The 128,274-nt window shown below is 39.5% G+C and overlaps 10 protein-coding genes across 16 annotated transcripts; 4 read left to right on the plus strand and 6 right to left on the minus strand.

The window, feature by feature from the left end:
* Window positions 1-5,309: 5,309 nt before the first annotated feature.
* nudt14 (nudix (nucleoside diphosphate linked moiety X)-type motif 14) lies at window positions 5,310-22,321 on the minus strand. The gene is made up of 5 exons (XM_026341927.1): window positions 22,172-22,321; window positions 13,288-13,331; window positions 10,073-10,137; window positions 9,119-9,413; window positions 5,310-8,017 (listed from the first exon to the last, which is right to left on the minus strand). Exons 1-5 carry the CDS (start codon window positions 22,250-22,252, stop codon window positions 7,768-7,770), a joined length of 735 nt encoding a protein of 244 aa, XP_026197712.1. The 5' UTR covers window positions 22,253-22,321; the 3' UTR covers window positions 5,310-7,767.
* A 9,487-nt stretch (window positions 22,322-31,808) lies between these two features.
* On the minus strand, window positions 31,809-43,633 carry knl1 (kinetochore scaffold 1). Of its 2 annotated transcripts, none has more exons than XM_026341957.1 (30): window positions 43,490-43,633; window positions 42,835-42,869; window positions 42,641-42,677; window positions 42,452-42,511; window positions 42,189-42,271; window positions 42,057-42,112; window positions 41,922-41,940; window positions 41,769-41,812; window positions 41,634-41,686; window positions 40,764-41,532; window positions 40,397-40,449; window positions 39,915-40,236; window positions 39,378-39,433; window positions 36,753-39,014; window positions 36,182-36,308; window positions 36,001-36,059; window positions 35,821-35,919; window positions 35,615-35,730; window positions 35,243-35,333; window positions 35,028-35,144; window positions 34,856-34,943; window positions 34,659-34,721; window positions 34,521-34,560; window positions 34,323-34,427; window positions 34,023-34,123; window positions 33,414-33,479; window positions 33,146-33,255; window positions 32,839-32,960; window positions 32,556-32,681; window positions 31,809-32,447 (listed from the first exon to the last, which is right to left on the minus strand). In XM_026341957.1, the coding sequence occupies exons 2-30, from the start codon at window positions 42,861-42,863 to the stop codon at window positions 32,351-32,353; spliced, it is 5,370 nt and encodes a 1,789-aa protein (XP_026197742.1). In that variant the 5' UTR covers window positions 42,864-42,869; window positions 43,490-43,633; the 3' UTR covers window positions 31,809-32,350. The 2 variants fall into 2 exon arrangements, with proteins under 2 accessions (XP_026197742.1, XP_026197741.1); XM_026341956.1 differs by having other exon boundaries at window positions 41,922-41,943.
* Window positions 43,634-43,714: 81 nt separating this feature from the next.
* knstrn (kinetochore localized astrin (SPAG5) binding protein) lies at window positions 43,715-46,481 on the plus strand. 2 transcript variants are annotated; one of them, XM_026341918.1, is made up of 9 exons: window positions 43,715-43,950; window positions 44,328-44,377; window positions 44,472-44,607; window positions 44,890-44,919; window positions 45,002-45,101; window positions 45,270-45,384; window positions 45,480-45,541; window positions 45,849-45,923; window positions 46,031-46,481. In XM_026341918.1, exons 2-9 carry the CDS (start codon window positions 44,356-44,358, stop codon window positions 46,157-46,159), a joined length of 669 nt encoding a protein of 222 aa, XP_026197703.1. In that variant the 5' UTR covers window positions 43,715-43,950; window positions 44,328-44,355; the 3' UTR covers window positions 46,160-46,481. The 2 variants fall into 2 exon arrangements, with proteins under 2 accessions (XP_026197703.1, XP_026197704.1); XM_026341919.1 differs by lacking the exon at window positions 44,328-44,377 and having other exon boundaries at window positions 43,716-43,950.
* Window positions 46,482-46,587: 106 nt separating this feature from the next.
* LOC113149690 (adhesion G-protein coupled receptor G5-like) lies at window positions 46,588-55,543 on the minus strand. The gene is made up of 18 exons (XM_026341916.1): window positions 55,469-55,543; window positions 55,274-55,374; window positions 54,948-55,085; window positions 53,939-53,983; window positions 53,711-53,842; window positions 53,492-53,524; window positions 53,132-53,212; window positions 52,770-52,923; window positions 52,082-52,244; window positions 51,596-51,730; window positions 51,381-51,491; window positions 51,222-51,258; window positions 50,385-50,485; window positions 50,052-50,173; window positions 48,246-48,514; window positions 48,036-48,129; window positions 47,651-47,934; window positions 46,588-46,835 (listed from the first exon to the last, which is right to left on the minus strand). The coding sequence occupies exons 2-18, from the start codon at window positions 55,335-55,337 to the stop codon at window positions 46,678-46,680; spliced, it is 2,121 nt and encodes a 706-aa protein (XP_026197701.1). The 5' UTR covers window positions 55,338-55,374; window positions 55,469-55,543; the 3' UTR covers window positions 46,588-46,677.
* Window positions 55,544-57,899: 2,356 nt separating this feature from the next.
* On the plus strand, window positions 57,900-60,819 carry mtif3 (mitochondrial translational initiation factor 3). 2 transcript variants are annotated; one of them, XM_026341901.1, is made up of 4 exons: window positions 57,900-57,974; window positions 58,696-59,158; window positions 59,463-59,614; window positions 60,560-60,819. In XM_026341901.1, the coding sequence occupies exons 2-4, from the start codon at window positions 58,702-58,704 to the stop codon at window positions 60,776-60,778; spliced, it is 828 nt and encodes a 275-aa protein (XP_026197686.1). In that variant the 5' UTR covers window positions 57,900-57,974; window positions 58,696-58,701; the 3' UTR covers window positions 60,779-60,819. The 2 variants fall into 2 exon arrangements, with proteins under 2 accessions (XP_026197686.1, XP_026197687.1); XM_026341902.1 differs by having other exon boundaries at window positions 57,911-57,974; window positions 58,700-59,158.
* Window positions 60,820-61,194: 375 nt separating this feature from the next.
* Window positions 61,195-70,979, minus strand: heca (hdc homolog, cell cycle regulator). Its single transcript, XM_026341900.1, has 5 exons — window positions 69,855-70,979; window positions 66,318-67,365; window positions 64,808-64,974; window positions 62,496-62,650; window positions 61,195-61,713 (listed from the first exon to the last, which is right to left on the minus strand). Exons 1-5 carry the CDS (start codon window positions 69,991-69,993, stop codon window positions 61,549-61,551), a joined length of 1,674 nt encoding a protein of 557 aa, XP_026197685.1. The 5' UTR covers window positions 69,994-70,979; the 3' UTR covers window positions 61,195-61,548.
* A 910-nt stretch (window positions 70,980-71,889) lies between these two features.
* abracl (ABRA C-terminal like) lies at window positions 71,890-75,722 on the minus strand. The gene is made up of 3 exons (XM_026342017.1): window positions 75,615-75,722; window positions 74,552-74,617; window positions 71,890-74,103 (listed from the first exon to the last, which is right to left on the minus strand). Exons 2-3 carry the CDS (start codon window positions 74,610-74,612, stop codon window positions 73,919-73,921), a joined length of 246 nt encoding a protein of 81 aa, XP_026197802.1. The 5' UTR covers window positions 74,613-74,617; window positions 75,615-75,722; the 3' UTR covers window positions 71,890-73,918.
* A 2,604-nt stretch (window positions 75,723-78,326) lies between these two features.
* On the plus strand, window positions 78,327-95,243 carry reps1 (RALBP1 associated Eps domain containing 1). 3 transcript variants are annotated; one of them, XM_026341412.1, is made up of 19 exons: window positions 78,327-79,103; window positions 80,750-80,873; window positions 83,162-83,382; window positions 84,659-84,821; window positions 85,057-85,187; window positions 85,893-86,055; window positions 86,189-86,252; window positions 87,137-87,291; window positions 87,810-87,931; window positions 88,349-88,429; window positions 89,384-89,471; window positions 89,958-90,059; window positions 90,313-90,373; window positions 91,044-91,248; window positions 91,355-91,549; window positions 91,825-91,914; window positions 92,099-92,253; window positions 92,358-92,463; window positions 92,541-95,243. In XM_026341412.1, exons 1-19 carry the CDS (start codon window positions 78,951-78,953, stop codon window positions 92,607-92,609), a joined length of 2,448 nt encoding a protein of 815 aa, XP_026197197.1. In that variant the 5' UTR covers window positions 78,327-78,950; the 3' UTR covers window positions 92,610-95,243. The 3 variants fall into 3 exon arrangements, with proteins under 3 accessions (XP_026197197.1, XP_026197198.1, XP_026197199.1); XM_026341413.1 differs by lacking the exon at window positions 88,349-88,429; XM_026341414.1 differs by lacking the exons at window positions 78,327-79,103; window positions 80,750-80,873 and adding an exon at window positions 82,919-83,015.
* A 296-nt stretch (window positions 95,244-95,539) lies between these two features.
* On the minus strand, window positions 95,540-102,060 carry clu (clusterin). 2 transcript variants are annotated; one of them, XM_026342208.2, is made up of 10 exons: window positions 101,926-102,060; window positions 98,677-98,835; window positions 98,419-98,567; window positions 98,148-98,318; window positions 97,836-98,006; window positions 97,493-97,703; window positions 97,127-97,267; window positions 96,722-96,948; window positions 96,407-96,579; window positions 95,540-96,114 (listed from the first exon to the last, which is right to left on the minus strand). In XM_026342208.2, the coding sequence occupies exons 2-10, from the start codon at window positions 98,789-98,791 to the stop codon at window positions 96,102-96,104; spliced, it is 1,371 nt and encodes a 456-aa protein (XP_026197993.1). In that variant the 5' UTR covers window positions 98,792-98,835; window positions 101,926-102,060; the 3' UTR covers window positions 95,540-96,101. The 2 variants fall into 2 exon arrangements, with proteins under 2 accessions (XP_026197993.1, XP_026197994.1); XM_026342209.2 differs by lacking the exon at window positions 101,926-102,060 and adding an exon at window positions 99,145-100,228.
* A 6,591-nt stretch (window positions 102,061-108,651) lies between these two features.
* On the plus strand, window positions 108,652-120,387 carry scara3 (scavenger receptor class A, member 3). Its single transcript, XM_026342124.2, has 12 exons — window positions 108,652-108,997; window positions 113,482-113,517; window positions 114,433-114,477; window positions 114,903-115,022; window positions 116,730-116,810; window positions 116,919-117,037; window positions 117,168-117,412; window positions 117,514-117,733; window positions 117,883-117,971; window positions 118,140-118,332; window positions 118,531-118,708; window positions 118,787-120,387. The coding sequence occupies exons 1-12, from the start codon at window positions 108,991-108,993 to the stop codon at window positions 119,236-119,238; spliced, it is 1,785 nt and encodes a 594-aa protein (XP_026197909.1). The 5' UTR covers window positions 108,652-108,990; the 3' UTR covers window positions 119,239-120,387.
* Window positions 120,388-128,274: the final 7,887 nt, after the last annotated feature.

Consider the following 128,274-nt stretch of genomic DNA (forward strand, 5'->3'; position numbering starts at 1 on the left):
TCAGTTTGAACCAGTCCGTCCTCTGCTCTTTCTCAAAGCACAGTGCCATGTTAATCCATGTTATGACCTCACTCCTCAAGAGCTGAGGGCAGAAGAGCAGCACATCTTGTAGTAATTTCAAGTGTTTGTTTGGTGAAAAAGAAGTTAAATAAAGAAGAAATGATGGATGTTGAGAATGAATTAGATTTGGTGAAGATCTGCAATGTAATGATAATTCTACCATTTGTTTTCACTTATTAAACTCTTTTCATCTCTTCATCTCCTGGATGATAAGGCCTATTGACCGTTATCATCACATGACTTATTTTCTGGTGTGTGTATCGACAACTTTGAACTGTAATTTGAGTTCAGCACTAATTAGCGTGCTAAAATGCTAAACGAAGCTGGTTAATACACTGTATTATACCAGCTGAACACCACATTGAGCCTCACATGGTTGTTTAAAATGACATATTTCTTCTAGAACTATTTAAACTAAACATTCAAAGAAGAGAGCATCACTCCCTCAACTGTTCACACATATGTCACAGTTCAAGAAGATTAATAGGCTGACAGAAGTTAAAAAACACACTCCTTCCTTTCATGTGTATCAACCATAAGGTCTCATTTGCATACATATGGAGAGTGTATCCAGTGTGTACTGGAATCATACTGGTATTGTCCACCTTGGCGTACTGGTGGAGCTTGTCTTTCCTTCAAATGGCAGGTTTTAGCTCCCACCTGTGAATAGCCTGCATTCACAAAGGAGGGGTGGTAATCCATCTGCTGTGGTAACACACACACACACACACACACACACACACACCCAGATGGTCTCTGGAGAACAGAGACATCCCATGTGTCCAGTTACAACATGAAAGTAACAGGGAGGCAATCTAAGTACCCATCCACCCTTCCAAAGATGGATGGGTGGAGGTGAGGGCAGGGTACATTTACAGAATTATTCATACACATAATTTCTGCATGAACAAACTTGATTAGGGATAAAAAGTTGTAGCACAGTGCTCCCCGTGCCACCGCCTGCACCTTTAAGGTACATTTTCCATCCCTATGGTGAACGTTTCTGATTAAGATGTGTTTTAAATAGAGGGTTTACATTCTTTAGAAAGGTAACAACATGCACAGCCTTGTCTCTGCTGTAATGTGAAGGCAATGCAAAACTTCCCTTAGTGTTGTTTTTGGCTTAAGACCCAAAATCAAATCATCTGTATCCTTCTACATTTGAGTTTGTTAATGAATGTTTGGCTAAAACCTGATAGTTAAATAAATGTTAATTCACGATAACAATCAGCCAATTAAGCTTTCAGTCTCGTTATCGAGGTCATATTCTGTATAAGATACCAAGAAGAAACCTGTAAAGTTTCTTATATAACATTCACACAGTGTCCTTCTGTAGAAAAGTGCTGTTATTAAAGTGAGAGCGAGTGAAAGCGTGACCTGTTGCCACTTTGTTCCCAAGCAACACGCTTTTAAGAATTGCAGTGAAATAAAGAAGGTGTTAAAAGTGAAAGTGGTATTGAAAGTTTCACAGCTGGTGGACACAAAACATCCCACATTAGATTAGACATTCAACTCTTCAGCAACTGGTTAATGAGCAAATTACGCATTAAGTGTGACTGGTAAGTCGCTCAGTGAGTAGAGACTGACGCCATTTTGTCTTTTTCTTCCAGAGAATCTACAGCGCAGCAAAGAAAAGGTTCTTCCTGTTCCCAACACACACTTCTCCTCATTCACCTTAGATAAAATCCCCTCCACAGTACAACAGCTTTTATTTAGCCTCTGACTAAATGTGAGAACCCCGCTGTTTCTGGGAATCCTATCAAGATGCCCATCAAGATCAAGGTTTTCAGAATCTACATTTGTCTTGGATTATCTCCACGGATGGATTCTTTGCGTCGTCCAGTTTCCTGATCCACATCTAGTTCAGTCTTATCAGGATGTTTGTTCAAGAGAGATTATGTGCAGTAAATCAACAGGCTGTGTAAAGGCTGCTGACAGATTTAAGTTAGCAGCAGGGAAATGCAGTGGATTTCAAGTTAAGCACTGAAGACGCACTGATCTTTTTTCCTATGGAACCCAATTCAATACTTCATGCAACTTTGAGTAACACATTACTTTCTATGTGCTTCTATTTAGCACTCATACAGTTGTCCATATGTTAGTCCATCTGTCTCCTTCTTGTGAATAACATATTTCAGGGATGCCTTGAAGGAAAATTTCTCACAATTGGCACAAATGTCCACTTAAGAATGACTCGGAATTGTGGATCGACCATGCACCTGAACAGCGAGGTGGTAGTTAAGGGTACAGAGAGACGTCACAGACATACTGAAAAACATTTTCATAAAAAAAAGTTGGTGAGCAAATAAAAGACAATAAAAATTACATTTTGGGCATCAAACCCCTTTTATTTCAATTTAATACAGTTTAATCCAACACAGTTAGTGCACATGCATGATATATTTAAATATATACTGTATGTTTGTACCAAGTGTCATGTTTTAAAAGTTAAATACTTCAACATTTAGGTAATAAATTAAGAAAATTTAAACAGTACTGAAAACACTGCTCACAATGAGTATACACCATAAATAAAGCATAAAATACATAAAACTGCAATGTTTTTCTTTTTTTCAGAAAAATATTTTTAAAAAGACAAATTCAGCATAAGACACCAAAAAGAAAAAAAAAAACATTACTATTGGACAAATTTATCTCTTTACTATGAGAAAAATTAGAATGTCTCTGATTTAAAGGCATTACATGTAGAATTTTCACTAAATATTACAAACATAAAATAGAGAAACACGTGTGCTACAACTTTTATTCTCTGTCAGTTGCTTCTGAAACTTTAGCAACTAGTCTGCAAATATGGGACGTCATCCAAATCAAAAGTCACACCTGTGGTCCGAGTTATAATTTAACAGTAATACACCTTCTTAAATTAGAAAATAATACACATAGTACCTTTAAAAATGACATTTTCTGATAAACTGAAGCTCAGCTTGTGATGAAAATCCATTAAGAAATGGTCAGTGCACAAAAACTAACAAAAGAAAACAAAAATCACAGTTGAAGAAGCAACTACAGCATAGTCATGGGGGTACAGCTATAAAAAATCTGGTGAATTAAGTTTTCTGAGAGTTGACGCTTCGGACTTATGGCTGAGAATTTGATATGCGCTTTCAGAAGCAAGGAAACAGACACAAAACATTTTCATTGTGTGCCTGAGTGATGGAGGTAGAAATGTCCAATCCTGGGCTAATGGTTATCCAGCATAGGCAGGAATGAATTATACAACCATTAACGTACTGTTAATATTAGCGTATATTATTGTATATTTAACAGAAGTAGCATATGGCTTAGCAGCGGCACAGTCTGCAACCTGACTTTAAATGGTCAAATACAGATATGAGAGTAGTATTGTTCTTATTTAGCTATTGGGCAGAAAGTGAATTTGCCAAAATGTCAAACTTTTCATTTAAGTTCTCCAAAAACTGTTTTTAAATAGCTTCCTCTGGACTAAATGCAAATTTTGGCTTAAGTTAAGTTTTTAACTAACTAAAATTATTTAAAAAACACAGCCACTCACATTTAAATTGTTTATAAAAATAAAAAATGCTAAGGTAAAAATAGGTTTGATAATGTAGATCAACTTGTGAATACGTTGAAAAAGAAAGGCTGAGCATAAAGGATGTAAATTTCCGTCACATCAACAACGGCCTATATAAAGAACCTTGCTGAACGAGCTGGTCCTGAAGTGCAGTGACGCTCGATGTGCTTCCGAATTCTCTGCAAAAGTCGCTCAGACACTTTTGGACTCTCCTAGCAGCTGCTATTTACCTTTGTTTTCTTAGATAATAGTTGGAGGGTAGGTCTTAAGAAATATGCACCGTGTTGGCTCGTTGGCTGATACCACTCACATTGATGAGCTTTTATAAAAGACAGTCAGCCTCGTGCTTTTGCAATAGGAATAATGTGAGCCAGAAGTAAATCTCAATGTCAGTTCGCCACATTTGACAAATATAAAGTTACCAACTGGCTTTAAAATGGCTTTTGTTTGACATTTGGGCATGGGCAACATATTTCAACATAAATATGTGTCATCTTAATTATTTTTAACGCAGGATTCTTTGAATACCAGACAAGAACAAGACAATGGAAACGTGAGCACCATTGAAAATCTTTCAGTGAGGTTCTCCAATACTGTACTCTCTCAATTTATAATTAACAAAAGAGTAAAGACAAGATTGTCAAATGGAAAAGGGTTGAAAGAGGAGGAAAGGGAACGAGGTCTCTGAGCTGATGATCATAGGTATAGAAACATTTCAATACATTATACTGGAAAGGCTGATTATCAGGATTTAAGGTGTGGCTAAAAATACTGTTCAAAAACTGTCATGATTTTCTAAAAGTGCTTTCCACATTAAGTGTCCTGATATTTTGAGTCAAAAGATGCATATGAGAGATCAGAACGTCAGCTTTAATTCCCTGGTATAAACATCTGGATATGTGAAATGACATTTGATTAAGCAAAGTTAAGGGAACATGAGACTGACATTTGCATTTGTTGGTACCTAGGTGTGTCCTGGAAGATTGGGTTTTAAAGAAGAATTAGTAGTTAAAAAAGCAGAGCGCTGCTGCTAAATGTTCAAATCAATCAGATGCACTGTTCAAAGAATGAGCAGAGCTAATACAACAATATAGAGGGTCTTGAAAAAGAAAGAAACCCCTGGTGCGCTGAGCGACATGTCCAGAACAGGTCGAAGGAGGAAAACAAAAGTTGAGGACAGAAGCAAAAACCCCAAAAGAGCAGCCAACAACCTCCACAGAGCAGGGGTGAAGGTTTAACAATCCACCATTTGTTGTTTAATATTTTCATAAAGGTAAAAACCAGGAAATAAAAGCTGAAATTCTGAATTGTTTCATCTCATGTTGATCTTTTAATCTTAAACCCAAATGTCGTCAGTGTATAGTAAACATAAATTAATTCGCCTTGTTGTTCCAATAGATTTGGAGGCGACATCTGAAACTACAATTAAATCTGGTGTTGAACATACAACGTCAACAGATTGTGGCACCTTTAATCCAGAGAAAATGTAATTAGCAAATGAAAATGTAAAGATATTAAAATAAAATATAATTCAAGCTGTTCCAGCAACCTATACAATCCTATATCAAGGATCTGTGATGGAAAGACATAAAATAAGCTGCATGTAGGGGGAGATCATATGGCTTTAGTGTTATATGCATATATCGATTGGGTGGAAATTACTTTTAAAATATTTTACTCGCTTCGTAAAAACAAGTATATTTAGTTTGGTTTATTTAAATGACTGATTCAGTTCTGTACAGGTCAGAAGCTCCAGTGACAACAGGTAACTAAGGTGAGATGAAAGAACATACATACACCCAACAAACCAATGAAAAACTAACAAGAACACAAGACAAGTGTTGACATTTGATTGTCAGCTGTTCCTCGGGCTCAAAAAGTAAAAAAGTACAAAATAAATAATAAAATAATTTCTTAATTTTCACCCCAGAGAAGGTCAAGAAGAAAATTATGGGGACTGGAATTTGTTGTAGTGTAATACAACATATTTATGTGTTATTACACAAATATTATTAATTCACAGCATTTTTTAAAGCGAAGTTCACTAAACCACCGAGTTCTTCAGGCAACATACAGTTTTCAAACGTCCAAACTCTGCTGGTGCACCACCGACTCTCACTGTGTACTACTGCGTTATCTAAAGTGTAGTTCTATTGAACTGTAGTAATGAGCATATAATGAGCAGTGGTTTAAGAGAGCAGTCATTTTTTAAAAATAGCAGGCTTTGTTTTTAGTACTTGCATATTGTTAAGGTGTGGGGAGATTCTCTCTTTACACATATTAAACAACAAATGAAGTACCAGCCCTTTTAGAATGAATCAAAGTACTAATATGTATGGTGGCAAGTCTTTAAGCTGTAAGTGATTTTGAAATATGATCATAATAATAATAATAATAATAATATGCTGGTCATCATCAGATTCAGAGATCCACGCTGAGGTTTGACTATTTGGACCTGAGACTTCGGCTGCTCTTGAGATTCACTTTGTGATTTATGTGGGTTTATGCGTTAATGGCCGTCTAAGGTTTACTACACGGGATTATGATTAAAGGCAATCTGCTTGATGGTTGAACTCCTGCTTAACCTGTATTTAAATGTGCTGTACATGCTGAGCACAACATGGACGTTGTAATTGATTGTAATGGTAAATAATTACCATCTTTACCTATATGAAAAAAATATGCAACAGAAGGTAAACATTTAATAATCTAAATCTCTCCATGTCAAAGGGATTTCAGGTCATTCGACATGTTAAAGCCCGACTTTCTGGTGACAGCTGTTTATATCTCACTAACTAAGAGTGAAGATGCCTGTGAAGTGGATTCGAATGTGTTACGTTTCTATTTCTATTTCTAAAACGCTTCACATCAGGTTTGTGCTTACAAATACACACTGAAAGCAGAAGTGGTAGCAGGTGGTGCAGAGGTAAAATACTGTATGTCAACTGGTTTAACTTTATGAAGAATTTTGAACAGAGTGACACTGAGTGATTGATTAGCCCGGCGGGTACTGTGATAAGTATTGCTTAAAGGCTGTGGATGAGAGAAATTAATTGAGGCATGCCTGAACAAGTGGTGGTTAAAACACACCCGACACCTCTGACATTACAAGGCCCCACCATTGACTAGCATAGTTTTTGCATTACTGGATCACGGCTTAAAGGTGTACTCCACTGATTTTTACCATTATCCATGTTTTTAGTGGATGGAGTCATGACGAAATGTGCAAAAAGTCAATGCTTTAGATGCAATATACCTCTTGTTAGACCGGCTGGAGCAGTATGTGAATATTAGCATGCTAAAATGTTAGCAACATACAGTGGTTAGGGTTAGGGTAACCCTAACTCTAACCCCCTAACCCTAACCCTATACCAGAGGCACATGGATGATTAACATCACAGCTTAATGCTTAGTTCACATGATACAGGATGATTAGTGAAGAGGAGGAAGCATTCACAAGGTTGCATGATACAGTATAACACCATGTCCTTGTATTAAGTTTGGGTTTAATTCCACTAAATTATGTTTGGCTGGTGTGAGGCATCTATATTAGTTTGGTTTTCAGGCACTTTGTTTCATGATGTGCCTGGTCAAACATATCTGATCTTTCAGAAAAAGGGAGGAACTTTCCTCAGCTGCAATTCTTATTCAGATGTTGATGTGAACAATATTTCTAAGTTGGAACTAATAATGATAAATCTGACTTGACATTAATGCATCATAAAAGAGGCTTTATCATCCAAGCACATGTTGAAGGGAAAATTTGAGGTTCACAATAAAAATCAGTGGAGCATTCCTTTAATCAAGGGCAGGCAAATGAAGTCAGTGATATGCAGCTTTTTATAACTGATGGCACAGTATATGAAATGATTAGCATACTAAAAAAAAGACAGGAGAAAAAGTGCCAGTGACAAGGAGCTATGGCAAATTAGTTTTCAGGAAAAAATATTAAGACTACATAAAAGTTGATTAACAGGACAAAACTTAAAGATACGGTACCTGTTGGCAACAAGACAAGGGCCCACCCTTCATCGTGTACCAATAAGGAAAAGGCAATATAGGATGAAAAGTCATAAGGGGAAAAGTGGATGTGCTGGGTCAGTGTTTGATTGAATTTGGAATAAACTGTAGAAAGAGTGGTTGATTAATATTAGTTACACATTAGTGGAGATCTTGTACTTGGGAGACATGTTATTGTGGAACCAGATGAAGCTAAAAATGACACCCATGGTTTTAGGTATACGCTCGTCGTAGGCAAACGTCATGGCCTCGTGCAGCGGGACTTTGACCACCTCGATAAGCTCTCCCTCTCGTGGCTCACCTCCACCTGTGCTGACACAGTTGTCGTCGGACACCTCAGCGTAAAACATGGTCTGCTTGGCACCAGTTACACCTACGCCTGACCTGATGTAATAAACAGAGAAGGAACAAAAAGGTTTCCAATATTAATATATAACATTTTTTTATAGGATATTTCACTGTCAAAACCAATACTTAAATGTCACTGGTGACTAGTAGAGGTGTGTTTGTGGTTTCTGCAAACTAAAACTGTTTAGTCAGTGATAAAAATTCTTAGGTTTACAAGATAATCATGCAAACAGTGAGATTTATTCATCTATTCTGTTGCCAAAAGATAAAAAGCTTCTTGAGTACAGCTGCCAGACATCATATTATTCTGTCACCATAAATCTGTCTTTGCCCTAAAAATACAGCTGTATCAAAATGTGAATATCTTACTTTGAACTTTAATATGCAACTAACACTAACTGTGGTATTTTTGTAGAATTTCTTTAGCATTAGATCAAACTGTTTCCCTGCTGCAGTGGTTTGTGACCTTCGGTTGTCAGAGCCGCCCCATCCAAGTGCGCTTCTGTCAAAAGTACCCTCATACTGTACGTGTCATGAGGGTTAAGACGATACCCATCTCACAAATGGAAGCAGCCCACACATAACAGTGGCAGTAGACGACACCAACACAGTGGAGGAGGCGTGCAAGTCGAATCAAAAGCACGGTAATGAGAGCCGTCAGTCATAGCTGTCCAGGTGCTGCTGTCTGATGTGGGACTCGTGGTCTCTGGACACTTTCAACTGCTCTGTCTCACTGTAGCTTGTTAATAATATTCTGACAGAGATGGATGGCTTGCCTGATTCTTTTTTTATAGCTCTTTGACATAACCTTCGCACTTTTGCTTTATTAGTTTGGGATTTTCTCCAAAAAACTGACAGCCACTGACTTTAGGGCATAATTTTCGAATGTTTATATAGTTTCCATTTTAACATTTCCCGTGTTTGATTTGAGTATATTCTTCCCTCTGTTTAGATTATGTGTAATTTTAGACAAGCTATACATCACTTAATTTATCTTTTCAGTATTACAAACTCCGGGCTAGTTGAGAACTAGAATGTAAAGTTATTATTAAGGGACATAAAATCCAATGACTATGACTGAAGCAGATAAACAGAACACAATAAAAAAACATTTTTACTCCCTGTAAATCAACTCACCTGTAAGAAGTAATCCTCTTCAGTTTAGAAGCAGGTACATCATAGCCACACTCCTCCAGGACCTCCTGCCGAGCGATCTCCTCCAGGGACAGGTCGGGTTTGTCCACCAGCCCAGCACAGAGCTCGTAGGTGACTCCCGCTGAAGCTGGAGGCCACGGAGAAGAGCTCTCCCCCTCTGAAGCCGACTGGCCCTCTTGAGACTCGGGAGCCGGGGTTTCAGATGCACCCTCTTCAGTTTTCTCAGCAGCCTGAGGCGGCTGCTTCTTCATCCTTTCCCACTCACACATGTATACAGCTGGTTTTGGAAGAGAAAAAGTAAGAAACTATTTTCAGTACTAGAACTTTAGTTTTATCCATTTGCCAAACTGTTTGAGAATCTGAATAATAATGTCTTTTTTTCTTTAAAAAAAATTCTGTAACCCTTGAACTGCTAATCTCCACATACCTTTGCTAAGAATGAGGAATAATAAAGAAATAACTTTCAAACAATCCCTCTATTGATCAGCTTTAATTGTTATCTATGTACATAGCATGTTGACATATCAATTGGTGAACTGACAGAATTCACCACAATATTGATAACATACTCTTCGTTTAGTGAGCAGAAATGTTCACGTCATTCTGGGCTGTACAGTTTTTTTTTTCTTTCAAACAGCAGTGAGGCAGGAGGAAGAAAATATATATCAATGCCCAGACTTCCTTGAATTTAGCACACTGTGGTGTGGAACAGTCCCTGGTGACTTCTAACAAAGGAGGTTAGGCTGCTTTTTAACCAGGCCTCTTATGGTCTATTTATGAGTCTGCATTGTTACTGAGATCCAGTTGAATAAACGGGGATTGTAATGTACTGCTTTTTTAGTGAAAGTGCCCACAGGAGACGATAATCTAGATCTAGGCTGGCGACAAGAAGAACATGAACATGAATTAGCCGTGCGACTGGTGTGCTGCTCTTACCTGGACGGAACTGCTTGACAAGGACAAAACAGTGTGAGGTGGTGTTGAAGATCAGCACTGACACACTGAGGAAGAGGGAAAAAGTCAATGTTAGATTACTTTTTTAAAAACCTGTACCTGCCTAGATGATATACAACTGTTGGCAGTCTCCTCCAGCATATTTAAGTATTTAGTTTCAAGAAAGCAGCAATTCATGGCTGAATGAGCTTTTGCATTCCTTATAACAGAATCCATAATTATCAGAAGGAAGGGAGTGAGAGCTGGAGGTCTGAATTAAAAGATGTGTCAGTCACAATTGACATCATACTGATTTGAAAACAATTGGGCCTTAAAATGCGACTTAGCATGGCTGTTTATGCCAACCGCACAGTATGAGCAAGGGTCTGTTTTCATAGTTTAATTTACTGTATTTTATTTGGTCCCTGGATTAAGACTTCAGGACGACTGCACCTCCACAACATGGTCTGCTGTGTGCCATGGCCATCATGACAAAACCCTGGTCTAAATAAAATCTTAAGCACGTGTGACTTCAACAAGCAGGATGTGGAGATAAAAATAGGATCATCAGTGGCTTCTCCACTTGCACAGAGTGAACTGTATACACACAGGTGGTCTGCTGCTATGTGTGTGAGTGTGCATGTGAGTGGGGTTTGTGTTGGGAAAGCGGATGTGTCTGAGGCTGCAGGATGCCCTGCCCTGTCTCTCCTATGGTGAGAGCGAACCAGGAGATTGCTATTACAACTTGCTGCCAGCTATAGCTTCTTGGCTGGTACTAATTTAATATCCATTTACAATCCAGTCACAGTATGTAAGAGTGTTAGCTGACCTGGTTTAGCACTCCAAAATGATTTAATGTCATTGTTTGGTTCTTCTCAAATAAGTAAAGCCTGTTTAACAACTGCTTTGAATTATTCATTCAATGCTTGCCGTTTAACTTTCACTAAATGTATTTAAACTTCTTAAAACATAATAGATTTTGAATTGATAAAGTTTATGACTTTTTCTATGAGGCCATTTACAATACGGGTAAACACATTTAATGTGTCATACGATGTTAAAGTTTATATGAAGTACACAGAGGTATTTGGGGCCCCATATCTAGGGTCATGCAGCTAAAAAAAAGAACTAAATCAAACCAAATCGACCTAATATATATCAGATCCCTTCTCTATTGTGTTCTGCCAGTATAATGTCTAATACACGACTCATAAAATCAAGTGGGTATTAAGTGTTTCCCCTGTTGACCTGCAGTGCAGCTGTATAATGACTTCACATTAACCAGGAAGCATCATTTGGAGGGTCAGAATTAACAGGGAGAATGATTAAAGCAAGCAAAACAGGTTTCAGTGTCAACATTGGCACCTTCTGCTGTTTTAAGACTGGCCTGAAAGTTTGTGAACCTACATTTTAAGGTATCATTTAAGTAATGATGAGCACCAATGATGGATTTCACAGCCAACGGGTGCTACAGAATGAGCTGATATTAAGTATGGATGAGATAATGTTCTAGATTTAGACCAAAATGCTGGACCCAGAGGCCTGAGGGATGAAACCTGTCCCCTGAGGCAGCGTTGTTCCACATCATTACTGCTGTTCTACAGCTTCCTGCTAATTCTAATGGTTAAACCAAGAAACAAGCTTAACACATGCTCAGAACTTTTCATGCACTGTTAGACTTTCTCTGGCTGGTCAACAGGAAAACGCAGCTCCCTTGGTAAAGTACAATGTCATTCGTCTTCGATACTTCACACAGAAACGTGCTTCCACTAAATGTGATGCATTTGTGTACAGTTCTTGCCATAATTTCACTCTGGTTTTCATGACGAGTTATATGCGTTTTCCTTCTGTCATCTTTGAGACTTCCCAATTTTAGCAGGAACATGAAATTTTAATTACAAACCCCACTTTCTCTAAAATGCAATAAAAACTCAAATCTGTGATTAGTCATTTTGCTTGAAACCTTGTGTATCAGTGTTTTAACTGAGCAAGTTGATTATATTTTTTGAATATACGCAAATGTAGTGCTTGATGCAACATACAAACAAAAGTTGCAGATTAATACTAAAAAATGTACATAAGAAGATATAAGAAAAACATGTGGGATGATCTAAAATTAGCAAGTTAGCTGGTAACGTGAGGGTATGATGATTGGTATAAAAGGAGAATCCCCCTGAAGGATCAGTCCTTCGAAGCAATGACAGGTTGTGTCTCACCACTTTGTACCAAACGTCATGAGAGAATTGTTCAAGTTTAAAGAAAATCTATTCGCAGAGAGTGAAAATAACAGAATAAAAAAAAACAGCATATAAAAATGACTTCTGCTGCCTCTAAAGAAAAATGTATAAACAAGCGCCACAATGCAAGCGGCCCATAAGGACAAAGGTGTTAACATAACAAAACAACAGGAGTTTGTTGAACTCGTCTACATGTGTTTTTGTAGTTTTCAGAGGAGGTTTACCTCTATGTTCCTCTGAGTGTCATAAAGGCTCTGCAGGAACATGGGGTGCACAGTCAACTGAGAGTCATCCCATTCTTGCATAAACAAGAGTTTGCTACCAAATGCTAAAGTTACAGAAATTAGGGGCCCAAATAGATCCTGCTGAGAAGAAAATGTTCTGCACACTTAAACAAAAATGCAAAACAATCCTGGTTCCATTCGATACACGTTAAAAAGGAAACAACACTTTGACAGAATTTCCACCTGGAGAAGAGCTGGAAGTTCCCTTGGGCTATAATTCTTGTTCTCTATGGGTTTGAGGTTTACTGCTTTTGTCTCGATGGTACTATTTTTCACTGGGACCTCTGTTTAGGGTCAAGAGTACAGGAAAAGGGGCTTAAATGACCTGAGACTTACCTTGGGGTACTATGGTAAAGAATGTAAGGGATGTGACACAAATGTGTGATATATCTCTTACAGTGCCCCCTGTGAAGGACTGACCTTTATAGCCAACGGGAACAACCAGTACCCAAAAACACAAGGTCTGTCTGAGTTGACCATCCGCTTCTAAGTATAAGAATACCAAGAAAGGACCACTGATCTGCTGCATGTATACATTACAATAACCAGGTGAATACTATGCAGTGTAAACACATTCCCCAATTAGCCACATAACCTTTCTCTGTGTAAGCAGGTAATTTAAGTGCATGTAAACACACTGGGGGCTTCTAACCCATTCACACATCTTTCATCCAAGAGTACTGATAAAATGTGTTACCTGTCATGAGTTCGCATGAAGTCCCAGGATTTCTTTGTGCCATTCTGTGGAAAAAAACAAACAAAAACAAATAAATAAACACAGTAAAAATAATTTCAACCCTTACAATCCACTCAGACATTAGTCAGGTGGAATAAGATGCATTCAATGTACCATGACATCACACTCCCTTTGTTGTAGTTGACTCACATGGCAGGATGTCAACTCATCTCATATTTATTTAATATGATTACTGTAGAGGCACCAGCTGCCCCACTTCTGATGCTTGCTTGGACAAGTAACACCACAAAGCACACCCATCAAAACCATCTGCGGATGCAAAGCAAAAGAAAAGCACTGTACGACATTCTGCAGCTTTATCGGTCTGTTTTCTTTCAAAGATACAAGAATAAGGAATATTATCATGATTGCATAAATAATACTTATAGTCAAACTGCAAAATATACAGCAACCTGTGTGGTTTAACCATGTGAGATACACAGGTGATATCACCGTGGTTAATGCCGTAACCTGACAACTTAGAGATGAGGGCAAATACCAAAAAGAGAATAACTTAATATAAATAAATAGATAAAATAAGATCTGATGCGAGTAGAACAAGAAAGATCACCAGAAATGACTCTTGGCATCACTCTGCAGAAAGCATAAGGAGAATATGGCAAACACCCTGTCTGGTTTGTTTTAAGGTTATTTTTATTCATTCAAGATGGGGCGGGAAAATGTATTTGCACAGGAAGGAGACAAACTGTGAACTCACTATTTCACTTTAATTTTTGTGTGAAGTGAACAAACATTGTGAGGACAGTGGGGAAAATATGTTAATTGCAAATTCTAGTATGATAGATTTTGGTAATGGGCATCACAAAAACACTGGAGACTGAAGCAGGTATCGTAGTGTAGTTGCATCGCAAAGTGCATGATAGGAGATGGGGGCACCATCCTGAAGGGTATAGGATCGGTTTATCTGCTATGGTGGTCACAGGGCCTTGTTTTCATGTTCATCATGTCCAGTCTGGTCTGCGATCAGTGCGGATGACTCGTCTCAGCACCTTTTCTCAGCACTTCTCTGCTGCTCCACATCTCACCGCTTCACCTCCTCAGCTCCTGGAGGACTTCAGGTTTTCTTCCTTAGATAAGAGCTAGTAGCTAACAGCAGGCTAGCTGCTGCCATATACAAACAATGCTGTACAAAGATCCCAGTAAGTTTAGTTTTGCCCATTTCCTCAGAAAAGCTCACAACATGAGACGAAGACGACAAAAACTCCACAGAACTAAACAAAGACAACATACAAAGAGAGGAGCTGCCACCCAACAGGCGCCGCTCTAACTGTGTGCGTCATATCTCAGAGGAGAAGAATATATCTGGTGGAGAAATAGTATTATTTAGTCCAGTTTGAGTAAACATCTGCCAAAAATTGTAAGGCAGGAATCAATCAGCTTAGGATTTAGTTTAAGATGAAGTTGAAGTTTACAAACTAGAAAAAAAAAAAAACTGACTTCAGTATAATCCTTGTAATCTATCTTTGTGTATCCAATATATTGTAATTTGATTTGTATTATTTACCTTTCACATCAAATCCGCAAAGATGTGTGGCTCAAGCCGAGCAGTATATTTCTCTCTACTTTGCACGCTGTATAAACATGGTAAACTTGGCCTATATTTTCCACGCCTGAGGAAATGTGGCCTTGATTCAAATTTAGGCTACACCTCCTCTCCACCCACAGGCGCTTTCAGGCGCAGGGATGACAGCTTTACTAGAACAGCCCTATTTCGGCTACAATAGACGTGCGTTCTTGTGTGCGAGCGTGCTGCTGAAGTCTCAGCACCGCCCAAGAAATGGGAGGAGGTGAAATGGCATGCTAATTGCACTGATAGAATCAAGCATAATAAAGCTACTGTTGTAGCAACAAGATTTGTGTTAGGATGTGCTGCGGTGCCAAAGATGTACTTAGAGCTGCGATAGCCAATGTTTATATTTCTCTCCAAAGGGAATAAACTCGACATGCCATTTTAATTTCAATCCACCAGTTGTGCAACAGTTAACTACAACTGCTGCCTATTACAAATTTCCCAAATAAATCATGATGGCAGTCTATACACCAAACAGCCACAACACTGTAACCACTGACAGGTGAAGGGAACACTGAGCTTTTTGTTTCTGCTTCTCGACAGAAACTCAAGTGTGACTTTTATTTGAAGTGGGAAAGACTTAGCTTTATGTTCACGTCTTCTACATTTCACAACAGACCTAAACCAGCTTATTCTTACAGAAGGCTAACCTGTCCTGCCCCAAAAATGACCATTAATCGATGTATAATTCATAGAAATTCAATCGAATAAGAATATCTAAGAAAAACACGCCAACTGTGCACCACTGCAATCTCAAGGTACCAACAAAGGCTCATCTCTCTCTATTAAAATGACTTCAAATTCCCATTTTCTGCATAGTTTCTGTACATTTAAGATGGGATATCATAGTATTATTAAAACTAAACATGAGAGAAAGACCCAGCTAATGTTAACTCCTGAAAACCATGTCAATAAACAGTGAAATGATATTTCATGACCTCCACTGACCACGACCACAGTGAAGCCAAGTTAGCATAGAGCTGTTCACGCACCATTAACCATCATGTTGTGAAATGCGAGCATGAAGCCAAAGTGTGTGTAGGTTTAGTTATGGTATTACTATGATATCATTTCTATTTACTGTAAAAGCTATTAAGCTTGGTATGTGCAGCACCTGTGCTGCAAAACATGTTTGCCATCATATTGAAAATGAACATTTACTTCATATGGTTTGATTTCGTTTTTCGTTCCATTTCATTGTACATTTGCTGAGGTCACCTAGAGCTCTGTCACCATTTCTTCACGCTATTAAATAAGACATTTAATTTACTAATAAACAAACAATTACAATTGAAAAAGAATTGTTAGTTGTGGTCCTAAATTGTGTGTATGAAATATAGAACATTTCCTTTCCAATGAACGTAATAGAATTTAGTTTCACTCAATTCATTTATACATTGAACTAAAACTGAAACGATTAGGTGACTGACAGAAACTCAATATGCAATTTAAGTTATATTGAAAAACAATACATCACTTTTTCTAGTAAAAATGCCACTCGTGTCAGCTTCAGCTTCCCGAATGTGAAGAACTGCAGCAGATTATGGACTGTTCAAATGAAGCAACCTGAAAACACCGACTTGAGTTGAGAAAAATTATAGAGGGTATTTTTTCATATCAAGAGATACATGAATTAATGAGTTCTGTGAAAAAATGAATTTAAGAAGTCAGATTTAGTTTAAGTATATATAACATCTGTACACCAATCAATGACCTGACCTTTACTGAAGCTTAGACGTCAACAAATCCCCTCTGTGGAGTCATATTATTGAAAATGTGGACGCTCTACTGGTGTAATTACTGTTGTGTCAACAAAGTGTGCAAATGTCATTAATACCATCATTCAAGCCACTGCCGCTCCCTTCTCAGTTTTCGTCCATGAAGTCAAAATGAGAGCGAAGGCGTGTGTGTAATAAATCACCTGTCGTGACTGAGGCTGGGATGCACTTCTGCAGGTTTATTACTGCATGAAGAATATCTGTTGAATAATGTATGAGACAGCATTTCCACTGTCAATGAACCTTTTTACAGGTGAATGAGAATATAGATACTGTGACTTGGATCCTTTCTGACTAAATTCCTGATGCTGTTGGTAAAAACTCTTCCTGTCAGACTAACACACAGCTGGGTGGATTTTCCCACAATGCATTTCCTTTAAAAAATCATTATGATTGTGACTGCCACCACAGTACAGCAGTACAATAGGACATTTGGGGAATATAAGGCTGTATATAGTAAAAAAGTGGTCAAATCATGTCTTGAATGTGCAATTTTAGCTAAATGAATAGTTGTCTTGTCTGCTATTACTGCTTTAAATGTGATATGCAATGAATTTCCAGCATGTGTACTACAAAACATGGTGGAAGTGACATTAAACATCTTGGCGCTAATTCCTGTGATGCCGGCAGCAGTGTAAAATGAAGCAGCTTTAGGCTGACGGGTTTTAATTCAGCGTGAGTACACCTGTCAGCTCAACACCAATATGGTAGGATCTCTAATTAAAAAGGACTAACACCAGCTCATTGGTCTAGGCGTATGATTCTAGCTTTGGTTGCCAGAGTTCCCCAGCTCAAACTGTGGATCAGTTGGTTGTTGCTGCCACGTGTTGAAGAGTCCCTGGGCAAGACACAGCCCCCCGAACCCTTAGTTCTATTGTTAATGATGGTCTAGTTTGTTGCAAACCTTAAACCTGCAAACCATAAACTGATTATATCTATTAACAGAAACATAATCAACAACTATTTTGAACATGACTTACAAGTAATAATGCCAAACATATTCTAGCTGCAGTTTAAAAACGCGTGACATCTTACAGCCCAATACAAGAAGCTATTTGAATACATCACCATATCAAAATATCACAATTCATTTGGCAGTGATTCATGTTTAAAACAGCAGCCGCCAAATACTGTATGAGGTAGAACTACTCAGCATGAATGTGTCACCACACATACATTTCCTCTCTAGTATCCTGTCACCACTCACAGATGGTGGGGTTCCCCTCATTACTCAGGCCACTTGCTGAGAGAGTGTGTGTGTGGGGGGGGGCACAGCTTGAATAGCCCCAGGGAGACGGAGAATCATGGCTGACATGGATTACGACAGAGAGATTAGCCCATGTGGGGGGGTAGCAAGAGAGAGAAAGATGGAGTGAGAGGAAGGGAAACAGGAACAGGCTACACAGGACCTTGAAATTAATGTGGTCCCTCTGGCTTTGGGCATCAGAAACGACAGGCTCCTGTATGAATGGCTATTGTAGGGAGGGATGCATGGTCTTCATCTTTTAGGTGCTTAAAGTCTAATAACCATCACTCACAGGCCTCCTGTGCTGAAAATACTACAAAGCTGGCAGCTGCAGCAGGAAGAAAGGAATCAACCAACGTCCTCAAACACAATAGCACTCTTAGAATCTCAACATGTGTCCTCCTGTTATTTTTAATTGACTTACCTTCAGTCTCCTCACCGGCTTCAACAAAAGCAGCATGAGTGTCATACATGTAATACAGCCAGAGAACTGATGAACTAATGATCAACAGAGCTTACAAATGACAAAAAACACTGTTGGCTGCAGAAAACGATCTAACTGTAACTACAGCATCTGCAGCATTAAAATAAATTGGTAAGTAAAGCTGAACAAAACAGGAAAATGGAGTAATATATAAAATATGTTGATTGCAATTTAGTATCAGATCTTTTTAAAGTCCTTTGTTTTGCTGTATTATTCACTACACGTTCTATAAACAAAGGAAGACGTGTGCATTTTTAACCACACTGCCTTCCACAGACAGCTATAAGCTAATGTTAATTATAAATGAGCCCGAACACAAGTTGGCTCGACGGATGTAGAGAAATGACCTGCATGTGTCTAGAAACATCAGCTGACAGCACAGGTTAAACCTAGAAGCACAGAAGCCTTTATACGTAGTTGACATTAGCATTAAAAGCTAACGTTGCCCCCAGGAAACCGATCTATACTGCTTTGATCCTGCAGTCTGGCTGAAATGTACTACAAACGTATCGCTGTATATTCCCAGCAGCATTTGTGACAAATTTTCAAGTGTCACTCTTTATGATGAATGATAAACTGATTTAAATCAAACATGAAATGATCACTTTGATGTGCAATTGCATCACCTGTGCTCCACTGCTTACTGCATAAGAATAAAATTAAGAAAACTACTAAACTAAATGCTTCTGGACTGTTTTTGTAACACAGATGAGCTACACCCTGTTGAGTCCCACAAGACCAATGGGTCAGTTCCACTCTGGGTGAAAAAAAATATATAAAAATTATATTTCTGCAGCCTTTTCAAGCTATTTTGAAGAGCGAGTGGTTTTCAGCACTTACTGTGACGTCACACTCAATTGTAAAATCAAACATGCAAGAATAATAATCCCGCTCCTATCCTGTCGACATTCACATTGCAGTCTGGTAACGGACAAGCAACCAAAACCTATTTAAAATGAATTGAAAAAGGGACATGATGCTAGCTCTTTAATCATACATCATACATCAAAGACATCCTAATCCTAATAAATAACTGTTCATGTGAGAAAATGTCTTTTAAGGATTATAAAGGAGCTCATTCATCAGAGGAGTAAAGGGCTGTAAAATAAATAATCCTAGATGAATAATTCAAATCATTATAATGAATAATTAGAAGGTAAATATCACAAATTAGGTAGGATGTGATTCAATGTAAGCACAAGGCAACAGAGATAAGAGGGGTTTCCCAGAGTCAACGAGGGACAATCACCTGCGCGGTAGACTGAAGAGAGGGAGAGCACACAAAAGCACCAATAAACAGTAATGATGAAGAGAGCCTCTTACACATGATTATCAGCTTTTAGAGAGTGTTCCTGTGAGTGAGGAGATTTCAGGGAGTGACCAGTGGCTGCAGATGTACTGCTGAACATAAAAGGTTTGGAGGAGAGATGCTCCCTCAGTGCGACTGAAAAGCCTTTGTGGGGAGCCCCTGCACAGGGTCCTCTCGAGCTGCAGAGGAGAAATGACGAGGATGAAAGGGAGGACAGGGCAGTGAGGGAGTCCACCATCATCTCTTTTGTTGTCCATCTGCTGTCTTGGTCGTTCCGCTATTCTCCTGACAAGCTTAACACCCACCAAGCCACTCTGCAGTCACAGGTGTGAACCCCAAAATGGGGAAAAGTACTCACTGAGGTGCCCCCAACATGAGAGACGTGGTGCTTCAGTTTTCAGGCAACAAATCATACACTATCAGAGCAACTTAAAACCCATTTGTTTTTAAACAAAGGCCTTTGTCAGTGTGTGCTAATGACATGACCCAGACTCGATTAGTAAATAAGGGTTAAGCATCTTCTTCTTATCCTCTACAATGTAAATAATAAGGATTCCTGCACATCTTCATAACCCAGAGAACAGGGAAACTGCTAATATTTTGAAACCTAAAAATAAATTCATCCTGGACTGCAGCCTATGTTTGGGTAAAGAAGCATTTCTCACTTTGTTGGAGACCATCAGGACATGCTGCTGTCACACATTGCTTTCTTTTCCAGGGAGAACTTAATAAAACAATATTAGCTTTAGGGTGATGATGCTTTAGGGTTTTAATTTCACACCTTTCCACTTTCAACATGCAGCTAACAACAATTAGTATTCAGTGCAAATCTGAAGAAACTAATATTACATTTGACAGCTTTTAAACTCCAGAGATAAAATAAGATTGTGGCTACAGAAATCCACAATGAGCATGAATAAGTGGATGGATGGATGATGCTGGTCTATCTGCACCCACAAGCCCTCAACAAAACACTCTCTATATGCGACAGGAGGTAAGAATAGAGGACTGCTGAATCTATACAAGCAGTATGCAAGGATTTATACTTGGAGACAATATAAATTTACCAATGGATCTGTATATAGAAAATAAAACAAACCAACATGCATACAAGTTTGTGCATTATCTTTTATCTTACAAAGAGATACCACCCAGTCTCTGTTTAGGCATTAGAGAGGGGTCGTGTGTGGTCACATGACTTTCTAGTTTGCAGTGTTTCCAGTTTAGTGACTTTTATTGTCTCAAAACAGACCGAGTTTGGCAGCATAAGTTAATTTCAGCGTTTGCAATCACTACATCCATGATATGTTGTATTATATCAGATCATTGATATTTCCTTGATAACCAAGCAAGTAAACATATTATGTGAGACTGCTGTGGCACTGGGCTGCAAATATAACTTTTATAATCCATTTATCCTTTTTTCAAGTGTTTTGCCCATGACACTAAACTGTACCTCACAAAACCTCACAGAGCCAAATGTGGCATCTCTTCTTGTCTTGCTTTGTTTGATCAAATGCTCATAAATATGTGGTTTACAACAATACATGATAAATCTTTCAAAATTAACATCCACCGACTAAATTCTAAGGCTCCATTAAGACAAACATGTCCATTGCTACAATTACACATCATCTTTTACCATATTATGTGAAAATATACACACACACTTTGACATTTTAATCAGTAGAATAGTGAGAAAAGACCAAACACAGGTGACAGGGACAAAATAATGATAATAAAATGCTGCCTGATATTATGGAGCAGGTTTGATAATACAAACAAAGTTGTTGTGAGCTGTATGCATATTCCCCCTCAGGGTTATAGTAACACTCAGGACCTGTACTTTTATTACAGTAAAGACATTTGCCACAGTTTTAACTTCTGAATATCCAGGTGACTTTACCAGGCTCTACAATCTTACCCTTACTGTATAGCATAAAAGGACAATTAAACCCAGCTGCAGACACTACAACGAACCAAACTACATTCACAAACAGGTCAATTTAACAGATGACATTAAGTCTCTCTCACTTGATGTGCTATTCAGCCCTAAAACATGATCCCTTGTCATGCATCGCTGCTAATCCATCTACACCTCCTCCTACACTAATGTAAAGCATGCGCTAATGGTAACGTGATGCTCAACAACAAGTAACCTCTGTAGCCAGCTACCGTTAGCATGCTAGCTCCTAGCTGCCTCTTAGCTCTCTTAGGTTAACCTCACACACAGTGGCAACTATTATACTCCAGCATGTAAAAACAGAGTGACTACATTGGCTTAACTGGTGTGATTTAAGTGATACGATTTGTTGCTGCAAACGTCTGTGTTTAAGGTCAGCTAATTAGCTTTCATGTTATGCTAGCCTGCTAGCTGCAAAATGAATGGGGGGGTTGGGCTAGCTTACAGCCTCCAGCAAGAAAGAAATCACCTCACCTGGTTATAGTGCACCCTGAACGGTTTCAGATAGTCTGAGTCTGTGCACGGAACGACTTCAATGTTATTAATCTCCTCCATAGTTTAGACTTGAAGCTGGATTGTTGTCTCGCCGATGGTTGTCTGTCACCGCACACTGACAGTGAAGGAATGTCTACGGAAGCCGGGACAGGACATGAACCCGACCTGCGAGCACGGGGTGAGGGTTGAAATAACCAAATTAGAGGCAGAAAAATAGAAGAAATACATCTATTAAAACTGATAGTGATATAAATAGAAAAAGAAAGGATAAGGTGGCCTTTAATAAGAGGATTTACATGCCTCCTATTACACTTTAGGCTATATTTAATACTTTTGCAATGTGTAAATTATGGGTTTCTGGGATGCTGATCTTAAGTATTGATAACTGGTTAATCCATAATAATACATCATCATTTATTAGTTGATTCTATTTTTATAAGAATGTTTTTAACAGCTCAATGGGAGGCTCCAGTCACAGGTCAAATAAAGGTGATGTAATTGTTACTAATTGGCACAGAGGAGGAGGTCATCATTCATCACTCACATCCATTTTGTTTGCTATTATTCAGGGTTAGGGCTGATCAAACAAGACTACTTCATAAAACAATCTCATCTCTCAGCACTTAAACATACAACACAAAATAAAATGAACTTTTATTAGAGTTATGTGAGAGAAGCCTGACACCGCCACTCACTATCATACTGTACATTACATATAAGAAGAAGAGTTATGCTGTGTCCGGTCTTCATGCTAAGCTAAGTAGCTCCTGACTGTGGCTTCAACAAGCTTATTTGCCAAAATGTCAAACCATGGACGGACTATAGGAAAATGAGACCCTGGGCACAAACAGGGGGATGTCATTGATGCTGTTGTTTTTTGTCTTTTGTTTCTGGGATATCTGGGGGATTTATTTTTAACGCTGTGACTTTCACATAAGAAATAGGAACAGTCACTTTGAACATAGGATGTGGGCCTGCTGGTAGGTTCAGTAATCCATCCATGTGTCAAACTACTGCTTTAGTAAATCAGTCACAATAAGTTGGGCGTTGTCCTGTAGCCTACTGTGTTAAATAAAAAAAATAATCATTGTTCGGCTCAGCCAGTGTTTTGAATTTGGGCCTCAGGGGCAGGTCTTCAGATCACAGATTGTGCAGCTTCATATTAGCTTGAAAGTTGAAGAGAAGTCCAGCATCCTCACCGTGCTGAGTAATGAACCCGAGATGGGTGTGGGAGCTCTTTCTCACCAAGCCAGCCTTGAAGGGCGAGGCACCATGATGTCACCCTCTCACATCCATAACAGCCTTATAATGGAAAACAATCTGAGCTCCAATCTCAATGGAGCTGACTTCCTCCAACAAATGAGCCCCAGTCCACCGCCCACTACACAAGGACAGGACGTAACACTTCTGCAAGCTGATTTACATCTAAATAAATACAGGCCTAGACAAAACAATGTGCGGACCCCGAAGAGGAACCGGCGTCTCTCCTTTGGGCATGTTCAATTTATATCGCTCCATCCGGCCAAGCTGCAGGGCACGATAAGACGGGAGGGACTGCTGAGTCGAAGTATTGTACAGGAGTCACCCTGCTCTGGTTTGATAGAACAGTGTTTCACTTGAAAAGCTTTAGGGGCGAACTGTGATTAAGTCACTGCTTTGCTTTAACTGTCCGTTTGTTTGTTTGCACGAGACCACTGATCTGTGCTCATTCAAGATTCTGACCTTTTGCAGCTTCTATGTGACAACTCCAAACTTCTTCTCCATCACCCTGACAAAACAAAACCTCTGTAAACATCTGCTGAAACCATCACACGACCATTTGCTGTAAATGATCTATCTCAGTAGGATGTCTTCATCAATCAATCAATCACTCATCAATCAGCCTAGAAATCAATTAAAAAAACAAACATAACTTGAAACAGTCAGGATTAAAACATTATTCACATGTTAGAACAAAGAAAGAATCTCTGCCATTCATACTAAAACTAAATGTACACACACAAAAGAAAGAAGTGATTTTTTTGGGGATACTTCCTTGTAGAAAGTGGACGAACGAGAAATACTGGGAAGAAGGGAAGGTGAAAGGCAGTGTTACAAACATCCTACTGAACGTTAGATGTTCCTGGTAATAAAGACAACAGGTGTCTGCATTGACACCTTCACGTGACACGTGACTCTTTTTACTAATGTAAAATAAACTAATTCAACGGCGTTGAATATGTTGTAGACGTACTGATACATTCATGTTCAAGGAGCGGACAATTAATGGGAGAGGAATCTTTAATTTTAACAACTCAGAGATACGACTCAAACAGCTGGAACATTAACAGTAACCTACACATTTAACATCCCATCAGGTGTTGTGTAACATCGTAACGTATGAAGTCAGCCTCTGTACAGGTGTTACCACATTTCGGTGCACGTGGAAATCCATCTGAACTTTTCTCAGCGGGACAATGTCACCAACAGAAATGTTCAACTGTATTTTATCTATGTCCTGATCTTTACGTGCACTGGATCCTTTCCAGGGCCTCGTTTGAACATTGCCCTCACAAGGCCTCCTCAAATGTCTTATCAGCTCCTCAGACAGGTCCTGGGGCACCCGTAACGTGTTAATCCCGTCCTTCCACGAACATGCGCATGCAGGGTTCTTGCAGTCACGACCAATTACTGCGTGCAGGTGGCTGACACAGACCAGACAACCTTCGGGCTCAGCTCAACGCCCAAACTGGAGTCTCCTGAAAACCTCCTCTTACTGTCTTTCTAAAATCCAGTTAAATATTTTTTATTTTTTTATAACATTGATCACAAATCCTGCCTTTAGAGCAGATCAGCAGAGAATCTGCTTAATACTTTGATTAATGTTAATAAGAAGCTGTTTGATTAAGTTCGCCCACCTAGCGTTTTGATTATATTAATAAATTAAAAAACAATGACATTTACTCCTAAATGATGAAATTTGACTCACAACACAAACCACAGTAGGCCAAAAAAAATACTAGCTGTCATGGAAACATTGGATTAACTTTCATTTTAAAAGCAAAAACTCTCCAGTGTCTATCCATAGCACATCTTATCAGTCAGGGTCAAGCAGGGATTTGGGCCACAGCCTTGGGGAATGCACTTAGCCAAGGTGACTGCTTCACCTCTGTTAGCACGTTCAGGGTGTGGATCAAAGATGGCCGGGACTCTCCATCCACCCGTCTGGACGTTCAGCCGCCACTCGTCTTGCTTAGGAGACGATCCTAAATCCTCCCATGCAAGCTCGGTTCTCAAAATAGCGTGACGTGTCAAAAGGGCACTCGATAACTCAGCACAGAAATCTGTACGTGTTTGACTGAGGAGTGTGAAGAGTTGATGGAGGATCCGTGGTGACGACAGTAAGACATGACAGGAGCGTCACAGTCACTGTCAACATCCACATAACCTCACCATGCATGAGGTGTTCAGATTGTAAAACATCTGAATAAATAAAAGTAACTGAGACCTGAATTCATCACCCTCAGATTTAGGGAGCTAATTAGCTGCTTCCAGCTGTTTTTGGTTCATATGCAATAGAAGAAAATTGTGTTCACCAACGTTGCTACAGCTAAAAATGGCTGCTCATGAGTACCTCTCACCCAGGTAGGACCTTAAATAAGTGAACCCAGTCACTCTGAGGTCCTGTTTCATGTGGAGAAAGCCCCTCCTCACCTCTCAAGGCCATTGTGATGGAAAACCTTCTCTGTCAGGCCCGTATACTTGTTGCCTGCGTGGCCCAGGATGTGTTTCCCCAAACGAGAGCAGAACTCCTGTTTTATCATCATTATTCTACCAGAGAACGGGCACCTCACCCACAATGCTCTCGCTGGGGCTCCTGGTACTTGTTTTGTCTTCCATGGATACAAATAGACCTGAAATGACATTTGGCCAGAGAATCGTTGGACTTAACTCTGGAGGGTTTAAAATATTAAAAACACAGCATTTGTTTCATAACCTCACCTTCATTTATTCATGTTCATTTATTCCTTGTGGTCTAAATGTGTTTTTTCATCTTTATTTATTCATCTTCCTTTAATTATTGTTATTATAACAAATACACCAACATGGACTCCACCCAGCCAGGAGACAGTGAGTTTGTCCTTCTCCTGTCTGGGAACAAGACTCACACATGCAGACTGAAACACAGCTTATTCCCCAGGGCCGTGGCTTCCATTACTCCCCCACCCCCACCCGTGTCCCCGCACCATCACACACACACACACACACACACTGCTGTTAATGCATCCCTCACATGCAAATATAATATGAGTCACTTTGCACCTCCATCATCTTTATTAGCATATTATTGTACATATCCAAAGACAAATGTTACATCCTCAGCTGCATCATTTGCTCAGACCACCTACATCCTGTGTAGCATGTACAGATGTAGCATGTCTTCATGCTACATCTACCTCTATGCTATTTTGCACTATTCAACCTCATATACAGTCATGTTTACATTTTACGTGCATTCATTAAATATGTTTTCATGCTTAATGATTATGACATCTTATGAATGTTGCATGTTTCTTTATTCCAGATTATGCAGTGATCTTATCATTGTTAATACTAATACAGTGACTGACTAGTTTACCAGCAACCAACCACCAAATAAACAATAATACTGTTGGTAACTGCTGTGACAATAAGTTCACTGTGTTTCTGCTTTCGCCAAGTGGCCACAAAAGCCTGTTGTGTTTTAAAGCCTGTTTTCACCAGATGTTTTTGGATGCAGAGGGACATTGTCGCGCCGCAGAACAGCCGAGACAGCGAGGGAACGTTTAATTAAGACTTCTGTTGGATTTCCTTACTAATGAGATGTAACATGTCCCCACAAAGGTTTAAAGAAACCTGTGGCCTGGACGGTTTCTGCCGCTGCTGGGATCACGGAGGCTTGATGCTATGGGACAGCTGCTGTGGCTCATGTGGCCCCCTGCTGAGCAGGAGCCTATTTTAACAAGTCAGACCTATTGTCTTCTCCTAAGAGTGACCGGAGAATGTGGCAGCTCCTTGGGTCACATATAGTTTTTACTTGTGTGTGTGTGTTGGTGATTGCAGGACACACACACAAGGACACAACTGTGTTCCTGTCATTTGCATCACAATGGGAGCACATGGCATTGGAGCTAATTACCTGCCTGGAAGGACCTATTAAGACGTCCTCCAATGTCCCCTAACAACTCAACCACGGCTCTGAAGATAGGATTGCAGGACGGCGGCTGTGAGTGGGAAGCGAAGACAGACTAATGGACGCTAGTGACATCTGAAGTCAACTGCATGGAGACACGACTGCCTACGTCTCTGTTCAAGTTTATTTAGGGGTCATCGCAGACAGTCTCCACACACGTCTCCAATATAAAATACGAAGACCTTGTTTTACACACATTTTGATGAACAACAAAATAGCTTATATTGTTTAATGACTAGATGAATGAATAAAATCAACTGTGCCATGTGTTCTCTGAAGGTTTTTCATGGGTTTCACTTCTTTAAAAGTGTATTTCTGTCATGGACTCTCACAATAACTGGTACAGAATAATAGAAAAGAGGACGAAACCAAGAACAGTGAAAACAAATGCTTACAGATACGTTCAGACAGAAAACTGAAAGGAGAACAGGTGAGCAGCTCAGTGTGAGGCACTGAATGGATCTGTATCAAGCATAGACTGGGGGGGGGGGCCCAAAGCCAGGGGCCCTCAAACCTCAGCCTCTTCATGAAGTGATGGAAGAAAAAACACCAATGAAACAAAGAGGTGAACTATAACCAAAAACAAACACCAAGCGACCACGAATGACGTGGCAGCTTCCCCTTGTCCTCACTTTGTGTCTCTTCAGTTGAGATCTAGGGGGCGCTATATATGAGGGAGTGGGGGGGCTTCTTCCTGCTGTTTGTATTGTGGGGGTTCAGGTGACTGGGTAGATGTGAAAACAAGGGCGGGACAGGTGGAAGTTGGAGTCAGGTGATGGAGACAGGTGGAGAATGGAGAGTGTTCATGTCGATGTGTGAACAGCAGGTGAAAATGATTGGTGTGTTTTTTAAAACTACATTTAACTAGTTTTACGTACAGTAGACCATCATACACACACTTCCTGTTTCAATGGATAAACTAGAGTGAGCCTGATAAGATAATACTTGCTACGAAATATCTTATGTTTTTGACACTGGGCTGTAAATCTGTGATATTTTAGCCAGCTGATCCGTATCTGATTGATACTGCTGATACAAGTCATTCATCTTCTAATAACCAACTGTAGAAACGTAGTAAGATCACACTTATGGTGACTAGATGTCATTTTTGTTCTATTCACAAAACACTAATGATGTAATGATAATGATAAGATACAACTAGAAAATGTTCCTTATAATAAGTTGACAGGGGCGTGACATCGTATCAACGTTTCATTTACCTACTGCTGTTCATTTCTGCACAAAGTCTATGAAGCAGCTTGTTGGAGGGTTTGGTTACATCTTTACTGGGTGTTTTCTTTGTGGCATATTTACTGTTAAAGCTGTGGCTGACTTCAGTCAACAGCCGTCCTCCACAGAGCATTTCCTCAACTCCTCCATCTCTATTGTAGCACAGTACTGTAACATATTCTTCAGACTATACGTCTTAGTAGTGGTATTATGTGTTGCCAAAGTACAGTGATCCATTGTGTATTGGCCTTGGTACAAGTCCTCCCTCTGGACCTGCTGTAAAGTCCAGGACTTTATCTAAACTGTGCTGCCTTTCTCTTTTTCTGTCTGTATGAGAGAAGCTGTCACAGCTGGACGTCAGTCACATAATTACGATGAAGTCATCATGGTCACCAAGGTCAAGTGAAGGACGACGGAGGAGAGCGGAGGCTGCAGTAAAGGTCGTTGGTTTACTGACCTTACGACCTTCTTTAGGTTACAAATTGGACTTAAATTAAACCCTGCTGATTAACTTAAAAAAAAAAAAAACACTGAAAAACACTAAGGAACAGTAAGTTCATGGCCAAACTCTTTTTTATTTATATGTAAACATAAAGTACATTAACATTTAGTTAGTGTGGTACAAAGCAAACAAATATCCAAGCCAAGGAGGGGAACTATATATTAAAGTGCTCTAGGAAGAGCTGTTTAAGTTTCATTGGGTATAAGTGCAGATAAAGGTTCTGAAGAGTTCTGTTTTCAGAAGGTTTGAAGTTGAGATTGAGGCAGCAGAGCGTGCAGAGGTGGGCAGGTTGTTCCACCATCGTGAGGTGATGGGACCACAAGACGTTGTTCGCTTGCAGAGCACAGTGAGCGAGAGGAATTGTAGACGAGGATGAGGGAGTTCAGGTAGGCCGGTGCTGTTGAGTTGACCACTTTGTGGGTAACGGTCAGGGCTTTGAACATGATGCAGCGGCTGCAGGAAGTTAGTGCAGAGATCTGAAGAGTGGTGTAACGCGTCCTTTTTGATTGATCACAAATGACACGTGCTGCTGCGTTTTGGATCATCTGGAGGAGTTGGATGGTGCAGCTGGTGTAACCAGGTCAGTAAGACAACAGTAGTTAAACTGAGATACGACCAGAACCTGAACAATCAGTTGTGTTGTATAGTCTAACAGGTAGGCTCTGATCTTTCTGATGTTCTGATCTTTCTGAAGTGTTAAAGCCATTAGAAATAGGAAACAGTTCTTCCTACAAGAATAAAATATAGTGCTATTTCCCTTTTTGTACCAGGACAAATTGACCCTAATTCACTTTTCCATTTCCCACACCAGTTGTGTTGATGGCAGTGGGGGACACTGATGAGGTTACTAAGGTGAAATACTGCTTCTGGCTCTGGGGATAAACAGATCTGAACGAGGTTGCTTGAGGGCAAATGTTCCACTTTACAGAATTAGGCCTGTGGAGCAGCGACAATCTGTTGCCACCTAATACACATTAGAAAGGAAAACGGTTTGTTTGCACCTGTATCCATATGACATTTACATTTATAGCCACAAAGCTAAATCTAACATTAACCTAACCATTGGAGCAGATCCATCCTGTTTCTAGTCGTACTTGTCACTATTGGACTGTGTACATTTATGTTCCTCCTGATTGCAGTCGTCAACTCTACCATTGGGATTCAATATTAAACTTAAAATGTATGAGATGAAAAGGTACCACAAACCAACATAAGTATCCAAGTAAATGTACTGCTGAATGATTTCAGAGTGGTCTAGTCAGAGCCCAGTAGAAATGTGCAATGACCTCAAGAGACATGTTCACACCAGACGTCCTAAGAATATATTTGAGCTGGAGCAGTTTTATGAGGAGGAATGGTCCAAAGTTCCTCCTGGACGTTGTGCAGCTCCATGCTACAGCTACAGGAAGAGTTTGCTTGATGAATGGATTAAACTGTCTTTAAAAAGGACAAAGTCAAACAACAACTTTCTACCAGGAAGGAAAGTTACAGAAAATCCCTTTGACTTTATTAAACTGGAGTAAAAACCCAACATCCATCTGTACTAGTGTTTAAATAAGGAAAAATCCCTCAAAGGCTTGATTGAAATGAAATTGAGTTGACCCCTGCCCCCCGAGGTTGAGGTCAAGGGACCTGAAGGCTGCTTCAGTCAAACTTAACCTCCGCCTGGACACCCTGTGTTCCTGGGGGAGGGAACGAGTAACCTCGTCTCCCCGATGGCTCACTGGAGGATGACGGCTTGGAAAGTCGTGACCTTTGACATCGGGGCTTCAGGAGTGGACAGTCTTTGCCTCCCTCCCTCTCGGAGGCTGTGTGACCTTGAAATGAAACGACCTCTGACATTTGAACCCCGTGGACACTGTCCATGTCAGTCATGTCTCGCTGTTGCAAATAGGAACCAAAAATCACAGAAATGTTCACACGGTTCATGTTTCTGCAGCTAAACACAAACAAGTTTGTCTTGATTTAACAAAACGAGCACAAAGTCGGCGGAGATGAGACTTTTTTCTTTTCTTCTAATGAAACATGATCAGTGTTTGAAGGTTTAAAGCCACTGAACACAGAGCGAGAGAATTTGTTTTCAGAAAAACAAGTCGATTCCTTAAATCTCTTTAAGGAAAGTGTTCTCTATTAAAGGCAAACGAGTAATAAACAGTACTTTACACAGAATAAATAAATATTTTTCTCTCAGGATGGGCAGGATTATGTTTTACAGGCTCACAGTGCCCCCTATAGTCTGACCACAGTACAGCAGGAAGAGTAACTGATACTGAACATGTAGTTGGAGGTTTAATCTACAAGTAATGCTTCAAATCCAAATTAGACACAGAGCTTCCTTTTATAAAGAATACACTTACTGATAAGTGCAATATATACACACCATAAAGCTATAATGTGGTCACCCAGCACATGGATATTTGAAATATGAAAATATTTAGTGGTAGAAGTCATATGAACCTTAAAACAGACAGTGACTGTGTTTTCGAAACACTAACACCACCTCTGTATTTACATTTCGGGCTGTTGTGCTATAATTAAAGAAGTCAATAAACAAACTGGAAACAGGGTGAATAAGAAAAAGTGTAAGAGGTGTTCATCATTAAAGTAAATGCAGGGCATGTGAAACAAAACCAGCTGAGAAAGAGTCGATCTCAAATCAAAATACACGTGCATTTATTTTACACTTCCTGCTCTCTATAGAAAAGGTACAAAGCATTTCTTCAAATGTTCAAAGACAAGAAAGAAAACGGATTAACAGTGACAATGTAATGATTATGGTAATGTTGGTATTAACAAGTTACAATGAAGCTACAATAATGCAAAATATATACAAATATATACAAGTTCTGTTCAAAGCATGTCTCAATCACAGGGCTCAGAGAAGGTTCTCGTTCTCAGTACATGTTCACCACCTGGAGGCAACTCTGGAAACTTCAAACACATTACTGCACAATCTGCTCCACAGACGACAACTGAATTCCTCCTTACAAATCAAAATATATGTAAAGGCAAATATTTTATCAGAACCCGTCACAAATCAACCTCCACAGCCGTGTGAAGAGAACACGCCTCATAAAACAGATTGAAAATGGGAAGAGATGCTAATTCTAAAAGAGGGAAACATGAATGACAGTGATGGGAGCAGATGCATTTAGACGACACAAAATGATAAACCAGCAAAGAACTAGAATCTGATCCTGGACGTATTCCTGGTTTAACGAAGAAGATTCTCATGAATCTTTTTCACAACCTTGGTTAAGAGCTTCCTGCCTGGACTGAATGATGCCACAATCTCTTCAATCTGCTGGATCCTGTAAATATAAATTTTAAGACATAAAAATTGTATGAAAACTTGTTAATATATTTGAAGATATTCTTTAAATAAAATGTTACTTAATTTGTATTTAGATTATACTTACGTTGTATTTCCAATCTTGTTTTTAAAGCTGTGCAGTTGAAGGACGTAGAGTTCATTGATCAAACTGACAGAGAGGACCACCTCAAACTTAGCAAATTTCTTGAGGCTGCTGAAGACGATATGCACCCTGGAGGAAGACAGGATATTATGCAATGTAGCTTTACCTTAAGTTTTAGTCAAGTTTCAATTTAAGACAGCAGCTGTTTAAGTTAGCATCCACAGGTAATAGAGTCAAAACACAACGTGAGCAGGTCAAGGGATCTTTTAGGAAGAAGGATTCTTACTGAGTGTCCACACTGCTGATGTCCAGGATATCGAGCCTCAGGCTTCCCCACATTTTCAGCAGGCGCAGCTCTTCCCCCAACAAACGACAACGACTCACCACGAGGCCAACATCGTGGAGCAGCTGCAAACAACAGGTGAAAGAAAAGCTCATTGGAATAGATCAGTGTAATTTAACCATGTAAACTGCCCTGCACAGTGTCTGTTAAATGTCTAGTAAATTGAGAGGAAGGTGCCAAAGTTGACTATAAATAAAAATATCAACAGAACCTGAGGCTGGATCTTATTTGCATCTCCATTTGTACCAACCTTTGGAACATGTCTACTTGTTGGATACTTCTTCACCCAGGCAGATTCTTCCTCAATATACTGAGAAAGTAGTTTGTGAACAAACCGTGCATTGTACCCAGCCGTCTCATCTAATTGGGAAACAAAATGTAAATTTTTCATAGATAACCAGTAACCTGGTAGGTGACAGGTGAGTGGATGAGAAACAATCAGATCTGAATCATTGGTAACACAATATTAACATTAACAAAAATTATGAATCATGACATTCTAGTTTTTTTTTTCTCACCATTAAGTGAAAACTTGAAGGTGATGTCTGATATTTTCTTCTCAGGCCCATTATCAGCATTCTTTCCTTTAAAAACAAGAAGAAAAAAAATATATACAAATTTCTGTAAAATTATAATTCAGATAAGACTTGGGTAAAATTTTCATCTTACAGAAAGCAACAAGCTCTTATGTTTTTTTATGCATGTTTATTCTTTCTGTATATACAAATGGACAAACGTCTAAACCGCTATAGAGGAGGTCATGTTGACGTCATGGATTTTTGATGTTGTCACCCAGCAAAATGTTCAGCAATTTAGGGATTATTTACTTTTAAACTCAAGCGAAGGGTATGCACTCAACCAAAAATACAGATCTGTTTATCATTTGTCCAAATGCTATTTGACATTTAATTCCTACTGTTGGGTCACTTTAGTTTGATTTCTTTACTTCCTTTTTCCCCTCCACATCAAATTTGCAATAAACAGAGAGTGTACCTCAGAAGATGGCGTCCCCCACTGTCTAGCATGACTTCCCATTCTTAAAGCATGTCTACAGTTTAACAGTTTGCTTGTTTATTACTAGACTACTACTGTACACACTACTGTCTCTAATATGAAACAGATCTTACCACTGGATTTTTCATACACCACCTTCACATTCATGGTGTCATAAAGAAATGTGTAGACCATGCGGTTGTCAGCCTTCTTTCCTAACTTCCATTCATTCACCCTGAGAAAAGAAATGCACAAAAACACTTATAAAGAAGTTATACAAAGAGTAATACACTAACAGAAATGAGAAAAGTCATATCAACAGTAGAAAGAAAGAAAAGAGATTGGACTTGAGTGAATGTACCTTACAAAAAGCAGCTTGTCACAAACAAGTTCATACAGATGTGATTTATAATGTGAAAACCATTTAAACCTACGTGTGCAGCACAGTGATGTGGTTCTCAAGGTTCCTCGTCTCAGTTTTCAGTCTGCTGAGATGATGTGAACTCTGCTTCTTCTGAATCTCCAGTTCAGAAACTTGTCTGTAGCAGGAAGAGATGAATAGGAAACAGTTTATATTCCTGTCGAACCTTCTAGGAATAGAGATATATACAGCAATAAAATTCTGAAGCCACCTTTCATTATGAGCCAGAGCTTCAGTGACTTTCTTCAATTCTGTTAAAAAAACACAGATAAATGAAAAACCCTCAATGACTAATTCAATTCAATGACACAAAACAAAATTAAAACGATCAACCACAATGACAAGTTACCTTCCTGACGTGATTTCAGACTTGGTTTGCCATCTAAGCCGTTTTCTTCAACTGAAGCAAGCTCTAGAAAAAAAAAAAAAAAAAGTTGAAGCCACACATGTTGTATTGTAGTGAATTAGGTCCATTTATACAAGCGGCACAGTTACGAGGCATCATTAATCTCACAACCATGATTTATTCTCTAAGCGTAGACATACCTGTTTCTAATTCATGAATACAGTCATCCAGACTTTTTATCATCTCATCGGCTTTCTCAATCGTTTCTTTCAAAGCCTGTTGATCCCTCTGGAAATGTGAAAAAGTTTCAATTACCATGTTTAAAAATAAACCGAATGTCGTAATTCTGTATTTCTGTGTCGAGACTCTCACCAAATTAGCCTGCACAAGATTTGAGTACAAGACCTCCTTCATTTCATGTGAATCAGTTTTACTCGTCTTTCTGAAGAAGTTATTTCTCTCTTTTAGTTTTGCCCCGAAGGATTTGAGCTGAAGTTCAAACAAATAGTGAGAGTATTTTACACACAGCTGATGGACAAATAGTACAACAACAGCAGTTTTAAATAAGCTGAACTGTCCAGTATTACCTCTTTCTCTGAGAGATTTCTCATCTCTTCCCACAAAGGTCTGTTAACAAACTTCAGAGGTTTCTCTAGGTCCCGCATTCGCACTTTTAACCTGCAGACAAAACAAGACTTCAGTTGGAATATGCAACTTTACATTTTTATTATAGTTTATTCATACACCATGTTTTATTCTGTAATATCTAATTTTACAAATCTGCAGATAAAGAATTCCCAGAAACAGAGATTTTTTAAGGTTTTAAGGGCATTGAGACATTTTTCAGACAAATGTAGGTTTAGATTTATTTAAAAATGTTATTAAAACTTACTGTACTGTACTTTTAGTTTAATAAGACAAAACAAATAAAACATTTATACAATCTGACCCACACATACCCCTCCACCTTCTCTGTGAGGTTCAGGACATCTGTCTCATACACCATCTGTTTAGGACGGTTTATATGCCTGTCTTTCAATAAATCCATCGGTGTGCGATCTGTGTCTGATGAAAGCTGGAGATAAAATGAATACATACATAAATTAATTACTACATAGTGACTTTTTTAATTAAAAAAATGTAAAATTAATATAAATATACTTACTCTGCCAGGAAGGACACTTTGCCGTGGGTTATGGATGACAAAGTCTATGTTGAAGAGTTTAAAGAACTCTGACACAGTCACAGTGCCATCATCAAATTTCTATAATAAAAAACATCAGTGGTAGTTAAATTAATTGTAGGATTAATTAAATTTTGTTTAAAACAAACGCCAGCAATATACCTTCTGTACATCACTGGCATACTCTTCAAGCTGGGACTCAAACATGCTATGTTTAAAAGCTGGAAGAAAGGAAAAAAATACAATTCATCATGAAAAACACAAATATCACTGGTACTTTTGTCAAAGGAAGAATAAAGCCAGCATATACACACCTACAGTGTGTCCAACCATAATGACTTACTTGATTCAAATGTAGCTTCACATCTGCTGGCTGTGTGAGTGCTGTTTGAGAAATCGGTGGTCTGTGTTGTCATCGTTGGTGCTGTGGTAACGTTACCATCACACTCCAAACCATGAGACAGGAATTCCTGGCAAAAAACCAAACCAACCAAAAAACAATAATGTTTTAAAATGTACACAAAAGAAACTGTACTGTAGTACAGTGGCAAGCTTTCAGTACAACAGGGTTTCTGCAGGTCAATTTTGGGACTTTAGGACTTAGAGCACTTTTGAGAGAATTTCAATCAAGTCAACCTAACCCTAACCTAAACATGATCAGTCATTTTTAAGAGCTGTCAAAATCATATTTAACAATTTTTAAGGCCTAAAATTCAGATTTTTTGTTGGGATATGCAGAAACCCTGAAAAAACATCAGTGCAGATGTTTGTTTCTTAGTAGTTAAATAAATAAATATGGTAAATGTGTGGTTGTAAAACTATCATCCATCTCCTCTGCCTCTATTTGAGAATGTACAATACTCTAATTTGTCACTTGGAAAAGTATAAAGTGTGGAGTGAAGGAGTTTGAATACCATTTCACGGTGTATCGCATCAGCGGTGTCAGTGGTCATCTCCGTGGATGTTTTCACTCTCTTTTCATCCTCTGTATTAATCTCATCTTGTCCCAAAGGTCTCTTTTGTCCCTGCACACCACTAATAAAGTCTTCTTCAAATAAATATTCATCTAAAGGTTCATCTGTGTCAAACTCTTGGGAACAGCTCAGTTTATCACAACTTTTCTGGGGACTCCTGGTGTCCAGTGTTTCTGACACATCTTCACAGCTGCCCAGCTCTTCATCATAAATATCACTGACATCATTGTCAAAACTGCTCAGTTGACTTGTGACGTTGACAGTAATTGTCTTTGTATGTTCTCTCATAGAATTCATCTTCTTTGGACCGTCGGGTTTGCTTCTTTGGGGAAGCTTTGGTTTGAATCCTCCTACTGAGAGTCTTGACATGAGTTGTTTAGTCTTCAGGTTAAAAGGAGTAGCAGTAATTGAGGCTCGTTCTTCTTCTTCTTTAAGACAGTGAGCTTGTGTTCCATCTTCAGCATTTAACAAACCTATTTCAAGCCCAGGTTCTCCTACAGGCAAACATCTGGTTTTGTCTGTTTGGTTTTTGTCCAAGTCATAATTCAACTGAGGCAATGGTACTGTGTGGCTGCTCATAACAACATCTTCAGGAGATGTATTTATCATGTGGCTCAAACGTCTTATTTTTGACTGGAGATTGGCCAAACTCTTTCGTCTTGACTTCTGTGAACATAACGTATCAGTATCCCTCTCAATAGCACTGGGTGAGCTTGATGTCGCCTGTGAAACAGGACTAATTTCATTTGATATTTGGGTTTCTTTCCTGGTTTCTGTTTTATTTGCATCCAAAGAATCTGGATGGTGTAGGATTTCAAAACCATCAGATGATACTGGTCCTTCACTGCTCGGTTGAAAAGGTGCCTCAGTTTTCTTCAAATAATTAGATTCAGGGTACAAGTCTTGTTTTGAAGTAACACGCTGAGAGAGGTCATCTGTGCATGTTTGTGCCAAAATGCTGCTTCTTTTAACTTCAGTTAAATCGATGCCAACATTGTCCTCTATGCAGTCTGTCTTGGCTCCATTTTCTGGTTTCTCCATAGTACCTGTGGCTTCACTTTCAGTATTCACACAATAGTCCAGGTAGCCATTTGTGTCAAGACTTTCTTGTGGGGATGGTGCAGCAGGAGCCACTGCTTTGGTGATGACAGGATTAACCAACAGGCCACTTGTCCTAGGCAGGACGTTATTAAAGCCTGGATCCAAACTGTAAGCTGAAGAAAAGGCGTTTTTATGTAGACCACCCTTAGTTTTCTTCACAGTTAAAGGTAAATCCATGTTGCTGTGGGTTGATATAATGTCTGAACCTTGGTGTGGATGAACTGAATCCAATCCTGAATTGCTTGAAATATTAACAGTGTGACTTTGTGTCACATCCATCGCTGAATCCGTTGAAGTGAAAGTGATTGTTTTCTCTCTACTAGAAGGTATCAAGTCAGCATTTTGGCACAACTGTGGTTCAAAAGCAGCAGCAATACTAACAGTCTGACTTTGTGTTATATCCATAGCTGCATCACTTGCAGTGAACCTCACTGTTTTCTCTCCACTGGTAGATAGAGAGTCTCCATTTTGGTGTGACCCCAGTTTGAGATTAGTAGCAATGTTTACAGTATGGCTTCTTGTCACATCCATACAGGCATCATTTGCACTGAACCTCAATGTTTTTTCCCCACTAGTATGCAATAATTTGGCATTTTGGCATGACTGTGGTTCAAAAGCAGCAGCAATACTAACAGTGTGACTTTGTGTCACATCCATAGCTGCATCGCTTGCAGTGAATCTCACCGTTTTCTCTCCACAAGTGGGTAGAAAGTCTGAATTTTGTTGTGACGTCAGTTCTAGATTAGCTGCAATGTTTACAGTATGACTTCTTGTCACATCCATACAGGCCTCATTTGCAGCAAATCTCATTGTTTTGTCTCCATTGATTGGTAATAAGTCCAGATTATGGCAGAGCTTGGGTTCAAAAGCAGTGGCAATGTTGACAGTGTGACTTTGTGTCACATCCATAGCTGCATCATCAGAAGCAAATCTCACAGTTTTTTCTTCACAAGTAGGTATAAAGTCCAAATTATGACAAGACTGAGGTTCAAAAGTAGTGGCAATATTGACAGTGTGACTCTGTGTGACATCCATAGCTGCATCGTTTGCAGTGAACCGCACTGTTTTCTCTCCACAGTTGTCGTCTGTATCAAACTTGACCTGAGAAAGACAGTCAAAATAAAATTTGTGTTATCATTTCATTGTTGTAAAATTTTAAAACATCCATGTTGAACTTAAGACATTGAAAAACATCTTTTGGGGTATATTAACATTTTACAAAAAACAATCATGGCCACTGAGAAAGTCCATCTTTGCGGAAAATAGTAATTTGAATTCCGGGCCTGACTGTTGTCCAACTTGATATGACATTATAAATTAGATCTGCAAATGCATTATCATTAATACAAGTGAATATTTTTGATATTTTTAGGAGGTTTGCTACTGAACTATTTTCTAAAAAAATTAATAAAAAGATGTAGTAAATATTTGTAGAAATTGCAGCAAACCAATAGTTTTGCTCACCTGATGTCTTTGCAGCTTGTCTGTCTTTAAAGATGTCTTCAATGTGGTTTCCATACCTAATGTGATGATATGGAATTAAATAAAAAGCAAATTAGCAAAATCAATAACACCCATTTAAACAAACAAATTAACTGAAGGGTTAATTGCTAAAAAGAGTGAACACCTTTGTTCAACACTGGTTTAGTTATTTTTAAAGAGTTTGTTGCTTCCAACTGCAAAAATGTTCAGATTCAAAGCTTTTATTCATCGTACAGACAGTAAACTTAATCTGTAACTGTATTTTCCTCATTTATTCCTGACATTCTACACAGAAATGATTATTCTATCAAATGTATTTGATGTATGTATCTTACACTAATGAACTGTTTTGTATTCTACACATTAGTATCAAATACAGTCCATATAAATAACGTAACCATTGTGTTTAAAAGGTGTTCTCATTTTCATCACTGCCTCTTCCTGATTAGTCTCACTGTGTATTTTTTGTTCTTCAGTTCATTTGAGTGATATAACCTTGAGGGTTTGTGCTTTATATACCTTCATAGCTGGATAAAGTTTTTCTGTTCTTCTGTCCTGAAGTCATCTGTGCTCTCCTCACAATTTCGCAGTCTTGCGCAGATAATGCTTTAGCAGAGGGTGTCACTCTGGTGATTGCAGGATTAGCGCTGAGACCACTTGATTTAGACTGACTTGCAAGGAATTGCTTAAATCCCAGATCCAAACCATCTGCTGCTATTTGCTGAGGCGCTAATAGACCACTGGCAATATTAGCAGTATGACTTTGAGTCATGTCCATAAAGTCGTCATCTGCAGCAAACACCGTTTTCTCTCGGCATTGGTCAATTTCTTCAAAATTGATCTAAGGAAGACAACATTTTGTTACCATATACTCTCAAGAAAGTCATATACTTAAACGTTTTCCAAGACACATTGTACATACAGTCAGTAATTTGACTTAATGTTGGTACAGCGGTAAGTGCAGCGTTAAGCACCTTACTAACAGTAAAGTAAAATCTCACCTTGTGATTTTGATGAGAAGCATGTAGAAAGTGATTCCTCAAGGATGCCGTATCTAAATTTAGAAATGTAAAGGCAGCATGGTTAGACTCACAACAATTAGTCAAGTGACATTGTTAATCTATTTTAAATGCAATAATTGGTCAGAAAATATGCCAAAATTCTGCTTGTTACAGCATCTCAAAACTGAATATTGGTCATGTTGTTCTTCCCAGATGGACAAATTCACCAACAGAATAGTACTTCTCATCACAGACCATCATTTATAACCAGATGTGTAAAATCTATGGAAAGCTGTTTAAAACCACATCATAATTTTAAAATAACACAAACACTGTTCAATTACTTACTAGTTATCAACTTTCATACCTTTAGGGTCAGGTGAGCTAAGCACACTACTGCTCTGCTGCTGTTTGGACGTCATCTCTGATGTCTGTGACACTCTTTTGTCAGACTGGGAGTACATTTCTTGTGATGGAAAAAGACACCGAAAAAAGTCATCATCATCTGATCCCTGAATACGGCCCGTTTGTGCTTCAGTAATATCCATGCTCATATTATCTTCTGGGCAGAGCGCACGTCCATAAGACGATTCACCAATCTTTCTGGATGTACGTGACTTGTCCAAAGCAAATGAAGCAGAAGTTGGAATCTGATTTTCTTTGTCCACATCATTCATTTCCGTTTTATTCTGGGCCAGGGAGCAGTTTTTCACCTCAGAGGATGTTCCAACGGGTGATATTTTGGTGATCACAGGATTAACTAGGGGGCCGCCTGATTTAGAGAGACTTGCAAGGAAATTTTCAAATTCTGGATCCAAACAAGCCAATGATGAGGACCGATTTTTCTTCTCCACACTTAAATCAATGTTTCTGCCACTGGGTAATGATTCAGATCCACTCGTTATTCTAACAGTATGACCTAGGGTCATATCCATAGATTTGTTTTCTGCAGTAGACGTCGTTGTTCTCTCCCCACTATTGGGTAGAACACCGTACTCTTGGAGGTGAATATCTGCAGGAAATTCAGCATCATTGGCAATGTTTATAGTGTGACTGTGGGTCATGTCCATGAATGCGTCATCTGTAGAAAACATCATTGTTTTCTCCCCAAAGTCTTGCCCAATACCCAAGTTGACCTGGTAATAGAAAATAACTTGTTCAGAAAGTATATATTTATACCAAATCTCCACCACATTTTTTATGAATTCTTTATGTATAAAAGTAGGTATAAGCTCACCCTGTCCCTTTGATGTGAAGCATGTAGAGGAGCTTTCAGAAGGGTTTCCATTCCTAAATCCAGAGATCTTCATTTAGTAGGCGTAATCTTGCAATGTCAGAATTAATGCAAACATTAAACATTTTTTATTCATACCCATTATCTGTTGGATCCCATCTTCAGCAGCAGCTACATGAACCCTTATGGAAAAAAAAAAAAAACATTGATGCTGTTAAGATGAAGAAATCTTTACTGCAAATTTAAAATTATCACCTGAAATACAGCTGAATTGGTATCAAGACATTGTACCTATTTTTTGTGGTTTCTGCTGCTGTGAAACAACACAAAACAAATGTTACAAAGCAGCTTAAAATATAAAACAATATTTGGATAAAACATTGTGTGCATATTATATATGTATATATATATATATATATTACATACTTGCTGTTAGTAACTCTTGCAAAGGGCTTCGTCCAGGAGATGCTTTTTTTACATCACTATAAAGATAAAGTAGCGGCTTAAAACACTATGTCCTTGTGCATAAGGAAACCTGACATTTTTCAAGTGACTTACTTTGAAAAGAGGAGAACATCATTGGCAGGGGCAAAACTGACTCGTCTTGAACCCCTCTTTTCCACTGGCTTGACACATTCCACCTAAGCCAAGAAAAATAAAGAAATTGTAAACAATTTTACCTTAAGCAAAGTTATCGCTATTCTACCTTAACAAATTTTCTTTAAAAGATTATGTTTTAAGTATCACTTAAACTATGAACAAAATGCCCACTATTTCACATATAGCCAATGGTCACCTGAAAATAACAAGCAAAGCTTTACCGTGTATTCCTGTTGGTCTGGATCAGGGAATTTAGCGGATTTCCGTGGTACTTTTAAAATCTGAAATTTTTAAATTGCAGCAAGTGTGACTAAAACAATTAATTTTGCTTTGAAGAAAAACTTTTATATAAGTTTTTTAGTCCATAAAATAAACACCATTTAAAATATTAATTTACACATGGAACTGACCGAGGAAATCCGTCGTTTGGAGAATCCACTGCTTTCTCTGCAATACAAAACAATATTTAGTTGTGGTGTATGCACAAGTTTAGAGTAGGTGTTTATTATTACTGGCATATGTAACTAAAACTGTTCTAAAGCATCAGTGCTTTGTGTCTGCAGTTCATCCAGTTTTTTCTCTAAATAACATAATTTTCACTCACTCGTTCTTTGCAGATTCCAGGGGCTCCATCTTTAACTGTCAAAAAAAATAGCTGTATTACAGTAAATGACAACGTTTGCATGATTTTAGTTGATACAGTGTCTTCAGTAGGACACACTATTGTGCAATTGTTTCAGGCACTTCAGATTTTAATCCTGTATGTATAAAATAAGGCGACATAAATACTAATCATGACATTATGTCTGAAAGCATAGCACGGTGGTGTAACGTCATGTACTGTATAAAACTGCAATAACAGCCAATTAATGCAACTGGATAAACAGAAGGCCCACATGTTATGACTGTTATAACTACTAACTTTAACATCAACATAACTGTGGTATACATAAACTAATTCAAGCTGCAAAGACAATAGCGTTAGCTGGAATTATTGAGTGACTAACATGTTAACGTGTTAGCTGGGTGTGGATTTCCACTTGTCAACATACTATTCGCGTTACACCACAAAACAGCTTTTGAACAAAATCTTTAACAAGTTCCCAGTTCTCTATGTTTTTATAGAGAGTAAATTATTATTGACTTCGCTATAGAAAACGAATTATTTAGCTAATGCTAACGTTTGTGTTAGCTTGCCACCAGTCAAAAATCCGCACAAGATATACAGCTGAATACAAAAAGTACATGACAGCACATACCTTGTAGTTGTTATGAAGGAATTCCTCTAGATTCAAAAAGACCAGAGTTGTGTTTTAACTTAACTTGAAATAGTTTTCATGTCGCTTATTCTCAGTAGCTGGGTCTTTAAGCGAAGCCGCGAAGTGCAGCTAACGTCAACAAGCCTCGATGCTAACGTCTTTAGTTTTGAATTTAGCCGCCTCCACGCATGCGCAATGCCGTCCATCTCTTGTGCCTTGTGTCTTGTGATTCCTCTGCTAATTTTAGTTATTAAAATAAATTAAATATTGCTCATACTGATATATATATAACGCTGAAGTAGAATTAAGTAATAAAAGCAGAGCCTTTGGCAAAGATAAATAGCAATTACAAATTTCGCGAATACAGGAAATAACGTAAATAAACCGGAACTGACAACAGAAGGCGGGACGTTTTTGAAAAAGTCAGTTGACAAATCTTATGTTTTAACGCTAACAAAAAGGTATGTATTATTGTTATATTACTGAAGACTATTTCACATATTATATGTTTCAGTCATGTTCAAGGTTTAACGTACACCTAAACCATAACGAATCCAACCAGACATTTGTTTTACCTTCTTGAACTGAATGCGTCTGAGAACACCGCACCAACCAAACTCCATTCACAATTTGTATGTTTTTGTGATCCGCGTAATAGCAAATATTTAAGGCTTAACAGCTAGTGACTTGGCTTTGAATCTTTAGATTACATGTAAGCACAAACTGTTTTATAAGAGCTGATGTAGTTAAATGTTTAGTCATCTGTTGGTTCACGTCTAGCATAGACAAAACTATAACATTTAGCTAGTTAACTAATCTGATTATTTTTCCATAAAAGTGTCATTGTATTCATTGAAGATAGAGCAATGTCTTCAAAAATCCCAAGAGGTGAGCAGACATAGTTTGTTTTATGCTATTTATTTGGTACTTTGTTGTTAATTGAATGAATGTGTATTTTATTTTCTTTCTTTACCTATTTAAGGTGTGCACGTACCTGCAGAAATGAAGAAAATGGCTCATAAACCTGAATCCAAAGACACAGCAACTGCGTCTGCAACAGCAAATACTGCCACAAAATCAGATGGTATTCTTAAAGCTCAAAAAGAAAACATTCAAAGGTAAGGAAAAAGAACCCATTGTGACTTTCAAGAGAAATATAAAAATGTATAGTTTTACATTAAACAACATATAGGACATTACTGTTTTCACAGTTCAGTTCATAGGCCACAAAAACATGAACGTTAAACAGTTCTCTCCTTCCATTATATCTCTAAAATATCTCCAGTCTCTCATATATTCTTTAGTGTAAACCATCAAAAACTTACACCTGATACCTGCTGTGCTTTGGTTGTTTGCTTCAAATCTATTGAATAATTCTTTTTCCTGCTTTTGTCTTTCAGAAAAAATGTTGCGCCTAAAGTTCACAAGGGGTAAGTCAGACAGTATATTACATATTTTGAACATGGAATAGGATTTATTTATCCTTTTTCTCACAAGTTTATGTTTGCATAGCATCTCGACCAGGTATGGGCAACAGGCAGAACTCAAGGAGCAAAATCAACATTTGATGGCCACCAACGAGGAGCTGCAAAAAAATCTCACAGACTCACAGGTACAGAAAGTATTTCTTAGTTATATTAAGTAGGGCTGTGACATAACTATGCACAGTTGTTTTTGAATAAATTGCTTAGGGTTCTGGTAGAATCACACAGACACATCAGCTAGAACTATACATCATTCATTTTCAGCTTATGCTTTGGGAATATGCATTTCTTTGCAGCAAAGAGTAGCTGAGTTGGAGCTGCAGCTCAGTGACCTTGAAAAAGAGAATGCAGAGGTGCAGAAAAACCTGAGGGACTGTCATGTTCTCCTTGTCACTGCAGAAATAGACCCAGGTGAATACACATCCTAAATTTCAAAATGCATTTTTGTCAGCCTTGTTTCAGCTGTTGCTTGTTAGAAATTAATGTAAGATTTTATTGATTATTAGTTTTAGGAGAAAGGGTTGGAGAAGCTGCACAACAGAATGAAGATCAAAGAAAAGAAGCTATGGTAAATATATTTTATTTTAGTTTACACGCTTGATATTATGTACTATATATTTACAATCAAGTTTTATTTGTTAAATCCTCAATCAAATTTCAAGTCAAAGCACATTGGAATCAAACTAACAACAATCTACTAACTAAAAATATAAGTGAAATGAGAAACACGCACTGTTTAATTTATTTTGTACCTCACAAACCCCACAATCCTAAAGAATAAATAAATTACTTTAGTAAAATTTTTAAAAATACAGTATATCTGAATTCTACACACACAGAATTTTGGATATTATAGACCATTTTCTCTGTTTCAGACCGTTTCCTCAGACCTGCTGAATGAATTAATCACGTTTAGCAATACTGCATCACAGCAACGTGTTCGGCTGGAGGTGAGTCACTGTTGTTGAAATGTTTGCATTTACTAATGTAAATGTGCTGCAGCAAGTTTTATAAATAACAGTAGTATTTACTGGTATGTCCTCTAATGTGCTTACAGGAAATCCAAGCAACAATGACAGACCTCAGTCAAGCACGGGAACGTATGATGCAAGAGCGGGAAAGCTTTTCTGTGGAAGCTGCTGAATTGGAAAAAGCTCTCAGGGAAGCAGAATCTCTCCTACTGTAAATGTGTTTAAAAACCAAATTGTGTACATTGATGCAAAATGTGTGTTGTGTTAGACGTCAGTAAAATAATAACGTGGAATAAAGGCTTCTTATTTCCTTACGTTTCTTTACTTAAAACATTTTTCTACACATAGGAAGTTTGTATTAGTTAAACATGAAATACATTTTTAGGGAAGTTAATTTAATTTAGAATTACCTGTGTCTTGTTTGAGAACTTGTAACAGTTTATTGAGAACTGCAGATGAAGAATATTATATTTAAAATATAGGTTTTTGTATAAAAGTATCTAAATGTTGTATGTATTACATGTTTTGCAGTTTTACCACTGACAGCTGCCCTTTGAACTGCTTCTTGCTGTAAAAAATATTTTAAAACAAGTTATTATCCTAAATAAACAATGTATTATAAAGCAATTAGGAAAAATCAGGAAAGGTGCCTGTTATTGCAGCACTATACAATAATGTTATCAACACAGTGAATTCTTTGTACTTGCTTGCAGTCTTAACTTCAAAGAACCATTTATGTTTTCTTTTCATAGGTTACGTAGGGGTTCGTCAACATGTCTAGAGTGGTTTGATAAGTGCTGGTGCTGCTGGTGCTGTTTCTGTTACCACTTGTGTCAGCGTTTGTTGGTGCCGTGTGTCTGGTGTTGTAGTAGTAGATGAACAGAAAGAAACCTGCCAAGGACAGAGACATGGTGACTGATGAATAGATTCAGGCTTTGCAGTTTATGCCTACTTCACACTCACTGCTCATAAATAGGTTTATATTTTGAGACCCTTTCATCATTTGCTTTCATTTGAATATGCTGCTCAGTTTGCCTTTCATATTTCAAAGCAGGTAATGGGTGAATCAGCAAGTTAGTCATTGCAAAAAAATTACTCCGTATTTCAACCAGCTACAGTGATAATAGCTAGGAAAACTCAATTTGAGCAAATATTGGTACAAATCATTGGTTAATCCATGCATTTTACATGCTTATTCTGCAGGGAAGTACTGTAAAGCTTAATTCAAGGCCACATCTTCTATTCCAGTTTTCTATCATGCTTTGTTCAGTATGATTAAGAAAGGGCTATTTCAGTGTTCTCTATATTGTATTAAAGAGCTCTTTTTAAAGGGGGCACTGCACCTAAATCACAAAAACATCCATTTAAAGAGGAAAATATTTTTGCAAATTAGTAGTAGTAGTTTTTTTAAAAAACAAAACTCCCTCCACTTGTATTCCCTTGTGCACTGTTGTGCTATAGATTTGGTGATGAGTAGATAGCGTACTATGACTTTGTTTAAGCTTTTACATTCAGCTGAACACAGCTGCTTGCTGTAAAGAGCTGCCGATCCAGCTCATAATTCACTATTACACAAACAGTTTCACATTATAGTTTTTAAAATTCCTTCTTATATGAGTGGTGAGTAGAAATAGTGTTAAATTATATAAATTGTAATGAAACAGTACATGGAATGATTATTATTCAGAAATGTTAAGGTTGATCACCTTGAAAAGAATTGAGGACTGTGAAAATGTAGTAGGCTGGGATCTGGAGGACCCCATAGGCAAAGAAGGCAAAGCCCCACGTGACACCCAGCATGCAGCACAGTCCCAGGATGGTGACAATACTTCTGCTTTTTCTGTTAACTTGTACAGTGCCACCTTTGTTTCTTTTGATACAAATGAGCCAGGACACTATGATGATGAAGGTAGTGAAGGTAAAGAGGAAGACCAACGCGTAGTAGCCTATGTTGACAATGTAGTGGACGTTAACGTCTGTTATCCAGCACCTTGGAATAGAAGAATATATCAGTAACGGAAATCTAACACAGCTCTCTGGTATGATTCTGTATATCATCCACAGAAAATTCTAAATAGTTTTCCAACTCACATGGCCATATTGTTTGAAGCTTTATCAGTGGATATAACTTGTTCACCATATTTTCCTATAATCAACAGGACAATCCCAACTATGCTAGGTATAACTGGAAATGGAAAAAAGTAAATGAACAATTATCAATAAACCATTTCACTGCAAACATCACGTTCGTTATCAGAATAAACAGCAAGGAGAAAGGTTTCACAGTGTTTTTAGACTCACTCCAGGTGCTGATGGAGAGTTTGAGTATGTAACGATGGATTACGATCTTGCCACCCGTGTACAGTTGAAGGCAAAGGTGGAAGGCGTGCGCAGCAAACCATGTGAAAGTGGCCAACATGAAGTAGTGCATTAAAGCCCCCATAATCTTACAAGCCAGAGGGTTCTTCACACTTGCCACAAAGTTGTTGATCAGGAAAGTGAAGTTGAGCAGGAACATGGCCAACACAAGGTGGATCAGGATCGTTGTGGTTACACTGGCCTTGGACTTCCTGTGTGGAGAGATATCCAGAGAAGCTATTACAATTTATTTTGTGTGCTCACAACATTTTCATTTCTAGTAGAGAAACATCTTTTCACATCTAGCATCTAATGTTACAACCTCATCAAATGTTCAAGATTATCACATAACTCTCTCAATACACGCATTCATGTAAAGATGTCATAAGATTGTACAGGTGTACCTAATAAAATGGCCAGTGGGTGAATATTTAATGCATAGGAATGTATTTGCATATTTAGCCTTTAAACAGTGTTTGTTTGCAGAAGTAAGCTCAGTGGGGATATTAACCGCTGACCATACAAGGTACACAAAGTCACATATTCAACGTTAAATTTGCATGAGGCTTTTCCACAGTCCTCCAACAGAGAAGCTACTATTCAACAAACTAACACAGTGTTCTGACTTATTTACATGAACCCCCACCACATTAACCAGTGTAGAACAACGCAGGAATTAATCCAATATGTTTACTGTATGGTGTTACACAGCGTTTAATGGTGATAACTGTGAGTCTGTTTTTTCCAGTTGCCTTAATCTGTCTATATTTGCTCACTCTGGCTTTATGAAATATGACATGTGCAAGCTTTCCCTCTCATTCTGTCTGGTACAGGAATGATCGCAGTACTGTATGTACTGTATGACAACGTCATAAGAAAATATAGTAGGCAAATCATCATGAGCCCACATTTCTCTCCATGACCTCAGTACTCTTCCTGATAATTTGGGTATTTTAACAATGTAGAGAAAGAGAGATTTACATTCTGCACTTAGACCTTACACTTATACATTCATGTAAAAGGTCTTACATAATTAGGAGAAGAACACAACAAATCCCACTCAAGCAACACTAGGTGACAGTGGAGATAAAAAACTCCTTTTAACTGAAGAAACCTCCGGCTGAACCAGGCCCAGGGTGGTCGGCCATCTGCCTCAACCGGCTGGGGTGAGTGAAAAAAGTGGAGAGAGAAAAGAATAGCAGGCAATAAGAAGCAACAGAGAAAACACTGGGCAGGATGGTAGAGACATTTACTGCACACAGGAAACATAATCTTAGAGGCCGGGGAAGGTACAGGGAGAAGAAAAAGACAACTACAAAGGACAGAAGACATAAAGTTAATGCAAAGTGGCATAAACAGTAAGAGAGGAGCTCAGTGTATCAGCAGAGGTCCAACCAGCAGACTAATCTAAAGCAGCAGAACTAAGAGATGGTTCAGAGTCACCTGATCCATCTCTAACTATAAGCTTTATTAAAAAGGAAAGTTGTAAGTCTAGTCTTAAATGTAAAGAGGGTGTCTGCCTTGATAGGCATTATACCTTCATTAAAATGTACATTTTCTGACTTTAACTTAGAAAAAAACCTACACAACATGGTCAAAAGAAAAAATCAAGTACTAGAAACATCAATTCTAAGCACTTTGTAACATACTGTATGTTTTAAAAAGTGCTGTATAAATAAATGTATTATTATTCATTCTGATCAGTTTCTGTGTTTTCTTCGTCATGTGTGGTATAACATGATAAATTACCTCATAAGGAAGTGCATGAAGAGGACTATGCTGAGGAAGAGCATGGATAAGCCGCAGCCAACTTGGGTGATGATAGTGAGATTGTTCAGGTCAGTACTAGAGATGGTTGTATTTGGTGGAGCCTGCACAGAGACAAACAAAAACACTGTGAGCACACAGTCGGAAAGCATAAAACATTAACAATGAGGCAGCTACAGAGTGCAAACTGGTAAGACAGGCATACAGAAGGAATTTAAAACAGTTCTACCACTTGGTTTATAGAGGAAATTACTATACTACTTATTACAAATAAATTAGAACATTAATAATTAATATTAAGTAGGTGAAACTCACCATTAAGATAGCAAAAAATGTCAAATGTGAACATTGGCATGTAATGATGCTCCCACTTGTGTTTGTCTCACATCCATCACTAGTCCAATTTGGTTGGCTACCTGTGAGACAAAAACAGCATGTAAACAACTCAGAGCTGAAACTGGAGGGCTGATAGACGCACTTGTGCACGGCTGGCCAACACTAAGATGTGGAATAAATGCTATTTATGTTATTTATTTTTATATTTCATGTCATTAACTTTGTGTTTCCTCCTCTCTGTCTCTGTCTACCTCTCTCTGTACTTTTCTACTAGTCCAGTTATTGGTCCTACCGACTGCCCAATGTTCTTGCTGCTTATTGTTGTTTTTTGTTGCCTGCTGTTCTTGTCTCTGTCCTCTTTCCACCCACCCCAACCGATCGAGGCAGATAGCCGCCCACCGTGAGCCTGGTTCAGCTGGAGGTTTCTTTCTCTAAAGGGAGTTTTTCCCTCTTAAACTTCACACTGTAAAGTGCCTTGAGATGATTTAGGTTGTGATTTGAATGGAATTGAAAACAGAGAGGCAGATGGAGAGAACATTTCTTCCTTTTATCCTCCTCTCCACCAGCCACATCAGAGCTTGAGTGTTCTGCTTGATACTTGGAGCCAATGGGAATGGCCTCTGTGGCTGCTATGCCTCTGCTGTCCCTAGACAGGGTGTAACACTTATGCAGAGCACATGACTACATTCTGCAATGCAACACAGTGCACTATATTCTACAAGGATTATTTACTGAAAATAAATTACCACTTTAATTGCAAACAAATATGTAATAGAAAGGTCAAGGGGAAATGCAAATTAAAAATTGGGAAAATACCTTCACCATTCCACGAGTGACAGGATGGAATTCCATCCTGTGGACAAAATGACAGAAAAGCACTAAAAACATGGTGTTGAATGGTAAACAACCACACAAAAACATGCAAAAACAAATAATCCTGGAACTGATCGTGCACTTTTTGTTTTTAAAACTCACATATTTCATGTTCCGAAAAGTGATGCTTATTGGGTCACTGAGATTGGTGATGCTGGCTCCCATTTCAACAGCTAAAACCTCATTACCTAAAATAGTGCTGTTCAAAGTATCCTGAAAAAGTGGAAGAACTAGAAAGTTTAAAACACGAACCATGATCACACTTTAATAATAATTTAGAGTGTTAGAGCGTTATTTAGTGTGAAGGTTTTTCTTACCCCAGTCATATTATTGAATCGCATGAGAGCTGCAAATGGATTTGTAACGTTTAAATTGACAGCTTTATTAAAAGCTTCTTTAGACACAGAAACAGATCTTGAGAACGTGTCCAGATTTCCTTGACTGCTTATAATCTGCAGGAAAGACAACAGCACATACAGTTTATCACTGGAGTATTGTGTCAACATGCAAGGAAAGTTTGAAAATCAGCTGTAAAGTTTTCCTGTTTTCTTTAAACCCACACCCATCCATTACATATTTGTCCCTGAGTTATCAGCTGACTCCCTAAAGCCATGAAAACTAGTTTTGCACCACATATATTCCACTCAGTTTTAAAGGAATATTCAGAAAAAACATCCTCCTTAATCAAGCAAAAGACTTACTTTCACAATTATCAGGAATGTACTTTGACCCACAATAACCTAAACATTAAACATTACTGTCTTTTTGCTGAAAATATAACAAATAAAGTCAAATGCACCCACATTTATGCTGCCTTGTGGAGACCCATAAGCAAGGGAGATCTCCTCTATGTTCACAGGGTCTTTTTGCACCACTAAGACACCTGTGATTCCTTCTCCTACATTCAATGTAGCTGAAGACCCACTCATGGTTGAGGCAATATTCGCCATGCTGCTCATTATTTTACTGTTGACAGATAAAAGACATATAGTTATATAAATATCAGCACAGTATAAACGTCTGTAGTCAACAATTTTGAAATAAATACATTTTCATCTGCTTTTATCTCTGTATGAAGGGAGTGTTTAACTGATACTCATATTTGCAATAATGCAAATAGGAGTATGTCCCATTGTAAAACAATAAGGAAAAAGTGAAAAGGGTTTTGCAGGTGTAGTTGTGCCAGGGTTTTTCTGCAACACAGCAAAGCAACATAAAGTTGTTCTTTAACTGCTAATGAAACTCCTCTTCCTATTATTTCTTCTTAGCAACAGTAAAATGTTTGTGTCAGCAGTAACTTACGTACGTGGAAATGTCCGTAATGAGTGCATGTAGATTTTTTAACTTTCAACAGAGCCAGGCTTCCGGTTTCTACATGCTTAACTAAGCTGCTCTAAAAATATTAGTTTCTTCCTAACTCTCAGCAAGCAATAACCACAGCATTTTCCCCAAATAAATATTGATTTAAGTAATTTGTCCAGTATTTCTTACACCGCACTAGCTGCGCTGACTTTTCCTCCAGTAGTGACCACAGTTTCATTCAGCTTAATTGTCGTCTGAGGAGTTTTCACTGGATTATCACAGCTGATACAGTTTTTGGTTTGGTTTATTAAGTTGATGATGTACTTGTTGGTTATATTTGCACCTGTAAGAAAGGAACATGTGATTTAATCTCAACATTTAAAACTGTATAAATAAAGAATTCGTATGGTCATCGATATCTTTTGGTATCTTATGTTATCTATTAAAAATCTGCCTTTATGAGTTAAATACAATATGTACAGTAAAATGTTCATTATAGTTCATTCCTTCATTACTATTAGCAAAAAGAAACTTATCTAAAGGGGACTCACCTGTTTGGTTGCAGTAGGTTTCATCATAACTGGCACTTTTACATACTGTCCCTGTATACAAGCATGTATAATAGCATGAACCTATTAACAGAAACAGTTTCAGGATTAAAAATCTGTGTGCAGTAATAGAAGCCGAGAGAGACTTAGCAGGATGAAACCGCTTTATGAGCCCACTACTTCATACAGTTTTAAAATAATTGATGATTATTTGTCTTTTAACATCCCTCATTAGAGTTTATTAAATTAATGAACTAGTGAAACATAGTATGACTATTATCTTAATAACTTCAAAAGACTTCTATTCTAAGTTTAAAGTTCTAGTTTTATATTCTCACCACACACTAAAGGATACAAGCTTACCTGAGTAATTGAAGTTAGAGTAATAATCTAGATCTGGATTAAAAAAAAAAAAAGATATTGAAAACATAATTCTTTACATTTGTATAATTTAATCACAGTTCTTTACAGCTTGCCCAGTCACCCTCCTGCCTCCTGAATCATTCTGCTGCCAGCCTATGAGTAGAATTCAATGCTCACAAATAATAGAATAATAATATACTGTATATAATGAAGTATCACCTTTGTAGTCAGGTATTGTCCTGCATTTTGTCCCATTTACGACACACATACTAGCGTTCCGATTAATTATATATTTTGAGATGTACAAGTTATTTTTTTCATCCAGTTGAGGCCACGGATAATTCGAGCTATCTGTTGATTTAAAACAGAGACACAGTTACATTTTTTATTTTGAAAGGTTTAAAAAAATCTGTGAGTTTTTCAGTGTAACAATTAGACCGTACTCACCGTTTACAGTTGAATTTCTCTGCACAAATACTGTGCAGAAATTGTCTGTAGGGAAGTAAAGACAGCAGGGGTCAGTTTTACAAAGACCTTTTACACAGATGTTGAATCAGTCTAAATGTTGCTCTTAGCTTTGTCTAATGCAAATATTAAGACATTCAAGTATAATAAATTCTTTTAAGACATTTGTTTTGCGTTGCAGCAAACAGGCCTGAGCAGTTTAAGGCATTTTTTTTTATTACTACATTGACACATACAGGACAAAATACACATTAATCACTTTTTAAAGTCAGGCTCATTGGGAGTTGGAGCCTGTCTCAGTATGTAGAGAGACAGGTAAAGTAAAATGTACCAGTCTACTGCAGGGCTAAGGGTATGCTTTAAAAAAATGTTATCAAATAAATTACTTTTTTACTTTTCTTTAAAGTACCTTTTAAATGATGTAGTCCACATTATTCCAATACATGTACTGCAATTACAGTGTACAGTACAGTGCAGAAACGTTCTTAAAACTATAGGTGTTCCTTCTAATGTTTTTCTACAATAATAAAAAATATGTTATGTTATATATGTTAACATTTGTATGTTTTAATAAATACACAATGTTAAAATCTTTCACTGTGAAGGTATTTAGAATAAATGAGGCTAAAAAGAGTTTTAATTTCGATAGAAACACTACATTTTGTCTTTTTTTCTTTCCTTAAACACAAGCTTTGATTTTTGAACTTTTCTGTATAGCTGCAAAGAGCTGCACTCTTTGCAGCTACAGGACTACACAGACCCATGCCCAGCAAATTGTTAGTCCTGTCCTCTTTCCCATAACATTTCAGTTACCAGTAACAGATACCACCTTGATAATACAAGACATGGTGTTTGTCAGCGTGTGTTTTCATACCACAAAAACATTTACTAGGACTTTACAGCCCACAGTGGATAAGAAGAGATAAACTGATGAGTTCATGTAGCTTGTGATTAATGAGCAATTCAAAAGTGTACTAAAGTTTTGACTCACCATAACTCGTATGGTTGGGCTTAGTGATGACATCATAGAAGCGGTCAGCAACCACAATACTCTTATTATAAGTCAAACAGTTACTGAGTTTATCAATTGTATTTTCTGGGAGGTTTGGCAATCTGTCGTCATTTAGACCTAAAAGACAAGTCCCATTGAAAACAGTGCATCTTCACACGTTATAAGAACCACAGCAGATCTTAAAACATATTCAGTTCTGTCGTTTCATGTACAATACATTTAATTTCATTATTATTAAGAGAATAATAGACACAATGAACGGAGAAATACTATCAGGCATTAACACAAAAATCATTTGTACTTACCAGAAGAAACATTCCACAGAAATCCCACCAGAAAAAACCAAGTCCTGTAGATTTTTTGTGTCATGTTTTTCAGATGGCACGGTCAAGAAGTTTAATCACAGCTACAGCAGATAAACAACCAAAGTGTTTCAATGTAAGGAATAATTACAAAAAAAACCATACCGTATTTAGCATATTGAGCATTTCAGTTCGTACCTTTCTCCGGTTGAGGTATGGTCATAGCACTGAACTGCAACACAAAACTGAACCTTTTGGACACGTGAATATGATGTGAAATGGACTTTGCATAGCTGCTTGCGGCCAAAATTTTGTCTTGCAAATTCAAACTTCCTGAAAATGGCAGAACAAATTATTCCTAAAGAGACTGCCCCATGCAAAATAATCATAATAGCACCATGCTTGGATGAACATCCAGTGGTGATGTAAGTGTACGCATAAACAACATAGTTGATAATCAGAATAAAATGCTAAAAACAAACCTACAAAAACATCCTCAACAAGCCTGTGAAGTCTGGGATTGCAGTAAATTGGGACAAAGTATACACTTTAGTTTTTATCTTTGTGATGTTATGTGTGTGTATTTACTGTTTTATTAGTCTAAACTATTTCCTCATGAGGCACCACTTGGAGAAAACTTCCTTTTAGATTAAAATATGTCAGCGCAAATTCTAACAAAGGATCTTTGTAAACATTATTGATTGAACTTTTTGATGTCAAATTGTTATTTTTCACTTTATGGGCTTTAGTTTGATGACTGGTCTCTGTGCTTTAGTTGATGTGGACAATTTAAAAACCATCAACAACCATGGTGTGGCTGAACAGTGTGAATCGTTTTTAAAAAGCAAGATGGAATAAAAAAACAAACAAACAAAGTAAGTTTCAGGAATGGGCCTTTTTACTAAAAGGCTTTTATTAGTACAGTTTTGTAATTTACTGTATTTTACTGTATTTTAAAAACTGGTGGCTTCTTGTATTTAGGAATGAACCTGCTTCCACTGTATAAAGTAATTAAAATCAGCTCCACTGCTGTTTTATCATTTTTATTTATAGGAACTGATCAAAAAAATCTGAACTCGACTTCTACATTTATCATATTAACAGCATCAAATTCAACATTGTTTAAACTTTTCTCATTGGAGTACTTTTCAGTTTATACTTTGAATTTTAGTGATTGCACTCTAGTGCTTTTAATTGAGCAGATAAATTAAAGGGTACTTGTAGTGGTGTATTTTTAGGTAAAAACTTGCAGTGTACATATACACCGCTGACTATAGACTCAGATCCCAATTCTGGACACGTAACACTGTGTTTTGACAACAGCACATGTGTTTATCAGACGATCAAGAAAATAAAAGGTTCAAATTTGCATTAGTGCGTCACCAACACTCAACTACGCAGACCAAAAGTCAGAATGCATATTTTAATTTTAGCTGATTTTAGTTTAGCTGTGCTAAAAATGGTAAAAGCCTAACTGAGTAGCAGCTGAGTTGTTCTGCAACTTTTAAATCACTCAGATATAAATAGACGAAGATGTTATTTGCAGTCTTTCCAACAGAGCTACTTTCCACAACACTCTTTACTGTTGATAGAAGTGTTGGTAAGATCTGATAATGTCAGCTGATGAGATCTTGCTGTATTTTTAGCACTGATGATCATGGGATGAGCAGGATGATACTTTCCATTGAAATGTTCCTGTAGAAGCTGCTTCTTTTATTTTTTTACATTACTCAGTGTGTGTTTGTTTCAAACATTTGAATACGTACTTTTCTTTAGAAGTCTACTCAAAACGGCGCAACACATTTGAACTATTCACAAATTAAATTTCTCTCAATGTAAATTATATTTAAATTAACAGAGTGATTGAAATTAAATGCAAAATTTGCTGCCTTTATTCAATAGCTACAGCCAGAAGCTAATTAGCTTAGCTTAGCATAAAGTTCAACTTTTGAGTAACTCCAAAAAACTGTTCGCCTTAGTGTTATATAGCATTAGCATCTTTTAGCCAATTGTTTAGTCTTACATCCACAAATGGTCACATTGACGCCCATTTTTAATAAAATAAAATAAAATCTTATTTTGTTCACTTTAGAGTTGTTAATTTTAGTAACTTAAATACAGTACTTGGAGCTAAAGACAGGAAAGTGAGAGCTGTGAGCAAACATTTCACAATCAGTCGGTTAAATACTAAATTAATGATGCATGAATTTGCAAGATGTTACTTTAAAGGATAGAGTACCTACGATAATATGTACCTCATCTTTACAATTTGCACTAATACGTTATAAAAACAAAAGTAGGAATAAATAGAAAGTTTAGCTGAGCCTCAAAGTCATAAGACAAACTGTCTGGGAGCAGCAAACCAAGCTTCAGACCAATTAAGCCAATTAATTAATTATGAAATTGCTCTCACCTTCATTACATTAAGGTGGAGCTGAAATCCCATGGTAACAGTGAGGCAAATAACTAAGAAGTATTAAAAACAAACCTACCTGCAAACATATATAGTATATAATTGGTTTTATTTGAGTGAACCGACCCTTTAAAGGGTTTCTGTCATGTCCTGATTTGTCCTCCAGGGGGCAGCACAGTGGTTTAGTTCCATCTATTCTGATTCAAATTAAATGAAGAAGAGTTTGACGGAAGACGGTGCAGGAGCAGTCACCCTGCAGCTGACAGCATGAAAACACGACATTAAGTCACAGTGAGTAACAATCAAAGCTAAATAAATCAGATACGGGGATATTTTATTAGTGCTGGTGACATTAGTGTTTATCTGTACTGTGAATATTTGTGCCTCCATTGGTGAAGGAACCTAATATTATGTATATACAGAGCAACTTAGTACGTGTGGGACAACTTGAACAAATTGTCATCAGTAGTGTGACTTAATCAGTTTAAATGATATAGTTTTCCAGCCTACTACACAACTGAGTTGTCGTTTCCAGACTTCCTTTTAAAAACTCATACTTTCAGATTTACTTGGTCTTTTATACTATCACTGGAAGCCAATGTATCTACTGCACTATATACTGATCCATTAAGTATTTCACATCAGTTCGGCATAACTTTACTGAGGAACCTTGATGTAAATGTGTGTTATTTGGGTTTTGTAAAATGTTTGTACTGTGTCGTGTTTACATTGACAGCAAAAGTCATAAACCTTAAATCTGATGATTTTTAAATGGAGGCTGGCAGAGCGGTGGTGCTGAGTATACGGAGTTTTGATGTATTATTACGTTAGTTTAGAGACGCTACTAATGTTGTACAGATTAAGTTTACATCTATTTTACGGTATAGTGTTTTTAATTCAAACTTAGTCAGCTTTATTGTCCACATGTTATCGCAAAAGTGTATAACACCTTTTTTATGTAATATAATACTTCACAGTTACATCTAGCAGCTCATTTATCCCCTTCTTTTAGTTAGATATGTCTGCAGGTTGTGTGAGGTGGCTGCTAAGCCACACAGTTCGAGCTGTCTGTGTCGGTTCTCCAGGTTGTTGGACACCTGCATCAAGATTTCTCAAATGCAGTAAAAGGTCAAACATCATTCCTGGCACCTTGAGATGGTCTCCATTCTCCACATCAGTGGACGACACAGAACAAACTCCTGAACCGAAGAAGAAAAAGAAGGATCCCCGAGCTCAGGCCACAATCGGCAGTGTTGGCCGTAAGATCCCACAGCGTCTGATACAGGTCATAAGTGAGACTGGGGAGGACTTGGGCACCATGCACCGTGCAAATGTGATCAGAATTATGGACGAGCAGGGTCTGAAACTGGTGCTGCTCAATGAGGACAAAGATCCTCCCGTTTACCAGCTGATGAGCGGAAAACAAATCCACGAAGAGCAGCTGAAATTACGAGATAAACAGAAGGCAAAACCAGGTATGTGATGTCGAAGCAGGGATCCACATTAAACCTCAGTTTAAGACTTTACATCACAGACCTGGTGTCTGATGATCTCTGCACTGGACGGTTAAAGGTGCACTAGTGTGATTTTAAACATGCAGTTCAGTTTTCTCATACTGAAAGTCACCATGTCAAACATTTGCAGGGTTTTAATGAGGAGCCAGGAAGAAAACAAAATTAGCCCATCAACATTACTAATATACCATGAAGTGCTCAGGAACATGAGTGTCTTACAGTAAGCGAAGTATGTGTAGATTGACTCTGAGTCTTCTTTGTACAGCTCCTGTGCAGGTGAAGGAATTGGCCTTTTCGTCTGGCATCGCATCTCACGATCTCACCACCAAGCTGAAACAAGTGGAGAGCTGGCTGGAGAAGAAGCACCATGTTAGGATCACTCTGCGATCAGGACGCGCAGAACCTAGAGTCGACCTGGTGAGGCTGACTGAATGAATCTTTATCGATCATCTATCATCTGACTGATCAAAACAAGATGTATTCTGTTCCTCATCGACACATTCTCATCATCTAAATGCTGGACATTATAATCCTACTAAACACACTTCTGGAAGTTGCTTATTACACAGAATAGTTTTTAAATGCTCCTACATGAACGTCTTCAAGTTTTAAGGTGAGCTCAGTACAGAGGACAACACAGTGAAGTCATTTCTTCAAGATATATTCATATTTAGGTGAAATCTTGATGTGCTTTTGAACAAACATTTTCATAGTTTTTTACACCACAGACAAAAAATGTCTCTTCCTACTTTCTCTTTTTATTCTTTTTCTATTCATTCAATTATTCTGAAGCAGTCAGAATATTCTGTAAGGCTTTGATTGATACATACAGGTCAAACTATCCTGCTGATTTTAGCTTATCACAAAAGTATCAGTGAACTTTCTACAGTATTTGACCACCAGGGAGCACTGGTAAGATTATTTTTCCACTGTTCTTGTTTCACTGTTCAAGTTTTAAAAAGAGAGTCAGCCTCCCTGGCGTGACATTATGCCTCCACACCACCAAGGGCCTTCGTCCATCTGTCTTTCCAATCTTGTGAACACATCTCGGGAAATTAAATTTCTTGTGCTACAAATGTCCACTTGGACTAACTGACTAACTGATTAGATTTTGGTGGTCATTTTATTACATTTGGCACAAACGTCCACTTGGACTTGTGCATGAACCAATTAGAATGAGTCTGGAGAGACATACATGCAAACTGCAACTTCACTGGTTGCTATAGTCATACAACCACAATGCTGTAATAACTTCATCATTGTAACTTCAGCATCAGCATTCCTCAGAATAATCAGCCTGCCTCTATTAGCTGTTATTTTTTATAGTGTGTCTTAATTAATTAAGTGTTTTTCTTTCCATAGGACACAACTCTGGAGCAAATGGTGCAACAGATGGAGGTTATGGTGGGATTTGTTTCCAAGCCAAAAGTCATACGTGAGGGTAAAGCAGCCATGTGCGTTCTCAGACCACCTTCAGCAAAGGAGCTTTCACAAAAGGGGAAGAATAAGACGGCGGAGCCACAGTCTGACAACTCGGCTCAGAGCAACACACACACAACATCAGGGTCTGTACAGCAGTGAGGTGATGGAAATAAAACGACGATAAAGAAAGTTGACCTTGGTGTAGGCTTCTGCAGAGTCTGTCTGTTTCTTGTTTGAAAGCATTTTACAAAAGCATGTTTGATTTGTAAAGTGGATACAAGAACGAGTTTGAGAGTCTGGTGTTAGAAGACGTCAGAGTTACAAAGGTACCAAACCTTAATTTGTGCATCACTGATTCCTCAAATCAGCTGAGCACTGTATGTCTGCATCTTTTCACGGGAATTGTTGACAGTAAGGAAACATGCAACGTCACTAATGTTGCTTCACATGACCCAATTTTATAATTTATTGTTTTTTATATGTGATTCCTTCATATCATTCCCCCCTAAAGACGGCCAGTGAGGATGATGAGGCTGCAAAAGATAGATTTCAGATATGTACACAACAGCAGTGTGTATCTTTCTCTGCTTTATTCAAGATTAATCTTTATGTTTTTGGTAAAAAATGAAAATAAGCAAGTTTGGCATACAGATTACATTCATTTGTCACTGATAAATGTGTTCACTTGACTAAAATGTCAGCTCCACACTTTTATCAACACCTTTCTGTAACAGCAGAGATACTGTCCTGGAACTTTTATTTATTTTAACCAGACATATTTTTCCCTGTACATACAAAAGAAACTGAAGTAGAGAGAACTTGAAGACATAAAACCACCTTAAGGCCCAAAAAAATAAAATCTTTCCTAGATTGTGTTAGAAAAACATGGGAACAAAAGCAGCTTAACTAATATGCATGAACAACATTTGTCAATAAGCCTCGAGTACTTTGTAGGAGGAGAATGGTTTAACAAAGTGATAGTCCAGGTTGCCGCAGTGAGGGCACTGCTGGACGTTGCTGTACTCGGAGAAATACTGCATTCCAACTCGAACGTCTACCACCGGCTTCCCGCAGTGCTTACAGTTGAGACGGGCCTGAGGAGAGACAGGATGGAGACGGGGCAGCGGTCACTTAATGTGCAATGTTTGATGTTTGTTCTTGATCTTTGAGTGTCTGTTATGTAATGATCTAATCTCAAAGGTTGGTTTAACTGTCAGCAGCTTCCCACAGTCTTGATCTACTGGAGAGGTTACAACAGACAACAGACTGTCGTGAAGAAACTAAGTCAGCATCCAACCACAGCTGTTGTCGTACGTCTACTGTACTTTACACGAGTATTTTCATGCTCTTTTTCTTTATACTTGTCCAGCGACATTTGTTTGATTAATATTACTACTGACAGTTTAATAACCACATTATTATGTAAAAATATAGGTTAAGAAAGGAAAAGAGTTTAGATAGGACAGAGTAAAGTTTAACATCAGTCATTTGGAAACACGTTAACAGAGAACATGGATATAAGTGGCCGTAAACACTTGATGATGTCAAAGTTTATGAAGTAATACAAGGGCAAATTTGAGGCTTATTTAATTACAGCACATCCTCAGTGCATATTTAAGCCAGACTGTAATTCTATGCTGTGTAGAGCATAAGTTATAGACTTATATTGTTTAGCCTGAACATAATATGATCACAATTAACTCCACTTTGACCAGCTGGAAAATTAAAGTTTAGACTTACACATTAATATAGTCTACATTATTAATGCCTCATCAGTACTTTTACCTTTGCAACATAAATAACAGTCTTTATTTGGAGTTTGCTGTTAGGAACAAGATTGATAAGAGCTCTGAGAAAGTGCAATCAGTGTTTCTACCTGACAACATGGTGAAGCAGCCAGTATATCGTAGGTGTACATGGTGCCTAATTGGTGCCAGCTCCCGTCCCAGCGTGACTTGCACTTGATGCAGACGATCTTGTGGACGCCTTCGAGACAGTCCACACAGATGGCATAAAGGTGCATTAACCTGCCTGTAAGAGATAAATACATAAGGTTAGGTATTAAATTTACTAAATGAAAGCAGAACAGTCTGTTAATAAATCACAATAGTCGATAAAATAACAAACTCCGGATTCTCCCTTTGGTTCACTCTCATGCAGGACGTCAACAACAACTACGTTAAACATTATTGGTCAATCTGACCAATCTGTTTTCTTAATTGTTGTAGGGATTAAATTCGTTTCTCCAAGACAACAGACATAAACTCAAAGATATTTAATTCACTATCACTGTGATGGAAGTCGTCGTATCACTGAACTGACACAATAGCTGATCACCATGGTGGTGTCTTATTTCTTCCACTGATGTGATTTCATTTCCTAAAAACACAGCCAAGCAACAGGGAAGTGGTGGAGGATCGTTTTACGGCAGTACACGCTCCAGTACATCCTTAGAGCATCATCGAAACCTGCAGTGTCTCACACAGTAGATACTCAAAGGCATCACTTTGTGTTGGTATGTGCTGCACAGAGGGCGGCGTCTTACTGCCAGTGCTGTTGACTGACTGAGGGTCACAGGAGGCTCTGACAGCACCTCGGCACGTTAAGATTGTGCTGTAGTTAATGGAGCATATCTCTACTGAAAAGTTATTATAGAATTACAACATCCACACTGACAAACTGTGCAAAATTATTCAGCCACTTATCTTTTAACATTCATATTCAGCATGAGAAACAGATGCATCGATGACACATATCAAAGCTTGTCGGCCGGCAGATCAAAGAAAGTTCATGCAGCCTCGCTCCTCATTCACATTCACATTCACATTCGTGCTGGACTGTGAGGAAGCCAGCTGAAAATCTTTCATGTCTATATACATTAGACTCGGTCGACTCAGTATCGATGAATTAACCATCAGTATCTTGTATTTCCAGAACTGAAATCTACCACAGTTTGAAGGTTTTAGGTAACAAGTGGGAAAAATAACAGTTTGATTTCTGTGTCTTTGTTGCACAGTCCCAACACGCTGCAGCTTAAAAAACAAAAAGCACATGAAGAAAACATTTTTACTAATGTGACAACACATGCACAGCGTTTAGGAGTGAGAAAACACGACCAAACACGGAAACACTGCAAGAACACAATACGAATGGGTGTTTCATTCACTCAATTAAAGATGCAGTGATGCATTTTTTATCTTAAACATTCAGATTCAAGATTATGTACCATTATTCAAACTTGTAATCTGCAAGTTGAATTGTGCAACGGCTCATTTTCCAACCAGCGTTTCCTCCATTTGCTTGTATTTAGTGTTTTTGCATGTGTTTTCCTAAGCTGCAGCGCGGTGAACTCTCCGAGTTTCGGGACTTTCTCTCAGAGCAAAACACATCACTATATAAGACAATCTTTTTCAGGAGATGGAGATTTTATTTATTTTATGACAACTCCATCCAGAGAGGAAGACTGTGTGATACAATCAAAAGCTCAAACAATAACTCCAAAGTTGAACCTATGAATGAAGTGTACAAAATGCAAAAGTGCTGCTGCCTTCCACAATCTTAATCCATAATAGACACTTATAGAGTTACAGTACACATATGTCCTATATGTAGTAGCAGAAGTAGTATTATTAGTAGAAGTTGTGGAGGCACAGGGACAGTTTGCACAAACATCAGCACAGCGATTTCTCAGCATGTGTAACATTTCTCGAAATCCATGATTCAGTTCATACCTCGATTTTCTTAGTTTTTACTTTCTCATGCAGGGTTTTACTAAACTAAACTAAACTGTGTTAATGAAAACACTAAACTCTAATGCTCTGTGCTGTCCCTGAATGCCTCATGCTGCACCTCGTACTGTATATAGACACAGTTTAACTCTCTTAAAATAAAACCTGCAGACAGAGAAAGCGATGGATCCTCTTATGACGTAAAATATCTGATATCTGTGGGCGTCAGGGAGGTCAGGAATATAACTACATTACACTCTAGAGTCTCTCTGCTGTATCTTTACAATAAGTAAGCTCTGCATCCTCTTTCATGGTATTATTTAGTCCTTGTTAACTGTGGATCTGTTTCATAGCATTGTGTTGTGTGTGTTTTTGTTAAACTGAACCATATGTGCTTTATTTTGAGCTGCATTCTCTACATGAAATAGTGTCACGCTATGTTCGAGAAACCAGGTCTGACCTTGCAGGTGGCAGGGGACATCGTACTCAATCTCGTCGTGCCGTGAGGGGCTGAGGAACAGAGTCCCGTCCACCAACGGAAACTGTTCGAACACAGGCAGCGTCCGGTGACACAGAGCACAGTTGACCACGTTCCTCTGGCTCGCACTGAGGGCTGACAGGATGAACCTGCAGAACAACGTGGACACACCAATTCAGACTGCATCATTCATTATCAGCACTCACTGGAGGATTCTGGCCCTTTATGAGATGCACTGTGTTGTGTAACATATGACATAAGAAGAAGCAGCTTTAAAAACAATTCAAACACATGTCAGGTAAGGTAAGTTTAGTGACACAGATTCCTCTGGTCGTCAGAGGTGAGCATTATGTCTGCATGAAGGACAACCCCTCTAAAAGGATTTAACTAAGTGTGCTTTCAGGGGACACCGTGCAGCCTTGTGTTGAAAAGTGTTGTAAAAAAAACTCTTTTCTTTCTTGTTTTTATTATTGAATTTAGACAAAACATCACATTTTGAGTTCATATGTTGAATGTCTTTGTAAATGTTTCTTATTTCCATGCATCCAGACACGCTACAACATTTGCATTTAGTTTTTCACTTTCCACTTTGCTCTGTTTTTTATTTTCTCTATCGCCAATAGGAATACGTGGCTAGTTTTTTGTGTGCCATTTAGTGCTGAACAGGCAGTGTACAGTGGGTTTTTCAGACAGCTGCTTGCTTTAGCTAGAAATAATGATAAAACAGTGGTGACACCACAACTGGAAACTGTTGTACAAACAACAATGGATTATGAATAAGATGCTAAAAGGCTCCTGTATGAAAAGAAAGCATTTGATCCATCAAGTGGACGTGAGTCATACGTTTTATATCTTAATAATCTCATTAATCACTAACTGTCCTTTTAAAATGTCAAAGCCAGCATTCACAATGTTCTGGTTTCTAGTACTGATGATGAATATCCAGCGAATAAAAAGGATAATGATCCAACACATCTGTCTACAACAAACTCAGCAGAGGTTTGTTAAATGACCTTTAAACTCCGTCAGCTGTCCAGACTCATTTCAACTCCCAGAAAACTGCAGCTCTGCTCCAACTCTCACTTCCTTTAAATTGAGGCTGAGGACTTTTTTTGTTTGCCACTTCCTTTTTACAGGAAATAAACTCATATTAATAGAATAATATTTCATATTATTCTGTATTTGCTTGTACAAATAGACTTTTTAATGAAGTAATAAGTTTAAAAAAACATTTAGTGTCACTTCTTGGATGTGTTTTTTACTTACTAATATTTAGTTTATGAATCCGATCAAAGACCTTATGTTCCTACAACTATAAGCTAGCTTTTATATATTCTATAATCTCTTACTAACATTCAAATTAAGTGGTCACATGTATGTATGTGTCAGATATTTGACAAATCTGGACTAAAATCTACAACTGAATTTTAATCAGTTTCATATCACAACAAGTATTTTAAATATACTGTATGAACTGTCCCAGGAGACATACCTGCGCAGTTCTTCCCCCTGGCCTGCCTGGGCATCGTCCTCCATGCGGACATGGTAGGTGTTGAGCTTATGTCGGGGGATGTGGGTGAGCAGCTCCGAGAGGTCCAGCCTCCTCAGAAACTGCACTGGGTGAGGATGGGTGCCGTCACCCACGCTGGCAGAGGCGAGCCGGTGGTGGAGCGGGAGGGCGAAGGATAGCGGCAGGGGAAGAACAGACCCGGGGTCGAGGTGAGGGCCACCAACTGTGCTGCCAGAGGCTCCAACTGAGCAGGCACCGCCCCGGGCCAGAGCTCCCCCAACCAGGAGGTGTTTCCTCTGTGGGTCCATGTGGACGGCGGTTTTGAGGAACTCTCCCAGCTGACGGGAACCTCGCAGAGCTGCTCCCCCAGGTCCCGATGTGAGAGCAGCAGTGGGGGAGAAGGAGAAGCCTGCAGGAGGAGACTGTCCCGGGGAGTCGCAGGGAGACTTCTGAGCAGGCCCCAGAGGAAAAGCCCCTCCTGTAGCAGCTGCTGCTCCTCTCTCTGCAGAGTTGTGTCGCTCCACTGATTGTCTGCGAGGTAAGTCCTGACTAGATGCTCTGTGGGGTAGTTTACCTCCTCCACACGCCCCTCCTGGTGCTTTACTTTTCTTGGGCTCATCAAAAAACCCGTCCCCAGCCCCCGTAGCCCCCCCACTTGCCAAAACCCTCCCCATGCTCCTCTCAGACGGCTTCTTCTTGCGCTCATCCTGCATGCGTTTCACCTGATACCAGTCGGTGTCCTTCTTTAAGTGACCCTGGCCGCAGCGGCAGGAGCAGAACCTGAAGGCCAGATCATAGCCCTTCTTGGTCCACATGTTCTGACGACACTGCTTCTCATTCCACGACCGCGCACGGCCAATGCAGTTGAACTGGATGAGGATGGAGCTCTCCCACTCGTAGAAACACTGCAGATGCATCCAGTTGCCGTAAGGACAGAGCTCGTTGTTGCAGAGCACCCGCTGGTAGTCGTCCTTCTCCAGGTCGATGGCCCGGCCCAAACTGCAGCTGAGAGGCGTCGCACACTGGACCTCTGAAGGATTAAAGACAGAAAGGGGAGGAGAAGAGCTCATTATGATGTGTTCTCACCACAGTCTCCCCTCACAGCTCATTATTTTCATTCTTTTTTTATTTGTAGATCATTGTTTGATTAGTCAATCAGTCTTTTAGTCTAAAAATGAAGTCGGAAAATTGTGAAAAACTCCAGCAGGTTCTTCAAATTGCTTAAAGTAACAGTCAAAAGCCCAAAGATGTTTAATTTCAGGCTGCTGCTAGTTATAATTTTCATTTTAAATTCATCTATTATTTTCTCAATTAAAAGAATTACTATTTGGTTTGATATATAAATTCTCACACCCACTCACTAACTATTTCTCAGAGCCCCAGTGAGAAGTCTTTAAATGTGAAATAGAAAAAAACACATTTAACTCGCTGGAATGTCAAACACTTGATGGTGTTTGGATTCCTAAACTACATTTTTCTGTCTTCAGCTATAAACTAGCTTCAGTTCTAATTCTATTTACACTTTTGTAAAACAAAGTAAGTTAAAAGAAGCTGAGATCAGAGGATGTCTGTCAGTTTTATTATAAAAGCCCTGAATGATTAATTCAATGAACACTGTGCTGTAATGCTGAACCACACTGATCACTAGTGAATGAAATCAGAATGAAAAGATTCAACTTCAACTTGCTTATTTTATCTTAGAAAGAACATAAAAAGTTGCGGATATTACGTCAGACCATACAGATATTAAAATTGAACAGATATGATTTGACATTTGAGCCGGAACCGGTGAATATCTGGCATCTTAGCATGATAAGTTTCTTGCTTTATAAATTATTTAAACCTATTTAAACAATTCGTCAATTGTCTGATGATGCATTCATCATTGTTGAGTTCATTTCAAGTAAAAACTCTACTACTAAACTACTACTACTACTTTGCTGCTTTCACATGTGCTGCAAACTGAATCTTTTGCTAATTGGACTTCAGATTCATCCTCCAGCACATCAACAGCACATGAGGTGAAAATGTTAACAGGCTGATTTCAGCGTCCTCGCTCCCTCGTCTGCATCAATTTATGAAATTCAACTAGGCCACCCGAGCCTGTGAGCAGCTCTATTCAGGCCCTGCCAATTGTCAAGTCTGGATGTGAATCAAGCAAATGTGGGCGCACACTCTCTACAAGGAGCAGCTCATTATAATACACTGTGGTTGTGTGTGTGGGGGGAATAGCTTCCTCCTTCCTTTTCCGGTGCACTGTCATAGCTTTGCTCTCTCTCTCTCATAGTGGCAAAAAATATTTTAAAGGATCAAAGTGATGAAATGCAACAGGGTGTAATGCAAAAATGCACTTACAACTCTGAAAATGACATTTAAATAATAGAATTATTTTAATTGTGGAATAACTAAATACATAACTTGTAGTGTTTAATTTCTACCTTGCTATGCTGCAGTGGGAGATGCGCTTTATGACTCTTATTACAGCCCTATAATAATACATTAAGCATCCCTGAAGATGGAGACTAGTTTACAGATGGTTCTTACAAACTCTAAATGTTGGCTTAGATATTTGCTTGATGTAAAAAAATAAATAGAAACCTGTTTTAAACTGCATGTAAGAGTGCAAAGGGCCAAACATGGGAACTTTTTTTGTTGCTATTTTAAGTCTGCATGGGATGAAGTTGAACTTGAGCGCGCAGGCCAGCGGTGAGGTGTCAGAATTACCCTCGGAGGCCACGACCAGAAACTGTGGACAAGGTTAGCGTCAGGGAAAACAGCTGAGGCCTGCACACCAGCTCCAACAGCCATCGATCATCAAGACGAGTGTGATGGCATTCACAGAAGTCATCAACACTCTCCGAGGCTGCATTTCATAAGAGGGACTCGTATTTTTCATTGATGCTTATGTTGCTGTCAAGAGGAGCTCGGGACGAAACTAAAATTGACAAATTTAACAATTTAGACATGTCCTGCTGCTTATGTACTACAGAGACCTGTGACAACCCGATTTACCAACATTTATTAAACAATAGCAGTCGTTGTTTAATTCGGCTTACATCTGAAACACCAAGCAACACCTGCTTTAATAACATTTCAACTTATTTGACCGCTGTTCCCATAATATTGTTGAACCAAAACAAACCAAGGTGGTCTTCAGAAATCACTGCAAAGAAATTGCACAAACCCCAAATTTGACTACATTTCAGAACAAGCTACTTGCAGGTTCACATCCACACAGACGACCGATAAAATGACTCCATTCATACAAGGCCTTAAGTCGTGATCGACTAATGTAGCCTGAATTTAGGCGACAACCTCGGAGCGATGAGAATGCCCCAAATTGTAATCGAAGTTTGGCGCGGTGCTCTCTGCAGGCAGAAATGAGGTGTGTGGGGCATAGAAACATTTGCAACGTCGCAGTGCATGTATGTCACAGTCGCACAGACAAGACAGAGCTTCCCCTGGCAGGAAGGCAGCATCACCAAACTTGACTACATCTGTGTCCGTTTCCTCTCTTACCACTCGAGCGCTCGCTCCTGGGTGCAGCCGCCGCGGCCGCGCCTCCTGTTGCGGCCGCACAGGCTCCATTTTCCTGCTCATCTCCGCTACTGTTAGTGCGTTTGCTTTTCTTTCCCTTGTTGTTCTTCTGGTTGGGCATTTTACAGCAATCGTGTGTCGGTGTTATTTTCGACCTCTATCAACGACTGCCATCAGCGCTGTGTGACATTTCTGTGGATTCCATTTCTGCAGCGGACTCTTGGTGTTTCTGCAGGGACTTCTCTCTGTGTGGACGTTTTTTTTTTTTTTGGCCTCTTCGTGGGCGACAGGTAGAGTTTTTGTGCAGCTCGCACAGCAGCAGTTTTAAGGAATAAGCTCCTATAACCTTTAAGAGCGAAGGCGTGTCCGTTTCTTGTTTTGATTCCTGCTCTGCTGTTTTCTTCCACCCCCTGACGTCACAGGGCCCCGCCCCCCGCCATTGGCTGTCTGCGATTTATGAGGCGTTCAACACATTTGCGAAAGCTCGGACTTTGCAGCTTTCACACTTCCCTGGCATTGTGTTAACACTGTGAAGGATTGGGCAGGAGTTGTTTAATAGTCCTGTAACTGTCAGTAAACCAGCAATAACTGGCCTCTACACGTTGCAACGTCTGTGAATCCAGAACCTAATTTTGGCTTATTCATCCGTTATTGTTCGTTCAAAACTCTTAAGAGCTAGACTGTCACAGTTGGTGATGTTTTCGTCAGTAACTGCTTTGATGATCAGTTAGTGATTATTTAACTAACAGGATTTTCTCGGCCTGGGTGAATTCGCATTCTGCACAACTCCTCTCACAACTCCTCTCACATGCGGGGTCCCTCAAGGATCCATTCTCGGTCCCATTCTCTTTTCTGTCTGCATTATTCCTTCAAGATTCATTTGTAACAAATATGGTTTTTGTTTTTACTATTTCCTACTATAAAGTCCCAATTTGCCTGTCTGAATGATATCAAAGCCTGGGTGTCCATAAACTTTCTTGATCTTAACGAAAAGAAAGATGAGATTTTGTTCTTCGGTCCTGTTGGACTTTCCATTCTGATAATTTTTAGGATTATGCAAAGAACCTGGGTGTGCTATTTGACACTGATCTGAAATTTGATGAACAAATAAACTCACTTGTCAAATCCAGTTTCTTTCAACTGAGAGTTTTGGCCCAGGTCAAATCTGTCTTTCTCTTTGAGAAAGTGATCCATGCTTTTATCTCCAATTAACAACTGCGGTGAATAATGCTCGAGGATCAGCCAGTCTAATCTTTCTCTTCTACAGGTGGTCCAGAGGTTAAAATAGAAGACTAAAGGTAATTTTACAAAACAACAGCAGTCACCCTCTAATTCAGCTTACATTTGATGTCACCCCTGCACTTCACAAGAAATACATTTCCTATTTTTATGACACATTACTGAAGTCTCATCAAGAATCCCACAGTACATAAAGGCAGCAGCAGAGAGGGGAGTGGATAAATAAGAAGTAATCAGTGGGACATACCTGTGGGGGAGGCATCACTGTCCCATTTAGCTGTTGAGACAGAAGATATTTTAACACCCTGAATGGGTCAATGCCAGATTACTCCCTGTCCTGTATGTGAAGTGTATCAACTTAGTGTGTTTATATGTATGTCAGTGAATTAATGTTCACATTAATTCATAGTTACGTGGAGCTTTTTAATAAACATAATATTAATAAAAAATACCTATAAAACTATAAATGGTATTTATGGAATGATACCATACCACCAAAAGTATTTTAAAAGTAAACAAGACTCCATTCATAAATGTGACAATTTATCAGTTACTGTTCAAAACTGTTAAAACATGACTAAAGGTAATTTAAAAAATACAAAATATCACTTTATCCCCTAAAACCATTGCCAATTACATAAATATTGTGATCCCAGCACGGAAGAGTATTAGCTAATCTGACCAAAATAAAACATATATACAGGAGCTCCCTGCATTTCCCAAGATTGTCACTTTTCTATTACTAATAAAATTCTTAAGAATAATTGGAAAAAGCTGATTCAAGACTTCAATTGTGAATGTTTTATTTCTTGGTGGGTATCCCACAGTAGCAGAAACCTCTGTTATTTAGAAATGTGTATATTGCCAATACAAAAGACAGTAATGACGCACTTGAACCCATCATGCAGGCACCCTACTAGTTCACAAAAATGGCTTGAGGTATTGGCACTGGACTACATTTCAGTTTCATTCATAATTAAAATATGGTTGAACTCATTCTCTTGAGGTCTCCAAATGTTTGATTCATGTATGCCACCAAGAGATCAGGTGAATATCGTTTAGAAAAAAATATTTCAAGTCAAACCTAAACTAACACCCAACACCTGAACTTAAACGATCTGAGCTAGGGTGATTCAACAGCAGTGAACGTGACAGTGGTCTAATGAAACTTGCAGATAAAGTGTGGTTCCACAAGGCTGACAATTTACTTCTTATCACTGTGAGAAGTCGATGTTTACATTCAGGCAAAAGGTCGGTCCTTCTGGTGTATTTTAAAACCTTTAAAATCTTTCCTCTTCCACCTAAATATCTTTAGTTGTTAATAAATATGGAGACCCAAAGTGGTCAAAAGTAAGTAAACATAAGAAAATTCAAAAATCAAATGAAAACATGAAGAAACGATGTGAAATTACCAACAAGATAATGCATATAATTAAAAACAAACGTGGCTCTTAAGTATAAAATGTTAATTGGTGCTTGCTTTATTTTAGAGGTTCTTTGTTTAAATTCAACTGCTTATTACTTATTGTCATTTAACATCACTAATTATTTATCAGTGAATCATGATAAACAGGGAAGTTATGATTTTTTTTTTGTATGAGTGAATCACAAACCTGGAAAATGTTAATTAGGTTAATTATTTCATTATTTCTTAAAAATGTACCTCTTTGGGTCCCCATAGATTTTTCATATTTCTGACTTTGCAAGTGATAAATTTCTCAGATAGAAGGATAACACACTTGATCTGCAAGTATCATCCCATCTACAGTACAGAATAAAAAGCACAAACACACACATACTAAAACTATAAATTCATATCTTGTGTGACAAATAAGACACCTACTTTATGCCACAGGACAGTTATTTAACATAGTTTGGTTATGTTGGTCCTGAGAATAAGAAAATGTATCTTTTTTTTCACCCTGTAATGACGCATAAATAAAAAATCCACAAGAAATACATTCATCAAGTATTTCTTACAAAGGCAAATTCTGAATTACTGAACACGTATAAAAAGATGGACTAAAACTACTATAGCACATTGTGGTACAAAATTCAAATGTGTAAAATTCCTTCTTAAATAGAACTATTTTGATTGTAGCTTCTGTGAAGGAACTGGTCTTAGATTTACAAAAGCACTGGTCTAGTAACATCATTTTACAAATAGGTTGTATTAATGGCTCATGCAAACCATAAATGGAATGACCAATTAGTGGACACACTGCCTGTTGTCTTCAATCTGCACCAGATGTAAACCTAAAAATACTCATTACATGTGATATGAATTTAGTTAATGAAGTCTTTCTAGCATAGTGCAGCTTTAGAAACAAGTATGTCAACACAAAGAGAAGCAGTTGGTTGTGCTTTACTGTAATATTTAAGAAAAATGCCCAAATGCATGCATTAGGCAAAGTGTGGCATTTGTGACTTGTGCGTTTACAGTCTCAAAAGTGTATCAAAATGACATTACAGACCAGTGGTTTAAAAAACAGCAGCGCCTGAGAAATAGAGAAACATCACTTTTCCTGTTTCACAATATGAAACTATACCAGTGCCTGTTCAGCCCGTGAAAACCATAAAATAATCTTAACACTGAAATTAAATGAAATTATATGCAGACAAGCCAGGTGGGTCCGTTAATATGCTGTTAGGTCTAACATGTATTGTCATTGTGTTTGAGTTCAAATACTGAACCATTATAAATGAGCAAATGAGCAAAGTTGAAAACAGGAGCTTTGTGACAAGCTGGGGCACTGATTCAGATAAAGCCCACAATCGTTGAGAACCATCTGATCCAAACTTTGGCCTCATTCCTGGAGTAGGATAATGTCAACATTGTCGTGAACGCCCTGCAGGAGCAACTCGCCCTGGAAGTTGATCACCTTCTTCTTCTTGGCAGCCTTCAGCGTGCCCACCAACGCCTCGAAGATATTGGCACAACGGTCGTCATTAAACAACACTCCAAACTTCACACTGGTTTGACCGTCAGCATCTGAAATAAAGTAAACAAAGATATGATGAATTTATTGTTTCATACCACTATTACTTTCATTAGAGATTGTTGTGTGATGTGTTTATTTTTTTTTATAAATGTGGAAATATGATGCAAACACAGACAATAAAGTGCTTGTTTTGTATGACTAGAAGTGCAAATATAATTTACTGAAAATGACCTAACATTGAGAAAAGCAGCAATTACTGACATTATAAAAGGTAGCACGAGCACATCTGAGCATTTTAATTAAAGATATATTCCACTCACTAAGAGGGAGATATCACAGCTACTGGAGTCAGATGTTTATGATTTATTACTTTATTAATTCATGATTCATTCAATTCATGGGAGACTTCTGAATCCAAGATAAACAATTCAAAAGTTTTTTCAATGTTGAGTCTTCAAAAAGATAAAAACACTTCCAGTACGGGATTATAGGACTCACTTTTACTTCCCAATCGCTGAATCTCCTGGACCAGCAAATCTATTTCATGAGCGACATTCATTGTTGCTAGGAAGAAAAAAAGAAAATCAAATAAACATGTTGGATGGACAATAGATCTGCTTAATTCACTGTGTGGCAAGGGTGCAATTATCCCTCATACAGTCCATTCTCACATAAACCACGTTCCAAATTGTGAAAATTTATGTCTGCGTTACTCCTGGCAAAACCTATATGACCTGTAATATCTCTAATATTTCACTATGGCAAGATAACTAATTTGATAAGTAATTTGGTACACAAACAACCCAAAATTCAGCATTCATTCTAGACTATTTTCAACTTTTCTAACTGGCATCATGGAGACTTTGGACAAACATTGTTAATGTAAAATCACCGCCTTGGGTTGAATTCAGTCCTGTATGATCATTAACTCAATGCCGAATGTTTCAGGGCTCCACTATAATCTAATTAAATAAATAAGTTTCATTCTTCTCGGGTCTGTATTTGATAATGTTTCAGGCAAATCCGGTTTTGTGAGAATAGCGAACGGAGGCTGGGGCTGAGATTTTCTCCTCTTAGAAAAGTAGTATTATTTCGGTGATAAAAGTAATGCAAATGCATTTTTATTCGTTAATATAGTGGGTAGCACTAACATAAAGATTACAGGTGAATTAGGAATTTGATTGTGCAGTTTTCAGTTGAACGTAACAAGCTGCAACATGAACAGGGCGGATTGTTAATGCGGAAATAAGGAGTTAGCACTCGAAGCTAGCCACCACAATGCACAAATGCTTGGTGTAATCACTGAATTTAAGTGATGTGTATTATTTCATGGGTGGGGATTCGTGTTTACACCTCAAATATGTCTTTCCTGACTTTTGTTATAATATTATATTCACATTAAACAGCAGATATGGACTCGCCGGTAACGTTAGCTTCTAGACAAACGCTCCGCTGAGAGGACGAGGAGTTGCTAACATCGATAAACCGATGTAATATATTATGGAAACTATTTTAACAAATGTCAATGTGAAACAGGTTTAAAAAGAACATTTACACCTACATATTGACGGGGTTCTTCTTCTTATTCTTGCTTCTAGTGAGGTGATGGACGACTTTCTCGTGAATCGGCACCCACCGGGGGATAACGTTGCTGAGTTCAGGTCTGCTCGGAAATACACACTCTCCTCTTGGAAGAAAGCGGCACAGAGTTCGCCTAGTTTTTAGTTTCAGAGGAGGGTCCAGAAATTTAAAGACAGGGACACAAATGGAATATAACCAAAAGGTTGTTATATTAACACGTCAAATTTAAACATATTCACATTAAAAAAAAACTATGTTAACATGTGAAAAACTTAATCCAATATCCATGTTGAGGACAGTTCCTGAGGTTGTCCTCTCTGATGAAAACATAAATTGAAAATACATGTGTGCTGATAAATTGCTCTAACCCAGTCAACTTAAACAACCCCATAATGAATTGCTACCTAAGGGCAGCCATAGGTTGTCATAATGTGGACTGTGTTTTGTGTTTGTGCCCAGATTTCCCATGACACTTGAAGGCACCATACTTCTCATCTGACTCTATCGTGACACATCGTGAGTCCTTCACGGCCACTGGGCCTTATAAGGCTGCAAGATGTGCTGCTTTCCTGCCTCTAAAAAACAAGTAACCTTTCCCAGCTATCCAAGAACCAGGCTGACAAAGCTGGATAAACATGTTCAGTACGCCAAGATCCAAAATATCACAAGAAAATACCCAATTTGTGCATTAACAGATGTGATTAAAGTTATTCACTTTGGTGCACTGAATGGTTTTTTTGTTACTTGGCCTGGACAAATTAATAACCACCATCCAGAGATTCTGTAAATCTTAATGTGTCTACCTGTTGCATATTTCTAAATATGCACATTTAATAAATTAGGTGGTATACTATCCCAACCAGTCAATCTTAGCCACTGCCTCACATCACTGTTTTAATTTAACAAAGTTCAGCATCTGAAACTTCCTGGAAGGAGTTTCAGGAAACCCGTTTGAAATGTGAGCAGTCTATAAGTAGCACTTTCTCTGAGCCTATTCAAATGTTAAGTGGTAAACCACTGATACTTTAAAGCATCATCTGTTTTAGATGGTTTTATGGTTTGCATATTTGCATGTTGTGTATTATGGAATGTTTTTATGTTTCTGTTGTTTATCTTTTCAGTTGCACTGCGAGCACAATAAGGTAGATTCCTAAAAAAAGATAATGATAAGATAGGTTAGGATCTAGCACACTTTACACTAGAGCAGCTCCATGACAGGTGTAACAGATAAACTATTTCAATAATGAAATAGATCAGCATTAACATACACAGGGTGTACCGTGCATTGCAATAGGTTTACAGACTACACTTTTACTGGTAGTAATTTTCATTTTCCTTACATTACTACAGGTTCATCTGTGAATGTCCCAAACGGACAGAAACATGTGTGATAACTGAGAAATTATTTACCTTTAGAGAGATTATTATGCATCTTTTATTTTGAAATTACTCATCCGGGTCCCTGCAGGCCAAGCAAGCTCGCGGTGATTCTGACCGTGATCCAGTGACGTCACAAAACGTCAAGTTTGATGTAACGCACACAAGATCAGACCGGAAGTTTCCCTTCACAACAAAGGTTAAAACTTCATCTGGTCTGGTCAGTTAACATCATATTTCGTCATTATGATTGTTGAATTTTAAAAACATAAAGAGTTTGATTTATTATTGTAAGTCTTGCCGTTGGGTTTCATGTGTTGCAATTTGACACACACACTATTCCATGAAAGAATAGCTGAATAACTGAATGCCTTTAGTCAGTCAATTAGTGTTTTAGTGGTGTGTTATTCCAAATATGCTTTAGTATATCCAGTTAACTCACTCATTGTCCAGAAGCACTGGCCACCTTGGTAACCCAACCTTGCTGCTAAGAAACATCTATTTAGGCCATAGTCCTATAGTATCCCATAACAATACAGTTACAGATTTATTCACATTAACAGCACTGGTGGTAACAACAGCAAATGAAAAATGTATTTAGGAACATGTTATTGCACAAGACCCCTCTGTCAGGTAAAATGCTCTATCACTAAAGGACCCCTGTCATTTCCTGGCACCATTAATGAACACACATTCGTAGCTCAAAGAACAGTTGCTGATCCACCTTTGACTGCAATAGCGCTTAATACTTGAATGGTAGGGGGAAAATAGTCTATGGAAACTTTCTCCCAAACATGGCCCCTAGGCAAATGACTGGCGTCACATGATCACATGGTCACATTTCAGTAGTGCATATTTCAAACAATTTTGTGATTAGAGAGATTTTAGGCATCCAGCAGCTCACAGACAATAGACAGATAAGCTCACTTAAACAAATATAATGCATGGTTAAGTGACCTAGAGTTGTAGAGTCTGTCTGACTGTATTTGACTGCAATGAAGAAGACCAGTTGTGGTCAAACTTAATAAACTATAGAAGCTTAATGTGCAGTGATATATTTTAACATTTAGTCGCCCTGCTCTTATTTTTGACCCCAGTGGCTAACAGGCACAGAAAAGTAAGAATATAAGTCATAAATTAGACATAATGTGAAGTTGCAATGATTGACATAGCTCCTGCAAACTGAGAACACGTTAAAGGAATAAATGGGGCCTGTGCAGAAGTAATAACTGAGTTGTGTCTTAATTCCACTGTGGTTGAAATGGATGTTAGTGGAGCTTTTAATTTGAAACCCCGTGCCGGAAGTCTTCTTCTAACGCTGAGTGGCTTGATGCTGGCTGTAGGAATGGCGGCTATGGTTACTAGAGGAAGGAACCCAGAGACCCCGAAACTTTACTTCTAACGGCCCCGCAGAGGATTGTGCTTCAAGCGAAACACAGAAACACCACCCAGTAGCGGATTACAGGGAGAAGAAGTGCCGTAACGAGAGATTATCGAGATAGATGTCCGGGCTGAGGAGGTGGACGCACTTTGCGACTTGCTAGTTAGCTTAACGCTGCCGTTAGTAGCACTGACTTTGATTCAAGGTAGCTGTTAGCTCGCTGCTCCACTAGCCAGCTGTTGGCTTGGCTGGCCCAACAAGTTAACAAAGTGATTAACTGTATGAAAGCGTCCCTTATTTAAATGCGTGAGTGGTGATCGCCTCTGTTTATCAGCAGACACAATTAGAGGCTTTTGCAGACAGTGGGATCAGAAGACAACAAGTCGACACAGCGCGCTGGGATCATTGATACAGCTAACCTCAACGTTAGCTGCTGCACTGACGCTAGCTAAGTTGGGATCCTGAAGTCTCGCCCATTTTTGTATCCTGCCCCAGCCATTGGCTAAGGGCTAATCAACAGCCAACTAGTCTGGTTTTCAGGTCCGATTTGGTACTACGATGGAAAGCCTAACGTTGAGTGATGTCGAGCAGAAATATTACTCGGATTTGTTCGTTCACTGCGACACGGACAACACCAAAAAAGTGGCTTCCAATGGGAGAGTTCTTGACCTTTTCCGGGCGGCCCAGCTACCCAGCGAAGTTGTGCTGCAGGTAAGCTAGCGTCAGCACGTTGCCAGCTTTGAAAGTCTTATCATTTGCGTGAGACTGTGAGGTGTGCTGTTGATTTTACAAACCTGCCCGTCTGTCAGAGCTGGCCTGTCAGCCAGCACTGCTTTGGTTAGCCTGGGTGGTTAACGTTAGCAGAGCTGCGCAGCAAAAGGACACACCTTCTTCTGGCTAATATTAGCCTGAGCCAGGAGAGTAGGCAGCCAAGTCACATAGTTAGCCTTAGCTGTAAATGTCCACTCACACAAACCTCTTATATATATATATATATATATATATATATATATATATATATATATATATATAAAAGGTCAGCTAATACATCTGTTGTTCAATTATCTTCTTGTGGGCATGTGTTTAACAGCTTCAAATAAACACAACGTGACAACAACCCATGTCCTGTTCAGCTCTTTGCTTCAGGTTGATGCTCACATATCCTTCAACCTCCCTCCATTAACATTTATCTATTCAGCTAGTTTGTTCATCACTGGTTTGCTCTGACATGGTTGAGTTGCAGATCACTGCCCCATCGCCCACTTGTTAATGCAATTAATAAAAGTTGTGTCCCAAATTAAACTTATCTCAAATAATTAATAGCTGAAGAGTCTGTTTCTAACAGAGACTTCATAAATACATGGACCTGTTGTCAGATTATTCATGCTGTGGCTTCACCACCTATAATCCCATCCAGACCTCCCCCCCTCTGTCTGTTAACACGAGTTATGAGTGGCCAATTAAGCCGCAGCAGCCCATTCTTGTGACTTTAGGTTTGTCAGCAGGCCAGTATTTGCAGTTTGTGAGTCAGCATCCTTTTCAAGGTCAACAAGGGGATATGTGTGGTGGAAGAATTGGGCAGTGTTGCAATCCTCTACTTTCAAAATGTGCACTGAGCACCACTGTGGCCTGTGAGACACATTCAGCTACAGTGTCATGTTGTAACAGGCTAAGAGAAGTGATTGGTTCCTTGTATTCACACATACTCACAATAAGTCATGCGTCAGCAAGAAAGGGATCAGTCAGCTGTGGCGGGCTGTCAATGTTATGTCTCTCAGTACCTCACGCTTGAGAAGTCATCTGAATGTTTGAAAGTTTAACTCACAAGGAATGAATAATCAACAGGTTCCTAATGTTCCCACATTTTTAATATTTCTAACCAATATGCATTACCTGTTACGCACCTTTTGATGCATTTTATGTTAACAGCCCTCTTTACTATTTTGGACAAAAGCTGCTCCGCATGACGTCAAGTACAACAAAATATGTGATAATCAGGGTTATTAGTGGTGAAACCCACTGGACATCTGACAACGAAAACAAGACATAGCTCACAAAGCTTCATGATTTGTGTGTATGCACATTTTACATAGACTGTTTAGTGTTGGCTTTAACCTTTAACTAACCTTTAACCACTGATGGAAAATACAGTTTGCCTTCTTGTTCGAGCAAATCTTAAATCATTATTTGTTCCTTATTCTTGTTTAACTCCGATGTTGAATTTGTTAAATATGATGACTAGTTCAAGGGCAGACTGCTACGTCCTCTCTTGTCTGTATGAGTAATGGTTCATATCACAGTTTCAAATGAATACAAGGTTGCTAACTGTTCCTCTGTGTCCTTGTGTGTGGGTTTAGATCACAGAGCTATGTGGAGCCACTCGGCTGGGTCATTTCGGGCGGAGCCAGTTCTACATCGCTCTCAAGCTTATTGCCATTGCCCAGTCTGGGCTTCCCCTGAGGGTGGAAAGCCTCAACTCAGGTGAGACTACAGTTGAGAATTCAATCGTCGTCACTGTTAGGCAGCTTTTTGATTCTCAGACAATGCTGTCACTTTACAGCGCAATGGGCAAGTTTCACTAAAAACTATATCATGTACATCACATTTTATTCAGTGATATAATAACAGTTAGTAAATAACACACTTGGAATGTTTTAAACTTTTACATGTCTTTAAAAAAGGTGGATGCTAACAGGTGGCTGGCACTACAGAGGTTGACAGGTTTTCATTCTCGTGCACTTGTAATTATAATGCATGAATTAATGAAGAGCAGGTTGTGCTAAAAGGTGAGAGTAGTAAGTCAAATTACAAGTTGGAAGCTTGGTTGAGGTGAATTCATGTGACCATAGTGCAATTTGTAGCATAAACCCTTGTTTTTCACAGAGCTTATTTCCTGCAGTAATCCAGAAGGTAATGGGAAAAATTCCATTAAATTAACTACCACAGTATCTAACAAAAGACTTAAACGGGAGTTATTTAAAATACTCTTTATTAAACCTTTTGGATACATGTAAATAATGTCTACAGACACATCACTTGCTATTTAAAATAAATCCTCTTAATCGGTTAGTTGAGACTACTGCTTGAACATGTCAACAACCTTTTTGGCTTGAATTATTGCAACACAAAGCTGTTAAAATGATTTCATAAAAATATAAGGAAGCACCATAGGCAGCTTCCTTAAAGCAAACAGGCACAATGTACTGTGTGATGATTATTAGATTTGGGCATGTAATCTTAAAGTGGATGTAAATGCAGTGAATTGTGGGTAGGACATGGTTGAAAATGTTCCTTTTCTTTGTGTTTTCAGAAAGTCTTAAGACACTGCAGTCGTGCAGAGATATTGAATAGAAAGTGATTGTACAACGCAGAGCTTCCCTGATCTCAAACTTTCAAAGGTTAAGGACAAGCATACAGGGGAAAAAAACATTTCACACTTTCAGTGTGAGTTTTATATGAATTTAGTTGCTGTGTGCTTTCTTAAAGCCAGTCTGTAGCACGTACTGGTCTGCTACCATTCACTGACATTTTCTTCTCTGTCCAAACCCAGAGGTTTTGCTGTTTTTTGTAAAGGGTCCAGAAATAGTTTGCCTGTCTGTCACTCTTCCACAGATAATTTCACTCAGGCAAATGCATTTGATGGTGTCAAATTTATTATCATTGACTCGATGAGCTCGGTAGCTTCTCTTTTTTACTTGCTCGCTGTGGGCATCATATCTGGGTGTACATGTCAGCACTGCCAGACTGGAGCTTTGCATTTTTCAGTCTGTTTTGTTTGCTTATTTTTATATTCCTGTGGTTATACTAAACCTTAAAGTTACTATTTTCTATATTCTTGCATTAACAATTTAGAAAATGAGTGTCAAAACAATTGGTGTGTGTATAAAGTTGCTCATAGTAATGGACCCATCGAAAATGATCATGGATATAGCAGTTAAGGGCCATATATTTCCCTTAGGAGTTGGTTTTTAGCAAAACAGAGCTAAATATAAGTAAATATATGCACTAGTCCACAAACTAAACCAAATGGTGCACTGTAACTGTTGGATGTGTAAACAGGTAAATAGTTGGTCCTATCAACTGAAAAGGTGATATGTCAATATTGTGCTTGCAACCTGTTTCTGCTGATCAGAAAATCAGTTACATCTGTCGGACTAATTTCTGCCTCGTCTTATTCATTTCATACTTGCATTTATATGTTTTGTGATATTAATTTTATGATGCAGATTAGAGGGGAGTGTACAAACCAAATATATTCAGTACAACACTGGAAGCTAAAAGCGGCAAGTCACAAAGTATGTGTGACAGTAAAAATAGTTTTGCTGTCAGTGCCACAACGGAACAAAAGTAAGGGTTGGTTCCATTTCTACCATTTCACTCTGACATTCAGCATCATGCAAATCAGTTGTAGAGGAAACAAACACACCATTTAGTGTCTTTAATAGACCAGCGTTTAGTGCATGTTTCATTTTGTGGAAGGCGCCCAGCTCGTATTGAAAGGGACACTCTGCAGCTGTCGCACTCCCTACAAACAGCTGATTATGACAAGTTCATTCTTTTGGCAATATAGGGAGGCAATAACTGAAGTGGGAGCAGACGAAGGAAAGAGGCTGCACCTAAAAAGTAACCTCATCAGCAAAAATATAACATCGCTGATGATATCTGACAGTTGTAATGGCTAGTGAGCTTGCTTTTCAACATTAGGTCTTGAAAATCTATATGAAACAAATATTCCGTCTAAATTTCTGAATGGATTTCTGTCTCACCAGTGAAGGACCTGCCGCTGCCCAGGTTCGTGGTGGGGAAGAACGAGGCGGAGGCGAGACATGCAGCGCTGTACCAGGACACGGACAGCCAGGGGTTGTACCCACCCTCTGCTACGGCAGTAATGCCCCGACCACCAGGCAGGGGTCATCAGAACAAGAAATCATCGACTTCACTTCCTGTCCACGAGGTCATCCAACCCCTGGCACCAAGCATAGAATCACAGGTGTGTAATTCAACTATTGCCTGTGTACCTTTACATTAATACTGTTGTTTTGCACTGGTGCCTCATTTATGTGGCAGCCATGCAGCATCATGTCATTACTTCTGGGCTGTTTTTCTTATAAGTGCCTATTCTTTCATTAAAGAAAAAAACGAGTTAGAACTAACTAATAACTGCGCACTATTTTTAAGCTGATAAAACACAAACAGTTCTTTCATGTGTTTATTGAACACACCCATTAAACACACAAGTGATGGTGGAAAAAGTTTGTGAAACCGGTTTTTAATGACTGGTGGTTTACGGTGTGTTCAATCAAGACTTGAAAATAAATAAAAATCTTTAGATTTCTAACTTTAGTGAAGATCAGATTACATTCCCTGGTTAATTGCAAAAACTTTATTTACTTATTCTTTCTACTGTGTTTCTACTTGTGCAATATAAATGTAAATGAAGGTATTGACTCATCCAAACAGGCAGTTATTATCTGTCCTTTGTTGGACATTGTACACTCTTTTTATTTCCGTCAGCAGCTGAACTAAGCAGTTACTAGAGATATTTCACTGGACTACTCTTGCATTTCCTGTGCTTTTCCTGTCTGATTAGTTCTAATACTTTCTGAACTGTGCTGAAACCAGCAGTGTCGCCTGTCAGTTCTGTAGTTCTACAGTGATCTGCAGCTTTTGCCTGTTTGCATATGTTGATCTGACATATTTATTCGCTGGTTGCTTGAACATCCCATATTTGTGATGAGCAAAAAAAAAACAAAAAAACATCTGAAGCAGCATTTATCGGCTTGTATGTGGGATGTTGTAGATCAGTATCTTGTAGTATTTGAGGTCTGAAGCCTCACACCCATAACATGTGAAACCATAATACAGCGGCAGTGGAAAAACCTTTGCACGCCAAACTTCTTTTTCTTCACCATGTTTCACAATAACATTTAAAAAAAAAAAAAGATATTTGCCTGCATGAAGATGTCTGTTCTTATTACATCTCTACTTGCACATAAGTTTCACTTTTATCTTTATTAATATGGGACCACATCATATTGAATCATACATCTATTGTTTAGTTTTCTCCTTTTACTTGCATGAAAGGGCCATTATTAAAACATGTACAGTAATTGACACACAAGAATTGAATAACAACACACACAACAAGACCTTATTGCCTTTCAGTTACAGTTGTAGTGAATCACATCAGATTGGAAGGACTACCTTAATAAAGTTCCCACTGAGTCTATATTTCATATGAGTTATTGTTTTATATCTGGTACCAGCCCGAGCCGACGTCCCCGGTGGTCTCTCCACACCAGTCTCCCCCCACCTCCCCTCACTCCTGGAGGAAACACAAGCGACAACACAGCGGAGGAAACATAGACAGACAGCCGGTGGTGGCTGCAACTGGAGTCGTGTGGACGCAGTTCAGGGAACCGCAAACAGGTAAAAGATACTGCTGAACAGTAGCAGACTTAGTAACGGTAATGTCACATTCACATTCATTAAGTAGAGCTGCAACAAATGTATTGGTAAACATGTTTGATTACCAGTTGATCATTTTTGTTCAGCACAAAGGTCTCTCATGTCGGTTTACAGTGACACAGTGAGTTTCTGCCTTTCTCTGTTTTCACCATGTTACATTTATTTATTTTTTGCCTTATTGTCCTTCTCCCTCCAGGTCCAGTATCTGGTGATGGCATGTGGTCGTCCCACTCACCTCCTCCTCCAGGTCAAGAAAGTTGGGTGAGCTTCACAGCAGACACCCCGCCATCCAGCACGCACCCAGCAATCCATCCCTCATCAGTCCAGGTAGGATGGCGCTGTGCTTCTGTCACAGTCGCATATGTTAAAAAACTTTTTTTGTTGCTTGTTAATTCATCAACTTGGCTTCAAATTGCTCAGCGGCCAAGCAAACATTCAGTTTTTTCTAACCCTTATAAAAATGGGCAAATTAGATCAACAGACCCTCATTATCACCATGGCAAATTGACTTGGCAAAAGAAACATACATATTGATGAGCATCCATTTAAAAACATTGAATCCTGCCTATGAGCTAAAGAATCTAAAGCAATAAGTAAATAATTTAGATTGTCAAGTTATGAGAATGGCTCTGCAAAAGGCTGTGTTCATTATGCCTGTAAACATCATCAGAGAGCAAGGCGCCAGCGGACACTGCAAACATAAGACATCAGATATCAAACTAACCACATTGTCCTTCAAACATCTGCCAGCACTTTATATCAGTGTTTTATCTAGCAGCTCTGCTCGACTGAAACACAAGCAACTTATTTTACTCTGCTCAGACAAAACAGAAAACTGGAAAGTCCTCTGTCCACAGTGGCTAATATTAGATAGACTACATGCTGATTTGGGTTCCTATATGTTCTTATTTAATTTCCAAAATTGTTATGAGATTTTGCTCAGAAGATGGGATCAGATGATGGTTTTCTGTTTTCCCATCTACTCCATGTTTTAGTGCTACTTTCTTAAGAGCTTCTGTACATGTGTCATAGGAAAGCACAACGATACGAACAGTGGCCTCAGCAGCAACGACTAACGAGATCCAGCGACAGTCCAGTGCTTACGATGACCCCTGGAAGATCACGGATGAACAGAGACAGTATTATATTAACCAGTTCAAAACAATCCAGCCAGACCTCACCAGCTTCATACCCGGTAGGAAAATGTGGACACACACACACACACACACACACACACACACACACACACACACACACACACACACACACACAAACAAGCTCTCTGTAAAGTGTGGTTGGTTTAATCATCCTCACTCTGTGTGCTCCAGGTTCAGCAGCAAAAGAGTTCTTCACCAAATCAAAACTACCGATTCTAGAGCTGTCACACATTTGGTGAGTTCTTACTATTTTGACGCTCTGTCGCTGTCTCTGCTGTGTTTTTTTAAGGGGGTTTAATGTACTGCCTCCTGTCCAACTGTTAATGGACCATCACCTTTAACAGTTCATCACTGCTATTCAGGGGCTTCTCCTGTTCAGATGACTCATCCAACACGTACGTTAGATTGTAGCTCAAGAAAATTTCTCAATTTATGTGCATATTTAAAACATGTCTTTGAATTCCTTATAAGAAGGTAGATTTGCCTGTGGTTAGGCATAAACACTACAACATCCATGTTTTGTTTACAGTTAGAAGCACTGTATGGTGGTCTGTCTGTGCTCTGTGTACTTAATAAATATGTAACTTCCTTACATTTAAAATATCAACTGTTTGATTGTATCTTTTCTCAACTGGAATCCTGGTTTAGCAACCTGCAGTTCCTGTATAATTAAACAGTTAATTACTACAAAGGAAAAAAACAACTGTCACTGCCTCTTACCACTCGTGCAGGTTTATTTGTGTAGGAACAAGCCTTCGTTTTGGTTGTTGTAACTTGTTTTGATCAGGACTTGCAGGTATCACCAGCTTTTAACAGCAACTGAATGTGAACTTGAGTGTATGAAGCATCAAACATAGATGTTTTTATAAATGTGAACAGCACCTCTGTGTGAAAGTGGGCCATCTGCTACACATACTGATGATTTCTACTTCTGTACAAGGCCCTTAAATCTGAACTAGCAGAAGAAGTTAACCTTTAAAACAATGTCAGGAAGATAAAACCAGAGAGCAGCCGACTTTGTAAACCTCATCTATTTAGCTTCCTGTTGTGACATCTGTTGCTATTGTGATGCATTTTGTTAGGACTCTAGACTCACCGGTGTCTAATTTGTGTTTCAAGGGAGCTATCAGACTTTGATAAAGATGGAGCACTGACTTTGGATGAGTTCTGTGCTGCCTTCCATCTGGTTGTGGCCAGGAAGAACGGCTACGACCTCCCTGAAAAGCTGCCTGAGAGCCTGATGCCAAAGCTGATTGACCTGGATGACTCAGCAGGTACCTAGACTCTGTCTTTGTTGCAACGTCAGGTCTCATATAACCTGTAAGTTAAATTAATCTCAGTGACTGCATTCATAAATCTGCTTGTGCTGTATTTTATGGCTGCGCTGCCATTTTAATGACATCCACTCATTAGCTCACTTTTTATATTAAGCATTACTTATTCAGCGCTGAATTTGTTAATACCTTTCGAATATTGTCAGAGCAGCAAGAAAAGGCAGCACGTTCCTGAGATTGAGAGAAGTTTAAATCCACTGCAGCACACTATCAGTCGCTGTGTAAAGTCGGCATTATTGTCACGTTTTCTGTTTCAGAACATTAGATAAATCTCTCTCTCTCTCTATTCCGGTGTGTAAAGGTGTGTGGAAGTTGTTTCAGATCCTCTTTCACGATTCAGCAGCACCTGGTTTCACATTTAGTTTATTGCCTCGAGACATTAATTGGGTTATGTTGCTGTGAAGAAATCTGACCTGTGTCTGTTTTTTTTTTTGTTTTTTTTTTTGTGTTGCACACAGAAGTCCCGGAGCCGACTGCTGATGTTGTGTACTCTGCCTCCCCGGTGGAGGTCACCCCAAACAAATCTCCATCCATGCCTTCGCTCAACCAGGCCTGGCCGGAGATGAACCAGAGCAATGAGGTTCCAACAAACACAATTACTTAGTGTATTTTCATACATAGATAATCTTCGTGTTTGCTTTTTCTGTGTTTGCATTTGATTTGTCTTAAATAATTTGTGAGGGTTAATTAAGTGACATTGGTTTTCCTGATTCATCATGAGTTGATTGCTACTTCATTCTCTTCATTACCAAACATAATTACTGATAATTCAGCACCTCTTCTCTCACTTCTCAAACTGTGGCGGTTCTGTATGAAAGCCAGCGATGTCAGTTTTTCTTCCCATGCCACTGACGATGTAACGTCACCACGTCGTCTGTCGATGACTGATGATGTTGCATTACGAATGGTAGTGGCTCAGACTGATGATGTATACGTGTGATGTCACTGCACTGGCTGACTGACGTGTTTTTTCTCACTGTCTGTCTGTCTCCTGCAGCAGTGGGAGACGTTTAGCGAGCGCTCCTCCAGCTCACAAACTCTGACCCAATTTGACTCTAACATTGCACCAGCTGACCCTGTAAGTCAATCACATAGTGTGCATGGTTTCACCATTAATGGACAAATATTAACCCTTTCTGGTTCTCTCTGCACTCTCTTGCTCGCCCTCTCTCTATATCTCTCTCTCTCTTTCTGTGCATGATGCTCTTCAAAGTGCAGTCTGCTGCATCAGCAGTGGAAAAGTGTGTGTTGTGATTTGGCTGGCTTTGCTTCTGTTGGATGACATGGATTACACTGTTTTTTTCCTACAGTACCAGTGCATTTAAAGATTTACATAAAAGAAATGAGGTGCAGTATTTCAAGGCAGAAATCACTGAGCGCAACCTAAACAATGGCATACAACGTATCTGTTAAATTTTCCCTAATATTTTAAGTGGTTATCAGTTCCTTACCTTAAAGTAGCTAGACAGGAGTGTTAACTATCCCATTACATTTAAACATCATGCACAATATCACTCAGAGGTATGTGGGTATTTTGGGAAGAAAATAGAGTGAATGTACTCAGAAAAGGAAAAATGTCACTTACAGGTAGTTTAATCAGTGTGAGTAGCATTTTATTGTTATAAGTGGGGTACAGATACAGTACTATTTATCTAGAGTCTTCATCAGATAGGATTTGTATAATTACAGTAGTATTGCCTGTCTTTCTAAACAGCTGGAGAAGGTACTGTATATAACAGTATCAAGGAAATACTTGCATAAACTAGACCACTACCAATTTATTCTTAATCATATTTAGCAAAGAGTGTCTGCTTGTAGTTACACAGGTCCATGTCAACAATCTCGCTCCAAAAAGTCCTGAATCACCTTGTGTCACCTTCAGCCATGTGGCAGTAGACAGGCAGGGTTAGGGCACTAAGTAAAATGGTTTTGTGACCCACAAATCTCACAGCATCCTTCTGCAAGACTTGTATCTCCCCATTAATAAAGCTGCCTGTCTCACAGCCTGACTGTTTGCCTGTCTATCCTCCAGGACACAGCCATCGTCCATCCAGTTCCCATCCGGATGACACCCAGTAAGATCCACATGCAGGAGATGGAGCTGAAGAGGACAGGCAGTGGTGAGACACACTCTTGCTTCACTGTCCAAACGATCATTTCAAAGTTTCCCATTGCTTACTGACTGCTGTTTTTATGGATGCCATTGTAAAGGGACTACAATTATTTAAAGCTAATATGTAAAATAATGTAAAGCTGCACTAGAAGCCATGACATGTAAATACCATGACAGCACCGAGAGCTGACGGTATGGTTAGGATGACAGTGCATGTTTAACACGTCAGAGCACATGGGGCCTTGCTGAGTTTGGATGGTGAGGCAGGTAATGACAACCCAAAGGTCACCATTTGTGAACAGTAAACCGAACTAATATGTCATTAAACATAATCAAACAGCACTTTGTTATACATAAACAAGCTCTGGAAATGTTTTGCGGTGAAGTTAATTATTGGTTTCTGCTACAGAAGACACTGCCATCTGTTATTATCATGTCCTGTGTAGCTGACTTCAGGAGAATCAACACTTTCCTGTTATTCTTGGTCCTTCAGATCACAACCACCCCACCAGTCCTCTGCTCGCTAAACCCCCAGAACTGTCAGAAGAAACCAAACTGCCCGCCTCCATGAAGTTTGTAGCCGCCAACACTGTAGGTGAGTGAAGGAAAGTCTGCCACTTCCGAGTACATGCTGAATGAAAGCTTTACTAATGCAGTTTAGTGTTTTTTTTTAAATGATGTGTTAAGAGCTAAATGCATGATGACATAAATCAGAATACATTTTGAGCTACTTATGTATCAGATGCACTATTATTACATTAGTAATAAAGTCCAGCCATTCAGTGTTGTCATTTTGTTGTGTTGCATTATGATAAATGTTTGTAAGTCTTTTATTGTGTCTCGTGAAGGTGATGGTTACAGCAGTTCAGACTCTTTCACCTCAGACCAGGAGCCGATAACAAGACAGAGGTAAGTGACCAGGCTCCACACTCTTGAATGGCACAATTGGCTGCTTCTTTTTGACTTATCAAATCACGTACATGAATTGCCATCTACCTTTCTCAATTTTGAGATACTTTGAGTACTTACTTAAACAACCTACTGCGTTCGGCACAGCTTATATATCAAATGGCAATAACATTTTAACTGGGATGATCTGACTGAGCAGGGATGAATTTCTCCCTCTGTTCCACTCAGTCTGCTCTATTTGCCACATATACAACCTTTACAACACTGCTGTTGTATTAAAGCCTGTTCAGAGAGCACACAAACCTGCCAGATGTCGACAAACACAGTCATTTTGACTCCTTTTAATTAAAGGCATGTATTTAGAGTTAGTTAGTGAAATCTGACCTGCTGTTTAATTTTAACCAGCAATCACAAATGTCAGTGTTAAATGATGTGAAAAACTAGAGCTAGTAGGCGAAACATGGGTCTTCAAAAAACGTACCACATATCGATTTCCCACCTGTTCTTGATAATGAATAGTTACCTGTATTTGTTGTCTTCTTGTTCCTGTTGGATCACTGCGTCTGTGCTTTTTTTTTGTCAGCCATATTTCCAGTTAGATTTACACTGTAGCGTGAATTAAAGTATGCAATCGAATCCATAATACAGATCTCTAAATGTATGTGTTCAGGTCGCAGTCGGGTACGTCTCCAGAGGCTCTGAAGGTGGTAGCTCCACCTCCTCCTCCACCTCGCCCCCAACCCTCTCACTCTCACTCTCGCTCTTCGTCTTTGGACATGAATCGCACCTTTGCTGCCACGTCTGCTGCAGGTCAACCGCAGCAGTCTGCAATAGCTTACCCGCCTGCTGTGCCTCCACGACCTCTACCGACACAGGTAAAACGCACACCAACAGTCAAATGTGTAATTCAACTCTGAATAATCCATCCAAAGGTATTATTTTGTCAGCAGGAGCAGAAATGCTGTGTATTCTTTTTACTAGACGTCAGTACCACTCACTGGGCATCGTGTAGAGGCAGAGGCTGTTCCAGGAGGCGGGGCGGTGCTCACCACCACCTCCCCTCAGCAGATCCCTCAGCAGCCTAATTTTGCAGACTTCAGTCAGTTCCAAGCCTTTGCTGCTTCTGAACAACCTTCCAGCCTGCCAGAGGTCGACAAACACACTGAAGTGGGACAGGTAAGCCTTTACTAAGACTGGTGTCTCTCTATTTACTGTATGGTTAGTCGTTCGTGGCAAAAAAGACTGCGTGTCTTAACTTCATAGCAAGATGTCAGGCAACATCCAAGAAAAATTAAAGTATATTTATTGCCTAATCTCTTAGTTCAAGTTTAGTTTTGTAAAGTAAATCTGTTTTGACAACAATCCAAGGTCTTAACAGTCAGAAAAGCTGTTGTGCATGTGAAGAAAACATTTACTAACATGTATGTTGTTTGTTGTTGTTGTGTCCACAGGTTGACAAGGCGTCAGAGGGCGCTGGCCCTTTAAGAACAGTGAAGAGTGACGGCCAAGCAGATGAGAGAGTCTCCGTCACCATAAACTCTGTATGTCGACATCTTCTGGAAATCTGAACATGACTTTACAGTGGATGACCTCATTCTTGATTAAATGTATTATCCTTGATGTTAAAAAAAAAACATTTTAGGATTTCACACTTCTTATTAGTATGTCAAAGCTTTTGCTATTGGCTGTTTGAGCATCACAAAACTCCTACTGTTTTCTCATCAGGCCAAGGGTTCGTCTGGCCCATTAGCTCCTCCTCCCAAACCTGTACGTCGGAGGTTAAAATCTGAAGATGAGCTGCGACCGGAGGACGAGCAGCACGGTCTGCAGAAATCAAACGTCATAGCTGCTGTCCTGGCAACTCAGCCTTCCATCCCCAGGTGGGAAACTCGGCTAGTTAAGACGACTTAGGAAGGTTTTCTTAAATGGAAGTTGTTGTTTTGTATGCAGCATGTAAGAAGTATGTGTATTTGTGTGTTTTTAGGTCATTAGGAAAAGACAAAAAGGCAATTCAAGCTTCAATCAGAAGGAACAAGGAAACGAACACCGTGTTGGCACGTCTAAACAGTGAACTACAGCAGCAGCTGAAGGTTTGTTGAAGAGGCACTTGTTCTTTTTGTGCTCTCACTTTTTCTCCTCTGGCTAAAAAAGTAATGTCATTTTCTAGGATCTGCTTGAAGAGAGGATATCTCTGGAAGTCCAACTGGAACAGCTCAGACCTTTCTCTCATCTTTAACCAATATGAGCAAGAAAACTCGGCTGTTAATCCAAAACAAGGCATCGGCCCCGGTGTGACTCTCCCCTCTGTTCCCCCCTCCTCCCTCCTGCCTTCCATCATACTGGCTTTCCCTGAAGGCTCCGACCTGCCACAGCGTCCTCTGTTAATCGTCCTTATTACACTTATCAATCATGAACGAGAAGGACCTGAGAGCACAGTCTTGCCAAAAGGAAGAGGTGACAGGAGCGTGGGGGGACTTCACGAACTGGCACTTTTCAAGTTTCTCTAAAGAGAGGTGAAGGTGAGGAAGATAGCAGACAAAGAAATGGTTAGGAGTGGTGGTTAGGGTGCTCCAGCTGCAGGTGTCTGATCACTCTCCAACTGACTGAAGAAGAAAGGTGGAGTGTGTGTGTTTGTGGGTGTCTGTAGGAGTGTTTGTGTTCCTGTTTAGTGACTGACTTCAGGATAGCACCAGTTTGTTCTCTCTTGGGATACAGCCACACCACGTTTCTGTTAAAAACAACAGTCATTTATGGAGGGGAAATAACAGACACACATACAGACTAAAGCGGCAGGAAATGTGTAGCCTGGCTCCATCCAAAGCTCAAGAATCAGCTTACAGCACCTTTAAAATTCTGCACTTAGCAAATTGTTCCTTATTTGTTCAATCCATACAGATACAGAAATGAAAAAAGCATCAGTCAGTGTTTCTAACACTGTTCCTCTATGTCGACATGTCGACAGCAGGAATCTCCAGATATCTGTCAGTAACAACAAATACCGTATGGAGGTGACTTTTTTTTTACTGGAGTTTGGTGTGGTTGGTCTCGCTGTTCAACATATTGGGCTATTTCTAGACAGGACTTGTGTGTGTGTGTGTGTGTGTGTGTGTGTGTATATGTGTGTGTGAGATGCCTTTATTTGGCTAATTCAGCCCACCACCTTCTTACTGCCCCTTGAAGTACATGTGTGTGTGATGGTGACAGTATGAGTGAAGGCATTGTCTCTGTTTTTTCTTTTTCTTCTTTGTTACAGCATTTTGGGATTGATGTGAGTGAATGGTTTCACTGTAATGCTGTATGACTGAACTGTCACTCTGCTCTCTCACCTCCACTTAGGCTGTTTTAAAGAGGAAAAATAAGCTTCTTACAGGCTTTTCTTTCATTTCTTTTACACCTATCTGTGGCTTCACATTTCAGCTTTCTGATAAAACGTCTTATTCTTGGTCGCTGCAGTTTTTCAGTCATTAACGTCATCTGCGTGTGACAGCGTTGAGTTGAAATTCACTTGAAGGTTCTGAAGATTTCTCCAGCTGCTGGACTGCAGGAGGCGGCGCTTATGAAGAATTGTGTTGCCGACCAGGGAGAAGTTGTCCTGTGATTTCCTGTTCTGCAAACACACATCCTGAGATTCAAAAATGATGGTGCAGGTAGTTGATGGTGTAAAAATTCAGCTGTTTTCCAGTCGGGCAGTCGGCACTATGCAAGTATGGGCGATACATCTCCACACACCAACTATACTTAGCTGTTTGTACTATGATAGTAGCAACTGTGTGAACAGTATACTCTGGTTTTTGTATCGTAGATCTTCCAGAACACCATCTACTGTATGTTTGGGTTCATTTTGCCTTGTTTCTTTCTTTTTACTGACCCCACCCCCTAGATTCAGAGGGAAGTAAACTCAAGGCAAGATTGGTGTTTTTTTTTTTTTTTTTAGAGCTGTTTCACCTGAAATCTGCGAGATGAAGCTTAACAGAGACCAGTTAACAGAAAGGGAGACCTGAATGACCCAGCTGCACTTTGAACGTAACTTCACCCCCTCCTGTCTTTCTTTTTTTTATTTGTATGTCCTGCCTTTCCTTGAACTTTTTCTTTCTTTTTAACTGCATGTTGATCCTTCCAAAAAGGAAAATGCTTTAAGATTAAAAAAGGATGACCCACTGGAAATGTATTTCCTTTGTACAACTTGGAAAGGATCTTGTGCCAGTACTGGCCGTACTGTTTTGTTTGGGTCACTCCTATGATTTTTTTTTTTTTTTTAATATAATGGTTTTCCCCTTGAGCTTCCTGTGTATTCCTGTCTTCTTATAAAGCCTTACTCCCCCGACTGGCGTTCAGGTTTCCACGATGGCTGACTCTTCCTTGTTGCATCAAGGCTCGCCTTCTTTTTTCTGCTGTTGAGGACAATGATGTACTCTGTGTGTGTGAGTGTGTGCATTTGTGTGTGTGTGTGTGTGTGTGTGTGTGTGTGTGTGCATTGTATTGTTTCCAGACCTGGAACTAATACCATTTAAAACCCTATTAAACACCTTAATGTGGGATTGATTTATGTTTGCTAGCACAATAGCTCCCTCCCCAGCCCTAAACCCAAAAGGCAATCCAGGCAGGCAGAAGCAATCAGTCTTTGATGGGATTTTGAATGCTATTTGCTCCCAGATCTGTGTTGTATATTGTATAGGATACACACTTTTGGACTCATATGTAAATTTGCATTAATTGCTGACTAACAGCGAAAAATATTCTATTTAATTCATTCTCTCTTGGCTGTGGGATCCTAGATGTTTAACTGCATGGATGTACTGTATCTCTGCAGAGTCAACTAGCAGCTGTGTGATTTTTACACAAAAATAAAAACGGCACAATATTTTAAACACGTCTGTCTTTGCTGACCTCTTTATTATTTTAAGAAACTGGATCATTAGATATTAAAGTTAAGAGAAACACGCCTAGAATCTGGCCAGAAGGGTCTGAAGGGTATATGAGGAAAGTTGGAGCAAGTTTTACTGCCTCAGTGTCATTCTTAATTCTGACTATGCTAAATATCATGAACAAATACTGTAGTATAGTAGCTGTATGTTTGTCATTCAACAATAGTGTTTGGACGAAATTAAAGCTCATATTTACTCAAGAAGCAGCTGAGAAAATTCACAGTAATGACATGAGACAGGATAGGTTTGAGCAGGTTTTATTAAATCTATGTATCAGTTCGTTACTTGGTTGATTTACAGAGGGGTTCAAAGCAACCCTGGACTTTTATTCCATCTTTCCAATCAGTGATTTTAACTCCAGCAAATCCACCACTTCAACCAACTCATAACAGGTGTTAGAGATCTGTAGAAGGGTCGTTCAGGTTATTAAACTCACTGAAACAGCCTCAGCCTCTTGGCAGCGATTCTTTTCTTTTCATTGGATTAAACTTAAATATCAATAATTAACTAGAATAAACCAACTCCGAGTTCGTTAACTCTGTATTTTAAACATTGAGTTGATCATGTGCGATATAAAGGCCTTATATTAGAGGAAATACAGACATGATTCAGGCCAGTTATCTACTAAATCTACTCTCCTACAGCAGGACAAAGAGCTCTAATGTAACAATATAAATCTGTGAGGCGTTTGCAAAAGCACGACTTTGCTGCAATTTACAACGGGATGAGTTTGGCTTCAGGGTTTTTCTCTTCCAGGTGAAATCCAGAACATTCTCACCTCAGCAGACGGTGTCTTCAACGTTTTATTTCGCCACGCTGGAAGAAAACAGAGCATCACATCAGAACTTAGTTCATTTTCATCATTATTTTCATGTAAAGACTGGAAACAGTGGGAAACTGAAGCTCCAGCACCTAAAAGTTCACAAACATCACCAGGGTTTTGTATTTTTTGACAGATGTAGTAGTGATTAATATTTAAGACTCCGATGTTCTGTTTAATCTTCTAATTAGTGAACTCTACAGGTGCTGGTTGATGGTTGTAGTCTCTCTGGTACATTGAATATACAGATAAGACCTTTTCTAAGCAGGAAAACTGTTCGACACTCACACGCTGGTTTCCTTGTAGCGGTCGAGCGCCTCCTGGGCCACCACCTCAGAGAACTTGGGGTCGTTCCAGGGGATGTCGCCGGGCACAGTGAAGTTCATGGGAGGAGCGTCGAAGAGCTGCACAGACACGTTTGTTTCCTCTGGCTGCTTGTCGTCAGTGTCCTTGCACATCACCTACAGTCCAGAGAGAAAAGGCTTCATCTTGTTATTTTTGTCTGAACCTTTAAGGTCGTTCTGAAAGTTGACTTTTTCTGTTTTGTTAATTCTGCAGAACCACAGTGAGTGAGATTACATTTCTTAAAGCAGGCCTACGTACTGTCTGAACACGGAAGATGCCGTCCTTGCTTTCAGTGTTGTTCGCCAGAGACGACACCCAGCCGAACTGCTTGTTGAACAGATCCAGGATGGCGGAGGTGTTGAACATCTGCTCCTCAAACCTCCTGATGAGGGAGTTGTACTGGTATGTGAACCGCTCGGCCATTGCCAGGGCCCTCTCCAGCTCCTCCTTCAGCGGGCCCTCCAGAGGTTTCTTCCCAGAGCAGTCTGGGAAAGAAACATGCAGCAGACAAACTGAGTAAGATCCTAAAACTTAGAAGAATTATTTTTGATGCTTCACACTATTTTTGCATTTTAATACAATCAGATGCTGTGATATGAGTATTAAAGAATCAATGCTGCAGGGATTTAAAAGTATAAACACTTCATCTGAAGGTCATCGTACCGATGTGTTGGATCTCTTTGCATTTCTGACACTCTTCACGGAACTTGAGGCAACCGGCTGAGTTGCGGCGAATCTCTCTGCATGTCATCCTGCCGTTTCCGAAGGGTCTGGTGATCACCACGTCCTCGTTCACACTGCCATCTGCAGCCGGACAAATTCAAATTCAGTTTGGAAAACGCTTCCTCAGCACTTTGGTCTAATGCACTATATAAGACACCATGTACCTGTACATTAGAATAAAATGGTGTCTGATCAGTTTTGTCGAAATGAGTGTATTGGATTTTTCAGCCTAGCATCCTATTTAATAAAGTCTAGCAGCAGCTGTAATTTAGATTTACAGTACATTTAGGATGTCAGAATACGTACCTTCATTAGGAGGAGTGTCAGTGTCGATGTCCATCATGGAATCCATAGAGAAGATGTTCCTTCCCATCCCCATCATGGGGGGGAACAAATTCTGGAAGCCTTGAAAAGGATTGTGGAACAGAGAGCGAATGCTTCTGCTCCGGCGAGTGTACGGTCCCAAGAAACTGGGAAGAAAGAAGCCTGGAGGGCTGTAGTGGATGTGATCAGCCACCTGAGAGACACAACAAAAAAAGCTTCACTTGATCTATTGGGGACATAACAAAGACGAGTTGTGCATCAGTTTTCTGCAGAGATCAAACTACGTTTCTCTTTTGACAAGGTCACTATGTCCGATTCCTGCTACCTTCATACTGTCTGTAAATAAACCATCCACACTGTCGGCCATCTCTGTGTATTTTTCCTCCAGGTTGGTGAACTCTTTGTTCTGTCGCCGTCCCTCCTGCTCCAGGACGTCGATCTTCTCCCCATTGATCCAGATGGAGAAGGGGGACGTTCTGTTGAGCACCTCCTCCAGCTGCAGGTATAAGAAAACTATACATTTCAAGTAATTACTTTTTCACCGGACAATTAAAAAAGAGAAATAAGGTGGTGGGATCATATTTGTGTTGCAAGAATTGTGCCATCAATGTGCTATGAGTGAATGTGAGTGTCTAACCTGGCGTCCCACTAGCCCAGATCCACTGCTGCATGTCTTGGAGTAATATTTAACACAGGTGGACTTCAGACAGGGCTTGCACTCCTCCCACACAGCCTTCATGGTCTCGTTACAAACCTCCTCCTCCTGCTCCAGCTTGGCCTCCACCTCCTGAGCTGTACGGATCGCTTCCTACGTGAGAAATAAAGATTTACATATTAAAGATTCTTTGTTAGTTCATTTGATGCTAAAATGCTTCTGCTGTTGCTGTTGTCATGTAGCACGTCCGTACCTCCTTCTGCAGCTTTGCCTTCTCCAGGGAATCCAAATACCTCTGGTGATCCTGCTCAGATTGCTGCATCACATTCTTCATCTCCTTTATGCCACTAATGGCGTTTTCAATCTGTTTATCCAGATACTTCTCTCCCTGGAGGGAGATCTCTGCAGAGTAACATTTGGATTTTGTTAAAGGGCTCTCTTCTACTCTCTCCTGCACCTCACACTGGTCTCACTGTCTTTATTTTTGGCATGCTGGTGCAGGGAAACTTACCGTTGAGGTCTTCTTTTGATGGAGGCAGGATACAGTTGGCTGAGGCCAGAAGAAGAGCCATCACAGCCAGAGACTTCGAGCCCTTCTTCTTTATTATCATCATCATCATTAACATCCTCTCTGACACTTACAGAGCCAGCAGGTAATGATGAGAAAAGCCTGTTTATAAAGAAAAATGTTTTAGTTTCTGCACAAACTGCCTCCTGACTCTTTTAATGTTGTTGTCTTGTCCCTCCATCTCCACTAGAGGACGACATAAGCTGGGAATAAGCTGAACAGAACCCTACGCAGTAGAAATTGAGCATGGCGGCTCAGCAGTTATGCAGCATTACCCAGCATAATATAAAAATAACCGTCCACCAATCGATACACATGAATAATTCAAAGTGATGTCTGCTGAGGGATCATTTTCCTCCCCTCCAGTTTTCACAGCCAATGCATCAGCAAGGACATGATCACCAAACTGACCTCAGATCCTTGTGCTCTGTGACTTTGACCAACTGTGCCTCTCAATAGCATTACATAAAAAGGAGAACAGCAGGCCCTCTCTCTGTTTACCCGCTGTGGCTCTGACGCGTGCTTGGTCAGCTGCCTGTATGTTCAACACTGACAGAATCAAGAGGGAGAGAAAGTGAGAAAAGTCATCCGACAGATGGATTAGTCGTCTCTCATCTCTGTGTGAAAGCTCAGTGTGTGAGCCTAATCTCTGCTGATTATATCTGCAGCCTGACGTTACCCCCCCCCCCCCCCTGCACGCACCAGTCTGTAATTGTAATGTAAAGTAATGATATCGCTAAGTGACCTTGAATATCCTAGCACCCAGTTCACTTACTGAGGTTTTCCAGACGTTGCTGCTACATCCTGTGGGCTTCATCAGACAAGAACGTTCCCTGGTTGTGATTGTTCAGTTTATTTCAACCTGTCATCATATTTATGCCATGAGAAAACTGAACAGTTTACAATTAGCCAGGAAACTATCTGAGGATGAAAGCTACACACTGTGCCAGAAAGCTGCAGACAGTCCTGCAATAAATCCTCCTTCATGACAAGTATCCCTGGCTGCAGGAGTCGGACTGGGACTGAGTTAGTTTTGCATGTGTTGTTGTGATTAGTTAAAAAAAATAAAATCTGTATTGATGTCCAGCACAGGTTTATAACCTGAATACAAAAGATGTGTCTGTGCACATGTTCTGTTATTCACTGATCTGCTTTGTGTTTGTGTGGCTATAACCTTCGTTTTCGTCTTTGTGTTAACAAACAACCCATTTTGTTCCATCTGCTGATAACATGTATCATCTAACTTGTTTTACACACAATATTTTTAATGAACTTAATCTGATAAGTGGCCAAATATTAGTTATCAACTGCCGGAGCGCTTCTTCTCATGTATTTCTTACTGATTTTGTCATTTTTCCCCAATAAAAGCAGCAAATCTGAAACACACTTTATCCTGATACAGTAACATCTCTTTCTTTTTTTGATCATCTCTAGAGGTTCTTGTGTTGTCCTGTGTTCTACTTGTATTTTGTGTATTTTATAAACTGTACATAATATGTATCTGCACGTTCCAGCCCTTCATCAAAGCTTCATTATAACATATTTGGTATGTTTTGCAAACATTTTAGTCCCTGAGAACTTAAAAACTTTGTAAAATGTGTTTTCTCTAACCTTTCACATAAAGCTTGCAGCAGCTATTATTAGCACGATGCATGATGGATCTAACACTATCCTGGTTTCTATTGTCGTCACATTACAGATAAACTGTGTAACCTTCCTGAATTTTAGTACATCGTTTTAATCTGCAGTGAAAAATGAAAAATGTCGCCAACTGTTCCAAACCCAGCAGGACCGGACGCCCACCTGGGAGCTAAAATAAATGCCCTACTTTCTCCTCTCTTTGGGAGCTCATGTGTTCATGAGTTTAACACCTACAGTACAGTAAAGCCACAGAATGACGTCATTATCGTGTTGACAACTGACTGTAAACTGCTTAATTACAGCAAACCGGTCAGTGGAGTGTTTGTTAACAGAACGCGTCCTTTCTTTAACGACCTGTTTATCAGAAAACAAAAATCCATAACACAGATTTGCTGAAGAGCAGCTGCAGGGATCCTGCAGTTACTCAAGTGAAAGAATGCAAACTGACCTGTAAACAGTCCAGATGTTGTCTGCTGTCATGTTGATCTCCAGAAAATGTTTCAGCAATGATTTCATACTTGATGTGAACAAATGTCACTTTTAAGACAAAATGCCCAACACCTGCTGGATCTGGATGCTGTTCTGGTCCCAAATGGGAAAACTGGTCTGTGATTGATGATGGTAAACTTTGGGTTTGGGAATGTTGGTTGGAAAAACTAATTCTTGAAAGAGGTTCCTCTGGGCTCTGGGAAACTAATAATTGGAATCTGCCCTAAACTACATGTACAGTAGTACTTAGAGTATAATATTTGGACAGTATTGCAGTTTCTATATTATATGTTATATTTATATGTTTCATTCTCTCAGAATCTGCATATATGAGTCTTCCCATGCCAGAAAAAGAAGAAGGAGCAATTAATTAATCTGGATGTGATTCCATTTACATCAAATAGGACACTGGCCTCGTTTCTGCCTCATTTTGAGTGAGGTTTCTGCACCCAGAGGATTCACCTGTCACACGGTTATGCTAAATAAAGGCAAATTTTTAAACAGAAAATGCAGCAAAAACCCTAAAATCTTGTTAGGACGAAGTAAATATTGACAAAAAACATTGTACAAGTGTTTGCAAATGAGTAGCAGGGGCTGCTGGACCTGAATAACATGTCTCTTTCAGCAGCTCATCCTCAAATTGCATGCTTGTAATGTGCAGAAAGAATTGCTGCTGGCTGTAAACAGCTTTAAAGTCTTAAGTGTATTAAAGTAGACCGGCCACAGTGCCATGATGTCATTTACCCTAATCCAGCTGTTTCATCCAGAGATAGAGGTCACACCCATGAGTAAGCAACACAAACAGTCACCTGCTCAGCTGTGAAGTCAGCAATTCCGCATGAAGAACAACAGCTGCATGCACCAAAATACAAATACAGAGCTGTTTACAACGTGACAGCTGATCTGCTAAACCTACAACATGCAGCCACTATGTGCTGCTTTATCTGGTCTAATTTTTCAGAATATAAATGCTACAACATCAAAACTGCACATAACAGTAGAGTTTTATCATCTGAGCATCACCAAGCTGCACAGTCAAAAATAAAAGCCCCTCCGACTCACCTCTGTCTGTTTCCTGAGACTCCAGACAGTCTGAAGCTGCTCCCGTCTCCCTGCTGCTCCTATTTATACCCAGGGATAACGGGGACGGTGCAACTGTGTGATTCACTGACCAGTAATGCTGCCTGCAGTCAAAATGCTGCAACACAAACACACCTTTCCTGAGTTATCCTTCAAAATAAATCGATGAACAAACACTGTGATGATCTGTAAATTATTCAGAACAATGGTTTGATATCTTTGAGATGGATTTTTACATGTAGTCTAACCTGTTGAGAAACTGCCCAATAGAACATGATTCTTTGTTGTGTATGTACAAGATATGTACAAGTTAAAAAAGTCCAGTAGGTTAATCTTACATATAGATGATGAATATGTGTATTTAGAACCCTCAGAGTTCTCAGGATTTTGAGTTTCACATTTGATCTGAACAAGAGAAGAAGCTTTATATGTAAAGATATTTGAGGTCTCAGCAACAGTGTCCCATCCCAGAGGAGAAATGTATGTTAAGGGGGAGTCTTCTTTACAGGTAATATGTGATATTTCTTATCATGGGTAGGCTGCAGTGGTTGGAAAACCTGTTATGTGGTTAATTTCTAACCTATATTCATGTGTTTTTGGCCTAAATGATAATAAATAATAAATTATTAAAGTGCTTTAATTGAAAACATTTCTTTAATGACTTAAGAACAAGTACTTAAACAAAAAAACAACACTTAAACACTCTCTTATGTGTAACTATGTGTATTTAAGCACAAGCTCTTTGCCTTCTGTAAGTGAAATTCTTTGAGCTTTTATTTTGAAATCAGAAAACAGCTTCCTGTTCATTGGATGTTCAAATCTACCTGACTTGATGCTGCTGAGCCTGAGGACTTTTCCAGAAGTTCAGTAATTTATTGGCAGCAGCAAACAGAGCTGCTGAGCAGGAAGACAAACATGTGATTCATCCTGACCATGACTCAACATTTAATATCTCCACTTGCACAAATCTTCACCTGCAAATTGCACAAATTTAGATTATATTTGCAACATGGCAATATTTACAACACTTTGAATGAAGGTGTTTGTGACAATTTCACAACTACTGAACTAGTTGCAGACATTTGAGTCTGATACCATAGTTGTGACTGGTCCTCACATCTTAAAGGACAGTTTGAGAGACTAACACTTGGTTTAAAGGTTCAAAATTACTTTAAAGTTGGAGTAAAGATTGAGGTTGGGTGATGATAAAGGTTAGGGAGATATGTTAAAGTTCATTATGTGAGCCAGGGTCCTCACAACAGAAGAAAACCAAGCACATGTGCAGCTGATTTACTGGAACCTGTCTCCCATGAGATGACGCAGCCTCAAATGTTGTTTTACGAATCACTGTTTGGTTTGAAGACACTTCAGTGTTACTAACTTGACTCAGTTCTCCTCACCCACTGCACCGATGTGTCATGCATTTGTTTTCCTGAGTGTTTTCGTTGTGTTTCTGCTCCTCTGCTGATCTAAATTCCCAAAAACCTCCTCACTCGCTCTGTGTTTCTTCATTGTCCAGTAAAACAAACTTTAACTTTACGAGCTCAGATAAACAGCTCTGTTAATAAAATAAAAAACATTTTAATCTGACCAGTTGGAGATGCATCGTTTTTAATGTGGCCTCGTTAACAGTTAACACATCCAGCTTTTTTTTTGTTGTTGTTTTGTATATTTGGTTTTCTGCAGTAAAGTTTTTTTAGTCCTCCCACACCCGTCTGTTGCTGTTCTCCACTTTCCTGTAGCAACTAATAAACGTCTTCCTCCACACTGATAATTAGCAGGAACGACACAGGTGTAATTAATCACATTTCAGCTCAGTGTCCCTGTCTGGTCCAGGTGTTATGCCCACGTCGTGTCTGCGGTAAACAGTAACAGATTTAGATTTGAACTGTGTGAAAGACAATGGTTCATAAATATTTTCACATCCTCTGAGTTTAGAAATGTTCTGTCTGCTGCTGCAGCCAAATCTTATTTAAAGCTGTTTCATTGGTTTTATTCATCCAAAACAACTGCTGCTCACACACACCATCACTCTCAAGACATATGGGATCATTTATGTAGTGGAAAACCAACAAACGTTTAGTCACCCCGACAGTTGTCGTGACATGTGTTTGACCGTGTTGGTGAATTGTTTGGGACTTCAGTCTTCTCACCAGTGTAAAAGCCAAATGTGACACTAGGTGGCAGGAACGTCATACTCATACACTCGGCTCCCTTCAGGTCCTAACACGGTCTGATTAAACTGTTCTTCCCTCTTTGTTTACTTAATGCTCAGGTGCCAGAAGAGACGGGAAATCTCTTTCACCAGTTACCTGGAAACGTTGCATGAGTCAGAAGTATCACAGTATTGTGAACCGTAATTTACTGCTTCATTATTCTTTGGATCTTGATCCAGTTACGAGGTGAGAAGAGAAAATCAATCAATCCACCATCTACTTATGAAGGTCCACAGCTGATTCTGGTCCTCAGGGCCGTCCTCTTCTGTAGCAGCAGGTTAGTTCCTCCAGCACATACGCGACATTGCTCATCTTTTGTTTGGGTGTAGCGTCTTTAGGGTGGACAAGTCTCCATCTTCTTTGTTTGTGGGTTTGATGTGGACACGTTTGTGGTGTTTTCTAAAAATCCTTTTCAGCTTCTCGGACACACCAGCTATGTAAGGAATAGCCAGGTTGAACCTGGGACTCGGACTATTCGGTTGTTCTTTTTCTACTGCCTGGTTGAAGGCTCATTTAGGGAGCAGAGCACAGAGTGATGAAACCAACTCACTGGTTCACCTGTGTTTCATTGACATACCGTTTAGATAATCAATACATTTGAATGGCTAAACTCTTACTCTGTTGGAAAGGTAGTTGGTCCTGAAGACATACCTGTGGAGGTATGGAAGTGGAAGAAGCTGTTGGAGAGTGAAAAGTTGCCTGAGGAATGCAGGAGAAGTGTACTGGTGCCAATTTGGAGATGCATATAGCTGAGGCAACTACAGAGCAATGAAGCTGATGAGCCATACAGTGAAGTCGTGGGAAAGAGAAGTGGAAGTTAGACTGAGGGCAGAGGTGAGCAGCAATTGGGTTCATGCCTAGAAAGTACAACACATGCAGTCTTTGTTCTAAAGATGCTGACGGAGAATTACAGAGACGGGCAAAGGGAGCTGCACCGTGTCTTTGTAGGTGTAGAGGAAGCGAAGGACAGGGTGCTGTGTGAGGGTGTGAAGTCTGGAGTGTATGTTAGAGTAGTGCAGGACATGTCTGAGAGCTGTAAGACAGTGGAGTTCAAGGTGGAGGTCAGGTCTGCATCAAGGATCAAATCTGAGCCTCTTCTTGTTTGGTCTGGTGATGGACAGACTGACAGAAGAGGTTAAACAGGAATCTCCAGGGACTATGATGTTTCGCAGATGACATAGTGATGTGTGGCGAGAGCAGGTGGAGGAAAATCTAGAGAGGTGGAGGTGTGCTCTGGAAAGCAGATGAAGGAAGGTTAGACACAGCACAAACAAGGAGGTCACAGGGAGCAGAGGTAAAGAAGGGGCAGGACTTTAGGTACTTAGGGTCAAAGGTTCAGTGCAACAGAGAGTGTTGATAAGAGGTGTAGAGGAGTATGCAAGCAGGGTGGAACAGGTGGAGAAAAGTGTTGGGTGATAAAAGAAGATCAGTGAGAATGAAAGAAAAGGTGTTTAAGACGGTGGTGATGCTGCACAGCTTGGAAACTGAAGAAAAGACAGGAGGCAGAGCTGGAGGTAGCAGAGCTGAAGAGGATGGAGAGGATCAGGAATGAGTCCATCAGAGGGACAGACCATGTCAGATGTTTTGGAAATAAAGTCAGAGAGGACAGATTGAGGTGGTTTAGACGTGTTCAGACGTGAAATGGTGAACGAACCGATAAAAGATGCTGAGGTTGCTAGACAGCAGGAGGTATAGAGGAAGATCTAAGAGGAGATTTCTGGATGTGCTGAGGGGAACATGGATTACTCCTGTAGAACTTCAAGTCAAAACACCAGACTTACAAGTTTTTGCTTTTCACTGTCAAGTCAGGTTAAATGAAAGGCAATAAAGATGTAAAGTAAGTAATATTACAGTGTTTGTCTGCGGTGACACTGAATAGAATCACCAGTCAGGTTCAGGTTTAGTTCATCATCTTGTCAGTTTCACTGTTTTGGCTCAGTCTCTCCACTGTCAGAGCATTTTTCTGCTGCAGCTGTTTTCAGACTGATGTCCTCTCTGTGCCAAGCACCAAATGTCAAACAGGCAAAGTTAGTGACCATTGTGGAGCCATGTAGAGCCAGATGTTTCCCCAAGAGGTTAGTTCAGACTAAAAACAGAGCTTAAGACCATCAGACTTTAAATCACCTTGTGGCCAATAAACACAACTTGAACGATCATGTTGCTCTGGATGTGCTTGTGTTCACAGCTTGTTTCTGCTGCTCCAAGTGGGCCAACAAGTGCTGCAGGTTTATTTCAGCTTTAATCTGATTTGAGCCCATTGTTAAATCCACAGCTGTTATTTCCTTTGTTTATTAGTGAGCAGTGTGACAAATGTGTTTTAAAATAACACACAGCAGCAAGTTATGTGGGTTAAATTTTAATATCATACAAGTCAACAGCGCTTGTGGAACAAAAATGTGTTGGACTTCAGATTGTGTTGCTCAGTTACAAGCAGCAGATCCAGTGTGACTAACCTAATTATGTGTTGCGTGACCCATTGCAAACGTGTGTTTTGCTCCACTGACTCAGTGCGAGTGTGCGCATGTCCAGGAGTGCATCCCGTGCCAACCTGCTGCAGGGTTTAATTAGCAAACTACTGAACTAAAACCATTCAGCTGTGCAGCCAATCCTCATCTGGTGGCACGAGTTTCAGAATTTCAACACACACACACGGAAAGAGAAGCTCTGATCGAGCTGCTCTGCTGACTTCCACCACAAAACATAATTATCACCAGTTTTAATTGGTCCCATTGGTGGTACTGAATGACCCGGGCGGACGGGCCACAGATTGACATCAAACATTTGGAGGATTCTGGTATCAATTTGAGGGTAAATGACTTGTCTCTGTGTTTGTGTGTGTGTGTGTGTGGATGGTGTGTGAGTGTGTTGGATTGTACATTAACCGAGCTGATTAAGAAACTTGTAATCAAAGACCAGTGGTAATAACCTCACACAATCTTAATTTCCACAAACAGTAGCACCCAAGGCCAAAACAGTTCCCATTTACTTTTCCTTTGAATGAAAAAAGGGAGGAAAGAATGCAACTTAGGAGACACGCGAGGATGCAGGAAGCCTCGAAACATTAGTCACTCTGCTTAAAGCTGTGATAGTCACTTAAAGAGTCACTTAAATGTCATGATAGCAATGTCCCTCAGACTATTAGGGACAGATCCTGGCCACTTTAGTAGGTACACCGTGCTAGTACTGAGTTTGACCTCAGAACTGCCCTAATGCTTTAAGGCATAGATGAGAACAACATGCTTGTTGGAGATTTTGGTCCATATTGATGGAACAGCATCTAAATGATGCTCAGTGTCTCAAGAAAAAGTCCCGTGCACCATTACACCACCAACAGCAGCCTGATCAGTTGACAAAAGACATGGTGGGTTAATGCTTTCAAGCCCTTTATGCCAAATTCGGACCCTGATATTTTTCCACTTTCTCTTGTTTAATCTTGATGAACAGCCTCAGTTTTATGTTCTTAGCTGACAGGAGTGGCACTCGGTGTGTTCATCTGCTGCTGTAGTCCAATCTTTGAAGTGTTGTACCCTGAGAGATGCACATCTGCATGTGTCATTTGTAATGAGTGGTTAGTTGCTGTTGGCTGGAAATTCTCCAGGCATCGCTGGCATAAACTGAATATTTTCACCCAGAACTGCGGCTTACTGCACATTTTCTCTTGTTGGACCTTTCTCTGACATCTCTGCAAACCCATAGAGATACATGATGATAATGTTTTAAGAGTCCCAAGTTGTGAGAAACAGCCAGACAATCCTCAGGATGCAGGTACTAGACAACACCTTAACAAACTCACTGCACATCATTCAGGAAAAGCATTTCCAAAAAGACAATAAACAAAAACTATGTACGTCCTCTGAAATAATTCAGCAGGTTGTTATGTTGATATTTTTTTATTAAAATGGGACAAATATCCATCAGTCTAGTCATTTTTATTGATGTAGCCCTTATCAAAAATTTGCCTCAAGGGCCTCCTCAGTTTCTCACATCTTAAAAACGTGATCCACATTGTGGGTACCGTACTTGCATGTCCAGGTTTCTTCTTCTGCACACGAGCACAAAGAGTGCAGAAGAGGAAATAAAGGAGCTGCCTCGTCAGCTGGATGGCCGGATGTTTTAGTGCACCTGCTGTTAGTCTTTAACATTTGAAGTCGATGTTAGCGGGAGCACGCTGAGAAGCCTGAAAACTGGTGCCAGACAGGGATCACAGCTTTGACATGTGTGTTGCTCTGTGTGTGTGCTTTCAGAAACTATTTTCCTGTCTCCCAGGCCGTGGCCACAGATATTCAAGGTGCTTGCTCCACAACGTTCAAACATTTGTTAGCAATTAGCCTCGGCCACAAAACAGACTTAACCAAAGAAACACATGGACCCACCCTCCTTTTTTTTTTTATTCTGTCCCCTTTCCAGTCCCTCCCTCATCTTCCAGTTTCTTTGTTCCACTCCCATCTCTTTCTGCTTCTCACCACCCATCCTCTTTCTCTTCCTCCCTCTCTCTCCAAGTTGCACATGGTTTCTGTCTGAGGAGGTTTAGATTTCACAGGCTCTTGATGGGAGAGGGATGAAACACAACACATCCTACATGGGGTGATATTTAATGTGGTCCGCTCCTGAGGCTTTCTCCATTTCTAAATCTCTGGAACTAAAACATTTAGGGAAGCTTTCTTTTTTTCTTTGGAAATCTGCAAACAACTGGAAAAAGTTGCACGGATGAGTTAACAGGCATCCTAAAGGTAAACAGATTCCTCTGTGTGAAAAAGATAAAGAAAGCCGCAGCAAACAAGCTTCAGAAAACTGGACCACGAGTAGTTTGTAAAGGACTAAAGGAGAAACCATGAAAGGTAAAGTGACTTTATTTTTTACATATTGACACATACTTTTGTCTTTCTCATGATGCAAACACATTTCTTACCAACACTTTGATGCATTTCCTAGTGTGAAAATTGTTGAAAGGAACAGAACCATGTCATGTTAGCACACAGGCAGGCACCTGCACCGGGCACCAGCAAACACATATACTCCTCATCTGCTCTGAACCTTTGTGGTGTGGCACCCGAGAAAGTGCCGGCTTGTCGTTCTTGGATTGAGACACTTTGATCAGTCAGCTTTAAATCTCTGAGTGTGTGTGTGAGTTCACACCACAACCCTGTTTCATGAAACATATAATGCTCCAACACAGATTGACTTAATTGACTTCCCATTTTAAACAAATGCCATGAAAGGAGACCTTTCAGGGGCTTTAAAGAGGGAAGAGCTGAACAGCATGAGAAGTGAAAGGCTGACAGAGATGGGAATGAAGCAGAAATAAATCCTACCTCTGTGTGAACAGCTTGAAGAGATGCTAAGAAATGTTCTCATTTGTTACCAACAGAATCAGACACACGATGGATCTTAGAGTATCTGTATGTCCTAGTTTTGTTTGTAATAATTATGATGTGATAACTGTGTTTGATTAGACAGATAACATGTCAGTCATGGATTTCATTGCTTTGATTAGCTTCTACATGCATTGTTAATTGAGGTTGTTTACCTTTCACCTTTCAGTTCTGTACTTTCGCACATATTAGTAGTGATGTGAGCAGCTGTGCATCATGGCATAAAACACCTTCACCTCAATCCCCATTTCTCCAGTATACCTGAACCTAAAGCAGGGAACAAGGCTGCAGAGCGAGAACATGAGGCGACAATCTTGCAGGAAACTGAGAGCAGAGGGGAGCTAATAAAAGACAGGATGACCACAGGTGGAACAGGCTGAGTAATTAAGGCCGAGGCAATGGGAGAGTGAATCAGTCCATGCTTGGGCACGGCAGGAAGTGGCTGGAGAGCAGAGTAACAGGAGTGGGACCAGGTAAAAAAGGGAGAGAGGGGGGAAAATAACTAAACTGACTAAATTAAATCAACCTGGAGAATGAAATATTAAATACAGACTTTAGTAATTGTCACTGTTTTGCAAAACATCCCAACTGTAGACATAAAAGTAAAACACTGTACTGATGTATTTTAAAAGAAGGTGGGCTTATGAGCAAAAATAAACCTCAAAGCAGATTGTTTAAGAAGCTGCATGGCACCACAAGACGACACAGCAAATTAACTCCAACATATACAGTACAGGTCACCGCCAAACAGTACAGGAGGTCTGTTACTGTGGTTTCCAGTCCTGCTGAGAGGTACTCCAGCTGTGGCCAACCAGAACAAAACATGCTGCCTCATGCATTCCTGACAGAGCTGCAGAGGAGGGGAAAGTCAGAGCGAGGTAGAGGAGAAGGGGGAAGGGGAGGACAGGAGACAGGTGTACGTCTGGCAAAGGAGAAGGAAAGAGTGAGAGAACAGGAGACACAGGCGCTGCTTTTAATGCCGTTTCTGCTGTGGCAGCGTTTGGATATTCTCACCTTCAGCTCATCTCTGTGGAAAGTTCCTCAAAGATGGTGAGCACGTGAAATTTGAGGGCAAGTAAGAAAATATCAGGAAGCCTCAAAGCCCTAAATAAAGTATTAGAGAATATTGTACACACCCTTTGGCCTCACAGCCTTGCAAACCCACCCAGGCTTGTCTCTGTGTCTCTGCTTGGCTGTCCAAAGTGGTTTAGTCCTGAGAATGCGTTTCTGGGATTGTGACTCTTGTTTCACTGCTGAACCACAATAAAAGAACATTCCCAAGTAATGAGTTGTCTATAACTTCAGCTTTGCAGTCTCCAGCAACACATACCAGGCGTTTATAGTTTTGTGAGACCACACATTCCAGTCAAAGGGCACCTAAACGACTTGGATGTCAAAAGAGGTTTGGAAAGGAGCTCGTTTGGCTTTATGAGCAGTTGTGGTCAAGCCCTCCACCCTGATCAGGAGCACGGCCCTCCTCGTGACTCCCGGTTTCATTTGAGGGTGGGATTTGCTGAGGTCCTTGAGGGGAATTTCCAAAATAACTTGTATAAACTAACAAAAGAAAGATGAATTGAAAAGGAGTGAATCTGTGCATCTTTGTGTGGAGAGTCCAGCTCTATTTGTATGTCAGATTAGAGGGCATTCAGGGCATGTTACTCAGTCTGGGAACACATTTTGCGCAATCCCCAGCTGAAAGTGAAGTCCACAATGAGTGAGAAGGGAGTGAGAGAATGGGAAAGTCCAACATCCCCGAAGAGAAAACCACCACAGAGAAACCACAAATACGAAATGATGCTAATGCTTCACTGACTCAAGTACAAGCCTGGTGCTGCATTCACCAGAGGTTTGATGGTGAAAGAGGAAGGGGAACTGGGGGCCAATTGACTCCATGTGGATAAAGATGCACTTTTCTGTTTGTTTTTAAAAGTTCATACTCAATGTTGACTTCACCTGCATGTGTGTCTTTATACAAGTAAACCTGTCTGATGTATGTTTGTTCCTGCATTTCAAGATGATTTTCACGTAGCTGACCACACTGGTGTCTTACCCTGATCCACTAACACCCGACTTCCACTTGCACTTCCAGGAAGCTCGGTCAGCATGAAATCAGTCCTTCAGTGGAGGCTTCTTTAAGCTTTAACAAGCACAGCAGCCACAGGGGAAAAATGTCAAGCATCAGATTGACAAAAGAGAAATTCAAGTCTCAGCTTCTGTGCACATTTTGCTTGTGGCTGTGCTTCATGTTTTTGTTTATGTCCCTTAGTTTGACTCATCTTATTTCCATCATTATTAATTTAGATAACAGAGCCTCCAGGTGGGGCCCAGTCCTCCTAACCTCCCCTCTCCCTCCATCGTTCTCTCCTTCTCACTGTTTTGTTACTCGTCCACCCAGACCTGACCTCAGCTGTTCCACCTCGACTCACACAAACATTCACCTCACTGTGGGGTTTGCACACCAGCTGTACTTTGCTCTATTTACTTAAGTTGTTTTGAAGATTTTTTTTTATTTTTTATATTTGGTTCTACAGTCCTTCTGCAGAAAACCAAAGTTTATATTCTGAAATTACATCTTACTGCTAACCCTGTTGGTGTCATCACCACATACCTTCGTGCTGCTTAAACACTGTTATTTGCTTCTCATGGACAGTGAGCAGAAGTAAACTTCATGCCACATACGCAGGAGCTTAAAGTAGGTAACACGTTTGCACCAGAAAATGTGCATCATCTCATCAGACTGCTACTGGTTTTATTTTCTTCCCAGGCTCTAGTTCTCCCCCTATCAGAGGCCTGACCTTCCTACGTGTTGAGCTGATCATGTGGTTAACTGGAGACAGATCCACAGCAGGCATTTTGCATTATTCTGTTTTCACTTAAGCAATCGACTACATCAGAGAACTGAAATAGCTCAAATGACCAGAAAATCTGTAAATCCACTGTGTACACTTTTTCTGCTCATTTGCATTTTCTCCATCGTATTGCAACATCTGACCAAGGCTCCAGACAGTCTTTGCTGTGTGCAACAAGAGGAAAGCAAGAAATCCTGCAGAGTCTCATTTCAAGCCTGCAGGGAAGTTTTTAATAAAACAGGATTCCTACAAATTACACTACATCTGTCTGGACTCTGTCAACACTTGTCCACATGCCTCTAATCTGAAACATCACCGTAAAGGCAGACTATTTGAAGTGCAAAGATAAATTCTGCAATATATCCACATACATCACAGTAAACAGCAACAGTTTCTGCAGTTTGACACGGTTTGGTTTGACAACAGCTCCTTTGGCAGTCGCAACACGGGACTATGGCAAAGTGTCAAATTATCTTTATTCAGCAAATGAGCAGCCTAAGAAACATATCATTTTCCTTTTACTGTGTTGATCTGGGTGTTTTCCATTAAAAACAGCCTCCCCTCCAGTTCCAGTCACTGTTTAGGTTTGTTAAATGTAAAGCTCCACAACCACAGTGCCTCAAGTGTGTGTGTTCGGCTGTCACCTCGAGTGGTGCACAATTATTGAGGTGTTACAAACGAATGTATTCTGGGGCTAATTGTGTAGTTTATTAACCCCTCAGGTTATTTTCTGTGGATGTTGTGCTTCTTACTTCCACAGTGTGTGGTGACAACGTCTTTAGAAACACGTGCACATAACACACAATGCTTCGCCACAGAATCAGCACAAATCACTCACAATTCTTCTCATGCTTTAAACCACTACGGGGATTTTTCTTGAGTGAAGAACAGCTCGGAGAAAATGTTTGAGCTGAACAAAAGCTTTTTTTTTTTTCTGAATATACTCTCAGTACATAGCGAAGACTCTTGGGGGAGTATTTGGGGTATTGTGAGGCAGCTGGGTTGGATGATTTATTTCAAGGGTAATAAAACTTGTTGGTTTCAGTTCACTTCTTTTGTCTAAATATCTGCTTTGTGTCTTTTTTTCTTTAACTTTGACAGACAACAACGGCGGATACGAGAACCATCTTTTCAAAGGTGACGATCAAGATGTTCCACTGTCCTGAGCTAAAAAAACATACATGCCAACTACTTTGATATACGCATTTATCAGTCTATACCCTCACATGTATCATGTATCACCCAACTTTCAGCTGACGTACAAACATTCTCACATTATCCTGAAAAATCTTTTGATACACTTGGAATTAATTAATCTTCCCCCCAATCTCTGCAAGGTGGTCAGGCCCTGATGCAGCAAAGCAGGCCCAAATCATGATGTTTCCTCCACTAAACTTTTCAGTTAGGATGATGTTTTCATGATGATATGCGGTGACCTCTTTATGCCAAATATAGTGCTGTGTGTTCTTTCCAAAGAGTTCAATCTTAGTTTCATCAGTCCACAAAACATTTTGCCAAAGCCGCTGTGGAGTGTCAATGTGCTCTTTGGCAAACTTCAGGCCTGCAGCAATGTTTTTTTAGTAAGCGCATCTCACTCATTGATGAGTGTTTGTTGTGCTCTTGGGGTCATTTTGACTGGCTGCCCACTTCTTGGTAGAGTAGCCACAGTCATAAAGTGTTGTGTCCATTTGTAGATTGTTTAACTGTAGACTGGTGAATTTCTGAAAGTCTAAATCGACAATTCTTGATCATAGATCCTCTGACAGCTCCTCTCGGTGAGGCATGGCTCACATAAGCATATTTTTCTTGTGTGGAGCAAACTCTTGCCACTGTAGCTTAACAAAATTCAACTGCCTGAAAATCTAACGAACATATCAGCCAACATGTCAATCAAGGTTATCACCTATCACAACCATCTATAAACCAGATCTTCTGAATGATCATAACTGATTTTCTAAATCCTATCTTAATTATTTATGAAAATTTAACTTCAGAAATTCAAGTTTGTAATGTCAGGGGTTGAACATCGTGTCTTCCTTGTCTTGTTTTCAGAGGAGGATCTCACTGGAGAAGAAGAGGAAATTCCTTCCTTCAGAGGTGAAGGCCACATAATGTACACACATGCAAGTCTAACGACAACAAACACGGTCGTGTGTGTGTGTGTGTGTGTGTGTGTGTGTTTTTATTCACCAATGACACTTTGACTTCCAAATTCTGTGTATGTTTGCACATCTGCACTGACAATCCTCCTGTGCATTTCAAATGAAAACACAACTTGAAAGTTTGTGAACCCCTGAGTGTTTTCTCTATTTCTGAATGAACACGATCTAAAACACGATCGGATTTTCATGTAAGTCCTAAAATTAAAAGGAACTCAATTAAAGAGGATGAAATCATTAGGAGAATGTTGAACAATAGTGTGCAGAGCAGAGCTGCAAGGAGGAAGCCCCTCCTGTCACAGTCTATGTTTTTCATTAAGTTGTTGTCTCTCAAATGTTAATTTGTGTGTCTTTATTCTGCAGGTCGAACTAGAGGTGGCTGTGCGAGATGCCAGAAAAGCCATTCTCTCCAGCTGGCTGTTAAAGTCCTCTATGGATTTGTGGCGTTCCTCATCATTACTGTGGTGGTGCTGGGAACACTTGGTGAGCTCAGATTGAATTTAATTTTCATCCTGCAGCCTTAAATGAATAATTCGCTCCAGATATTAACTGTCTGACTCCCCCACAGAGACGCCAACCCTTTAATTTGACAGCAGTCTAATCAGTTGTTTGAAACTATGAGATTTGTTGGGTAATTACACTGGTTTTCCAGCTAATTTTAGTTGTATTAGCAGTAAATTAACAAGATTTTTCCGAGAAAGACTAAAGCACTCTGGCTCTAATTTGAAGATAAATGGAGAAAGTTGCTACAGTTAAGTACTTGTTCAGTGTATTTGAAGACATAAACTAACAGGTACTGCAAGTGAAATATGCTTCATGCACCCACATGAATATCCTGTGGACTTTCCAGACTAAAGTCCTAAGTTAGACTCTCTGTAATGACATAGATGGAAATTAGATGGAAAATAATACATAACCAAATAAGAAGAGAAGCAGACTTGTCTTGAGAAAAGGTCAGACGTTAATTTGAATGTACGTGTGTCTCGGTAAAACCTGGTCTATTTAAACGCTCGTAGATCTAATAAATGTGGCGCTGGGTCCTGTGCGTCATATGCTACATGACAGCTGCTCAGCGGCACCAGATGCTTTTAACACTGACATCACAGTTTATTGAGTTTGAAAGCTGTAAATCTTGATTTTTCACTGCTCTTCAGGGACGTCGGAGGAGAAAAGGAGGCTTGGTTGAGTGATGCAAAATCCCACAACACACATGAAAGTTTGTACTCAGGTATTCATGTACAGAAAGGCAGTAAAGTGTAGTATTGCTCTAGTATTTTGTAAACTTTACTCTACAAGTTCACAAAAGTCTGCATTCTGCCACCAGTGACACACAAATCTGTGACCAAACACATACTAATTGATCTCGTAAATGCCAATGCAGGAGAGATATTAAAATTCTTACATCAACAAAGTGCTAAAACTTTCTTCAGACATGATATTACACTTGGCTGCATCAACTGTGCATGTGGACAAGGATAAACAGTAACCTTTGATTTTCATTCCCTGCTGACTATTACTCTGCAAAAACTTCATAGAAAACAGATTTTTTGGAATGAAAAAGGTTTTTAAAGTCATCACACACAAAGCATTTTAAAAAATACACCCAGTAATGTATGACTTGTGTAAAAACGTCAATAATTGCTTTATTCACTATGCATTTTAATACTGCTTTAGTGTACTTGCACAAAAACCCAGGTTGAGCATCACTGTCTCAGACGCTAATACAGTAGAGCAGGTGGTATGTGCAGGACGCATGTGGAAGCGTTTATATATGCAAACATACAATGAAACAGACCAGCATTATTCCCCTTTGAGACTATGATGCTGAAAAATTCAGCAAACCGACTTGAGCATACACACAAAACGTCACATTCAACACATTCTTGTTGCTCTTCGGGGAGGTAGAGGGGGAACAGGACCCGACCAGCTGGGTACATCAGTGTTTTGGTTACATTTGTTAGCTAATAAAAATGTTAAATCACCTTTTCCTGTTTTTACTCCTTCAAATACTTCCTATTTCCTCTTCACAACACTCCTGATAATAATTTCTGTGCCCATTCAGCACATAAATATGGATTACTCCCTGGTTAGCGTTTACAGTACAGCAAACTTGATAGTTATATAAATAAACCCAAATTTCTGGAATAATTTTATATGTTTATTTAAATTCCTGGGTTTCCTGATTTGCAGTGTTCAGGAAAGTTGACAACCTGGTCAAGGAGGAGATCATCTACGACAAGAAGATCACCAAGGTCCAACAAGGAATAGATGGTAAGGTACAGGTGGACACACAAATGGTTACCAGAAGCTTGTATCAGTCTTCTCTCACAGTCTCTTTCTTTGCCCTTCATGCTCCATCCTTGTGTTTCCATCTCTCAGATCTGAGCTCCACCTCTAACTGCTCAGGCTGTCTCAGTGTGTCTCGGTGTAGCGAGGAGCTCGACAAGCTGAAGCGAGAGTTTGAAGATATCCAGCGATTGATACTGGGACAAAAGCAGGTACTGATGGAGGATCACACGTTTTCTACACTGTTTGTGATGATTGTAAAAAAGAGACGCAGCAGAATCATCAGAAAAGAACAGACACAAGCTGGACACAGCTTCTCACTTCATTCATTTCTTCCTCCAGGTCCTGGACCAGACCACTCAAACTCAGACCACCCTAAAATCCACCAGCAACCAGCTGACACGCGAAATGCAAAACCACTTAATTTCTATCAAACTTCTCAACCAGTCATTGGAAAGATACCTGGACCAGGTGGAGGGCTGGAAAGATGTGACTGAGGAAACTGAAGAGAAGATGAAGACTCTGATGGAGGATCAGTATGAAATTAAAGCTACAGCCCATCAGGTTAACACAACAGTGGGACTGAGGTGAATAATAAGATGCAGAAAGGAGCTGAGCCGCTGTAGCTGCTCTCTACCAAACATCTACTGTATTTCATGTTTGTACTGTGCTTCCCTCTGTGTTCCAGCACAATGTGGATAGATGCCCTGCAGAGAAAAGCCGAAGAGGAGACTCTGGTCCTCCAGAAGTTGACCAGCGACTGGCAGAACTACAGTCGAGTCCTGAGCGTCATCAAATCCAACACAAGCAGCACCACACAAATCTTGCGCAGTCTCCAGAACAACGTCATAGCAGATCACCAGAGAATCATCATGTCCACTGAAGTTTACTACGACCTCACTCAGCAGGTGTGTTTGTGTTTCTGTTTGCCTGATACTGAACGAATGAAGGGAAGATGTGTGTTGTAGAGTTACTGTATTTTATGTGCAGCATTACACAGGTTTCATCCCAGCTCCTTTAGAAGTTTGTTTGATGAAATAATGATTTGGTTTCCCAGGTTATGAATCTGCAGATGCAACTCGACAATGCGACGTCTTTCATGGATGAGCATGAGGAGAACATGCATGACCTTCAATACCATTCCAGGTAACACACATACACATTAATGTCCAGCACAAACGCTCCTATCGGAAGTATTAAAGTTAACTTTCTCTACGGTTTCTCATTGATCTATATCTCAATATTTAGTTTTACAGTCTTTATACTGTAAATGTAAAACGTCAAAGTGTAACCCCTCTGATTTGTCCTCGTTAGATACTACGAGAACAGGACAGGGGAGCGCTTCTCTGCCTTGGATGGGCGCCTGAAATCTATAGAAATGGAGATCGACACAGTCTCCTCCAGCATCACCGCCACAGTGAGCCACGTCCAGAGCATGTACAAATATATCAGCGTGGAGAGCTCGTCCTGCCAGAGTCGCCTGGGCAGACACACAGAAGAACTACAGGTTGTAATTATTGATGGATTGAGAAATTGAGTGCACAAAGAAAGCAGTTTTAAGCAGTGATGGCAGCTTTAACCAGCTTTGAAGCCTGGTGTTACGTTACCTTTTAGGTGTAGTTGCCTTTGTGCGTTTATCCTAATTGTCTGGATAAAGTTTTGTTTTAAAGGTTGGCTAAAATGTCTTGTATATTTCACACTGTAGAACTTGAACAACACAGTCTTGTTACTTCTTCACCTGGCTGACACTCTGAGGCAGCAGAACGTGCTGCTAAATGTCCGACTAGATGTGGATGTCAGGAATTTGTCCATGGTGATGGAAGAGATGAAGCTCGTGGATGTTCACCACGCCCGGCTCATCAAGAACTTCACTATACTGAAAGGTGCAGTAGAGGTCCTACATAGGAACAGAACACTGTGCACTTTTCTGTTTTTAACATCTCCTTGTCCTTAATCAACAGGTGCTCCTGGACCACCAGGGCCCAAGGGGAACCGTGGTGAGACTGGTCCAAAAGGGCCAATGGGACTGACTGGGAGCAAAGGGGACCAAGGACCCACAGGAATCCGTGGATCAGCTGGGGAGAAGGGTTTTATTGGGCCCAAAGGGGACACAGGTGAACGAGGTCCCAGTGGCAACAGAGGGCCAATGGGAATCAAAGGAGCAAAAGGGTCTCTTGGTACACCAGGACCACAAGGTGAGAGGGGCCAGAAAGGTGACATGGGCCCCTCAGGTAAAAATGGGGTTGCAGGACCCACAGGACCTCCTGGCATCCAGGGTCAGACAGGGCTCCCTGGCATTGTTGGACCAAGTGGTCCAAAGGGAAAACCTGGGCCTCCAGGGCCACCTGGACCACCAGGCCCCCCTGGATCTCCAGCCTTGCCTCACCCTGCTGCTGGGTCTAAGAGACAGTAGAGACGAGGACTCAGACGTGATTTAAACATAGAAGCTTAAGAATTATAGTTGGGTATGAACTGAAGGAACATGTTGCTGCAGCCAGAGACACAAGAATCCAGTTCTATGGGTGAACGAGTGCAGCAAATCATATTGTAAATGAAACTTTAAAGGACGCACAGGACCACGTGTTCAGAGTGGAGAAATGAAGGTGGAAAATGGACTGATTGGGGAAAACTGCCTTCATAAACCCCATAGGACTCATTCTGTAACAACTTTCAATAAACACAATAACAACCCACCTGGCAGTCCACAAACCGTCATAGTGAGACCAGCATGAGCTTCTACCCAACTTAAAAACATTAATTACTGAACTTTAAATCTTGCCTAGTTGAAATTACTGGAAGTAAAGAATGTGTTTGAGGTTTTTATAAAGCAACCAAAGTCTCCTGGGGCATAATGAACAGGAGGGTTGTTTACACTTCCATGCACTAAATGTTCTTTTTACAGTATCCTCACATCGACATTGATCCATTTCTGCACTTTGTTGGATCACAAAGCTTTGACTTTTGGACTTTCAGGGCAGGTACTCTGAAAACATTGTTTTATCACCATTTATGGACCAAAAGTTTAAACATTATCACCCGTGTCTGATGCAGAAGTTCAGAACCTTCAGTCTGAATTGTGTTTCACATTGTACACAGCATTTATTTCTTCTGTTGCTGTTGAAATGAATAAGTAGATGTATTGTTGACTCCAGTTGGCAGGTTTGTGAAAACAAAATGAAAGTGGAAACTTTACTGTATTTTCAAACGCAATAGAGGAAGATTGATGCCACACTGTTTATATGGACCTATAGCCAGGAGGAATTAGCCTAGCTTAGCATTAATCTTAGCATCTAATTCTAAATAACACATATCTCGTTTAATCTGTACACAAAAAGAAATGTATGTGGTGTTCATTCCACTTGTGCTAAGCTAAGCTAACTGCCTCCAGCCCAGTTGCAGAAAAGTAGAATCAGTTTTTGTTTTTGTGAAAGTAGAAATAAGCATGTTGTACAACATTTTACAAAAAGGGAAGCATACTATTTTTTGGACAGTGTTTGTATTTTGAGTGGTGTTATGAAATGCAACTGGTTTGCATCGACCTTCAATAAAAGCTTTTCTAACAGCTCCGTGTCATGTGCCATGAACACACCTCAGCTCCTCATATTTGTGAGGTCTGCTGTCAGTGACCCCGCTAATTGCCTGTTGATTTAACACGGAGTTGTCACATTTCACTGTAGAATATATGTTACAGTATATGGAACACAAAATTAAGATTAAGACCCACAGCATGCTGAAAATCAGTGTCTGATCATTAGCCTGTGACACAGATGAGAGCAGATGTGCTGTAATGTAAAACAGATGATAGCCTCCCGGCAGCCGGCTGTGGTGAATGATACTTTCACAACATGTCTTTCTCTCTCTCTCGGTTCTGGTACATGACAGGCCTTGTGGGATGTTGGGAACCTGATCTGCAACAAAAACTTCCTACAAGAATCCACCCATGTCCCTTATTCCTGCAGCCTGGCATGACAAAATCCTTTGCTGTATTTACCACAGAAACTAAAAGTAAAAGTGTAAAAATCCTGCTGTTTCTAATCTATGAAGCAGAAATGTGTGATCAAGATGAAGGTGCTGTACGTCCTACATACAAGAGACAAGAAAAAGTATGTGAACCTTTTGGAATTTCATGGTTTTCTGCATTAATGTGATCTGATCTTCATCTAAGTCAAGAGTCACACCTACAAACTAACACATGACAATGGGCTTTTTTTTAGGTCAAAGGGTTCACATACTTTTTCTTGCCACTGTGTATTCTGCTTACGTATGCTCCTTTTAGACTTTCTCAATCTGACTTGCACCATTTCCCTGCTGTTCAAACATATGGTGAGGAAGACCTCCAGCAGGCAAATATTTCCACATGTGGAACAATAGTTACCCAGATCTGTTGCTAAATTGTTGGAGGACAAAAATGTAGGGGCACAGGATTACAGATGTCACCACATCCCATTTTGAGAAATACAGAGGGAACAAAGAGACAATGGCAGAAGAGAGAGAGAGAGAAGATTGAAGAATGCATAAGTTAAAGAAGACAGTATTTTTTTATTTGACAAAAACAACATTGGAAAGTACAACAATCGTAAACACAAATGAAAAATATGAAATTAGAAATAAAATGCAGTTGTAATAGAAACATATCCAACACTCTTAAATATAATACATTTTACAAGTTTATTTCATTTTACATTACAAGTGAAAAAGTCTAACAAAGTGGTAAACGAACCACTGACAAACTATAATGGACCTTAAAACTAGATGAAAATGACATTTTGGCAGTTTTGGTTTATTACAATGACCAACAACCATGAAAATCATTTTTTTAAACAGACTTTCTTAAGTAATTATTTAGTTCTTTGTGGAGATGTGCTGTAATCATAGCTAATATAATATAACCTGTGTTTATTTCTGATCCATAAATACACTGAACCTTTTCTTTGGCTAATCCCATCCTATTAAACCTAAGTTGACTCATCACATCTGCACCAGTACAATGTATTCATCTCTGTGCAGCTACGTGAGGTGCATTATTATGACTATATTAAGAAGATCATCACTTCAGTAACAGCAACATGCACTAATTTGTGTTTTTACCAACAAAGCTGATTCAATTAAGATTCACTTGTGTAAAATGGCAAAAGGGGCAGGAGAGCTGAGGCGTGTTTAAATTGGCAGGAATCATTTGTTGGTGTTTCTGTGCCAGACGCCACTACAGAAGAAGTTTAATCGCTGTTTTTCTACTTATTATAGTGGCTCAGGATCTCTAATCCTAGACTCCTGTAAACACACTGTCTTGAAACAAAAACACAACTAAAAGTTCATCAGGAGTTTCTGCCAGAAAAAGCAGCAGTGTCTTTACTTTGGAGGCTTTCGGTTTTGAAAAGGTTGAATTAACCTGAAGGTTTCATAGTTGTGAGAAACTCCAGCAGTTGGAGCATGAAAATCCTCAATGTGGGACACGGAGAAAAACAGACCTGCTCTCACTAAGTCGAAGGAAGTGAAGTGAGAAGTGTGAGAGGAGGGAGTGAGTATGGATAAGGTGGAAAATATCAAATCAAGCCAGCAAAAACTCTATGACCAGATGTGCTTTCTGCAACTTTCCAGGTGGAATATACTCCACTGGATCATATATGTGTAACTTTCCCACCCCCCGGGCTCAGCAACAGGCTGAAAGCACTAACATCATAATTGATTCTTTTCCTGCAAGCCATTAATGATCAGGATGTAACACCTCTCTCCCTCTTTCCACATGAACACTTCACAGCTGACTGACTGTGAGGAGAATTTAGCAGCCGTGATGTACTGTAGTGGAGTAATGGTTTTTTGGTTAACTCTACCCACGGGACTAGTTCTTTTTGCAGACTCAGTGCTGTGACGTCATGCCTGTACAGGAGAGCCGTGTGTCTGCAATTCCCAAATAATCCAAATTCAGACAACAACTCCGATTTCATCGCAGATGATTTGCATCTCCTTAAGAAACGGGCGCCATCATCTGAACAGACATTCATGGTTTCCGAAGGATGAGTCATGTTGACGCTGATGATTCCCCCAAGTCCCTTTACTTGATCAGACTCGCTTTGGAAACTCCCTTCACTCACATTTTTCCAGGATCAAATCATATCACCAGTTTCTGTTACTGACAATGCACTTCATGTGATTGTTAATCAGATTTATTACTAATTGCACAACACTACAGTATGAATGCCTTTGCAGAGAGACTCGTATATTTAAACAGTTTTTAAGATGACTCTCATGTCCTGTGATGGCCAGTCGCCTTCCAGTGTAGCTTTTATGCAGCAGCTATTTTTCTGTGTGTTGTGGTTAGATAACAAAACTGGGTACAGACGTTTATTCTGCCTTTAGGACGACTTGTAATAACTTCAGTAATCCTTTAATCTAGCACCATCATTGCCACCATAAATCCAGTGATGGCAGGTTCTGAGGATGAAGCGGAGTATCCAAAATAGACAAACAAAAACATGAAGTACTTGGAGGACATAACAAATGTTTGTAAAACTGAGTCTGAGAAACAGTGAGTGATAAACATGTCATTATGTAAAGTGATAGACATGCTGTAAATACTCAACTGTGATGCTGAAAACTAGCCATGAAATGGGACAGTGGTTACGATGTACATGCAAAAAACCACTTGACCACAGCCCCACACTTACGTGGACTGAGATATAACTACTTTGTACTGCAGAAAACTTTTTTTTTCAGCTTCAGATGAGATAAAAAATGCGAGATTAGATTTCGTGCTTTCTCTCAACCCTCACTGTCACTTTAGATCAGACGTCAGGCTGTGTGACTGTTCAGTCCTTCCAACATTAAATCTTCCTGGAGGAGAAAGTAGCACAGTGAGACATTACCTAACCTAGATACACATGCACATATACATACACACAATTTGAGACGTTAGCTAACCGTTGACTTGAGAGGCCCCCCAAAGAGCTCATTACATAGACAGCTGTAAAAACAGAATTGGCCCTTCACGCTGGCTCAGGTGACTGTTATTCTGGATGTGTGTGAAGACAGAGATCACACCTGCTGCAGTGAGTGTAATGAGTCAGCAAGGCACTGGAAATAAACACATGTAGTATGGGGCCATGAGTGTATCCACAAAGTAAAGAACCTGTGATTGGAGTGGTGAGGTAGAGCGTAAATATTTTGTTACTGATAGAAGTTAAGAAAATTATAACTCCTTCATTCTATATTGAAAAATAACATCAATTCGTCACCTGTAAGCAGTGGTTGGTACCAAAATAATTCAGTTTTTGTTGTAGAAACAACTTGTGGACATGGACAGAGATTTATTTAAGGTCTGTATTATAAATATAACATAATATAATATAATAAAACCTGTTTCCGTGTCCAGAGGGGCACATGAGTGTTGTTTTAACACAAAGCTGGAAATGTGTGAACCAGTCCTTCAGGCTGCAATAATATTTTTTAAATCAAGTGTCATGTATGTAATTGTACGTAGGATTATTTAGTTTTTCAGCTTATAGTTTGGTTTTGGAGTCTTTACTGTGCTGGTTCACTTTTCATCACTCTACACTGAGATTAAGCAGCTCAGAAAAAGCTCAGAAGAAGTCGTTGTCTGCTACCTACAAGCAGAGCACCAAACAGCAGGATGACAAACTACTGTAAGTGACTGACCCATGAACACAATGGGATATGGAGCTCAAAACAGCTCAAAGGCAGAGTGAATATTGAACTTACATTTACTAGAAGCACTTGTTTTAAAATGAATGCTATAGGCTTTATAGGTTGATAACATGTCAGTGTGTTAAAAGCTTGTTCTGCAGGCGATGGTGACAGAGCTGCAGGCCCAGGTCAGGATGGTATCTGCAAAGTTACACAGACTCACGAGGAACAGTCCTGAGCCTTTACTTGTCTCTTCTGAGCTTGTCCTAAGAAAAAGGGGATGGTTATTGTTTATCCGGCTAGAGTTTTGCATATGTGTCAGCTGAAAACAATTTGAGGAAATAGTTCCCGCATTTTGAGAAATGTGCTCACACGTTTTGAGGTATGAGACTGTTCATGTTAAATATGCCTGTAGAGCTGGAGACTAAGACTAACGTTGTATCTCATTTGTTTAATCTTTGCACAAACCAACGGGTTGAAATGACAGTTTGTGGTTTTACAGGGAGTTACCATTTCTAGGCAAACAACAGCATGGACACAGTGACTTCCTGGAGTCGTGTCAACACTGTAATCTTGCCAGGAAACTTGCACTGAAGCTGAGTGACTGCGAAGCGCAGGCCAGTTGGATGAACTTTTTTTTTTTATTATCTAGAAATAGTTCCATCAGTGATACTAGTTAATTCTCACACAAACGATTGGAGTGAGTGGTGGAAGACGAGATAGGTGAGCTTTAGAGGTTTGAACCTGTTTGAACTGTTCTATGGCTGATTACTTCGTAGGCCTCCACATGTTTTTAAAGAGTTCTCAGGTTTTTGGAGACAGTAAATAAGTGAATTAGCTTATCTAACATTTAATTTGTTCTTCTTGTTCTTATAATCTGAGTGTAACACCAGCTCGAGAAGCTTCAAACATGAAAACATTCAAAGTAAACACAGGTGTTTGTTGTGGGAAATTTAACACGTTGAAAACTTGCTAATGTTCAGATTTGAGATATCAGTTATATAAAAAGAAGCTAATTATTACCACTGACGGGGGCGTCTTTAATTAACCCCCGGAGCCCCCCTTTTGCACATACCTGGCTAACAGCACTGTGATGGGTACCTCCTTTCTTGAGATCTGCTCCTGTTTACTTTTGCCAGATTTTACAGGCTGTAAATCAGTTTGACCAGCTGTACAGTCTGATGGAACAGACTATATACAGTGTGTAAATAACACATGACAATATTTGCATGTCACCTGTTTAATCTGAGCGGCAGCCCGATTAACCAACCAATCTCAATCTAGAGAAAAAAAGATTTGCCTGTGAAACTGCTTCCTCCAGAAGCTCTGCAGTCAAATGATTTCAATAAGTAACCGAACATTCAATAGAAAGACTAAATTAAAGTAGTGTATATGTGTTTCCTTTGCATGGCAAGAGAGGGAAAGTTCGGTCTTGCACTATTACAACCATGTGTTTGGAGTTCGGAGGAATATTAGTCTGCAACTGGAGAACACTGGCTGATTTATTTTCCTACATTCTGTTTCTGGCACATTAATCCAGCATGTCCCGTATTGGCACCAGAGACTGTGGTGTGAATCGGTTCAGTGTTTTTTTATGGTAATTCCAATAAAATTATTTTTCTCCGTTACTGAAGCTCGGTAAGGAATCACAGTAGTAGCAGTTGACTTTTACATTAAAACGTTCTATAAATAACAGAAAAACAAAAAACAAACGTGCAATAAATGTAATTAAGTTTCTTAGTTTAATTCACATACAATATTTTCAACAGTAACATAAACACTGTCCCAAAAATTCATTGCTTAATATGGTGAAATCTGTCCATTCCTGGATGGGGCAGTTCCACTAATAGGTTTAAGGATGGATTTATTCCCATGTGGTGTTTGGCTGACCTGTGGAAAGGCTGCTGTTCTCTGCCAAACAACCAGTTAGAATGTAAAAGCTGAAGCTCTGGGTCGTGGACGCCATCATTCAATCTAGCAACAACATAATGGCGGTCTTGTTGTGGGTTGGTGGGTTTTCTCTCATTGATTTTCTTGTGAGCTGGAAAAGGTCCAAATATTGTTCGAACCATACAGAACCCACATGGCAGACAGCTGTGGTAACCGCGAGGACGAGCTGTGACGTTGCCCAACATTAAAAACCAGTCTCTTGGTCTCTGGAGGAAAAACATCTTTCTTTTCTACTTTGCCATCATCTTGAACAAACTCCCATTGTCTTTGCCACAAAATACAGTTTGCACAATTAATGTATTGATGATTATTTGTAATTATACAAAAAGAAACACTAAAGTTGATCTCAACCAATTTTTTAACAATAATAATAATAATAATGTGGTGAGTCATGTTTATCTTCCAAATTCTGACTTCGTTTAGTGTCACTACAAATTAAACTAAATCTTCTTGCTTTGGTTTTGTATTCTACAGCTTCATGGTCGACTTCCTGGCTTGGGGCAGTTTACCATCTCTCCTCTTTCTCAGCTCTGTCTCTGTTTCTTATTGACCTCACCTGCTCTCTTCCTGTTTAATTGTTATTGCTTTCATGCAGCCTCCCTATTGTTTATTCTGCCCTGACGTTCTGCCTCTCTCTGCCCGTCTTTGGCTCTGTAAGTTTGACCTTTTTGTTTTCTTGCTTCTGGATAAGTGTTTGTGGACTCTGGAATGATAATGTGGATTCTGGACTTTAGATATTTCTTTGCTGACTGGATAAGGACTGTTTGGATTGTGACTCTGAATCATGATTGTGCTGCTGTGGTCATGGACCAGTGCTTGTGCAAACGTCTGGCCTGAATTGTATGAGTTTCCTATCAGCAGCAGATGCTGAGTCACTGTGCACCGCCATCTTGTGTGCACTCACCTTCCCCATTTCCAGTTGCTCACATTCAGGCTTCACTGGGTCTCAGACCTTTGGCTCAAGGCCCCGCACCTCACTATAAAATGTAAGAGAGATACAGCACATTAGTCTGGCAACAATCAGAAAAGGTCGGCACCTATAGTAGCAGCTGAAGAGTCCAGTGTTTCCCCAAGAGCTAGAATGAGCCTGAATCTTTTATTTACATTCATCAGATGAACAGAAACATGACAAAGAATCAGGGATAATGTGGCTTCACATGCTCAAGTGTGTAAATAAGCAACTGATGATTGTCCTGTAGGTCACTTTGCTATTTATTAATGAATGGAAACCAGGCTTGTCTTTGTATGTTCAATACACTAGCAGCTCTATTCTAGTTTTAACAAACACTCTTGAGCCTTCTGTAAAATGAGGGTCAGGGTTTTTGTGAATGCAAATCACGATAAAGATGAAGGCCCAAATCCAAACACCATTTTACGACCATCAGTTCATTCTTCATCAACTTTCAACAACCTACCAAACAGATCTCTAATGTAATTTCATAACAGCTGAATAAGCAGCTGAACTTAACCAAACACAGTGTGTTTCTTTAAAATCTGCACTCGACATCCTGTACAGACCCACAGTTAGACCCTCAGTTAACCTTCATCCTTCAGGGAGGAGCTGCAGAATAAAATCTGCTTTCCCCTTTTCCCTCCCTGTGTTTAGAATAACACACGTCCAGCTGCTGGCAGTGAAAACTTCTGCTTTTAGACACTTTGCTTTGCTCTCTGTTCTTTATCAGTACCTTGTTGTACTTCACCACATGAGGTATGTTGCTCATTGCAAATTTAGTTCACTTTTTCCCCGTGTACCGTCAGCTGACAGGAAGTATATCTGTGTTTTTCCATTGTGCAATATGTGCTCACTACATGTGCTAACATACATTAGACATGTGCATGTTCATTGGGTTTCATTTGC

The sequence above is a fragment of the Anabas testudineus genome, chromosome 24, assembly GCF_900324465.2.
Source record: "Anabas testudineus chromosome 24, fAnaTes1.2, whole genome shotgun sequence".
Taxonomy (NCBI): domain Eukaryota; kingdom Metazoa; phylum Chordata; class Actinopteri; order Anabantiformes; family Anabantidae; genus Anabas; species Anabas testudineus.

Coding starts and splice junctions, on each gene's coding strand:
- nudt14 (XM_026341927.1), bottom strand. CDS start 22,252: ATGGAGGAGATTAATAACATTGAAGTCGTTCCGTGCACAGACTCAGAC. Junction 9,414..10,072: donor TGTCAAGCAGTTCCGTCCAG/GTAAGAGCAGCA, acceptor TTCCAAAACCAG/CTGTATACATGTGTGAGTGG. Junction 8,018..9,118: donor AAGAGGATTACTTCTTACAG/GTGAGTTGATTT, acceptor TTATTACATCAG/GTCAGGCGTAGGTGTAACTG.
- knl1 (XM_026341956.1), bottom strand. CDS start 42,863: ATGGAGCCCCTGGAATCTGCAAAGAACGA. Junction 34,561..34,658: donor TCTGAAATCACGTCAGGAAG/GTAACTTGTCAT, acceptor TTTTTTTAACAG/AATTGAAGAAAGTCACTGAA. Junction 32,682..32,838: donor ATCAGCAGTGTGGACACTCA/GTAAGAATCCTT, acceptor GTCTTCCTCCAG/GGTGCATATCGTCTTCAGCA.
- knstrn (XM_026341918.1), top strand. CDS start 44,356: ATGTCTTCAAAAATCCCAAGAG. Junction 45,102..45,269: donor AAAATCTCACAGACTCACAG/GTACAGAAAGTA, acceptor ATTTCTTTGCAG/CAAAGAGTAGCTGAGTTGGA. Junction 45,542..45,848: donor ATCAAAGAAAAGAAGCTATG/GTAAATATATTT, acceptor TCTCTGTTTCAG/ACCGTTTCCTCAGACCTGCT.
- LOC113149690 (XM_026341916.1), bottom strand. CDS start 55,337: ATGACACAAAAAATCTACAGGACTTGGTTTTTTCTGGTGGGATTTCTG. Junction 52,924..53,131: donor AACCTACTGCAACCAAACAG/GTGAGTCCCCTT, acceptor CCTTTCTTACAG/GTGCAAATATAACCAACAAG. Junction 46,836..47,650: donor AGTCCTCAATTCTTTTCAAG/GTGATCAACCTT, acceptor TGTCCTTGGCAG/GTTTCTTTCTGTTCATCTAC.
- mtif3 (XM_026341901.1), top strand. CDS start 58,702: ATGTCTGCAGGTTGTGTGAGGTGGCTGCTAAGCCACACAGTTCGAGCT. Junction 59,159..59,462: donor TAAACAGAAGGCAAAACCAG/GTATGTGATGTC, acceptor TTCTTTGTACAG/CTCCTGTGCAGGTGAAGGAA. Junction 59,615..60,559: donor CAGAACCTAGAGTCGACCTG/GTGAGGCTGACT, acceptor TTCTTTCCATAG/GACACAACTCTGGAGCAAAT.
- heca (XM_026341900.1), bottom strand. CDS start 69,993: ATGCCCAACCAGAAGAACAACAAGGGAAAGAAAAGCAAACGCACTAAC. Junction 64,975..66,317: donor CAGGGGGAAGAACTGCGCAG/GTATGTCTCCTG, acceptor GTTGTTCTGCAG/GTTCATCCTGTCAGCCCTCA. Junction 61,714..62,495: donor CTGCTTCACCATGTTGTCAG/GTAGAAACACTG, acceptor GTCTCTCCTCAG/GCCCGTCTCAACTGTAAGCA.
- abracl (XM_026342017.1), bottom strand. CDS start 74,612: ATGAATGTCGCTCATGAAATAGATTTGCTGGTCCAGGAGATTCAGCGA. Junction 74,104..74,551: donor TCAGCGATTGGGAAGTAAAA/GTGAGTCCTATA, acceptor ACTTTATTTCAG/ATGCTGACGGTCAAACCAGT.
- reps1 (XM_026341412.1), top strand. CDS start 78,951: ATGGAAAGCCTAACGTTGAGTGATGTCGAGCAGAAATATTACTCGGAT. Junction 85,188..85,892: donor TCCATCCCTCATCAGTCCAG/GTAGGATGGCGC, acceptor CATGTGTCATAG/GAAAGCACAACGATACGAAC. Junction 91,915..92,098: donor TCTCCGTCACCATAAACTCT/GTATGTCGACAT, acceptor TTTTCTCATCAG/GCCAAGGGTTCGTCTGGCCC.
- clu (XM_026342208.2), bottom strand. CDS start 98,791: ATGTTAATGATGATGATGATAATAAAGAAGAAGGGCTCGAAGTCTCTG. Junction 97,704..97,835: donor TATTTACAGACAGTATGAAG/GTAGCAGGAATC, acceptor TGTGTCTCTCAG/GTGGCTGATCACATCCACTA. Junction 96,580..96,721: donor GCATCTTCCGTGTTCAGACA/GTACGTAGGCCT, acceptor TCTGGACTGTAG/GTGATGTGCAAGGACACTGA.
- scara3 (XM_026342124.2), top strand. Junction 117,038..117,167: donor TGATACTGGGACAAAAGCAG/GTACTGATGGAG, acceptor TTCTTCCTCCAG/GTCCTGGACCAGACCACTCA. Junction 118,709..118,786: donor GAACTTCACTATACTGAAAG/GTGCAGTAGAGG, acceptor CTTAATCAACAG/GTGCTCCTGGACCACCAGGG.